Source organism: Medicago truncatula, chromosome 4 (assembly GCF_003473485.1).
Source record: "Medicago truncatula cultivar Jemalong A17 chromosome 4, MtrunA17r5.0-ANR, whole genome shotgun sequence".
Taxonomy (NCBI): domain Eukaryota; kingdom Viridiplantae; phylum Streptophyta; class Magnoliopsida; order Fabales; family Fabaceae; genus Medicago; species Medicago truncatula.
In genome coordinates this window covers 39152132-39272582 of record NC_053045.1, presented here as the reverse complement: position 1 = coordinate 39272582, position 120451 = coordinate 39152132, and the positions used below count along the sequence as shown (strand labels likewise).

Below are 120451 nucleotides of genomic sequence, written 5' to 3'. Positions count from 1 at the left end.
ATCAAGACTTTTTTCAATTTAAAAAAAGTCTTGTGTTATTTAATCAAGATTCTTTGTCATTTAAAAAAAGTCTTGTGGTATTCAAGACTCTTAATCACTTAAAAAAAGTCTAGTGGTATTCAAAATCATTCAAATTTCGAAGGATTGTTTAATAAATCAGATTTTGTGGGATTTTCTAGTGAAATTTTAGCATGAAAAAGTCTTTCATGAAAACATGAGATTTCTTAGGATTGTTTTTTTCTTTTAAGATTTTACTCTCTCTCTAGCTCTCCCGTAAAAAACCTCTCTCCCTCTCTCTGATTCCTTAAAGAGTTTTTATTGAGATTTTGTGAAAGAGAGTGTGTTATCATATTTTTTTCAATTATTTCTTAAAATTCATAAAATCTGTTGAAATTCATAAAATCATTTCAAATCCTTTAAAATCTTATAAATTAAATCCATTGAAATCCTTAATAGTTTTTTAAAATCATCAAAATCTTACAAAGTCTTTTAAAATCCTCAATACTTTTTTAAACAAAAATTGTCCTTTAAAATCTTAATCCAATACACCCCCCTAAGTTTGTTTATTTCATTTTTTAATATCCTTAACCAGTATCTCGAAGACACCGATTAACATTTCCCTTTCTTTTTTACTTTTAACTTCATTGTTTTTATTTTAAAAAATTATATAATTGTCAACTTAAAAAGTTTAACCGTGAACATAGGTAGGGTAGTTGCCTAAAGTTAGTTATATGGTATGGCCTGCCCCGCCCTGCCCTCTATTTCTACCTATATCCTCTGGTGGAAGGTATAATAATCAAGAAATGATGAAATGATTAGGGAGAAATCTCTATCCCCATCACCAAATAATGAAACAAACAAGCTTAGATTTTAGTCAATTGCATATCCCTTTCTTTCTTATCTTCCGCTTCCAGCTCCCCACATTTATTTCACTTAAATAATTAGATATCAGTCTAGCAGATTCTCCTAAATATATACATGTATATTTATCTCAATATCCATATACATAATTATACACCATATATGTTGGTAAAAAATAATAATTATTATGATCACTACATTTGGATCAAACGATTAAACTCTACCGTTTGTGTACAAATAATACTCGATTCACAAAAATAAAAAGACCATAAATTGAAAAGAAAAAAAAAACATTTTAACAATACCGAAAGCACTATTCCTCACTTAATTGAAAAGGTGCAACAACATTCTTATTGGTGGATGAAAGCAGCTAATGCTGTTTTTGTGCTTGGGGCAAATAATCGGATGACTTGCCCTCTAAATTGTTTTGGTATAGGTTAATTTTGCCTCTTGGTTGACCGAACTCTTTTGTAATATTAGTCGTTTTCTTTTAGCACGTCTTGTGCGGAAGAGGTGACTACTTTGTTGTTATATATATATATATATATATATATATATATATATATATATATATATATATATCATTTTTGCATGTTCAGAAAAAAAAACTATAAACCAAGATTGAAGACAAAGTATTAGAAACAATAAATTATTATTATTATTATTATAAGAGTAAAGTGAGCTAAACCCAACCAAATTTTAAACAATAGTGCCTCTAAATTAAAAAAATATATATATATTAAGAGCCTATCAATCAAATAAACAATAATGCCTCTAAAAAAATATTAAGACCCCGTCAATTAAAAGAGGAGGGTTTCTTTTCCGCTCTCTACACTTGCTTCAGATTGTGAAATCTGAAAAGTTTGAAGGTAATTTAATGTGTTTTTACGTTTTTGAATTATATAATCAAAAATTCATAGAACGCACGAAAAATCAATAGTATGAGAAAATAAACCATCATAAAATGAGCTTAGAGTTCGTGTTTAAAAAACAGAAAAGAAAGAAAACAATTAAAAAAATGCTAAAAGCTCTATTTCTAATATTCATTCTTTTAGAGAGTATTTTAGATAATAGAATATATATTAATTAAGTTTTTAGTTCCTATAAAATTTTTCATCAGCATTTTTAGTCCCTATAAATTTTTCCATCAGTACTTTTAGTCCCTGTCAAAAATTTCCATCAACAGTTTTGGTCCCTAAAATGCTTAAGGAAAATGTCACAGGGACTAAAAAGTGTGATTTTATTTTGTAGGGACTAAAAACAAAACTGTGAATATTTATAAGGACTAAAAACTTAATTAACCCTATATTTTTTTAGGGTTAATTAAGTTTTTGGTCCCTATAAATATCTGCAGTTTTGTTTTTAGTCCCTATAAAAATAAATCACACTTTTTAGTCCCTACAAAATTTTCTGTTAGTGTTTTTAGTCCCTGTTAAATTAAAATTTGTTTAATTATGCTTAAACTTCTAAATTTTTGAAAGATTTTTTACATACATGTTCATAACATCATAAAACACTATTTTGTAAAAAAAATTATTTTTTTAACATGTAATGAATTAAATATGAATTTTTCTAAAAGCCAAATTTTCAAGATTATATTAATGAAAATTTGGACCTAATAATAAAATTTTAAGTTACTTTTTTGCGGAGGAACTTTGTATAATATTCTAAGTAAGTATGTGAAAAATATGTTACAAATTTAAAAGTTTAAGCACAATTAAGAAAATTTTAATCTTATAAGGACTAAAAGTATGTGTTGGTCCCTGTTAAATTGAAATTTGTTTAATTATACTTAAACTTTTATATTTTTAAATGATTTTTAACAGACATGCTAAGAACATTATAATAATCTCTTTTATAAAAAATTAGAATTTTTTAACATGTAATGAATTAAATATAATTTTTTTCCAAAAACTCAAGATAAAACTAGCGAAAATTTGAACCTAAAAATAAAATTTTGAGCTAATTTATTGTGGCGGAACCTTTTATAATGTTTTAAACAAGTATGTAAAAAATCATTAAAAAATCTAAAATTTTAAGAATAATTAAACAAATTTTAATTTAACAGGGACTAAAAACACAAACGGAAAATTTTGTAGGGACTAAAAAGTGTGATTTATTTTTATAGGGACTAAAAACAAAATTGCAGATATTTATAGGGACCAAAAACTTAATTAACCCATTTTTTTATAAAAATAAATGATATTCATTCATTAAAATTGATATAGTATATGATACAATGTAAATTCATTAAAAACAAAGATGATGAATATGCGAACAAACTACAACATCCATGTTAATAGCATAAAACGACAAAGTACAAAAGCCTACACACATGACTATATATTCAAGTCTCCGAAATACATATGTCTCCGGATCTGCAACGTGGATGACGACAAAGTCATTAATTTGATCTGTACTGGATCAAAGTTGATAGGACAATCTGAACCGAACAAATAAAAATGAAATAGATGTGGAAATTTTGGTGACAACTCACAAGAAAGAGAAGAGACAATATTATCCTTCTGAATTTGTAAAGATGATATTATCCATATGAGTTTGCAGCAATCAAATATATTTATCCGTTTTTCATTGTTTACAACATAAATAATAAAAGATAAATAAATAATTTTGATTGATTTAAACCGAGATGAATAATTTCTATCCATATTTTATTAGAGGGTAACGCTGTTGTCACCCTTCAAAATATTTAGACCAATAGATTTACCAATGTTTTACGGGTTTGTGAAGTGTCTGGGTCCACTATAATTCAATTCAATCAATTGAAGGAAGTATTTGTTGTTACACATTTCAAGGGGAACAACTTGTATAAGCACATCCTCTACTCTTAACTAACGCATATGGCCACGTTTGTCAATAGGAAACAATCGGTTTAATCATATTCATTTATAGCTTTTGGGTCACCAGGGGACCCTTTAATGCTATAAGAGCATCCACGAGTGATCATCTAAAAAGAGTACTTGGATCCAATATGCACATATCATTCATTTGTATGTTTGTTAATATTAGTATTTACGATAAAAATATAAAATAGTAAATAAGAATAGAGTGAGTATAATAAAAATGAAAAATGGTAGATAATTATGTTTAACTTTCATTTAAAATATCTTTTTAATTTTTCTTACAAAACAATATTTGTATTTTTCATTTAAAATGTTTATATTCATTTTTTTTTACCTTCCAAGTCTAATTAATTTGGTAAAATTACACTCGTCGTTCCTTAACTTTGATTTTAAGTAAAAACTTCATTTTTTTTTATTTATATCTTTTTCACCTCATTTTTTTCTTTTAGTTCGTTAGCATATGAATTTTCAAGTATTAAATCTAAAATTCATATGAAAACATGAGTGAAGGATCATAAACTTAAACACTAAGAGTTCATATGTATATATTTAAATCTTGAAAATACATATGCAAATTGATCAAAAGGGTGAAAATGACGTGAAAAAAGATAAAAGAAGAAATTGTTACATGAAATTAAGTTAAAGACGACAAGATTAATTTTTCCAATTATTGTTCATTTGTAAAGTGTTTTCTCATCTCTAGAAGATATGACAAGTGTTACAATAAAATATAAGATGATAAAATCAACTGATATGTGAGGTGCTAAGGTTTACATACTTTGAACGAAACTTCCTTCTCTCCGAAAAGGGAGAAGGTGGACTTGCAATCATTTTGACGATCAAATAAAAATGTGTCATATATATGCGAGGTCGTTAGGGTAGAAAAGTGTGTATCTGGAAGGAAGCTATGAATTAGCCTTTATAGTAGTGAATTATGGCTTTTAGTCACTTTAACCCTAATTCAGACAGTTGTCCTGACGGACACTTGTGACCATATTATAGAAAGCCAGCCTAGATCCAAAATGAAAGATCCATATTAGCTTATGCGGCCTTGATTAGATTGATTTAGAACAAGTCCATATCATGGTCAGTTTATTTTCTAGTGATTTGAGATGACCCGATCGGTTTAGAAAGTGGGTTTTAGCCCTGTCCAAAACATAACTCTCATTATTTTTCATTTGTATTATTTTTTTATGGCTCTAGAAGATGCCAAGCCTATATAAAAAAAACGAGAAGAAACAACGACAATTCTCACTATAATTGGAAACTACAACAGTTTGGAACGACAAAATTGAACAGTCAAAATGGGAAGAAGAATGAAAAAGAAACAAGAATTGATCAATATGGATAAATAAAGAAGAAGAAATTTGAATGAATGAGATGTTTTTGTTCTCACGTTCGGGGTTTTGGAATGAATATTTTTTTATGAATGTAAGTGATGAATTTAAGGACATCCAGATGAAAGAAATTTGATGTAAAATTTTATTTGTTATAAGTCTTGTAGTGTAAATTAATTAAGATCGAACACCTTAATATAATTTAATAAAAATTAAAAGTATTAAGGGTCTGTTTGATGGTCAGGATAGGGAGACAGGATATGATACATTAAATCTCATGTTTGATGCATCAAAGAGATATCCTGCTTAAACGGACCTTAATCTTCTAAAAATTAAAAGTTATCTAATGATTAAGATCAACTCTTTTATTTTTAGAAAAAATTGACTCATTTATTTGACATTTAATGTTACCTATGTAATTACATTTTGATTGGTTGATATCATGAGAGGGTAATTACCCCCTAAACAAGAGAGGGTAATGTAGATCTCACCGTTTTTTTTAGGAGAGATTCAATTTTATTATTTTTTTTTTAATTTGCGACAAACAAATGACATACTCTTATTTTTAGGATAACAAATGCAATATTTTTAAAAGTCATTGTTTAAAAAAAGATAATATAAAATAAAATAGTATACGAGCGCTCTGAAGCAGCTTATTTTAATATCACTTGTCAAAAAATGTTTGATATGTTAAAATAATGAAAAATACTAACAAGTGTCTTTGGGGCATTGTTTAAACCTTCAAAAGTAGTAATTTTTATTTATAAAACTGTGTTGTTATGACTTTCATATGTATTAGATTTGTATTTCTAAGACAAAAAATTTTATGAGTTCCTTAAACAATACTCTTAAGACACTTGCTAGCAAAACCGTAAATAATATCTCTTTTTACATGAATAAGCATTAGAAAAGCGGACATTCCTAAAAAAGAAAAAAAAAGCAGACGAACATGCACGTTAGTGCAGCCTGAATGGTAGTTGTTGATTTTTTTTTTTACAATAGGTATATTGATAACAATTAATACATTAATATTATGTCAAAAAAACAATTGATACATCAACAATGGATTGAACCAAAACGTAAGGGATTTAGACTTCATAAATATATCCTGAGGGATTCAATTTCTGACTTATGCATATGGAAAAAATCTCATGCATATGAAAAAGATCAAATAGACATGGGAGAAGTCGTCTTGTATATTCCATAGTTTTCTCAAAGAAGATTAATCACCTAAACGGCGGTGGAAACTTGTATCAATATCATACCATGATAATAATAGAGAAATTGGTACAGTTTCTTCAAATAAAAAAAATCAATACACTAGCCACAACTAACACCGCAAGTTGGTAAGATTTATGAGTGTTTGTTTTATAGTTTAAAAAAAATAAATAGATTTAAGTTAGAAAATCTAGAGATTTAAAAAAAAATTGAAGCTATTTTTTTGATGTAAATTGGGTATTCTCCGCACACAACTGAGAGGACTAATCCCTCAAACATTGTGGGACCTAAATAGACGGCAGACTCTTCCTAAGAGTTTTAACGTTATTGCATACCCAATGCTGAACTTAGGATATTAATTAAGTTATAAGAGATCCGTGTCATCTTATTTAAACGCTCTTGTGTAAAAAACTGAAGTTATTTGTGATTGTTAACTACCAAAAAAAAAGTGATTTTTGATTAATTTTTCAGTTGGTAGGAATATCGCATTTTATATGCAGGAGTTAGGGTTCGAACCCCGAACATTCCACTTCACCACAATTAAATTGTATGAGTTCTATGCACCACACTATCTGACCGAAAAAAAAAAAAAAAAAAAAAAAAAAACCCTTTATAAGAAAACAACTATAAAATTACCCCTCCTTTACTTTCTATTGCTATGCTATTAGGTTTGCTTTGTTTTAGCGACTACTTTCGTTTGCTATTTCTTTTTTTGAAGAAAGGGACTGCTTAGGTTCTCTAATCTCGCCGTTTTTCTTGTTATTCACTTCAAGGTAATAGAATTCTCAGTCTAATCTTTAATCGCTCTTTTATATTTGTTTAATAATATTGATTCATATTGTAGGTTTTTTGTGATTACAATTTCAGTTCTGTTAATTTGTATTCGTCGATTTTATATTTTGAGTAATTACAGATTATGTAGTCTGTTTTCTTATAGAAAAAAGATTGATAGACACACAAAAACCTTTGGACGCTTTGAGAGAGAAAAAGATAGATAAAGTAACATGATAGTCATAGATGTGATAAGAATAGAGATAGAGAGGAAAGAAAAGTTGAATGAGTGTATAAAATTTAGGGGTGTTTGAATATAAGAGTAATTTTTATAATATATAATACTTTTTTCCAAATTTGTGCTTTATTTTCTTTTTCTTTTTCAATGGGTAGGTAGGTATGTATAATGCGTTTGGACGTGCAAACGAACTTAGTAAAATAATTGGAATGGTCCACGTCTATTGATTCTTGAGTTTGTACGTCAAATAAGTCTTGCATTAGATAAAAAAATTGGATTTTGAGAATCATATAATATGTGAGACATTTTATATATCTAATGTCTTAAGATTTTGAGTTAACATGCGATATTCAATCAGTTTATATAGTGGCTCTAAGTCTTATTTTTGTAGAAAATTTATTAGTTTTACTATAATTGTCAAATTGTGACATATCATAATATATGCCTTTGTACCCAAGAGCACTTAGATGAGATGGAACGGGTCTCTTCTAGCTTAACCAAGGTCCTGGGTTCGAATCCAGCCTTGGGCATGCAGCAGTGTTAAAACTCTTAGGGAGAGCCTGCCGCCCATTTGGGTCCCACAATGCTCGAGGGATTAGTCTCCGCAGTTGCGCGCGGAGGATACCCGGTTTACACCAAAAAAAAATAATATATGCCTTTGTATCATGTAATGACTTTGGAATTGCAAGTGTTGTCCAATAGCCAAACTTAAAAGAAAGAAAGAAAAAAATGGTTATTGTTAGGCGATACGCTATTAAATATAAAATGTTGTCGGATGCATAATTTGAATGCATCTTAGCACAACATTATTTGAACAAACAACTATTTTCCGTGATTTGTGATTGACAACACCGGCTATTGTTGAACATCTTGTGATATTATGATATAATGTGTCATTTTATCTCATAAGTTTTTGGAGTTTTTTTTTCTTTGTAGTCTTTGTATTTAATTAGCATTGCCTCTTCTGATTATGATGTTTTTGTGTTTCAATGTGAGCAGATGCAGATCTTTGTGAAAACATTGACAGGAAAAACCATCACTCTTGAGGTAGAGAGTTCCGATACAATTGATAATGTCAAGGCCAAGATCCAAGACAAAGAGGGTATCCCTCCTGATCAGCAGAGGCTTATCTTTGCAGGTAAACAGCTCGAGGATGGAAGAATCCTAGCTGATTATAACATCCAGAAGGAATCTACCCTTCATTTGGTGCTTAGATTGAGAGGTGGAATGCAGATATTTGTTAAGACTTTGACTGGAAAGACTATTACTTTGGAGGTTGAGAGTTCAGATACTATTGATAATGTGAAAGCTAAGATTCAAGACAAGGAGGGTATCCCTCCCGATCAACAAAGGCTTATCTTCGCCGGTAAGCAATTGGAAGACGGGCGCACACTTGGCGATTACAACATTCAAAAGGAGTCCACCCTTCATTTGGTGCTTAGATTGAGAGGTGGAATGCAAATATTTGTGAATACTTTGACAGGAAAGACAATAACATTGGATGTAGAGAGTTCAGATACAATAGCTGATGTGAAACTCACTCTCGAGGAGAAAGTAGGTATTCCACTTGACCAAGTGAGGGTTGTGATTGCTGGAAAGCAGCTTAAAGATAGTTATACTCTAGCTCATTATAATATCCAGAAGGAATCTACTCTGCATATGGTTTTGCAGGTTTTTGGCGGTGGTGCCTTCTGATTGCATTAATTTTGAAATTCTGTTATCAATATATAGCTGTTGGATTTAGAGGTTGTTGCTGAGTTTTACATTTGGTATATATGAAATGAAACTTTTCCTAATAGTCTTGCTTCATGTATTAATGCTAGCTAGCTTTAACTCTTACATTTAGTTTAGAAATAGTATACGTTTTTCTTTTTTAACTTGATTTTGTTACATGCTCTATGCAATTGTTAAAATATAGGTTAATATTTTGTTACATGGTCCTTTTGAGAACACTCCTATATAGGTTAATATTTAACAAAGCTTCCTAAAAGACCAACCATATTAGGAGTTAGAATTGGTTTGTAGTGCTGCATTAGAAGTGATCATGCCTCTCTTGTTTATCTCAGGCACACATGAGGTACAAAGTGAGTGCAAAATAGAACGTACATTTCCCAATTTTATGGTAGAAAATCATTGTTGAATTGAAACTGGTTAGGTTTCCATGGCTGTTGAATTGAAATGGACATAAGAATTGGAGTAAATGATTAATAAAGATGTCATAGGTTTAATTCTTCCTACGAAGTCTGACATTAAAAAAATACATTAGGAATTTAGGATATTGACAACAACAAAAACATCTTATTAGGACTTGAAATAGATTTAAGTTATAAACAAATAAATTCCAAAAATTTCTTGGTTATGATTTAACATAAAAATAAAAAAAAACAAAAAAAAAGAGGTCGGTGTATTTTTCTCTTTAGAGCAATATCATCTCTAACTCTTAAAATTTGCCTCACGCTTAGAAAAGTGTAGGTAGGAATAGGTAGGTCTTCATTTCACTAACTTAACAATGAAATTAATAAGAAGACCCAACCCAATAAAGACCAATGGTGACTTTGTAATTTAGTGTTTTTAAAGAATGAAAAAATAATTAAAAAGCGTATCAATGATCAAGCATGTTCAATATTGACTATAGTATAAAAAGAGAACTGACAAAAAATCAGCTTATTATCATATTTAAAATGCAAAAGCGTTTTATTTATTTATTATAGGATTCTATTGAATTTCTGGGATTTTCATTAATCAGCTAAATGATATGGCTGATCATTTGTTTGTTTGATACATGTTTTGAACTGATGAATTTCCACTTTGTGGGTTTAATTGCTCCAGATCCTCCTCAAATATCCATCTGTAACCACAGTTCTTTACCTCAAAATGCAAACCGGGGACTTGCCAAACATCAGCTGCCAATTCAAGACAACTAATATCATAATGCGATGTTGAAGATTTAAAATTTATTCCTTCACCTAAACTATTTGGATCATCATGTGCTACAAATGTTAAGTTCTTGTCACCCGTGCTAGGTGATGGATCCATCCTTATTGAACTACCCACATTTTGTGTATTGCACCACATTGGAATTTGAGTTCTAGGAATAATAATATCAATGAAACACTTTGGGAGATCGGATTTCACATGCACCTGGTACCAGATAAATAATTTGTTATATATTAGTTGAATCACATAAACAGAGATATAGACAAAAGGAAAAAAGAGGGAGGAGGCACCTGCAGGAGTTGTACCATCCAAGAAAAAGCCATTCTATAACAGCATTTTGTGTCAATTAAACTGGGGCAGTCAAAAATATATAATCGCAGAAAAGAACCGGAAACTTCTATTATTGGAAAAGCAGTTATCGATGGGAGTTCTGGTAAATATTACAGTGATCGTTCATCTCCCTCACAGGTAGATGAAAACTACTGGTCTCCATGTGCCATCTCTCGCACATAACACGTATTATGGCATGGGTGACACTAGAACATCCCGTGTATATCAAATCATGCAGGCCAGACCCCTCCACAGGCTCCCAAAACCACCTCAAACCCGCCTCCGGCTTACCAAGCTCTTTCATCTTTTCCCCTGCATTTATACACTTGTAATCCGTCTGATCATGCCACATCTGAAATTGAAATTAATTAAGACATTGTCACTATATTATATAATTAAAACACTAACACTACATTCTTTTAAATAATTAAAACACTTATGCTATATAATATAAAATAATTAAAATACTTACTCTACATAATATTAAAATTAAAACTCTTACGCTACATAATATTATAATTAAAACACTAATGCTACATTCTTTTAAATAATTAAAACATTTACGCTACATAATATAAAATAATTAAAACACTTACGCTACATAATATTATAATTAAAACCCTTTACGTTACATTCTTTTAAATAATTTAAACATTTACGCTACATTATTTTAAATAATTATAACATTTACGCTACATTATTTTAAATAATCACTTAAAGAATTTTAAATAATTTAAACACTTACATTATGATGGTTCACCCAAAGAGGGTTCGCCACGTGCCTCGCATAGTCGGTCAACAGTGACGTGGTATACGGTCCTCCAGGATAGGGAGGTTCTCTAACAGGATATGGCGGTATCGGTGGAACACGACGTCGTCGTCGCTGAGGCCGAGGCTCAGGTTCACCCTCAGGAATAACATTCTCTGCCTCCATATAATCTGCCACAACATCCTCTGGCACCTCCTCATCACCTGCCACCTCCTCATCCTCCGCCTTGTCCTGCGGCTGATAAAACATTATATCATCCTCCATCCGATCTTATCCCTGAAATCCCTTCGCATACTCATACGTCTGTGTCGGATCAACCACCTGGGAGGAGTAATCCATATGTGGTTGTGAGCTCTCTACACCTGGCATCGCATCCCTCCGCTTCCAAGTTTTCGGGACATACGGGTTTTGGTCCACCTTTTCCTTTCGAGCGCTAGCGGTACTCGCCGCTTTGCCTTTGCGCATCCTATCCTCTCTAATAACCTGTTGCCGATCATCCTCGTCCCTAGCCATACCTGTTCAAAACAAATTTAAAAAAACACAAATAAGTGGACAATGTATTTAAGAATACAATGTATTTCAACATTTTCTTAAAAACTATATACTTTTAAGGCATTTAACATAGCATAAAAATCCAACCAAATAACATGTAACATATCAAAAATGAAACTTAGGCATTCATACAAATCCACAGTTAGAATCATTCAACAACTTAGGCATTTATATAACATACCACATTATGTCATTCTTCAAACTTGCCAAAAATTTTTAAAAATCCAAGCTTATAATAATTATAACATATATACATTATAAGATTTAACATATTTGGAAAAAAAAATCACAAAAAAAGCAAGGTCATTTCACTTAGGAATTTCATCAAACACCTTAAGTGCATTTCAAAATACTAGCACAATTAGTGTTAATTCAATATCAAATTCAACTGCATTGTACTTAAACCTACTCTAAACAACAATGCCAGCAAAAAACAAACATTATAACATCAAATTCTAACATAATTTGCAATTTTTAAACCTAACCTAAACACTAACATTTTGCTAAAATTATGAAAATAACACCCTAAACAAACTACATTGCATGTAAATAGAAATAAAATAACTTACTTGTTAATTACTTGAAGAAATTTGGCTCAAATCCGTGCAATTGAAGGTGGGGTGAAGTTGGGTTGAAGTTTGGTTTGTGTTGTTTTGAACTTGTAACTTACTTGTGTTGTTAACTGCCGCTGGGTCCAGCGGCAGTTAACTACCGACGGTTTTTCCAACGGTAGTTAACTATCGCTGGAGGCTTTTTGATAAATTACTTGTGTCAACAAGAAGTATTCCATATCAAAAAAGCAATTTTCATCGATACCCACCATCCAATAGAGTAGTCTAAATGACTAATGATGTGGAATTTGTTTTATTTTTCATAAAACAAATCAAAATCAAAATCATTGGCATTTTTTTATTTTTGTTATTTATTTTACTAATCAAAATAAAAATCTTAAACTAACAATTGAGACCTTTTATAAATAAATAGTTTACTTCAAGAATTCTCACCTCTAAAGGTGTCCATATCACTTAGAAAGGAAAATTCAATGAAGGAGAAAGGAGTAATTGCTTGCATTCTCCACTTCAATGTGCTCAGTAGGGGTGTTCAAAACCGAACCAACCCAATAGAAAAACCGCAAACCAAACCAATCCAGACCGAAACTGCAAAAAACCGCACTTGGTTCGGATGAATTCAGATGACTTTTCACTGAACCACATGGTTCAGTTCGGTTTGCGGTTTGCATCTCAGCAACCGAACCAAACCGCAAGAATAATCAATATTACTTAAACTTGTATTAGCCCAATTACATAACTCAAGAATAATTTTTTTTTTATTCGACTTTTTCATTGTTGCACCATCAGTTTCGATTCTAATTCATTTCCATCTCCTTCAATTCATTTCCAGTGATGAATTTGTTTCCTTTTCTTTCCAATAATTTGTTTCATGCTTATGTTTCTTCTTAATTTTACCTATTTTGATATAAGTTTTGTTTGATTTTAATCTGGTTAGTTATAATTTGCATGTAACTTTATGTATTGTCTATATATGTTGTGATGAGTTTAGGATCTATGCAATTATATTAAGGAAGAACGTTATATTGTTGGTATTGAAAATAAAAGTTTAGGATTTATGCAATTCAGGTATAGTCATATTTTATCATGTAAATTTAACAACAAAATAAAACGTCCTATGTTTATTTTGTAACAAGTTGGCAATATTAGAGTTAATGGAATTTTTTTTTTTATCTCGCGATAAACCGCACTAATCGAACCAAACCAAACCGCATGTTTTTTTATCTCGCGGTTTGGATGACTTTTATGCTCAAAACTAAACCAAACTGCACCGCAAACACCCCTAATGCTCAGTACTAGAAGCTCCATTTTCTGAATGGTTTTACCTTCAAACACAAACTTGGATTCACTAATCTGCAAATCAAAATTCGGAGGAACATTAGTTTCCTGGCAAAGTTATCAACTTGGTTTTCTCTTCCATTAGGGTCGAGATATAATGATTTTAAAGATGAGTTTTTATCGATTATACCATTTAGAATGTGGAGATGATTTTGAGAGGGAATGGAAATTGATGGTTGAACAGTTTTGTCTTAGCATGGATAACCATATTGACTTGCTTTATTCGCTTCGTCAATTTTGGGCACTAGCTTATTTGAAGGACTTCTTTTTTGCTGAAATGACTACAACTGGACGTTCAGAATCTATAAATTCATATTATGTAAAAAGATTCTTGGGAGCCAAAACAAGTCTTACTGATTTCATAAATCAAGTAAGAAATTAATTGAGTTAAATTAATTTTTCTCTAGTAAGATACTTGGATATATTAGTTTTAATTTACTTATAATTAATATTGTTATGAATTCGTTGAGAAAACCACACCAATAAAAACTTGATGCGTGAAGCAAATCAAGCGGGTAGCAAATAATCCAAACAAAAGTAAACAGCAAGAGATAAAAGGAAGAAAGAGAACACAATAATTTGTTTACCCAGTTCGGTCTAATGATGACCTAGTCTGGGGAGAGAGCAGCCCTCCGTTCCACTATAATGATATGAGTTTCTTTACAAAGAGATATTGAGTTACAAGAATCAGTCTTCAAACCTAATTCTACCCAAGTCCCAGCCTCTTCCCGTGACCAAGAGACTCAATCCTAATAGTGCTTTGTTCAAGGTGAATCAAAACAATCCCAACCCTAGTGTTGTTGCAAAGAGAAATTCTCTATAAACCCTAGTTTGAATGTTGGTTTCTAAACCCTGTTTTTCTACACACTTTATCATATGATACAAGGCTTATATTTATAGTGGAAAGTAACCCCTTAAAAAACTGAAACAAATCTTCACTGAAAATACGTTTTATTTTTATCTTCAGCGATGCCATCGTGCCACGTTACGGATTCATCGTGGCACAAAATTTCCAGTAGCTTCCTCGTAATCTTGCTTCAAAAATCGTGGCGCGATGCTTCTCCATCGTGGCACGATACTCCAGATTTCTGATTTCAAGTTAACTCTTGACTAATCCCCATTTCTCCAATCATACCTTTCAACCATATGGCTTCCTTGACCCCTTCAACAAGGGCTATGTACTCTGCTTGAGTTGTTGAAAGAGCTACAACTGATTGTTGATTTGCCTTCCAAGTTACTGCTGTACCGAACAATGTAAACACAAAACTTGACAGAGATTTTCTAAGTAAACAACAAGAGATAAAAGGAAGAAAGAGAACACAAGAATTTGTTTACCCAGTTTGGTCTAATGATGACCTAGTCTGGGGGAGAGAGCAACTCTCCGTTCTGCTATAATGATATGAGTTTCTTTACAAAGAGATATTGAGTTACAAGAATCAGTCTTCAAACCTAATTCTACCCAAGTCCCAGCCTCTTCCCGTGACCAAGAGACTCAATCCTAATAGTCTTTTGTTCAAGGTGAATCAAAACAATCTCAACCCTAGTGTTGTTGCAAAGAGAAATTCTCTATAAACCCTAGTTTGAATGTTGGTTTCTAAACCCTGTTTTTCTACGCACTTTATCATATGATACAAAGCTTATATTTATAGTGGAAAGTAACCCCTTAAAAAACTGAAACAAATCTTCACTGAAAATACGTTTTATTTTTATCTTCAGCAATGCCATCGTGCCACGTTACGGATTCATCGTGGCACGAAATTTCCAGTAGCTTCCTCAGAATCTTGCTTCAACAATCGTGGCGTGATGCTTCTCCATCGTGGCACGATTCTCCAGATTTCTGATTTTAAGTTAACTCTCACAAATATATTGTTGTGTAGGTTGGGGTTGCTGTTAACATTAGAAATCAAGCTGGAGAAGAAGCAAGAATGCGCCAAAAGTACCACAATCCTCGTATTAGAACATGTTTTCCTACTGAGGAACATGCCGCATCTATTCTTACACCTTATGCCTTTAAGTTGATTCAACATGAGATTGAGTTGTCTACAAAATATGCGGCAACTGAAACTAATAATAGTGTATATATTGTGCGACATCATACCAAAATTGACGGAGGACGCTTTGTAAGTTGGATACAAGAAAATGAATCAATCCATTGTTCTTGCAAGGAATTTGAATTTTCTGGGATATTATATAGACATGCTTTTCGAGTGCTTGTGATGAAAAATTATTTTACCCCCCCTTCCAAGTATCTTCCTCTTAGTTGGAAAGTTCATTGATTCCAAAATCTAGTCATATGATTAACTACAATGGTGGCTCCCTTGTTAAGTTTAGGTCCTTAATTCAATGTCTAGAAAAATCCTCGAAGACAAGAGATCGAGAACAAGCTGCAACTAGAGAGTTAGAGAAAGCCATTCAAGTGATTAAATCCATGCCTGAAATCCAAGAAAAGTTGGTGGGTGTTGATTCTATGGTTCCAGATAATGATGAATTGAATGCTGGAAATCCTTTACCTTCAAAAACAAAAGGTCGGTCAAAAGGATCAAGGCTAAAAGGAGGAGTTGAAATTGCATAGAAGCCTCGGCATTGTCATGTTCCAAATTGTGGTGGAACTGATCATGACTCGAGGAATTGTCCAAATAAAAAGAAAAATATTGAAGCATTACCTTCTCAATCTCCCAATAAGTAAGTTTTTTTTATTTTTTTTTTAATTTTTATATTTGAGGTATTTATTTTGTTAATGCACAAGCTTATTTAATGTTTATACTGACAAATTTTGGTTGCTTTTTTCTTCCTGTTATTTTTTAGGATGTTGAAGGGTTGGAGAAAATCATCTTAGTAACGATGTTTTGCAGCAGCTTGTGTTTTCTGGTTTTGGTGTCAGCTTATATGTTTTGCAGCAGCTTTTGTTCTCTGGTTTTGGTTTCAGCTTGCCGAGAAGGTTCACTTGTAGCAGCAACTTATGTTTTGAGCAGCAACTTGTTCTTGTTTACGTGTTTGGTTTCAGCTTGCCGAGAAGGCTCTCTTGTAGTCGCGGTTTCTAGCAGCAGAATGTCGTAGCTTATATTTTGCAGCCGCAGTTTGTAGCAGCGGAATGTTGTTGCTTATATTTTGTAACCGCAGTTTTGATCAACAAAATGTTTTTGCTTATATTTTGTAGCTGCAGTTTGTAGCAATATAATGTTGAACCCTTTTTTTTCATGTGTATGCTTAAACAATATTGCAGTAATGATGCAAATGTTGAATCTTTTTGCTTATATTTTGTGCATTGCCTAAATGAAAATTTCCTTCAATTCAAGCCACATCAGTTATAATGTATCATTGGCAAAAACAAACTCCAAAATTGAGGGGAGGTGATGTTGTAATTCGGGGTCAGAAACGTACTTTTTAATAAAATCGAAATCATCATTGAAGGTATTACCATGTTGAGTCTTCTTGAAGTACCAGGTTGAGTCACGGCCAGGTCGCAGGTCGCTTTCTTTAAGACGTTTCATGACACTACTCGAGTTTGTGCAAGGTAGACTAACAACTGTGCGCCTCCAGGATAAAACAGTCCAATTCACTTCGATTAAGTATCGCACCGTAAATAATCGTTCGAGAAATAACACCATCAAATATGGTACTATAACCACTCTTTAATATTGAAACCAATATGGTATTGTGACCACTCTACTATGGTGTTGAGACCACTCAAATATGGTTTTACCACCATTCTAATTTTTAACTTCTCCAAATATCAATATGGTACTTCAACCACTCAAATATGGTGCTACGACCATTCTAACATCTAACTTCTCCATGAATAGATGAAGAATATATATGTTTAAGATCATTCTTATTTTCGAAAGGACAATAAATCGATAGGGACTATACATTCTTAATTCCGAAGGGACAGAAAGAGTAGAAAAAGGAGAAGGACTTGTCAACACAAGTCTAAGGAGGAAGAAGAGAAGAAAAACAAGCATCAATTGTGAATTTCGGTGTATGGAATGCACTGTGTGAGCTCTCTATTTATAGAGAGAGTTCACAACTAATAAGTGAGAAACTTTGGGAGCAAAGTAATTCTCATATTAGATCTAGTACAAAAATATCTCAAATTGAGTCTCAAAATATATCACATTGAGTACAAAAATATATTATTCAGTACATAAATATATTATTGAGTATCAAAATATATTAATCATGTACTAAAATATATTAGATTGCTTACCCAAATATTTTAGATTGTGTTCCAAAATATTTTAGCAAAACTTGGGGGCTAAGAAAACACTTTCTAATGATTAAATTAACTATTTAATTTATCATTTCCAAATAATAAATATATCTAAATATAATTTTTCTTATGCTTACTTCGTTCACTTAAGAATGTACCCCCATTAAAGGTACACCCCCACTATATAAACATTACAAATGTGTGTGTTCCATCCGATGTAGAACTTCCACTTTTTCAATTCACACAACACTAGTTCTACCCAACATGAGAATTTGTGTTTAGCCTTTTTTACTCAATTTCCACGCATGTTCCAACGGGAGAAAATTGTAAAAAAGAAACTAATATAGCAATTTGCAATATTGAATCATGTACAAAAGAAACTGATACCACAATTTGCAGACATCAATAGGATTCTCAACTGTATGCGTAGTTAACTCACTGATTTTTCCTTCAAAAAGAAAACTCACTGTTTTTATTAATAAAAATTAGGTTAAATTGCACTTTTGGTTCTCGTATTTAAACCAACTCACGAAATTGGTCATGCCTTTTTTAAATCGAACAAAGTTGCCCCTATGCTATCTTGTTTTTTGCAATTTTCATCATAACCTCCATTTTACCCTCCAAAAACGCTGAGATGGCAAATGAACACCTATGTGGCATTGCCAACTTGGAATATAACACTAACATGTCATTAAAACATCAATTTTTAATTTAAAAAAACAATTTAAACATTTCATAAATTAAAACAAAAGCAATTTGAAAGAAAAATGGAAATTAAATTGAAAGAAATATATATAAGGCAAATTCTATGGTACACTAAAAAATTTGAGTGTACCGGTACACTAAATCATCAAATTCATATTGAAACGAGTTGTTTTTTCGAAGAAAAAGAATTGTTTTCTATCATTAACAATTACAATAATTAGATCTTAGTTGCCGAAATAAAATTTTACATTTTTTGAATTTTTGTTACATATAACAAAGAATATTTATTATTTTTTATGAGAAAATGTTAAAAATTTAATATGATTCTTATAAACAATGAAATGATGTTTATTCTAATAAAATGATGTCTTATAAAATATAAATATTGATAAATAACTATTTATTTCATAAAATAATCATTAAATTGTAAATATGTGAAGCATGAGTACCGGTACACCTCAATTTGTGAGGTGTCCCGTAAAAGTTCCCAATATATAAACCCTAATTCTCAAATTTGTTTCCAATCCATTCAGAATTCAATCCTAAATCTGTTATTCCTCCATTTCCGATATTGTATCCTATTGTATGCTATAGTGGAGTGTTATTCCTCCATTTCCGCTCAACACCAAAAGAAATATACAAAAGTTATCACAAAATTGAAGGGATGGAAATCAGTATGATGATGAGGGATTCGTTGAACAATGTTAACACCAAGATACATCTCAAGATGTCAATTTCCTTTGCCTCCATAGTGATTGGTGATTTCGATGCGACAATCGATGATTACATCAATCTCTTTTTGCAATATGACATGCATTCTTGTAAGTACCTCTATGATTTAACAGTATGAGAAAAAATGAATTTATGGATGAAATAAAGTTCGAAAATGAAATAGAGTTCCAAAATGAAATGGTGTTCGAAGATAAAAGCACAATTGATAAGATTTGATAAATAACAGTAATAATTATTCCAATTCAAAAAGGAATGCCTCTCCTAAGAATAATAGAGAAAGACGAGAATTTCATTTCTCAATTATTTCTTCCTTTTCCTTTTATTTACATGTACAATGCTAATAATTAAAAGAAAAAGTAGTTTCTAAACCACCATTTTCTAACTCCATAAAACTACGAACTACATTTAAAATTAATAATTAACAACATACTACCGACTACGTTCGAACACAATGATAATATATCTTTACATAATTAATAATCTACGTTATATATAAGTATCAATAACCTTATGGAATATGGTAAAATTCCCATGCAACATGACTACAGAAGCTCTAATCCACATCTTTTGTTTAGCTTCCTTCTCTTAGCATCAACACCAGCATTGTTGTCATCACATTTGTAGCGGAAGCGCAATGTATCAAACATACCCATTGGGCTTTGAAGCACACTAGAGACAGAAGAGGCATTTGAATCCTTGGCAGTGAAAATACACATCTCTTGCACCTTTTCAACACACTTCAATAATCTCTCCTTTTCTATGTATTGAATCAGAGTAGAAATTGATTTGCTACTATCAATTGCTTGAAATTCTTCTACAACATATGTTGCCACTGCTGCTGCAATCTCTGATGGTTTGAATTCCAAGAAGTCAGGACTTTTAATGGTGCTTGATATAAGTTGAGTACATTGCAAAATTATAGAATTATTCAATGAACTCTTATCATCATTAATCTTAGAAAGGAAATATTCAATGAAGGAGAAAGGAGTAATTGCTTGCATTCTCCACTTCAATGTGGTTAGTACCAGAAGCTCTATTTTCTGAATGGTTTTTGCTTCAAACACAAACTTGGATTCACCAATCTGCAATTCAAGAATCCGAGGAACATCGGTTTCGTCTACTTTGGCTGCCAAAGATAAGCAAGCAACAGCCAACAATTGCATTGACCAATCTCTTCTCTCTGGGAATTGATATGCAGAGAGGAAACGATCCATGTAATTAATGGATAGATAAACACAAAGCGGACCAAAACCGAAATGTGATTGAACCTTTTGAATCCAATCAATGGCTTCATTTCTTGCACCAAAATCCAAATCTCCAAACTTTAACCTATTCAAGTAATCAGCACCATGCCATTGTTGACATTCTTTTTCCAACATCAGAACCAAACACTCTTCACTCTGCAATGGCAAGTGCAACTCATTAGGGACACCACCAGAGCGTTGTTCGTTCCTAGGATGCCACAAATCTTCGTAATCCTCCATCGAACCACCATATTCAACATCATCGAAAACACTGCTATCTTCTTCGGTGCAAAGAAGGCTTGCAACACAATCAAAACTTGGTTCCATTTCAAAATAACACAACCCAACAACCCTTTTACGTCAATGAAAGGAAACTTGGGTCTGTGTTAAAATAAGAACAAAAAGAAGTTTCAATGAATAGACAGTGCAACGAGAGAGTGGCTTGCTTATAAAGGAACCGAACAATGCCTCTTTTTAGAGAGACGGGTCTGTTCTGTACAATGTGGAACGTTGCCTCTGTTAAATACTGATCAAACAAATTTGGAGAGTAATCACTATTAATGACATCTTTTCCTCACTCATACCCCGATACAGAGGAATCAAAGTTAAACACTTCTTATTCTTAATTAATGGGGCTAATATGTTACACCTTTCCTAATTATAAACCCCTTTGAAGAAAATTTTTATCCTTGAATATGAACCTCTATATAAATTATTAGATGCATTTATTATATTTTTCTTAAGCATGCTTCTAATTAATACTATTAATATGTCTTACAATATGAAAAGTCAAATCAAATTCACATACAAACAAATAACAATGTAGTAAAATTTACACACAAACTAGACACATGAACAACACTATCAACTTTTCTTAATAAGTGTGAATTTAGTCAAAAGCCTCAAAAGGGTTATAAAGTTATAATAAGGGATAGAGGGAATACCAATGACTACTCCTCAATTCATAAATGAAGTACACAATTTTAATTATTAATTTATTTAATTATCTATAATAAAAAAGTTATAAAATTTTGATATTTTAAAAATATTTATTGGAACAGATCAAACAATATCTTATATTATGCGTTGGAGAATAGGTTTAGTGGGTGGAGAAGTAGATTTGCGAGCCTTGGACGGGTGGTGCTTATCAATTTGGTGTTGACTTCAATGCCAAATTTCTTTCTCTCTTATTTTAAGATGTCATATAAGGTGTGGTAGAAAATTGTGAAAATTCAAAATTATTCCAAATAAAAAAGGTTCATTGGGTGAAGTTGGAAATATTTGTAAGTCTAAGGAGGAGGGGTTTTGGGGATAAAGGATTTGAAAATTTTCAATTTAGTTCTCCTTGCTAAGTGGAAGTGATGATTGTTGAATGAAGAAAAGGTGGTGTAGCAAGAGGTGTTGTGGTCAAAAAATGTAGGTAGTGTCACCTATACTTCAAATCTTTTTTCTAGAGATAAATATAAAAAAAAAATAAAAAATATTCCCTTTGGTGGAAGGATTAATGAAATTTGGGTAAGGAAGGGTCGTAAGAAAATGATTGGTTTATGGAGTTTGTTCTCGACGACGTGAGGAATATGTTCTCGATGATAAATCAACTATACTTAGTGTAAGTTTGTAAGTATCTTTAAAAACTCAAAAAATGTTTAGAGAACACATTTTGTATTTTACTAAATCAACTATACATATTCTCACATCGAATTCCTTCGTATAAGATGAGTGTGACAAACAAAATGCATTTCTAAGATGTAGTTTTGAGTTTGATCATATTGATCTCTCAATTGAAACTGGTTATTTGGCAGGACATTAGAATTAAGTTCAAAAGAATATATTAGAATGCATATGTGTTCGTCACTATTCATCTTATATGAAAAAATTTACCCTTCATTTAGTGCTTAGATTGAGACGTGGAATGCAAATTTGTTTAATAAGCAACACTTCATTTATTGTCCGATTTAAATGAAGATGAAATTAAAATTAAATAAATTTGTTGTATTTTATTATTTTGAAATTGATTTTGCTTACTTATGTATTTTTAGTCAGGTTTTATTTTAGAAATGAATGAATTGATATTTATAAGACATGCTTACCATTTAACAAATAAATGTTTTTTTTTTTTTAAATGAACATAAGATATTGAGAATGAATAAATGTGGTAAATGAATATAACGATAGCCAATGATAGATATTAAAAAAAAATGCATGTTTAGAGGTGAGACCTACGTTACCCTCTCTTGTTTAGAGGGTAATTACCCTCTCATGATATCAACCAATCAAAATGTAATATACATAGGTAACATTAAATGTCAAATAAATAAGTAAATTTTTTCTAAAAATAAAATAGTTAATCTTAATTTTTTTTTAAGGAGAGTTAATCTTAATCATAAGATAACTTTTAATACTTTTAATTTTTATTTCATTTCTTTTTTTTAAACAACAAATGATTTTTTTTTAATATTAAGGTGTTCAATCCTAATTAATTTACACTACAAGACTTATAACAAATAAATTTTTACATCAAATTTCTTTCATCTGGATGTCCTTAAATTCATCATTTACATTCATTAAATTTCTTTCATTCCAAAACCCCGAACGTGAGAAAAAAAATCTCCTTCATTCAAATTTCTTCTTTTTTATTCTTCCATAAAATTTGTCGTTGTTTCTAGAACCGAGTCAGGTATCGTGACTTTTTTTTTTTTATTTAAACAGCCAACCTAATAAAATATGCTAACACGCATAGACCTGCCTCACTATCAACAAAAGCCTTTAAATCCAAACAAAAGAACAAAAGCCTCATCACATAACCATTTCAGTAGTAACCAAAAAAATTCCAGCAAACTCCCACAACATCACAACGGCAACACCTACTAGCAACCCTCAAAGTACAACGGATGACTTACTCAATTGTTATAATTAACTACCTCACAACCAAGAAAAATGAAATCAAAAGAAAAATCAAGTCACCATACTTGACGTGGTACTGGAAATAACGACAATTCTTACGATATTTGGAATCAAACGAACGACGACGATTCTCATGAAAATTGAAAAATGCAGCAGTTGGGAACGACAAAATTGAACAATCAAAATAGGAAGAAGAAATTTTATGAATATAACTGATAGATTTAAGGACATTCAGATGAAAGAAATTTGATGTGAAATTTTAATTGTTCTAAGTCAGTCCTTTAGTGTAAATTAATTAAGATTGAACACCTAAATATAATTAAGGCAATGATACATTAAGGATCCTTTATCTTTTTTATTTGTAACACTTCGGTCCTTTATCTTTATTTTTTCCCGTTTAGGTCATTTATCTCTCTTAAAAGCACATATACATCTATTTTCTCATTTTTTATTAAAAAATACATAATTTTATTTTTAAAAATATACTTTTATTAAAAATGAAAAAAAAAATCCAAAAATATGATGATGTTGTTCATTATCTTCATCTTCTTCCTTTGAATCTTCATCATCTTCTTTAAATAAATAAAAATTCTACTAAGTATATCTCCAAATATCGTGAATTAATGTTATATTCACCTCAAATATTCTTTTAAACACAAAAATCAAAACCTTAATTTCACAAATGTTACAAGGCGGATGGTGGAGGCCTAGTCACTGACGGTAGAGCTGTCAAAACGGACTAACCGGCCCGTGACGAACCCGCCCATGACGGGCTCAGACTTTTGCGTGCCGGGCCAAAAACGTCCGGAAGATAAACGAGCTCAAAAATATTTGACTAAGTCCGACCCTTTGCGGGCTATGGGCTTTCGGGCCAGTCCGGTTACCTAAAGCTTTTAATTTAAAAATAAAATATTACACTAAAAATTACCTACCGGCGGATGCTTAAGATTAAAAATTGCAGTGGCATCCATTAAGTTTGTTCTTAAATTGTAATGGCATCCATGTTGCTCGGTGGCCATTTGTGGAGAAGTTGGCTCAGGAAAATCAACACTATTAACAACAATTCTTGGAGAAGTTTATAAAACTAAGGTAACTGTAAGTTTCTAATGTCATATCATATAATTCAACTTAATGTAGTGAATTATCCCTTTTTTAATATTAGTTTTGTTATAGATCACTTTCTTATTACCTATTTTGAATTATAGATTGATGTTCATGGGAAGTTTGGATATGTTTCTCAAACAGCATGGATACAAACAGGTACGATACGTGAAAATATTTTTTTTGGATCCGAATTGGATGATGGCAAAAGACCTTGAGTTGTTTTCCTATGGAGACCTCAGAGTAATAGGCGAGAGAGGGGTTAATTTAAACGAAGGATCCAAGTGGAAAGCAATTAATTCAGGAAGAAGAAAGAGAGATAGGAGATACATGATCGAAGCCTTACTTACAATATCTGAATTGGACGATTAAGTGACAGTTATAAATTAAACGGGCTACCCGCGGCCCGGTCGGGCTAGCCCGCGACGGGCTCTGGCTAAAAAGGTCCGATTTTAAACGGGCCTAAATTTTAGTGTCCAAGTCATACATTTTTTCGGGTTTTTGCGGGCTGGCCCGACCCGTTTTGACAGCTATAACTGACGGAAGGGTTAGGCTTTACGAAAGTGAAAATTGTTCTGGAAACAACAAAATTGATGTGCAAATCTGCTCTCAATTTTAGGGTTATTTTTACGCCGGGTTTGAATATTGAGTTAGAAAATAATAATATACGGCGTGACAATTTATATAACTAATTTTTTTTTTTTGATGAAACTAAATCTCTTTTTTTTTTGTTACAATGGTGAACAAAGTAGAAAAAATACAAGATAAAACAGAAGGGAAAAAACATAAGTATCTAGGCTAACGCCTTAAGAAAAGCGTTCCTACTGCATCCTCCAGCAGCAGAGGGAGGAGGCCCTCCAGAGGGGAAGAGTGAATCTCCAATTTTTCATTTTTTGAGGCTTCAATCTTTGCTAAGAAAATCTGCACACTTGTTACCTTCTCTGAGAGAATGTTGCAGAGTGAAACTTCTTGAGCTGAGAATATCTTTGATGTTCTGAATAAGCATAGCATAGACATGGTAATGATTTAAATCTTCCTTAATGAGATTAACTGTGAGAAGGGAATCCGAGTAGCAGGCCAATTCATCATAGTTTCGGTTGACTGCTAAATCTCTTTCTTTACAGGGTTTTGATTTTTGTGTTCAAAAGAAGATTTGAGGTGAATATAACATTAATTCATGATATTTGGAGATATATTTGTGTATATTTTTTTTTATTCAATGAAGATGATGAAGATTCAAAGGAAGAAGATGAAGATGATGAACATCTTCATCATATTTCTTGATTTTTTTCATTTTTAATAAAAATATATTTAAAAAAAAATTATGTATTTTTTTAATAAAAAAATGAGAAATATGTGTTTTATAAAGGACCAAAGTGTAACAAATAAATAAGATAAATGACCTCTAATGTAATCATGTCTATAATATTAAAAAATTATGATTATAATTATTATTTTTTAATGAAAAATTAACTCATTTATGACATTTAATGTAGCCAATGTATATTACATTTTAATTGGTTGATATCATGAGAGGATAAATACCTTCTAAATAAGATAGAGTAATCTAAAAAAACCATGTTTAGAGACTTAAAAAACAACGTCTCTCTCCGAAATTGTTGATTTATTAACTTACTTAAAATCAACGCAAGATAATTCACGTTGGAGTCAAATCGTGAGTTAATTTGAGGAGTTTTAAAAAGTTTGAGGTGAGAATGAGAAAAAACAAAACAATTTTCAAAAAGTTGTGTAGAATCTCCTAGAGCCTTACAGAAACGTAATCGCATACGTAGTACCAAAATTGTCGTAGTTGATCAACTTGATTTTACACGTGGCTTAAAATTACCGGTAGATAGGAGGCTATTTTCGTAATTGAGTCGACACAACCTTCATATAAATACAGCAACCTTCATCCATTGTTTTCATCCTTACCTATTTGCTTGCAAAGCAAAATTTCCAAACGCTCTTTTCTTTCTTCTTCGACAATTCTACGATTCATTCAAGGTATCTATCTATCTCTTCCTCATCCATTCACAATATTTTTTCGGTTTTATTAGTATTCGGGTTTCAATTTGTGTGGTTTTGATTCATAGATCAATTCGATTCTATTATTACATGAGGGTTTCATTATTGTGAATTTTTGAATAATTTTCACTGTGCTAGATCGATTAAATTTTCACTGATTCGTGATTTGTTATAGAAGATAGAAAGCTGTTCCCCAATAAATTGTAAATTTTTCTATGTTCTGTGTACACGCGGGTTTCATTATTGTGAATTTTTGAACAATTTTCAATGTGGTTTTGATTTATGGATCAATTCAATTTTCTCTGATTCGTGATTTGCTATAGATAGGAAGCTTTTCCCCAATAAATTGTTAAATTTTCTATATTCTGTGTACCAATTTGCCCCTATTTCAATCAATTAGGGTTTGCGTTTCGGATTTGTGGCCTGCCATAGGTTTTGTGATGTTTTTCGTCAAATTAGTTGCTTAGTTTCATATTTTCTATTGTATCGATTTGTCCCTATTTTAGTTGAGTAGGGTTTGAAATATGATTTATTGCGTACTGTTTATGATATGATTGATTTGAACAGATGCAAATCTTTGTGAAAACATTGACTGGCAAAACTATCACCCTCGAGGTGGAGAGTTCTGATACCATAGACAACGTTAAAGCTAAGATTCAAGACAAGGAAGGTATTCCTCCCGATCAGCAAAGGCTTATATTTGCTGGTAAACAATTGGAAGATGGCCGCACCCTTGCGGATTACAACATCCAAAAGGAATCCACCCTTCACCTTGTGCTGCGATTGAGAGGTGGCATGCAGATATTTGTGAAGACATTGACCGGAAAAACAATCACCCTTGAGGTTGAATCATCTGATACAATTGATAATGTCAAGGCCAAGATCCAAGACAAAGAGGGTATCCCTCCTGATCAGCAGAGGCTTATCTTTGCAGGGAAACAGCTCGAGGATGGAAGAACCCTAGCTGATTATAACATCCAGAAGGAATCTACCCTTCATCTGGTGCTTAGATTAAGAGGTGGAATGCAGATTTTTGTAAAGACTTTGACTGGAAAGACTATTACTTTGGAGGTGGAGAGTTCAGATACTATTGATAATGTGAAAGCTAAGATTCAAGATAAGGAGGGTATCCCTCCAGATCAGCAGAGGCTTATCTTCGCCGGTAAGCAATTGGAAGACGGGCGCACGCTCGCTGATTACAACATTCAAAAGGAGTCCACCCTTCATTTGGTTTTGCGGCTTCGTGGTGGTATGCAAATTTTTGTAAAGACCCTTACCGGAAAAACTATTACTTTGGAGGTTGAGAGTTCAGATACTATTGATAATGTGAAAGCTAAGATTCAGGATAAGGAAGGCATCCCTCCTGATCAGCAGAGACTTATCTTTGCAGGGAAACAACTTGAAGATGGAAGGACCCTTGCTGATTATAATATCCAAAAGGAATCCACTCTGCATTTGGTTTTGCGGCTTCGTGGTGGTATGCAAATTTTTGTAAAGACCCTTACCGGAAAAACTATTACTTTGGAGGTTGAGAGTTCAGATACTATTGATAATGTGAAAGCTAAGATTCAAGATAAGGAGGGTATCCCTCCCGATCAGCAGAGGCTTATCTTTGCTGGTAAGCAGCTTGAAGATGGAAGGACCCTTGCTGATTATAACATTCAAAAGGAATCGACCCTCCATTTGGTTTTGAGGCTTCGTGGTGGTATGCAGATTTTTGTGAAGACTCTTACCGGAAAGACAATAACTTTGGAGGTTGAAAGTTCTGATACAATTGACAACGTGAAAGCAAAGATTCAGGACAAAGAGGGCATTCCTCCAGACCAGCAGAGGCTAATTTTCGCGGGCAAGCAGTTGGAAGATGGCCGTACTCTGGCTGATTATAATATCCAGAAAGAATCTACTCTGCATTTGGTTTTGAGGCTTCGAGGTGGGATGCAAATATTTGTGAAGACTCTTACCGGGAAGACTATTACCTTGGAGGTGGAAAGCTCTGATACGATTGATAACGTGAAAGCGAAGATACAGGATAAGGAGGGTATTCCACCAGACCAGCAAAGGCTTATTTTTGCTGGCAAGCAGTTGGAGGATGGTCGTACTTTGGCAGATTACAATATTCAGAAAGAATCTACCCTGCATCTTGTTCTTCGCCTCCGTGGTGGCTACTAAGTGTGTCCCTTTAGTATGTATGTTGTCTGTGTTACTGTGGTTGTCTAATAAATGATGTTTAGGTTGCTGTCCAGTCCCTTCAGTATGTGTTAAGAAATATTGAAATTTCATGGCTTTTCTTTTCTGGTTTATTTTGACTTCCTCCTGTGTGATTTTGCTTTTTTGTTTTTTAAAATTTGCTATTTGCCCAAGTTATCTATTTTGCAGTATTAAATCGTGTATGATTTGATTTGTGAATGTGCTTTTAGGGGATGAAACACTTATAAATGGTATATAGAATCAGACTTTGAAGTGTTTGGATTTGGATGAATAGTTAGTTTTATTTTCATCAAAAACTTGAGCATTTTTTGTTGTTATCATCCTATCATCATAATCTAAGTATACCATCCAAAGAAATTGCGTCACCAAGCAAATATTTTGATGATGCAAGAGAAGTGATTAAATATTTTTGTCTTAGTATGTCAGATTTTTTAAGGTTGTTTTGGAACGACTTAAAATAACATGTTATAACTTATAAATTGGTTGAGATAAATAATCAACTCAATCAACATAATCGACATGAGCTTATGTCCAATCTTCTAGCGCAGCAAATCAATGCTTGTCACACAAGCAATAGAAATCAGAAATAGTTTTTCAATTCTAGGGTTTTGGTGAATTAGAGAGAAGAGAAGATTATAGAATTGAAGAATGTAATTGTATTATTGAATTACTGATGAATATACAAGATAATGGTCTTATATACAAGTCTAGTATAAGTTGCTTGAAATACAAGCAAATAACAAACCCTAACAACCTTAAGTTACTTTTAAGGAGACTTGTAGCTAACCAAGTAACAAACTAAAAGTAAAAGTAAATGTGATTAACCAACTAACGTGATTAAATCACTTACAAACTTGAATTAAAAACAAACTAACACTATCAACATCCTTTTAAATATTTTAATATCGTCGTTCCATATAATGTTCTGAATTTTGTTCACGAAAAATATGTTATGTGATATCAGAATAAAAATTGCAATATTAATAAGAATCAAGCAATTAAATGGAGTATTGCTTGTCCACTGATTTCATTCAATTCACTTAACAGAAAAATACTGTAAATGGCTAACAAGCCAGTACAATGAATAGAAAGATAAGGTAGAGTAGAGAAAATAAGGCAAGAGAGAGAAAGTGATATCACACAAAAATGCACACCACATTCATTCTACTACCACTACTTAATATCCCTTCATTTACTAACAAACTGGGACCACATTGGATGATTCCCTTTGATCCTGTAGCTACGTCTCAATCCTTTCTTATTTGCCATGTCATCATTTGCACCACTTTTATCAATTGGGCATTCCACACTCATAACATTACCCTCCCCTTCAAGAACAATCTTGTCCTCAAGATTGAGATTGGGGTAGCTATCCAACATCTCTTGCTTGTCTTCCCAAGTAGCTTCACTGTTCTGCATATCCTTCCATTTCAATATCACTTCCGGCTGTATGACAGGACCTTCTTCCATTGTGGTAAGTGGTAAAGGAAAATATGGCTCAGCAGTGAGACCCTTGAAGATCTTCAATTGGGACACATGGAAGACCGGATGAATACGAGCTGTCTCAGGCAATTGTAACTTATAAGCTACTACTCCTACTTTGGCTATCACAGTAAATGGACCAAAGTACCTCATGCCTAGTTTGTTGTTCTTTCTCAATGCTACAGAAGACTGCCTGTATGGTTGTAATTTCACTAACACTTGATCCCCTACTTCAAAAGACGCATCTTTTCTCTTTTTGTCAGCATTGCTCTTCATAACCTGTTGTGCTCTCAGTAAATTTTCTTTTAACTCAACCAGTAGCTTGTCTCTGTCCATTAACTGTTGTTGTACCTCTGTGGGATCAGAATTATTAACACTATAACGTGTTAACATAGGGGGTTCCCTGCCATATAGTGCCTTAAATGGAAACATACCTAAACTAGTATGTAAGGAAGTGTTATACCATAGTTCTGCCCAAGTAAGTGCCTTAAACCATGTCTTAGGATTCTTGAATGTGAAGCATCTCAGGTACATTTCGAGACATTTATTAACAGCTTCTGATTGTCCATCCGTTTGAGGATGATAAGCTGTGCTCATGGACAATGTTGTGCCTTGCATTTGAAACAAATGCTGCCAGAATTTGCTGGTAAATACCTTGTCTCTATCAGAGATAATTGACTTAGGCATTCCGTGTAATTTTACTACATTATTCATAAATGCCTCAGCAACAGTCCTACTTGAATAATCGGCTTTCAAGGGCATGAAATGAGCATATTTACTCAGCCTATCTACGACGACCATAATAACAGTAAAACCAAAAGATAGTGGCAATCCAGTAATAAAATCCATAGTTACATCATCACATACCTGCTCCGGAATAGGCAATGGTTGAAGTAGCCCTGCATAAGTTGTATTAACAGATTTAGCCTGCTGACAAGTGACACATGCTTCAATAAACTTCTGTATATGCTGCCTCATATTTGGCCAATAAAATTGGGCAGTAACTCTTGCTAAGGTTCTAGTCACCCCTGCATGCCCTCCGATTGGTGTATCATGGTATTCCTTGAGAATCTGATGAATCAAATTACTCTCCATAGGAATTACCAACCTATGCTTCCAGTACAATAACCCTTCTTTCACCATATAATTTATGTCATCCATAGTATTGTCTAAGCACTGTTGTACTATTGTTTGCAAGTGGGAGTCATTGACAATTTCTTTCTTCAATTGCTCTAAAAAATCATGTTCAGGTGCAGACCATGAAAGAGACATTACTCTTGACAGAGCATCGGCTGCTTGATTGTCCTTACCTGGTTTATATTCGATTTGGAAATCAAATCCAATGAATTTGTGAAGCCAAGCTTGTTGTTCAGGGGTTTGGAGAGATTGATCCAACAAGCTTTTCAAACTTTTTTGATCAGTTCTCAGTATGAATTTATGTCCAAGGAGATAGTGTCTGAACTTGGCTAAGGCAGTGGTGATAGCATAGAATTCTCTGGTGTAAGCTGACTGAAGTTGCATCCTAGGTGCCATTTTTTTGGAGAAATAAGCTATGGGATGACCTCCCTGACTTAGTACAGCTCCTACCCCTGTACCAGAGGCATCTGTTTCCAACACAAAGGGTTGAGAGAAATCAGGCAACACAAGCACCGGTGCTGTAGTAATAGCTTGCTTTAATGTGTCAAAAGCTTTGGCAGTATTTTCATCCCACTTAAATGCATCTTTTTTTAACAAATTTGTTAAGGGACCAGCTATAGTAGCGTAAGATCTGATAAATCTTCTATAGTAGCCAGTGAGTCCCAAGAATCCCCTCAATTGTTTCAAATTCGTTGGAGTAGGCCATTCCAACACAGCTATCACTTTAGTCTTGTCCATTGCCACACCAGAACCAGACACTACATGGCCCAAATATTCAACTTCGGTTATCCCAAATGAGCATTTAGATAGCTTTGCATACAACACATTTTGGCTTAATATCTGAAATACAATTTCCACATGTTTCAAGTGAGAATATCAAGATGGACTGTAAACCAAAATGTCATCGAAAAAAACCAGAACACATTTTCTCAACAGTGGTTGAAACAATTGATTCATGAGTCTTTGAAATGTAGCAGGGGCACTTGTGAGCCCAAATGGCATCACCAGCCACTCATAGTGACCTTGATGAGTTCTGAATGCTGTTTTCTGTCTATCTTCAGGCTTGAGGAGAATTTGATGGTATCCCGAACGCAAATCAAGCTTTGTAAAGTATTGTGCACCATGTAATTCATCAAGTAGTTCATCCACAGTGGGCATAGGAAAACTGTCCTTGATTGTTATGGCGTTCAAAGCTCTATAATCTGTGCAACATCTCCATGTCCCATCCTTCTTCTTTACTAGAATGATTGGTGAAGAAAAAGGACTCAAACTAGGTTGAATAATTCCTTCCTCTAACATATCCTGCACCATTTTTTCGATTTGTTCCTTTTGACTATGCGGATATCTATAAGGCTTCACCTTCACTGGTTGTGCTCCTTCTTTCAACAAAATCTCATGGCTCAACTCTCTGTTAGGAGGCAATCCTTTGGGTATTTGAAATATCTCTCTATAAGTATGCAACAAGGTGGCCATTTCTGGTTCAATATTCACTGGCATGCCTTCCCAATTATCTTCTATAACAGCAGGATCAATTTTTTGTATGGTGAATAACTCAGAAATTGCGTTCATATGTTGTAGCCTTCTAAAATGATTCAATTGGGACACTGCAGGTTTGTTGTCACTTTCCCCTTGCAACGTCACAAACTTGCCATCCATATAAAACTTCAATTTGGATATAGAATAATCAGCTACATGAGGCCCTAAAGAAGCCAACCAAGGAGCTCCTAGGATCACATCAGATCCTGCTACAGGTAGCAAATAAGCAGGGACTGTGATGTCTATGTCCTGCACTTTTAATGACAGCTTTCTAACCACACCTTCTGCTTTCATGTGTTGACCATTACCAACCAGGACATTACATTTGTCAGTATGTTCAATAGGTAAATTGAGACAATGAACAATTCTAGGTTGAATGAAACTCTCTGAACTACCTCCATCAAGTAAAATAGATACACTAATAGGACCAATGTATCCCTTGAATCGAATTACTCCCATCCCTGTTGCTCCCTTTAAAGCATTAAGGGATAAATGGTGCTCTGCTACTTCTTGTATTTCTGTGTCACTGGTCACTGCTGTTTGGCTAGGTGTATTAGGAGGATCAGGGTCATCATCTAATTCAAGTAGCATCAATTGTTTGTTAGGACACTTGTGAGAAAATGAAAACTTATCATCGCAAAAATAGCATAGGCCCTTCTCTCTTCTCAATTGCATCTCTGCAGGTGAAATTCTCTTAATTGCAGGGTTCTTTTGAAGGTGGCTCATAGGTCTCGTTGGTGGTGTAGGGAGTAAGGGTAGGTTGGGGGCTTTTTCAATAGTTTGATTTTGATCGTTTCTGGTTGGATTGAAGGGGGCTCGATGTTGGTGAGGTTGGGCTGGTGTATATGGTTTTAGTGGTTGTTTTGGATTGGAGTTAGCAGCAATTTTCTCCTCAAACAGTTTTGCTAATGACACAGCCTTAACAATAGAAATAGGAGTGTGAAGCATGACATCTCTGCGTAATTCATCTTTTAGTCCACTAACAAAACAATCAATTAAAGCATCATTGCTGAGACCATAAACACGGTTAGAGAGAGCTGTAAATTCCATATAATACTCGTTAACAGATTTGTTTTGTTGCAATTTGAACAAAGATGCTCTAGGACAATCATATATAGAAGGACCGAAATCAAGTTCAAGAGCCCTAGTGAAATCATTCCAAGACTGAAATGGACGAGATCTATTCACCATTTGAAACCAAGGAACTACTTCTTGTTCTAAATGAACTGAAGCAATAATTAATCTCTCTGCATCTGGAGTATTATAGTAACCAAAAAATTGCTCAGCTTTAAAAATCCAATCTAAGACATGCTTACCATTGAATCTTGGAAACTCCAGCTTAATATGACGCACCTGAAACGGTTGAGAGCTCATACTTGACGTCGATTGCTTTCCCACCACTGTTGATTGAGTATGACCCACAAATGTTGATTGTGAACTTACGACTGTTGCAGAAATCGCACTAGAGCTTGAGCCTGAGTTCGTGTTTCCATGGGAGACGTTGTGTTGTGGTGCTTGCTGCATAAACCTCTCAAGTGTTGCAGATAGTTGGTTGAATCTCAGATCTGAAGCTGTCTGCATCGCCTCCAATCGATCGAATCTCGCTTTGTTTTCGACGTTGGATTTCTCTTGCGCTTCCGCTTGACGACGTAACTCGGTGGTCAATTCCTTCAATCTTGTGTTGTCGGCCATGGAAGAATGAAAGCACCAATGTTATGTGATATCAGAACAAAAATTGCAATATTAATAAGAATCAAGCAATTAAATGGAGTATTGCTTGTCCACTGATTTCATTCAATTCACTTAACAGAAAAATACTGTAAATGGCTAACAAGCCAGTACAATGAACAGAAAGATAAGGTAGAGTAGAGAAAATAAGGCAAGAGAGAGAAAGTGATATCACACAAAAATGCACACCACATTCATTCTACTACCACTACTTAATATCCCTTCATTTACTAACAAACTGGGACCACATTGGATGATTCCCTTTGATCCTGTAGCTACGTCTCAATCCTTTCTTATTTGCCATCATTTTCACCACTTTTATCAATTGGGCATTCCACACTCATAACAAAATACCATGAACAAAAGTTAACACAATCTTTTTTAGTAACTTTACATGTAGTTTCTTTGAAAAAAATAATATCAAATCAAAGAAAACTAAAACATACACCCTGATCATTATTATAAACAAAAATTTATTTTTTAGGTTCATTTAATAAATGATGAATGTAGTCTATTATGTAGGCCACATGTACCATTTATTGAATGAATCTAAAAAATGGTGTTTTGCTTATAATAGTGACCGGAGAGTTTAAGAATTTAGAGTATAGTTTTTTGTGTTTTCTTTGGAATAAGTTTTATATGTAAAAATAATTTTCATTGGCTATTGTTATGGAGAAATGGAAGAGAGAAAATTGAATGCAGTTTGTATTTAATTTCATTAGAATAAACAAAAGTTTTTCTTTAAAAAAAAAATAAATAAGATAAAGTTTGTCCTTTTTGCTTACATTTTTGCGACAAAGTGAATTTTTTTACTTACATTTTATGACGGTGGAAGAAGTATATGGTTCAAAAGAAAAAAATTTACATGTACATATATCATAGGAAAACAATAAGAAAATACTACATATAAATGTCATGTAAGCTTGACTAACTTATAAAATCATATATAAATGTTTTTTTTTCTCTATAAATATATTAACTTTTTTGTTTAGTCTACATAAATTTTCACCTGACCGTTAATCTTTCAATAAATTTAATCGTCACTTTTGGTCTATATTTTTAAGTCAACTTATATGTAGTCTTCGTATTTTTGAATGTAAATTTTGAAGAATGTTTAGAATATTATAATAATCTCTTTTGAAAAAATAGTCTAATTATTTTAATCTTGAATTATTTTAAACTTGACACATATTTATTGTCGATGTGTTGGATTATTTTATTTTTATACTAGCAGAGTCAGTTCATATTTTCAATTTTGTCTAATATCCAGGTTAATTAGATGTTAGTAAAATATTAAAATATATTGTTATTTAAATAAAACAAAGACCATTGACCAAATATGTGGAAAAAAAAAGAGAGGCATTTTTTCATTTTCCCTCTTCTTCAGTTCAGTTGAGTAACGTTGCCAAAAAGACAAAGAAAGAAATAAACCGTTTTCTTTCCCTCTTTGAAGATTCACCTCAATTCACAGCTTCAGCTTCAATTCTTTGCTTCACATTTGCGGCGGCGGTGGCTTCATCACAAGGACGAACAAGCAGGTTTGATGCATTTAATAAACTCGCATTTATTAATTAGAATAATGAGTTGTGTGTTACATTTGGTTAATTTGTTATGATGCATATCGTTTAAATTCTTTGTTGTTGATCACAATTGATCTTTATCACAAGAACGAACAAGTAGAATAATGAATCATGCATTGATGAAACAATATCTTATTTTTGGTGATTAAAAATCATATTTTTATCTTGGTTTTGCTTTCTGAAACTTGTCATGGTTTATTTGAAAAGACAGCAATTCTGGTGATTTCATTTTATTTTGACAGGAAGAATGTTTTCTTGATGTTCATAATGTTCTTGATGCATGGCTTTGCTTTGTTTGCTTTTTATTTTGTTTCTCTTATATTCTGTTTTGATTTTACATTCTTTCGACCAAGTAGTTTTTGGCATTGTCTATTTCGTCAAATTTGATGTATTTTCAATCACTACTTTTTGTGGGTATTAGTAAATCTTTGCGGGCAAGAAGCTTGGAGAAGGAAACGTAAGAAGTATAGTTCGCATGTTATCTGGTGAAATAGTTATTAACAGTAATGTGTAACTGATGGATATTTCAGATTGTTGACAATTGATACTTCGCAATCCTTATATTGTTTTTGTTATTTTTTGGGTAGGCAGCACTGATATGGCTGGTACTGGGACAATAAAAATATACAATGTAGGCGACGGAAAAGATTTCATCAGCAATTTACCTGATGAAATTCTTCATCACATTCTTTCGTTACTCCCTGCCAAAGATGCCGTAGGAACTTCCATATTAGCAAGAAGGTGGAAGTCTTTGTGGATCGACTTATCTGCATTTAATTTTGACAGGCCAACCAATCAACTCTTTCATCTAGTTCACAGACTACTTAAGAGGTCTAGTAGGACTGCAATTAGGCTCCGTATTGCAATGGATGGTAGTGGAGTTACTGTTGATCGAGCCAAATTTCAATGTTTTCTATATGCTGCAGAGCTGGACAAAGTTCAAGAGCTCAATATTTCCCTGGATTTAAAGTCTAATCCATTTATATTACCAATTACTTTCTCAAGTGCGTCACTGAATAGTCTATGTTTAGAACTTAAATGTGTTCTATATATTCCCTCTTGGGGTTTTTCTGGCTTGAAGACATTAATGATTTCATTAGTTACCTTTGCAAATGACAACTCACTTCGACGGCCTCTCTCTGAGTGCATTTTCCTCCGAAAGTTAGTCTTGCATGGTTGTGATTGGAAGAACATAGAAGAGATCAGCGTTGTAATGCCCACCTTAAGGGAATTGAGCATAACCTTTTCCCGTTTTCATGCACATTATTTGGTCAATTCGAAAGTCAAGATTGATGCGGAGAATCTTTTATCTTTCAGTTGCAGAGGCTGTTTAACATTTGAATTTGTTCTTGTTAACCTCACCTCCATAGTTAATGCATATATTGATTTCAAGAGTGGTTTTCCATCAAACTATCTATATACGGCTGCTCATGAAATAAAACTATTGAGTGGACTTCATAGGGTAGAGTCTCTCAGCCTAACAATTGATACTCTTGAGGTATGTATCATATATCATCTTTTGTTGCCTTTAATTTTGTGTTCTTTAGTATTCAAACTACATTTTTCCTCGGCATCACAAGAATGAATCGTCTTTTTTTTCCTTTAATAGTGTCTTTCATACACAAAAGATACTCTACATCTCCTTCCTTGCTTCTGCAATTTGACGCTGCTCAATGTGAATTTGTCAACTCCCTATTTTGGTGAAGAAATAGCTAAAATCGAGTTGCTGAAGATTTTGTTAGAAAAGGCCTCAGTTTTAGAAAAGATCGAAATATTCTGTTCAGAAAGTTTATTGGCTGATTTGGAGATGCAGAAATATATCAGGAACCAATTGGAAGCTGTAGGTCTGAAAAATTGTGTCATTACATTTAGATAATGGGATTCACTTCAATTCATACACAGATATGTATCCATCTTTACTTTTTATGTCCTTTTGATTTTTGTGAATTGGGATTCGGTTTATGTACTGATACTCATCTAACTTTATTCAACTAAAAGTGACATGGTATACTTGAGTTTCTTTTTTTTGGAGTATTTTCATTTTTGTATGTTTGTATACTTGAGTTTCTATATGCATCAGTGAATTGGCTAACTATGATTAACTTGAACTATCTTGTGAATGGTACAAATAGTTGATATTATCCATATTTATACCCTTTGTATACAGGGTTTTTTGTGCAGATTTTTATTTTCTTTTATGAAGTACTGACACTGTGTCGTACATCGGATACAATACAATAGTGACATTGATAGGTCATCACCGATAATAATTTGAGAAAATGAACTAATTGAATGTAATCACATATTTTGGTGTCATGTGAGTTTCAAACACTGGGGAATAGTTGCCTTCGATAAAAAATGACTGCGCTAAAAAGATATTCTTTTGGCACCTTGGACTGTCTGGTGGGGAAACTGGTTGTCTGCCTGAATTTTGCAACTCTTCCCACACCTTTACAGCCTTTCATGGAGCATTCCTAGTTTTTTAGAATTAATAGATTATTTTAGTCATGCTAGTAGCACTCAGAGGTTGAATTTCGCAATGAATAAACATAAAATATTCAAAACAGACAAACAGAATACCATCCTTGGTGTGTTTGCATGTGTTGAAAGCTTGGTTGTTCTGAGCTGGAAGCCGAGTCCGTTGGCAAGTGTTTGGTAGCTTTCGGATGGGTAGTGGTGACGGTAGCTTGTAGTTTTGTGCTAGAGTTGGTCCCCTTAGTATCTTATCAGCTTTGGTGTTTTAGTGGCTGCTGTACTGTGATTTTTCATGCAAGTTCAGGTACAACCTTATGCAATTGTGTCTAGTAGATGGACATTTCTAGTGGTGTGACCTTAAAGTTAGAATTTACTCATCCGAGCCTTGTTTTTGTGGATGGTCAACTTATCAAGTGGTGTTCGCTTAGACTTGCTAAGATGCTCGTTTTATTTTTAGCCGTGGTGATGCAGTGAAGTGTGTAGATTTGAGGAGCTGGTATTGTGTTTTCTGACATTTTGGTGTAATTTTAATGGTTTTTTTGGTATAGTGGCTGCTGTCATTTATCAGTGCTGTTGGTGAGTTAATTGGTGTGATTCCTTCTTATATGGTTGCGACTTTTGGGATTTGGATTTGTATCTGAGAGTTTGTGTTTTTCTTTTTTTTTGGTGTGCCATTTCGCTATTCAGATTATCTAGTCTGCATGTTTATCACAAAATTTCGAGAAGCTGGCAGATATAAAGAACCAATTGCAAGATTTAGACATGAGAAAATGTGCTATTAAGTTTCAGTAATTCTTCTCACTGTTCTTTTGTTTTCTTTCTCCTTTTACTATAGGATGCATTCAACTTATGATTTGATATACAAATGCTAATTTAACTTGGTTCAAAAGTTCAAATTGTGGTTGAATGATATAGCTTTACCATGAAAGAGCTTAGTGAAATTGATCTTAACTCTCTGAAGAAATTATAAAAATAGCTTATAATACATTGTTAAGTCATGTTTAGCTTATTTTATAAAGATTTTCAAGACACTTTAAAGAGCTGTACTATGCATATCAATCAATCAATATATACAAAAAATTACATATAAATGGAAGACACCGAAAGGCCAGTTTACCAAAATGTCTTTTACATCAATACATTCTATTGGACTGATCAGCATAAAAAAATGACATGACTTCGTTTACAACGACAATTGATCATTACAAAAATAATTTATTCGCCTTGAGACCATAGTTGTGTCAAATCCTCATTATCCTTGATATATTTTATGACAGAGCGAGTTTCATGCTAGCCTTGTTTTGCGGTAGTAAATAAACTCTCGTACTAGTAATCAGTATGGCAGACAACAGGAAATGTTGAAAAAGTATTTTAGGAAACAAAGTACCAGTATTCTCAAGATATTAAAATCAAACACATACATAAGCTCTACGTGTTCTCAACCCCAACGACATTTGCACCATTATTTCTAATCACTAAATTTGCTCAATAGACCTAAGATCTTGACCTAAATTTGTTCAATGTCAATTTCTGATAGAGTAGTGATATTTGAACAACCATTTGATACAACTTTTGTGACAATTTCTTTTTTCTCTCTTTTCATTGGTCAAAAACAATGGAGAGAGGAAAAGAAAGAAAGAGAATAAGATAATAATGTGAGTATGAGAGAGAAAGTTGTCAAAAAGTTGTCACTGTACAAATATCATTTCTCTTTCTGATATTATAATAACATGATAATTATTATTTTTCAATATCAATATTTTTTCTCACATTACATTTGAGGCATGTTATTATATATACTACTCTGTGTTTGATTATCAGATATATATGAAACTAAAAGCTTGCCTACTAAATTTCAAATCACCACTATATATTTTTATTGTTAATAATTTTTTATATTGGGCAGGCAGACGTAGATCATAGCTGGTACAATGTCATCAACAGATGTGCATAAGATCCAACGTCGAATTTTGGGCGACATGAACGATATAATTAGTGATTTACCTGAGGGTGTTCTTCTTCATATTCTTTCTTTACTACCTATCGAAGATGTTGTAAGAACTTCCGTGTTAGCAAAGAAGTGGAGGTATTTGTGGACCTACTTATCTGTCTTTGATTTTCAAATTCCCTATCCCCGATATGACTCAAACCACAAAATTCGGAAGAACGTGCCAAATTGCCCTCTTAGATCTAGTTGGAAGACTACTGAACTGTTGGAACATTGATGTGATGTTGGATGAAAAATTGAAAGATTAAACACCAAGTAATTATACTTTGATCTAATGTTGTGTGAATTGAAAAAATAGAGTGTGGGGGTCCCGCATAAAATAGAACACACACATTAGTAGTGTTTAAATTGTGGTATTTAATTTTAAATACTTGACAGTGATAAAAATAATAGTAATTATTATTTTATTCGAGAATATCACTTTCCATAAATTTAGCTTATGGTGGTTGTGATAAGAATAATAATTTAATTATTATTATATTTCCTTCATTCAAATCCAATAGTTTGGTTCCTCCATTTTTGTGGATTTGTTTCTTTTGATCCTATCCACAAGTGTTGTTGAACTGATTAATGGATAAACTCCATTTTAATCTTATCCACTAGAGTAACTGTTGTCGCAATTTTTGCTAAAACAGTTACAGAATCTCTATATAAATAGAGGACTCCACTCAGTTCAAAAAACACACCAAAGAGTTTCATTGAGTTGTCGGAAACTCTTTCTCTCTTCTCCCTTTCTTGACTTGTGTTGACGAGTCTTTCTTCTCTTCATCTCCTTTTTCTGTCCCTTCGGATTTAAGAGTGTTCTTAAGACCATAGTCGCTTTTCGGTTTAATGTCCCTTCGGAATTAAGAATGGTCTTAAAACATAGTCCCTTCGATAAATGTCCCTTCAGAATAAAGAGTACTTTTAAGATCATAGTCCCTATTTGGAAGAACAATGTCCCGTCGGAATTAAGAATGATCTTAACGATATATATAAAAAGTATTTCAATATTTTTTATTTGAGGAGAAATGGTGGTATCACCATATTTGAGTGGTCGTAGTACCATATTGATAGTTTGGAGAACTTAAAGTTAGAATCACCATATTTGAGTGGTCTCAGCACCATAACAGAGTGGTTACAATACCATATTAAAGTGGTTTCAGTATTAAAGAGTGGTCTTAGTACCATATTTGAGGGTGTAATTCTCGAACGGTTTTCTACAGTGCAGTAGTTAACCACACAGTTGTAGCTGGGCTTGTTTTATCCTGGAGGCGGCGTGGTTGATAGTCTGTCTTGCACAATTTTGGGCAGTGCCACGAAACGTCTTAAAGAGAGCGACCTGGTCGTGACTCAACCTAGTAACAACTTCGGTAGATAATAGAATTTGGAAATCCAAATACAACAGTTTGGAAATTCAAAAACAACAATTTTAAGACGTTTCAATCTGCTACGTCTACCGAAGAAGTTACTTGTTGAGCTTCAATTGTCCCTACATACATGAAGGATAAATCAAGTCATAGAATTACATCCTTCAACTTAAACAACGAAGTGCTTGTTTTAAACAACAACAGTATGAAATTCACATATCCCTTTTATTTGTAAAGTGTGGAGTTAATTGTGGATAGAAAATTGTCCCTCGACAGATCCGTATAGTTTGGTGTATTTTGCATAACATAATGCTAGTTAATCCTTTTTACTTGATAGAAGGATTAATTGTTCCTCTGCTTGTTATTTATGCAATCAACACCATGAAACTAGTAACCACTTTGGTTGTGGAATATAAATCGGTTTGCTTCATGGAGTAGCTACAGAATGGTATAATGATAATCAAAAGTTAATTTATTGGATATATGGAATGTATCGAGGAACATGAGGAAACTTTTACCATCCAGATGGTAATTTCTATTTGTATGAGAATATTGAAAAATGAAGGAATGGACCAAATTAAAAAGATTTTTTGATGAATAGAAATTGCATGAGAAATTTGTTCCAAAAGTTTCATACAAAGATACGAAAGAATCTGAATTTCAGATTTCTACTGAATAAGACTGAGTTGACTCAGACTTAAAGAAAGACTTGTGTATCATGCATGTATGTGGGAGAAGGTTGCACCTTTAATGGTAGGTTCAAAATTAAAATTCTCTTTCTATTTTATTAGTTTTGTGATTTTAATATTTCACATGTGAACAAACGTTTAATTTTAAACTCGAGTAACTTGGACTTAGTTCCAACGTTATATGATTAGACAATTTTATTTATTGCAGTCAAGATATATGAACCAAAAGTTCATATAAATCAGAATTTAGAGAATATGAATCTCTAAATATAATAGATTATGATATGTGTGAACTTGATGGCACATAAACTAGAAATGATAAAATGATATTTTATCATATTTATTTATGACTGTGAATTTTGGAAAATAAAATTGATATGCTTGATATGTTCAATTTTTATAATGAAAATTGAAATTTATAGAGTACCCAAGTCTAAGAACAAAAATTCTAATTAAGAAATTTTTGAAGAAAAGACAACCCAACTTGTCTTATTTTTTGAACTTGGGATTGTCTGACATAGGTTCGGACTTCGAACCCAAGAGAGTTAAACTCACTAGTAGAGCCTATGAATGTATATTCATTGGGTATGCTATAAATAGCGAAACATATAGGTTTTATGACCTAAATGTTAAAGTGATCATAGAATTATAAAAGACGCTGATTTCTATGTAAATATTTACCCCTTTAAACTAAAGAATAGTGGGGGCACTAGTGGGAGCAAAATAAATTTCCTTCTAAAAATCAAGAACTAGTGGGGGCACTATATCTGATCATATTCATGTAATCAAAAATAGTTATGAAAACATCGTACTAGATGTTATAGAACCTTGATGAGGTAGGAAAGCTAGAATAGCTAAAGAGTATGAACTCAGTTTATACATTGGAAGAATATCCATTAAGCCTTAAAGAAGTTATATCCTTATTGGATGCTGAATTATGGCAAAAAGCAATAAACGATGAAATGGATTTTCTAGAGTCTAACAAAATAAGACACTTGGTTGACTTGTCTCATAGTTGCAAACTAATCGGTTGTATTTGGATTTTAGGAAAAAGAACTAAAACCTGAGGGTACGGTTGATGAATACAAGGCTCTCCTTGTAGTCAAAGGTTTTAGATAGAGAAAAATATAGTCTTCTTCGACACTTATTCACCAGTCACTAGAATCATATTCATAAGAGTACTAGTCCCTTTAGCCGCCGTTCATAACTCGATAGTACTCCAAATGGATGTGAAAGTTGCCTTCTTTATGGTGAACTAGAAGAAGAAGTCTATATTAAACAACTGGAAGGTTTTGTGATTCATGGACTAGAAAACAAGTTCCGTAAGTTAGATAATTCTTTGTGAGGTCAAAAATAAACTCTTAAGGAATGACATGAAAAATTTGACATTCTAATGCTATCGAATGAGTATAAAGTGAATGAAAGTGACAAATAATATTTGCACGATCATATGTCTCTATGAAGACGACTTGCTCATATTTGGTTTAAAGATTCATGTTATGAATTATATGAAATCATTGTTTATCAACAACATTGATAAGAAAGACCTAGACAAAGTTGAAGTAATTCTTGGTTTCAAGATTACTAGATCAGAAAAGAGAACTTTTCTGATGAATCTCACAAAGTTGAGAATATCTTAAGAAAATGTAATTCTTTGACTGTAAACTTGCAAGTGTAAAACTTTTCAAGAACACTTGAGTGTGAGCATCATTGGCAGTCTTTAGACATGTCATTGAATGTATTAGATTCGACGTTGGCCACGTCGTGAGACTTTTGTTCAAGTTTACTAGTAGACAGATGAGAAGCATTGTCATGCTACTTAAAGAGTCATGAGGTGCCTTAAGAAGATTATGACTCTACGATTACATTATGAGAAGTATCTTATTGTACTTGAATGGTACAAGATACAAATGAGAAGTATCATATTGTACATGAGTGGTACAAGATAAAAAATTGAACATCCTTCAGATGAGTTTCAAAGCGACCAGTGACTGCCCATTGAGCATCACTGGAGGAGTTATTTGTTGAAACAAATAATATTATGGAATGAATCTGAGATGAGAACACTAGACAAAACTAGTGAAGAAGCAAGTTGATAAGATGCTTGCTAGCTAAGAACCCTCAGTGGGTGAAACCGTTGTCTGAAGTGTTAATTTATTGTGATAGTCTGCAGCTATTACAAAAATTGAGAATCGTTACCATAATGGTGAGAGACGATAATTAAGGCACGAACACATAATGATTAGAGAGCTCTAAAAGGAACGGTTAAAGTATATCGTGCACGTACTAATAAAGAATTAGTCAATCCTTTGACGAAAGGAATTACTAGAAAGAAAGTCCTAAACACATCCAATAGGATGGGACTAATGCCCAAAGGTCACAAGTGATGGTAACCCGACGTAAATGATTGGAGATCCCAATAAATAGGTTCAATGGGTAATAACAAGTCATGAGTGATAGAACATGCTATGAGAAAAGTAAGAAAGCATGATTCCTCCAGTGACAGAAGGATGAGATAATAGAAACTCTTAATGAGATCTATACTCTATGTGGAGTGGAGTACCTAGCTACAGGAGTACTCTTGATAGACTCACCTATGCGAATGTGGAACTTAGGCCGATTCCTATGGTATTTGGGGCAGAATACCTAGAACGTTCGTTAAAACCGGGATAGACGTGCAGGGCCATAAAACGCACGAGCTTTTAGAATACACCTTAGGAAAAGGTTTGTGTGTGGGTTCTATGTCTGAGATAGAGTTCAATGCTGTAAGCAACTCTTGTTAAATTGGAATATTATCCGCTATGCAAAGGTTCAAGTTGTAGGCGACACCTTTGTTTATTAGCAACCTTATAGAAACGTTTTGACGTTATTATTGAAACCATTTTTTAAATTCAAGTGGGGGATTGTTGGAACATTGATGTGATGTTGGATGAAAAATTGAAAGATTAAACACCAAGTAATTATACTTTGATCTAATGTTGTGTGAATTGAAAAAATAGAGTGTGGGGGTCCCGCATAAAATAGAACACACACATTAGTAGTGTTTAAATTGTGGTATTTAATTTTAAATACTTGATAGTGATAAAAATAATAGTAATTATTATTTTATTCGAGAATATCACTTTCCATAAATTTAGCTTATGGTGGTTGTGATAAGAATAATAATTTAATTATTATTATATTTCCTTCATTCAAATCCAATAGTTTGGTTCCTCCACTTTTGTGGATTTGTTTCTTTTGATCCTATCCACAAGTGTTGTTGAACTGATTAATGGATAAACTCCATTTTAATCTTATCCACTAGAGTAACTGTTGTCGCAATTTTTGCTAAAACAGTTACAGAATCTCTATATAAATAGAGGACTCCACTCAGTTCAAAAAACACACCAAAGAGTTTCATTGAGTTGTCGGGAACTCTTTCTCTCTTCTCCCTTTCTTGACTTGTGTTGACGAGTCTTTCTTCTCTTCATCTCCTTTTTCTGTCCCTTCGGATTTAAGAGTGTTCTTAAGACCATAGTCGCTTTTCGGTTTAATGTCCCTTCGGAATTAAGAATGGTCTTAAAACATAGTCCCTTCGATAAATGTCCCTTCAGAATAAAGAGTACTTTTAAGATCATAGTCCCTATTTGGAAGAACAATGTCCCGTCGGAATTAAGAATGATCTTAACGATATATATAAAAAGTATTTCAATATTTTTTATTTGAGGAGAAATGGTGGTATCACCATATTTGAGTGGTCGTAGTATCATATTGATAGTTTGGAGAACTTAAAGTTAGAATCACCATATTTGAGTGGTCTCAGCACCATAACAGAGTGGTAACAATACCATATTAAAGTGGTTTCAGTATTAAAGAGTGGTCTTAGTACCATATTTGAGGGTGTAATTCTCGAACGGTTTTCTACAGTGCAGTAGTTAACCACACGGTTGTAGCTGGACTTGTTTTATCCTGGAGGCGGCGTGGTTGATAGTCTGCCTTGCACAATTTTAGGCAGTGCCACGAAACGTCTTAAAGAGAGCGACCTGGTCGTGACTCAACCTAGTAACAACTTCGGTAGATAATAGAATTTGGAAATCCAAATACAACAGTTTGGAAATTCAAAAACAATATGAACAAATCTAATTGCATAGAAAGGCTCACTGTTCAAATATATAGAGCTACTGTTGATACTGACAGAGTTAGTTCTAGAATAGCTTCTGCTGTGAAGCACAAAGTACAAAATCTTAACCTTACACTAGGTCATGAAAATAATAAGTTTATGTTACCACACAGTTTCTCAGCTTTTGAATCATTGAATGAACTTTGCTTAGGACTTATGTTTACTCTACATATTCCTAGTGGTATCTGTTTCCCTAGCCTGAAGAAATTAGTAGTTTCAGATGTTATGTTTGCTAATGAGAAGTCAGTTCAATGACTTTTCTCTGGGTGCTCTGTCTTACAAGAGTTGGAATGGTACAATTGTTATTGGGAGAACATAAAGCAGATCAGTGTTGCAATTTCCACATTACGGAAGTTGAGAATCAAATTTGAGCATTTTAGTGTTCGTTATGATCATGATATGAAACTGCAGATTGATGCTGTTAATCTTTTATCGTTAAGTTGCAGATGCAATCCAACAATAGAATTTATCCCTGTTAACCTTACCTCCGTAGTTGATGCATCTATTGATCTTGGGGGTCTCTTTCCACCTTATGATCTTTATGCTGCTCAATGTGTAGTTGAGCTACTGAGTGGACTTAGTAATGTCAAGTCTCTCAAACTATCTGCTGCTACTCTTCAGGTATGTTTGCTCATCATCTTCATGTTCTTTTTTGAAATTGTATATGATAATACCTAATCGGAGTGTTACCTTTAGTTACGTGTTTGTTATAATCATTGCATATTTTATCTATATCACAGTACTGAACGTAGTTTTATTATCATTACTAGTGTTTTTACCCTAGAAAGGATACTCTTAATCTCCTTTCAACATTTTACAATTTGACACATCTTGGTGTGTTTTCTTCGCATCCCGAGAACACTAGTGAAGTACTAATGGACATTCTCCGAAAGACTCCTAAACTGGAAGTTCTTGAGATTCCTGGGGTGGTATGTTTAATATTCAGCACTTGTGGTTATATTTGCCAATTTCAAGGCTTTAATAATATTATTTCTGTCAAATGACTTTAGTGGTTCTTAAATAGGTACATAACTACTTGGGTGGTGAAGATTTGATGTTGAATTCAGTGCCTTGCTGTTTCAAATCTTCTCTCAATCGACTATGCATTTTCAATTTTTATGGAGATGAATATGAAATCAAGTTCCTTACGTTTATGCTAAAAAATTGCCAGTATTTAGGGGACATCAAGATACACAGTTCGAGACATTTAACAGCTGATGCAGAAAAGTTGGATGATGTCCGGAACCAATTGGAAGATTTAGGCCCAGAAAGTTGTGTCATCTGAAGGTGAGAAAAACACAAGAAGGGGGGTTGAATTGTGTTTTCTTTTTCTCTAAAAATTCTTCTTCTGATAACACTTCAGAAGCAGGTTAGGAATGCTTCTGATGTGATGTTCAGAATCAGATATGCAGCGGAATAAAACAGAGCAGAGAAAAGAAAGAGAGACACAAGCAATTATCCTGGTTCCTTCCACAAACCGGAAGTAGTCCAGTCCCCTTGCACTTCCAAGGAGATTTCCACTAATAATCTCAAAGATTACAAATGCTCAATATTCTCTAAGTATGAGACTTCTCAAAATGCTCAAGCACGCAGGCGAGAGACTTCCAATGCTCAAGCACTAAAGCAAGAGTCTTCTAATGCTCAAGCACGCAGGCGAGAGGCTTCTATTCAAACAAAAATACAGAGAAAATGTTTGACTTTGAACACTTGATATACAATCAGTGGTGTTCACAATACAATGCAATAAAGACTCTAGACTTGAGAATTTCTAAGATGTATCAAATCAGTCCAGAAATTCAAAGTGCTTTGTAGAATCAAATTTGGCAGAGTTTTGGCGCTTTTAACTTGTGTTGATGTCTCTTGCCAATCTTCAAGTCTTCACTATAGAGGTGTGAAAGAGACGTTGAGATTTTTTAGCACGTCTAAAGAGTCGTTGAGTTTCTTTGATCATCCACCAGTAATCTTTTGCCTGATTTGGGTGTAGTCCTTTGAAAAATCAACTTCAAATTCATTCCCATCTTGAAGGAACATTTCTGCAGGCAGAGCTGTTGTCTTGTCTTGTAGCGTAGACAAGAACAGAGTAGTGGAGGTAGTGGTTGTACACTTGTACTTTGTCAACTCTGATAACGAAGGACAAGTACCCAGTGCTCTTCAAATGACCGTTGATACCTCCTTTACAATTCTTCGTTCTTTTAGACGAGGTTGAAACGAAAAACAGCTTCTTTGAATATTCAGTTTAAATTTACTGATCACTTGTAACTTTTGGTGATGATATAGCTTCTGATGAAATCTTGCTTCTGATGGTCTTCTACTTCTGATGATGTCATTACTTCAGAGACACTTGTTACTTTAGAAGCACTTCTTAGCTTCAGACGCAGTTTTATTCAGATGCTTTGGATTCCTTTGCTCTCCATTGTTCTTCCAAAACCTATTGAAATTGATTGACTTTGCCTATGGTCTTGTACACTTGAACAAGTATTAGCAATAACCAATTGACAATTTTTAATACCTTGTTATCATCAAAATTCATTAAGGTTTATTGTGAAACACATTTTATTCCAACATCATCAAGTTATGGTAAATCTTTCTTTCTTAAATTCTTTCATTCATTTTTTTTTAAAGGGGTTTTCAATTTACTAATTTAACTTCATTCCATAATATTAAAGTATGGTTGATGAAATAAATTGCTCCACTAATAAGACTACTATGACTAGTCGGAATCAATTTGTTTTATTGGACAAACTCTGTTGGCTTGGAAATGGAACTGTTAATTGTTTAGAGTGGTTTTTCTTACTTTTAACACCTGACATACCAAAGCATGACCTGCTTTTTTTAACCCCAAAAGGAATCTAGAACTTATCTTTCAAACTTCAGCTAGGTGGTTTCATCTTAATCTTAGTTTAGGAAAACTTGTTCATTATTCCCCCACCCTGCGTTCACATTAAATTATTTATCGAATGCTTAATGGAGAGGAAACTTTTGGGCAGTATGCTTAAGCATGGCTCAGGCTAGTGCTTAGATGTTGGAACACTTAATCGACATAGAGACAGACACTTAGACGTGGGTTTCGGTTCCTTTGTGGAAAGTGAGAGGTTTGATTGAAATAATTAATAAATTCACGAAAACATAATGCGAGTTGAGTTTGAGAATATTGGATTAGTTGTTATAGCTCTTCGAGTTCAAAAACTAGTATTTGGTTAGTATTTAAAAATGATTTATTCTTCAAAATGTACTAAGTCTATGTTGGGCCAGTTTCTTCAGATCATAAGCAAAAGTTTAATGTTGACTTGATTGACATGAAAGCTATTCAAAATTCCTTAATCTATGTTTTATATCAACGTAGTTTCTTAAAACTCCTTTTCAGTAACATCTATGCTTTTTTATTTCTTAAAACTATGGACTTTTTTATTTCTTAATATGCGAAGTAGGTTTTTTATATTATGTTCTTTTCATATATGAGCCTAATTTAGTTCTTTTGATTTGATCTGGGAATAATTCGTGTGGGGACATATTGGGGAATTCAGAAGATGCGTGTGATTATAGACGGGTTTAAGATTTTTATTCTGCAATTATGTTAAGCTGCTCATTGTTATTTGTTTTCACTGTTTTTGTTACAGCCACCATGAACCCTCTGATGATGAAGATGAAGTGAGTAAAACACTTACCCTTTTCATTAGCTATTAGTGGAACTCATTGAATGCATTGATCTAACTTTCGACATTGTTTTCAGAGTCAAAAATCTGGGGTACTTCCTGCTTCGGATAAGAATGGCTGCAAAATTCAAATCTCAAAGACACTTTGGAAAAACCTGACGCGTCAAGGATGAAGATCCCCTAAACGACAAGTTGTGAAAAGCCAGAAGTTGTTTTCTGTTTCAGTGGTGCAGAGTGTAGACTTTATTCTTCTGATTCCTCATTTGTTTTGCATTATAGTGGGTTGAAAAATGTTTATTTCTTCTTTAACAACAACTAGCATATCTTTATTTCCGTTAAGTTAATTATAAAGAGATAGAATGATCAATTGTGAAAGAGATAGAAAGACAAAGTCAACAAAGTCATCTTTTTTAAAATTCAAAGTCACCCGGATCCAACCCAAAATGGAGAGAGGGAGAGAGAGAGTAATTTTAGTGAGAAGATTCGGTCTAATGGTAGAAAAAAATGGTCCAAGTTAGACCAATCTTTTCAGGAATGAGATTTCCTTTGAGCCATTCAATCTAAACCGGTGGTCTAGATTGTTTTATGGTGTAAAATTGAGTTAAGATCCTCTCCATTTACTTAAAACAAATGGATAATGTCATTTGATGAGAGATAGACACAAAAAAAAGTAAAGAGTGGGTCCCACCACTGTTAATTATTTATATATTTTTTCAAATTCCATTGTATCTTTATCCACATGGAACCTTGCAGTTACAAAATAAGAAAAATTTAGGTTTGACGTCGGTGACCAACTCTGCACTATCCTCACTCACTCCATTGCTACTAAGGTAATCAATTCATTCATCTCATTTTACGCATTTGAATCTTTTAATGAAATTGAAATTCATGATGCTTATAAGGGAATCCCTATTGCGATAAATTTGCTGTGAATTGAAGTTAATTACTATTATAATTGAAATTCATAGTAGTACTTTGTTAACTTTTTTCACTAAGGAAGAATTTATTAATTATTATATGAATTGTATAACGAAGGGATTGCATGATATTAGTGGTATTGAATTGGTAGCTGTAGTTGAGCAGCCTCTTGGTTTGCATTTGGAGGTCAAAAATTGTGGTTATCATTGGATATTTAAGGAGGATCTGGAACATTTAAACGCGCAAATGATGCACAGTAGAAGTGGAAATTCATCAGTTCAAATCAAGTATGTAACAAATGCTTAGCCATATTATTGAGCTGATAAATGAAAAACCTATAAACTCCATTGAATCATTGGTAAATTAATGATTTTGTACAATAATGTATCTGTTGCATGTTTTATACTTTTGTCCCTTAGAGCATAATACATTAGCAAAGGATACATGATACTTTTATTATACGAATGTAAAACTGCATTGCAATAGTAATCTTTTAGGAGGATGTCTAATCCTAAATGACTTTTTGTAACATCAGGACAATCTTCTGCAGAATTTCAACACAGTGAGCATCATCAGAATCATTGTAATTAGAAGAATCAATTTTATTAAGAGAATGCGTATGTTAATAAGTGGATTGTATTATGAAACTGTCATAAAACCGTAAATTGTCAACATTATATTATCATCATGTATAGAAATATCACTATGATCCAGAAGTCCTAGCTCAACTGGCAAAATGTCGAAATTATTAGACCGGATGCCATGACCGGGGTTCGAACCCCGGTACCTCCACTTATGTGTGTGAGTTTATAATGGCTTTGCCATTTCGTCTATCTACCAAAAAAAAAAAGAAATATCACTATGTACATGTTATTATTATAACTAAAAACATGTTCATAAAAAGCCACATTTATAGAGACAAAAACAGGATGGTAATTGATATTCACTATGTACTAAGTCGTTTTGACCATTTGACACGTATTAAAAAGGAAAATTAATTTTGTATGTGAAAAAGATATTATGAGTTGTTTTATTCTTAATAAATAGTTTAGGAAAGATAAATTAAATGATTGAAAGAAGATAAAATAATAAAAAGTTAAGACTGTAATAGAAAAAATAATTAATGTTTCATTGATATTATAAAACAACTTATAATTTAAGATAAATTTTTCGCAACTTATAATTTAGAACGGAGGGAGTGTCAAATAAAGAAGGTTTCTCTGGCTCAAGTTTAAAACCCTTGAAAAAATGATTTTTTTTTATATTAAAAAAAAGTCAAAAATGTATTATAAAATAAAGAGAAATGTTAACTAGTGCCCAGACCTTAAATGACAACTTTTTATAAAAGTTTGTGTAGTCAGTACATTCAAAATCGAAAACTTTGACATTTTTAAAAATAATTACTTAATTTAGAATGCTTAAAGAGTGCAGGAGGCACTCGTTAACAAGACTCTAAAGTAAATGAAGCAATGATCCAAGCACAAAGAGGGGTGCAATCATTGTTAAGACCATCTCCACTCGGAGGATCTTCAACATTTAAGATCCAGGACCTGTTAGGTATCCCATTGCGGAGAAATTTTTTCGAGGTCTTATAAGACGTACACTCTTTGGTCACTATTATAAGCAAAATTTGACATTTTAGATTCATTCGATAAATGATATATGTAGTCTTTAATATAGATCACATACATCATTTATTAAATTAATATAAAATATTAAATTTTGCTTATATTAGTTATCGGAGGGTGTAGAGTCTCACTTAAGACCTTCAATCTTAAATGGAACTCATACTCTTTTAATATTAAAAAATTGAAATGTAATGGTATAAAGTTATTGTTGATAGTTGATTAGTGGGTCCCATTAAAGAAATTTTTGTGAAAAGGTTGGTTTGGAGGGATTGAGCATTTATTAGATACTAATGTTCAAAAATTATAAATTAATCATCTACACGTGAGACTCATTTAAATATCTAAAAATAGGTGTCTCTATTATGAATGCTCTAACTACCGCAAAAAAGCACCAAAACAACATTGACACAAAACCAATAAAAAAAAAAGGCTTAAATGCTCTTTTGGTCCCTTAATTATTTAATTGGTACCGCTTTGGTCCCTTAACTAAAAAAAAGATTGTTTGAGGATTTTAAGTTTTTTTTTAGTCTCGTTTTGGTCCCTTCGGTTAGGTTTCCGTTAGTTTTAATAAAAAAATGTTAAGTGTGGACACGTGTCACCTTGTCATTGGCTCTGAGATTTTATTTTTTTTACAAAAAAAAATATATTTAAAAAAAAAAAAAAAAAATTTGTATAAAAAAAAAACTCATAACCAATGACAAGGTGACACGTGTCCATGAGTTAACTTTTTTTTAAAACCCTAACAGAAACGAGGGACCAAAAGAACATTTAAGCCTAAAAAAAAATCCTAAAAATAAAGTTGCAATTAAAATCTCTCATAAACATAGGAGTGGTTGAGCGTTCCAATAATATAAGTCATTCATGACCATACCAACAATTATATCATATTAAAAATGACCATGTTGTTCCCATGAGCTTAATTCATTTGATAAGGGATAATGCACAATGTGTGAAGGGGTGGGTTGGGGTTCGAACCCCGAACACCCACTTATTCATCTTGTGAATTTCTCCAGCCACTAGACTACTTGACAACAAAAAATGAACATACTAACAATCTTATAATTATTTTTTTTCAAAAAAAAAAAAACAATCTTATAATTATTTCTAAAAAAAAAATCTTATAATCAAACACCACATAATTGCGATGTTTTTATATTAACCATTCGCATGAAATATTCTTTCAATTTTTTTTCAGAATTTCTTAAACAATATTTTTAGACACGTAAAATTTTAGCTTTTTTTTTTTTTTTTTTGAGAGAAATTTTTCAGATATGCTTGTTGACCAAACTTATGGTATTTAGCCAGCTAAACAATATACGTGTTACATACCTGTCGGTAGATAGACCGGAGGCTATTTTAGTCATTAACTCGGTACATCCAACAGATAAATACGACTTCCTCTCGTAACCATCTTTCACCAATTGATCAGATCCTAATCCGATATTCGAAAAACCTAAACTCTCTCTTTTCTTCTTCTTTCTATCTACGATTCAAGGTATGTCTCCGTTTTCTATCTCTTCCATTTCATGATATGAGTAGGGTTTCGATTCTATTCAATACCTCCGAAATTGTTAAATATTGTTTGTTTTTTTAACAGTTTCTCCTGTGCTGGATGATTTTGAATTTAGGTCAATTCAATTTTTCAATTGATTATTGTTTCTAATCTACGATCTGTTATAGATGTGAAGCTTTTTCCCCAAATTTGTTGTTAGTTTTGTTGTTATTTAGATGAATTAGGGTTTCCGATTTGATTTTTGGTGTTCTGTTTCAATTTCGTTGAAAAAGTTGGTTTTGATATATAAGATCCAATTCAATTTATCACTTGATCGTGTTTTTGATTTCTTACCTGCCATAGATTATTTGAAGTTTTTTCGCCAAATTAGTTGTTTAATTTTCTATTTATGGTGTACCTTATTATCCTAATTCCGATCAATTAGGGTTTTCATAATCATTTGTTATTTCTATTTCTGCTTCTGATGTTTTGTTCTGTTGATTTAAACAGATGCAAATCTTCGTGAAAACATTGACTGGTAAAACCATCACCCTTGAGGTGGAATCATCAGATACAATTGATAATGTCAAGGCCAAGATTCAAGACAAAGAGGGAATCCCTCCTGATCAGCAGAGGCTTATCTTTGCTGGGAAACAACTCGAGGATGGAAGAACCCTAGCTGATTATAACATCCAGAAGGAATCTACCCTTCATTTGGTGCTTAGATTGAGAGGTGGAATGCAGATATTCGTAAAGACTTTGACTGGAAAAACCATCACCTTAGAGGTTGAATCCTCGGATACCATTGATAATGTCAAGGCCAAGATACAGGACAAAGAGGGTATCCCTCCTGATCAGCAGAGGCTTATCTTTGCAGGGAAACAACTAGAAGATGGAAGGACCCTAGCTGATTATAACATCCAGAAGGAATCTACCCTTCATTTGGTGCTTAGATTGAGAGGTGGAATGCAGATATTCGTAAAGACTTTGACCGGAAAAACCATCACCTTAGAGGTTGAATCCTCGGATACCATTGATAATGTCAAGGCCAAGATACAGGACAAAGAGGGTATCCCTCCTGATCAGCAGAGGCTTATCTTTGCAGGGAAACAACTAGAAGATGGAAGGACCCTAGCTGATTATAACATCCAGAAGGAATCTACCCTTCATTTGGTGCTTAGATTGAGAGGCGGAATGCAAATTTTTGTTAAGACTTTAACTGGAAAAACTATTACTTTGGAGGTTGAGAGTTCAGATACTATTGATAATGTGAAAGCTAAGATTCAAGATAAGGAGGGTATCCCTCCTGATCAACAGAGGCTTATCTTTGCTGGTAAGCAGCTTGAAGATGGAAGGACACTTGCCGATTATAACATCCAGAAGGAGTCCACTCTCCATTTGGTTTTGAGGCTTCGTGGGGGTATGCAGATTTTTGTTAAGACCCTTACTGGAAAGACCATAACTTTGGAGGTTGAGAGTTCTGATACAATTGATAATGTGAAGGCAAAAATTCAGGATAAAGAGGGCATTCCTCCTGACCAGCAGAGACTAATTTTTGCTGGAAAGCAGTTGGAGGATGGTCGTACTTTGGCCGATTATAATATCCAGAAGGAATCTACTTTGCATTTGGTTTTGAGGCTTCGTGGTGGCATGCAAATATTTGTGAAGACACTTACTGGGAAGACTATTACCTTGGAGGTGGAAAGCTCTGATACTATTGATAATGTGAAAGCAAAGATACAAGATAAGGAGGGTATTCCCCCAGATCAGCAGAGGCTTATTTTTGCTGGCAAGCAGTTGGAGGATGGTCGTACTCTGGCAGATTACAATATTCAGAAAGAATCTACCCTGCATCTTGTTCTTCGTCTCCGTGGTGGCTTCTAAGTGTGTTCCAGTATGTTTGGTCTGTGCGTCACTTGCACTCTTTGTCTAATAAATGGTGTGTTGGTCGTTGTTTTTAGTCCTTTTAGTTGATATTGTTATGTTTGGTGTGTCATGTATGATGCTATTCAAAACAGTTCTGAAATATTATGTTTTATTTTCTGGTTAGTTTGATCGCTACTTATATGAATGTGCTTTGCTATTTGTTTTAAAAATTCGTTATTATGCAGAAGTAATATATTTTGCCCTATTAAATTGTGTATGATCTGAGGATGTGATTTTAGTGACGGATTCTGGATTAAGTTTTGATTTCGTGACTTTGCAATTGCTATCTGTCCTGCAGTATTAACAACTTCATTATTAGTAGTGTGTCAACAGACGAGAGTTGATTTTAGGAGGATAAATTTTTATGTAAAAGGTTCTTAAGATAGATTCTAAATTTCCTTCTCGTTTATCTTCTTTGCGTTGTTGTATCAAGTAACTTAAGAATGTTACTTTGTTTGGACTTTTGGAAAATGTCATTCCAATGTCTCGTTTAAATGAGAAATGAGAGGATCAGTTCATGAGATTTGCAGAGAATTAATAGAATAGCTTAGTCACAATGTCAGTGAGACCTGGCACCTATTGTGCTAAACCTTGGAGAAAAAATGAAGTTGCTGTCACTTGTCTGGGTGTGATTGAATAGGAATCTGTCTATTGGTGGGGGGTAGTCTTATCAAAGTTGGTTTTGTTAAGCTCTCAATTTGTTACCTTCCATTTTGAAGGAAAAGAAATACTCCATCATGTATTATTTAAGGGAGTGAGGATGAAGAGTTTAATTGAGTCAAGTAGGATAAGTTATAGAGAATAGGATTAATTGAGTCAAGAATTTTCAATTTAGCTTAGGGAGATGACTAAATGACTTTGGAGAATCAGAACCGAGAAATAAAGTTTATGGTATGAGACACTTAAAAACAAGGATGGTGTCTAAAATGAGTTAAGTAAGGTTCAAATATTTGTTTCTTATCTGACATCCTTAAAATCACAAGTTATCTATATCCCTGCTGTTCGTTTCTGTTAGTTTATTGCTGACCTTCAAAGACCTTCATTTTTGCTTTGCCTTTTCAAGGCCAGCTGCATTTTGGTACTGAGAGTCTAACAAACAGTTACACTAAAGTAAAAAGGATTTCTATATATGATGGCAGTGTTTATCATTTCAACCAGTTTGTATCATAAATTGCACCAGATGTTTGACGAAATAGGTGGAGTGATGAAGTCGGAAGGTGGCCTAAACCCAACTCCTTAAGATACTATCAATTGATTTTGAAGAGTTTGTTTGCAATATTTGTTACATTTTTCTTCTCCTGGTCATGAGTGCCCTTCGTTACATTTTTCTTTTTCTTGGCCTTACTGAGATCATTGAAAGGTTTGGGGTTAATTATCGCTAAGATCTCTTGAGGGAATTCATTTTGGATATGTGATGATGGGTTGTAGCGACCAATTGCTATACCACCGAATTGAAAGAGGAGGAGGAGGCATGATCAGCGTTAAGATAGATGGCTGTTGAGGCTTGTGATGCACATAAGATTTCAATGCCTTTAATGTTATACCAAATAAACTACACTGATGGCTGTTGAGGCTTGTGATGAACATAAGATTTCAATGCCTTTAATGTTATACCAAATAAACTACACTTATTGTGAAATGGAGGGAGTATTATTTATCACTAATAAAACCAATTTTTTAGCTTATAAAAGCTTCTTGATTTAAATATATTTATGATTCTTCACTTATAAACTTACATATGATTATGGAGAAGATATTTTAGGGGGAATTTCTGCCACCGATCTCAATCCTATACAACTAGTAGATATTAATTTCAGTATCTCACAAACAAAGATACGGGAATGGTCAAACCCCAAATATAAATTACAGTTTTTTTAGAGGAAATAAAAAATAGTTGGACACATAAAAAAATTACACATTATTTAATTATTTAAAAAATATATTGTGCATGATTTTTAATAAAGAAATGATTAATTTTATTGATTTTAATTGTAAAATTAGTAAGTATAATTTACTAAAAACCATTAGTAATCGTAGTCATTGGAGTAATTTAATTAATTTGAATAAATTTACTCCCTCCATTTCACAATACTAATCAAATAAATTTTGTTATCCTTAAATATTTAACATATTTTTCTATTTATAAGAAAAAAAGTATTCAATAGAAATATTATAATAATATTGATAATTTTCATTTATTATCCTTAAACATTTGAAAATATTAACAAAGTAATTATTTTTTATATGATTATCGCAATGTTATGCGATCCGTGCAAAAACACAGGTTTATTACTTGTTAGTATATTAAATTATTAATATTAATATAATAATATTAACGGAAATTATTTTAAAATTTCGATAAAAGGACTATTACTCTCCTATATTATTTAAACTTTTTTCTTTATCTTTTTTCCTTTTCTATGACCTTTTCTCTCACCAGGTTGATAGACTCAACTTTGTCATTTTGGTTTACACTAGTGAGGCTAATCCATCAAAATCAGGTTTGAGGTTAACCACTGCACGCAGTATGCTCTTTAGCTTGTTGCTTCACTCTCTTCATTGCTACTAAGTTAATCTCTTCCTTTTCTTCTATTCTATTTATTAACTAGCTTAATCGTCTTTCTTTCATTTTGTTTTTATAATTATAACTCCACGGATTCGAATCTCAACCTCAAATTTATTAAATCAATGGATTTTTTCAGATTACAATTTACTGCTTTGCCGTTGATTAATTTTTTAATCATTCATAATAAGGGAATCCTTATTTCCTATAACACAACACAAGTATTTCAAATTCAAATCCCTATTTCCCTTTCATTTGTTTTTTCTGCTTTGATTTACACCTAGCTAGCAGTTTGGTTGAAGTTCATGTATTATTATACAATAGAGTACATGTTGTATTAAGCTAAAAGCTTGCCTCCTAAATTGCATGCCACTCATACTTTAAAATGTTGGCTCAACTTATTGCTTTATTATTTCGTGCTGGCAGGTTTAGACCATGGCTTGTACAATCTCAACTGATGCGTATAAGATCCAAAAACATAATGTGGATGATATCATTAGCAACTTACCCGAGGGCGTTCTTCTTCATATTCTTTCATTGCTCCCTACGAAAGATGCTGTAAGAACTTCCATATTGGCTAAGAAGTGGAAACAATTGTGGACCTACTTATCTGCATTTGATTTTAATTTTCGTCATCCTCGATATGACTTAGACCCCCGAAACCAGAACAACACGGAAAATAGCCTCTTGGATCAGAAAAACAAGGAAAATAGCCTCTTAGATCTAGTTGGAAGATTACTGCAAAAATCTAACCGCGTAGAAAGGCTTTGTGTTCAAATATTTAGAAGTGTTATTGATGCAGACAAAGTTAGTTCCTTAATATCTTCTGTTGCAAAGCACAAAATGCAATATCTTAAACTTTCACTAGGTCATCCAAATGATAAGTTTGTGTTACCACATAGTTTCCCAGCTTTCGAGTCATTGAATGAACTGCATTTAAACCTCAAATTCACTCTGCATATTCCTAATGGTATTCATTTCCCTAAGCTAAAGAACTTAGTAGTTTCAGATGTTACCTTTGCAAATGAGAAGTCAGTTCAACGTCTTTTTTCTGGGTGTCCAGTCTTACAAGAGTTGTCTTTGTATGATTGGTCTTGGGAGAACATAATGCAGATTAGCGTTGCAATTTCCACATTAAGGAAGTTGACCGTCCATTTTGACTTTGATTGTGTAGATTATGATCATGGTTGTACATTCAAGATTGATGCTGCGAATCTTATATCCTTAATATGTTCATGTGATCCAACAATAGAATGTATCCCTGTTAACCTTACCTCCATAGTTGATGCAGATATTAATTTGTTTCCACCTGATGAAGTATTTGCTTCTCAGTGTGCAATTGAGCTACTGAGTGGACTTAGCAATGTCAAGTCTCTCAAACTAGCTAATGATACTCTTGAGGTATGTTACACTATTTGCCTATCATCTTCATTTCTTTTTTTTTTTAAGTATTGCATACGATACTGCCTATGAGAATGTTGTTTTTAGTTATGTGTTTCTTATAACCATTGCATATTTTCTTTCTCTCAATACTGAACATAGTTTTGTTTCCATTACTAGTGTCTTTACCATACAAAGGATACTCTCCATCTCCTTCCTTCATTTGACAATTTGACACATCTTAATGTGTATTCTTGGAGTCCCGAGAACACTAATGAAGTACTGATGCACATCCTTCGAAAGACTCCTAAATTGGAAGTTCTTGAGATTCCTAGGGTGGTACGTTTTATTCTCTGCGTCGGTGTTTGTATTTGCCATGTTCAAGACTAACAATAATATTATTTTTGTCAATTGACTTGTTGAATGGTTCTTATTTAGGTACTTAACTACTTGGATAGCGAAGATTTGATATTGAACTCAGTTCCTTGCTGTTTCAAATCTTCTCTCAGTCGATTATCCTTTTTAAATTTTTATGGAAATGAATATGAAATCCAATTCGTTACGTTTATCTTAAAAAATGCCCCATATTTAGAGGAGATCAATATACACTGTTCGAGACGTTTATCAGCTGATATGGAGAAGCTGGATGATGCCCGCAACCAATTGGAAGATGTATGCCTGGAAAGTTGTGCCATCAAGTTTTGGTAAATTTTCTTTCTTTGTTTGTTTTTCTTTGAATGGGTTCAATTTACTAATTCAACTTCATTGCGTAGTATAAAAGGGTGGTTGATGAAATAAATAGCTTCACTAGTTAGACAGACTACTATGATTATTTTATGGAGTATGCCATTTGTGAACTAAAGCATGACATATTTTTTACCCCAAAAAGAATCTTGAACTTGTCTTTCAAACTTCAGTAGGTGGTTTCGTCCTACTTTGAATTTTGTAAAACTGGTTCATCCTTCCCCCACCCTACGCTCACATGCTATAACATCCCAACATTTTTAGGTTCAGCTGTATGCTTAAGCATGGCTCCGGCCAAATGCTTCGATGTGTTAAGAGTCCCACATCGGATAGGTGATGGCCTGACAATGTGTTTATAAGTGGGGGCAATCCTCACCTTACAAACCGGTTTTGTGAGGATGAGTTAGGCCCCAATTTCAACACAATGTTGCACTTAATTGGCAGAGAGATAGACACTTAAACGTGGGTCCCAGTTCCTGTACGGAAAGTGAAAGTTTTGATTGAAATAGCTAATAACTTGATGTGAAGGTAGTGCAAGTTGAATTAGAGGAATTGTATTATTTGTTTTATGTGTTTGAGTTAAAATATTGGTTAGTACTTAAAAGTTATATACTCTTTTAAATGCACTAAGTCTATATTGGGCTGCGTTTTTGTGATCATAAGCAAAACTTTAATGTTGACTTGATTGACATGAAAGCTAATTCAAAATTCTTCATTGTATTTTCTATATCAACATAATTTCGTAAAGCTCTTTTTCAGTAATATCTTCAATTTTTTATTTCTTGAAACTATAGACTTTTGCATTATTTTCTGTGTTTCCGTCATATTAATAGGATTTGGCTGATGTTCTTTATAATATTTTTAGTATGTAAAGTGAGTTTTTTACTATGATCTTTTCATGATATGGGCCTAATTAGTTCCTTCAGATCTGGTTGTTGGGTTAATCTACAGCCTACAGGGTGTTTGGAACAAGTTTCTCATGAATAAGAACATGTTAAATTTAAACTTTTCTTTTGATTTTACTTGGGAATGTTTCGTTTTGCCTTAACTTTCTTTTCCTTGGCTTTTTGTTATTGGGGACGTATTGTGGCATTTGGAAGATGTGTTTGTTATTATAGAGTGGGGTCTGGGATCTTGACCCTGAAATTATGCTGAGCTGCTCATTCATATATAATTGTTTTCATTGTTTCAGTTCCAGCTACTATGATGATGAATCCTCTGATGATGAATTTGGTGAAGATGAAGTGAGTAAAACCTCCTAGTTATTAGTGGCTGTTTCATTGTTAGGTGGAACACCTGGAATGCCTTTGTCTAATTTTCGTCGTTGTTTTCAGGCTGCAAATTCTGAGGTGCTCCCTGCTGCAGGTAAGAATGAACATGCTTTGACTGATTATTATTTTCACACTGTCTTCATCCTTTCCTTATTGCTTATTCTTTTTATGAAGTACTTGAGTTATAGTGAACCTATTGTGCTATTTTCCTTTCTTAATCTATATGAGATGAGACTTGTGGATTCTAAAATTTGAGAAATTGAATTTTCGAATCTCAGATACACTTTGAAAAACTTCATGCATCAAGGATGAAGACCCCCCAAAGGACAAGTTGTGCTATCTGTCTCAGTGGCGTACAATGTAGATTTTTGTCTTCTGTGATTCTCTGCTACTTATTTAATCTTCGGATTCCTCATTTGTTTTGCATTATAGTGGGTTGAAAAAGGTTTATTTGTTCTTTAAGCACATCTGTCATATCTTTATTTCTGTTGTTATAGTACCAAATCGGTAGATGTACAGTATCTTTTTGTAGCAGTTGGAACTAATGAGCTATCACCAATGTTAAATTGCTTCTGAATTTTATAGGAAATCAAAACCAGAACAAGTTTTTTCCTTAAGTAACTTTAAGAATCAGTTTTAGGTTATGGTAGAACTCGTTTAAATTCCATTTAAAGCGTTGAATTTCCGGGTTTCACCAGACCTCACAATGAATTTTTCTATAATGAATTTTTATTTAATCTTCGGATGCCTCACAATGAATTTTTCACACTGAAGTGTTTCCATCTTTATTCCTCTTCCCTTTCCTATGGTTATAAATATTGGCAGGAGAAACTGCTTCAGTTTAAACGTTATTTCAATAGATAAGCCAGTATAGCAGTAGAAAATGATTTAGTCAATTTATCATATGGTAAAAAGGACTTCTATATATGATGGCAGTGTTTATCATTTCAACCAGTTTTTATCATAAATTGCACCATATGAATGGTTGATTTTATCTAAATGCAAGACTTGAGCCTTTTCTTTTGTTATCATCATCAATCTTAGTTAAACCCAAAACAAGGTCATTGTCTAAATTCACCATCCGAAGAATTTATGTCACCAAGCAAATATCTTAACGACTTAGGTGGAGTGATGAAGTCAGAAGGTGACCTAAACCCAACTCCTTAAGATACTATCAATTGGTTTTGAAGAGTTTGTTTGCACTATTTGTTACATTTTTCTTCTTTTTCTTGGCTTTTTTGAAACCAAGGAGAAGTTTGGGGTTAATTTGGTGAGTGGGAAGTGAGATCTCTTGAGGGAGTTCTTTTTGGATCTGTGATGATGGGTTGTGGCAATCAATGGCTCTACCACATATTATATTACTAATAAGTATGTTCTCAAACTTCTCAAACTGCATATATAGAAAAGTAAATCCATCTCTCCTGCATCACAAATTAATGTTGGCCCTGATAATTCTCATCACAAATTCCTTTTGATTCTATGATTTATTAACATCTAATTGATTCTTATCTCATTTCATTACCATGTATAAAATCACTCCATTAGATGATAAAGTTAGGTGAAATCATATCAAACAAGCTCAGAAGTTTTATGCAGTTTTGGAATGCTACCCCTAATAAATCACCACTTTTGTGTATGAATGACATCTAGAATTCCAAACAGAAACAATGACGAGAAAAGAAACACATCATTTGATTGTTTTTTTCCTTTTTATGACTTAGTATGTAAAATAACAGGTTTAATGTTATTTTTTTGAGGGAAGAGTCGGTTTAATATTTTTTTTTTTATTATTTAATATGAAATCTCCCGTTTCTTTTTCTGGAGTCAAACCTAATACGCATGGGAAGTAGCATTTGTAAATTTTCGTAGGCGAGAGATCCGTACTATATAGCATCACTCATATCCCAAATCTGCCATCTCTAAGACCAAGATTGCATTCACTTTTATCTTACAAAAGCTTCTCAATTTAAATTTATGATTTTTCACTTACTAAAAAATTATAAACCAAGAGAAATGGACAAAATTGATAAATATAAATAACATACGATTTTACAAGGTCTAATTTGATTTTGAGGCTATGAATAGGCGGAGTTGGTTGAAATATGAAAATATAGTGGTTAAGTCGTGGGAGTGGCTAGAAGGGGAAGGAAGTGTGTACTCGATATAGATATAGAAGACATTAGTGTAGAACATGATTTTAACTGGTATTTTAGATCTTTTAAGTTGATTATATATATATAACTGGTTTAAGATCTCTTGTTTTAACATGTGAAATTTTTTATAACATTTTTCTAAATTCTGTTTAGATAAATAATCGACTCAACATATGTATTATCAACGTATTATTGCATAAATTAAGTGTTACTGTGTCAAATTTTAAGATAGTTGCATACACAAGAATTGAAATAGGCCAAATCGACAAAGACCATATCCGACCCTCAATCAAAGTTTTATAGTAAATATTTTATCATTGTCACTCCATATGGTAATTGATGAGAAATGCTAGCAGCACTCTCTCTACCATTTACTCATTTATTGAATTACTTATTTATTGGATGAAATCAATGTATGTCCCACCATTTTATGGACGTTCAATTTTCAAAATGTAGACCCACAATGATTTAAATCAATAAAAGAGTAAATATTTAGAGAGAGTATTTAAAATAGAGTGTTGCTAGCATTACTCGATAATTGATTTTTGTCCCCTAAAATATCACGAACAAAAGTTAACACAATTTTTTTAATGTGATTGTGCAGTCCACGTAACACCACCAGATTTAGGCTTAATTGCACTTTTGGACCCCTATCTTTTCAAAAGTTGCGGTTATGGACCCCTAACTAATTTAAATACAAAACAGCCCCCTATGTTTTGATTCTTTGGCAGTTTTGGACCCCCAAGGCAAAAAAAATTGACATGTGGCACCTCACTTAGGGTGCCACGTCAGCGTTGACCGAGTCAACAATGGACTAGGGGTCCAAAACTGTCAAAGAATCAAAACATAGAGGTCTGTTTTGTATTTAAATTAGTTAGGAATCCATAACCGCAACTTTTGGAAAGATAGGGGTCCAAAAATGCAATTAAACCCCAAATTTACAATATGATATTAACCTTCTTTGCTTCACATTATTATGTGATATAGTCATTAAACTTGAAAGCCACCACGTTTTCTGACAATAAGCTTTATTTATGTTGCCTCAAATTTTACAGCCTCAAATTTTCATTTTTACGGTTGCTTTATTTATGTAACATAGAATGAATGAAATTGAAAGAACAGAATAAGAATTAAGAAGTTAGAGAGAGAAGAGTTTGTTGTATTATGTTTTTCATTTATTAATGAAAGATGGGATTTACAACTTTTATTTATACACACATGACTTGTAGGTCAAGTTATTAGAACTAACTAACTAAAGTCTAACTAACTCATAACCAAAACTGAAAACAGATTTGTGACTAATCACTAAGTGTAATTATGGATTAACTATCTAATAGAACATATGTACCCATAAAAGAACGGAGGAACTCATACTTGAGATAGAGATTGTTGGTATATCAAATGTAAGTAATATATCTTATATGGATAGAAAGGTGAATGTTGAACACTTTATAAGTTAGAGGACCCATAAACCTAATGACGTCAAGTTTTGGGTTAAAGTGTGGTCTCTCTCTGTAGCTTGTATGATTGTTAAAACACCCGATGTGATGATCCCTCGGAATCCCTCGTGACCCAACAACTATCGTGGAATATCTTCTAATATAAACTGTGAACTGATCAATTTAATCTCGAGTATTTCTTTGGTCCCAACTTGTTCTGAATTCGATGGATTATCATTCATGATTTATTTAGTGTTGTCTTGATGTGTGTGACCTGTTTCTAACGTTTTGGTGTTTCAATTTGAGCAGATGAAGATCTTTGTGAAAATATTGATAGGAAGGCAATTGGAGGATGGTCGCACGCTTGTGGATTACAACATTCAAACAGAATCCGCACTTCATTTGGTGCTTCGATTGATAGGTGGAATGCAAATTTTTGTCAAAACATTGACAGGAAAGGATCATAACATTGGATGTAGAGAGTTAAGATACAATAGGTAATGTGAAAGCAGCTTCAAGATATACTCTCATTACAATATCCACTGGATTTTGCAGGTTCGTGGTGGTGGTATATATGAAAATATATGTGAAGAATCTTACCGGGAGAACTATTACATTAAAGGTGGAAAGTAATGATTCACTTGATAATTAAATAATGTATATAAATTATGAACATGTTCCTATTAGTACTTACTGCATATGGAAGGCTAGTTTTGACACTTACTTTAGAAATGGCATTCAATTTGATTTTGTTACTTGTTCTGTGCTATTGTTAAAATATTCTATTAGTTATTGTTGAACTTCTGCTGAATTGTGAGGTGTCGCAAGCAGGTGTAAGTTCAGTACAGATTAGCAAGCTTATCTTCAATAGATCATTAGTATTCATGTTTGACGATTCTGTAACACACACTCGTCTTTTATTGAATGCAACGACTATTTTGGGAATAGATTTCACATAAACTGGTGTGACTTGCATGAAACGCATGAGAAACGGAATGAGTGAAAATACAATATACATTTCCCATTTTCATGGTAGAAGCCACTTTTGAATTGAAACTGGTTAGGATTGTGTGGCTGTTTTGGCACTTCCTTGATAAGTTTGGTTGTTTGAGGGGAAGGACATAACTGATAAGTGTTGGAGTAACAAAAATGTCATAGGTTAAATTCTTCCGACGTACAAGATTACAACCAACATTTGTCATTCAAAAAATATACATTAGGATATTGACATTTCTCTTGGTTTGTTGGTGGGATGAGTACTATTTTTTATTTTGTGAATTTAGTACCTCTTGTACTTCTTTCCACCTTTATAAATAAATGTTAATTGCTGTTAAAAAAATCATATTAGGACCTGAAATAGACTTAAGTTAAATAAATTCCAAATATTTCTTGGTTATGATTTAAGAAAGAAAAAAAACTCCAAAACAAAATAGAGGTCAGTGTATTTTTCTCTTTAGAACAGCAAGATCTCAACTCTTAAATTTTGCCACACGCTTACAAAAAGTGTAGGCAGGACTTTTTATTTTATTTTATGAAAGTGTATATAGGATATTATTTCACTAAAATTAGTTAATAAGCAAAGTAATACACAGACCCAATGAACAACAGAGCAATGTCACTGGGAGCGATAGTGAAGCCAGCAACATGAGTGTGACAAGGGATTTTAGAGGCATAATGCCAAGAAAAAATGTGCATAAGACTTTCTTTCATGTTCATACCTATGTTTTAAAACTAATGAACAAGTTAACCATTAACCAATGAAAAGAGAGAGACACCCAATAACTTCGACTTAACATTAAGATAAATAAATCCAAGACTCAGTCATTTAGCAATAGATCTTCAGAGACAGTCAATCACTAAGCATGTTCATTATCATTGTAACAATGTACATTAATATTGACACGCATAAAAAGAGAACTGTCAAAAAAATCAGCTTAATATCATCTATAAAATAGAAACACTTATGGCTGAACTGAGGAATTTCCACTGTACATCATTTGTGGGTTTAAATGTTCCAGATCCTCCTTAAATATCCAATGATAACCACAATTTTTTACCTCCAAATGCAAACCAAGGGGCTGCTCAACTACAGCTGTCAATTCAATACCACTAATATCATGCAATCCCTTTGTTATATAATTCATATAATAATTAATAAATTCTTCCCTAGTGAAAAGAATTAGCAACAAGTGATCTAAATCAACTGTGACCAGATCTTTTCCAAGATGTATGGGAATAATGGGAAAGCGTCCACAATGTTTACTTTTAAAACCAAATCCAATATAAGGTGACCATCCTGCACCTAAATTAGTCGGATTATCCTGATATTGACCTGTCTCACTTAAATTAGTTGGACCATCACGTGCTACAAAAGTTAAGCAGCAAGCAACGCCTATCAAATTGTCATGCATAACAGGTGATGGGTCAATGCTTATTGAACTACCTACATTTTGTTTGTTGAACCACGTTGGAATTTGAGTTTTGGGAATAACAAAATTTATCTGACCCATTGGGAGGTAGGATTGCATGTGCACCTGGTACCAGATAAATTAGTTATGTTTTAGTTCAATCACATACAAATAAATATAGACAAGAAAAAGGATGGAGTAGGCACCTTCAGGAGTTGTATCATCCAAGAAAAAGCCATTCTATAACAGCATTCCATCTCAATTAAACCGGGGCAGTCAAAAATATATAATCCAGCTACATATCTACCAAAAAATGTTTTTCCTACTGGCAAGACAGTATTTGATGAGAGCTCAGGCAAATATTTCAGCTGTTTACAATGCTCCAAGTTCAACTGTCTAAGTTTGGAAAGTTCCTTGATGCTAGAAGGTAGAGTAACAAAATTGTTTCCTCCCACATTTAGAATTTCTAAGCAATGTAGCCTTCCAATTGCATTAGGGATTTGAAAAAGATTGCAGAAACTTAGGTCAAGATATTGCAGACATGACAGACAAGACAACGAAGGCAACAATAAACCAACCGAATCTTCGCGTTTTCGAAAAAAAGAAAATGGAAAGTGCGGCTTTAGAACTTTGTAGATGAAGGATGTTGGTTGGTATTGAGTAGTACATTCTTTAATATCAAGCATCTCCAAATGTTCATTTTGCCTTTGTCTCTCTAACATCTTATTATTAAGTAAATTTGGACAGCCTGAGAGATTTAGATGTTTGAGAGAACTCAGACCAAAAATATTGCTAGGAATACTTACCAGATTTCTACAATTTTTCAAATTTAATTTGGAAAGCCTTCTTAAGATACCAATGGATGGATCGATCTGCTGGAGTTTTATACATCCTTCAAGATCTAGCAACTCAAGATTTGGAATCTCCAAGAAATCGGGCATCATGATAAGATTTTCCGAGTGAGAGAGATCAATATGTGTCAAATTATGTAAACACTGCAGACAATGATAAATGGAAAGAGAAAAATTAATAATCATATTTAAACTTTAATTCATTTATTTAACTAACTGTAGTGAAAGAAGGAATATTAAGAGATAAACACTTCTTATGTGTTCATCAGAAAAAGATAAACAAAGGCTCATAACCATGTTTATATTACCTTTGTGCCCTCCCATAGTTGCCTGATGTTGCTACGAGGTAGGACCAGTTCAACAAGTTTATCCGGCTGGAAACTTGATGGCAAACAAGTGAAAGGATATTTATCCCAACAGAGATACCCCAAATGACTAGAAAGAAAATTGAGACTTCCTGAGAAATTCAAATTCCACAGCATGAGCAATTTAAGGCGACTCATTTGTGCTAAAGCTTCAGTTCTCAATGTTGTCATCCCCTGTATTTCTTCAATATTTTCTGGATAACGCCTCAGAACTATGGCTTCAAGGTTTGATGTTGCCTACAGTATTGCAAATGACATTAAAAACGATAGATACTTTGAGGTTATTAATCGATATAGAAAAATGGTAAGCAATAATCTTATTTTAATAACTATTTTACCATGTTTTCTGATATAACATTGTGGACATCCTTGTAGTCCCACATCCTGTTCCACTTTCTTGGTTCTTTGGGTGATTTTTCCCTAACGATACTCTTGCCTAGTTCTTTGAACAAATCATGCATAAAAATTCTCCCGTTCTCACAGGTTATGAATGACTTATCAACAAGAACTCTTAAACCAATTTCAGGATGAAATCCACGAAAATCTAAAACTTTATTCACGTATGTCTCCGATTTTTTATAAAAGAAACAAGCAATATCTAAAAATATATCCTTTTCTGTATCCTCTAGTCCATCAAAACTAATTCGAAGTACATCCATAATATCTGTCCTTGGGTTTTCTCTTAACCTTGCCAATGCACTTCTCCATTCAGAGACATCTCGGCCATACAAAAATGAGCCCAAAACTTTAATTGCTAATGGAAGGCCATTGGCATATGTTAGTGCATCATCTGTCAAGTATATGTAACCGCTCATGATATCATCACTCTTGAAAGCCTTCCTACAAAACAATTGAAGGGCATTATTATGATCCAAGAGTCGAACTTTGTACACTTCATCTACTCCATGCTCTCTCAAGATATGAACATCTCTAGAAATTATGATGATTCTACTCCCTGTGCCTAGCCATTCTCGTGTCATAGCCAATTTATCCAGTTGTTCAACTTGATCAACATTATCAAGAACTATAAGGGATTTTATTTGACATAGCCTAGTGCGTATCAGATTAGATGCCATGAAAAGATTGCATATCTGAAGATTTTCTTCATTTAGAGTTTGACAAAGAAGTTGCTTTTGCACTCCAATCGGGCCATGGTCTCCGTAAATTTTACTTACATCCTCAATAAAGCAGCAAGCATCAAATTGATTAGAGATTCTATCATACAAAGCAGTAGCAAGAGTAGTCTTCCCTATTCCACCCATTCCACAAATCCCTACCACTCGAACATCATCATCTGAGTCCATAATCAAAAGCTTTTCTAATTCTTCGACTCGTGAGTGCATCCCAACTATATCGTTAGGTAAAGTTGAAGATTTGTGACTCAATAAGCATGTTACCTCTTTAATAATTTTTCCAATCTCTGCATATTGTGGCCTAAAAGACCAGAGGATAGAAATACCAAATCATCACACAACAACCCCAAACAAAAATTAATTGATAAAACAATTCAAGAACCAAAAATTATGTGCTTTTGTTTTAGACTAAGTGGTTATCAATAAAATTTTGCTGTTTCAAAAAAAAAATCAATGGAAGAGTTTAAGTTTTACTTATAAACTTAAAAAGTTATGATCGACTTGTTGCAAACATAGAAAAGACTACTTACTGATCCCTTACATCCCAACCAGAGAGTTCGGCTACTTGTGCTAGGGCTCCTCTCCATCTTTGCACTTTCTCTAAATTTCCTTTGAATCTTTCTTCATGATCCCTAAAGGCTTTTTCATAATCTCCGCTTTGCTTTCGCACCTCAGATGGATCCACATCATAGAAAATAGGTAGAACAATTTGTCCTGTTACTTCAATGCATTCAGCAATCTTTACTAGTTCCTTCAAGCACCACGTTGAAGAAGCATAGTTCCTTGAAAAGATAACAATCAAAATACGGGATCCTTCAATAGCTTGTAGAAGCTCAGATGATATATTTTCCCCTTTCTTGAGCTTTGTATCATCCCTGAAGGTAACAATGCCTTTTTTATGGAGAGTGCCAAAAAGGTGATCAGTGAAATTGTTGCGTGTGTCGCCACCTCTAAAGCTCACAAACACATCATATTTCCATTTCATCTTAGGTGAAGAGATACTTCGGATGCTATTACAAGCCATTGTCATTGCAATTGTAAAAGCCAAAACTAACTTGCTGAGGATGATGTATTTTGCACCGTTGCTGTGAAGCTGAAAGTCTGCTATGCAAGGAAAATTAGATAATTATAAAATGTTGAGATTTAAGAGGAAAGAACAGATGTTAAAAACTAATTTATTTTAAAAAAAATAAAAATAAAAAATATCCAAAAATGCACATGTTAATTAACATCAACATATGCCAGAATCTCCCCAACAGAGAAAGGGTTGAATTTTATTTGGTGTTAATCCAAAACATGTGCTCAGTTATTATCAACCACTGATTCTGGAATTTATTATCACAAGATGGCGCCTATTTGACTCGGTCAAAGCTGAAAAATGAAAGTTGTAATCCACGCACGGCACATATACGACATGGACACCGACACATCGACATCCCAATCATAATCTGAGAAAATGACATAATTCACATGTGTCGGTGTTGTGTCAGTAGCAGACCAGGAGTCGGTTTCAAACTTTGTAATCTTCAAACCATCATTTGGTTGAACAAAAGAAATGGAATTTATGAAGAACATACACGGACACAAGACACGACACAGGCACATCGACACTTATAATAATTTGAGAAAATGACATAATTCAGTGTAATCATAGGTGTCATGTCGGTGTTGGTGTCGGACACCGATGCGTGTTCGACACCAGGACACACCTAATATGAGGAGTGTTTGTGGTTCATAGTTCTAGTTCAAACCTGGAATAGGGAGAGAAAAAAAAAACTAATCTAAAAACCAATTACTAACATTTTACATTCAAGATATAATTAATGACAAAGAAACACTAGAAGAAGCGATAGTATGAGCTGAAAAAAGAAACATGATGAAGTGATACAGTGGCCAGAAATTGAAAAGAAATATAGCATGAACTTGAATGGTTAAACAAGATTTGAAGTATCAGATCCAAATTCCACAAAACGAAATGAAGATCCACGGTGTTGATGGAAACAACAGCAAAATACTTATGGAAGGTAATTAAAGACGTTACGGAAGAAAATGTTGGTCAAATTAGAGAGCCTAATCATAAATAAAATGGGAAAAACTTAGGTGGTTAGAAGTCCAAACCTCATCAGCAGCATCAACAGTGCAATGGCAGTAGCTAGATGAGTAACTCATTTTGGCTTCGTCAACGAAGAGAGAGAGTGGAAGAACTTGTTTTGTCTTCTTCCAATACAAAAAAAAATATTATGTTAAAAACGGAGGGAGTATTTTTTTTTGGAGTTCCTACGTGTTCTTAACCACAAGTTACTAAGATTTTCTAAAAATAGAATGAGAATTGCTGTTTACACATGTGAGAAGGCTGAGAAACACATGTAAAAGACGAAAATACCCTTCGGTAGTTACTACCGAGGAAAACCTCGGTAGTTAACTGCCGAAGAGTGCTGAATCAATCCCACTCCCACTTAACCTTGCTCCATTTTACCCAAATCTCAGACCTACAGTTTCTTGAATTTTCCAAACTTCATGCGACAACATCAATTCTTTTGATATTTATATTTGATTCAAATGAATCAAAGATTTGGGTCTTGTGTTATGAGTAATCCAACGAAAAGCCATGGCATGAATTAAAGTATTGGTTGATTTTTGTTATCTTTCAGATTTAAATGTTTCCTGCTTGGGTTTAACATCCTTCTCATTCTTTGATTCAATTCATCGCATGGACCAGACCAAACCTAAACTAACATATTTCTTTCTATCATCTTTTTTTTATCTAATTTAATTAAATTTGTGTGCAATTGATGAAGTAAAGCCCACAAAATCATTTAATCTTGACTCTCTTCTACATGTGAATGAAACAATATTCTTCGTATAAAAGGAACAAACAGCTTCTGTCGAACAACATGAGTCCAGGAATTTCGGCACTTAAGTGCCAATGGATTATACTGAATTTATTTCCTCGGCAGTTAACTGCCGCCGGTTTACTAAAAACTTCGGCAGTTAACTGCCGAAGGGCATTTGAGTAATTTACTCGTGTGGCACAGTCAAATCAAATGTGGGCACAGCAATTCTCAAATAGAATAGTAAATGCACATGAAAATTTATAAAAGAGGAATGTTATTTTTCTTTTTTTTTAGAAAATGTTAACCGTGTCCCGCATATTGGTTAAGCAATGAGGTAAATTTTTATTAAAAAGTAATGTAATTATTATTTAATAAAAAGTGACCGTTTATATTTTCAAGACAGAAAATTCTATTTATAGATTCCTTAACCAGTATCTCGGGGCATCGGTTAACAAGATCATTCTTTTTTTTTTTGAATTTGAACCCGACCCCTGCATATAATAATGCATCCCTGCCAACTAACTATGTTTACAGGATATGAAAGAGTGATATTAACTTATGTTTTTACGGCTCATGTTAAGGATTTCAAAAATGGTAAGAATTATTTATTACAAAACATTAATTTTTAATACTTTTTTTGTCGAAAGAGGTGAGATTCCATTAATAAGATGGTATAACCATTAATTATTTGTGGTTATACCATCTTATAACCAATAATTTGTGGTTAAATTATTTATTACACGTTAAATTATTTTTAATAAATTTAATTAGAGGTTTTGAATTCGAATTTAATTTTAAAATCTACCAATATTAAATCTTTTTAGGAAGGGATTTTCCCTCGATCACAGTCCTATACAACTCGAAAGATCAATCTAGATATTAATTTAAGTATCTCACAATGAAAAATACTTGGATAGTCAACCCAGTAATAAATTAGTTTTTTTTAGAGGATATAAAAATTAGTTGGAGACTCAAAAAAATTACGCATTATTTAGTTATTTTAAAAATATAAATTAGAGTAAATAGTCATTTTGATCTTAAACGTGTAACGAGTAGCTACAATAGTCCCAAATGCATTGAAATTTTGAAATAGTCTTTAATTATACACTTTCTTAGTCAAAATAATCACATATATTAAAGTAAACCTTCCATGTTGACATTAACTATTGTTATAGGCCTTGTTAAAAAAAAAAAAAAATTGTTAAATACGTATTGATATGACAATAAATTAATATATTGAAGGAATAATGCGATAATATTAACAAAATATTTTAATGTAAGAGATCATTTTGACTAATATAATACACAATCATAAACTATTTCAAAATTTCGATACATTAAAAGGATTATTGTGCACATTCATTGCAAGGATCAAACACAACTATTACCTTTATACTCTGTTCTTTTTACAAGAAACAATTAACTTTTTAAATACATTGAATAAATTATGTATTTAGTTTAGATTTTAAACCAGATACATAAATTATTCAAAATATCTAAAAAAATCAATTGTTTTTTTTAATAGATCGGAGGGAGTATATTATTTAAGAGTAGTGATATTTGAACAACCATTTCATACAACTTTTGGTGACAACTTCTTTTTTCTCTCTTTTCATTGGTTAAAAACAATGAAGAGAGAAAAAGAAAGAGAGATAATAAGATAATAATGTGAGTTTGAGAGAGAAAGTTGTAAAAAAGTTATCACAAAGTGGTTGTACAAATATCATTTCTCATTATTTAAACTTTTCCCTTTTCTTTTTCTATGTCGAATAGCACTTGAGTGACATTGTGGTTGGTAACATTATTGACCAATCATAATGTCACAAGTGTAAAAAAAAAAACACAAAAAAAAACTGTGAAAGATAGAGAAGGAAGCAACTGTGACATTTTGGTCGGCCAGGCCAATGTGCTACTCCTTTTTCTCTCACCAGGTTGACAAACACAACTTTGTCATTTTGGTTTACACTAGTGAGGCTAATCCATCAAAATCGGGTTTCAGGTTAACCACTGCTCGCAGTATGCTCTTCATCTTGTTGCTTCACTCTCTTCATTGCTACTAAAGTAATTTATTAAATCAATGGATTTTTTTTTTTCCTTCAGATTATTGCTTAATTTATTTAATCATTCATAAGGGATTCCCTATTTTCTACATCACAACACAAGTATTTCAGATTCAAATCCCAATTTCCCTTTTTTTTTGCTTTGATTCACACCTAGCTAGTAGTTTGGCTGAAGTACATGAGAGTAGATGTTATATTAAGCTAAAAGCTTGCCTCCTAAATTGCATGCCACTCATACTTTAAAATGTTGGCTCAACTTATTGCTTTATTATTTCGTGCTGGCAGGTTTAGACCATGGCTTGTACAATCTCAACCGATGCGTATAAGATCCAAAAACATAATGTGGATGATATCATTAGCAACTTACCCGAGGGCGTTCTTCTTCATATTCTTTCATTGCTCCCTACGAAAGATGCTGTAAGAACTTCCATATTGGCTAAGAAGTGGAAACAATTGTGGACCTACTTATCTGCATTTGATTTTAATTTTCGTCATCCTCGATATGACTTAGACCCCCGAAACCAGAACAACACGGAAAATAGCCTCTTGGATCAGAAAAACAAGGAAAATAGCCTCTTAGATCTAGTTGGAAGATTGCTACACGAATCTTATCGCGTAGAAAGGCTTTGTGTTCAAATATTTAAAAGTGTTATTGATGCAGACAAAGTTAATTCCTTAATATATTTTGCTGCGAAGCACAAAATGCAATATCTTAAACTTTCATTGGGTCATCCAGATGATAAGTTTGTGTTACCCCATAGTTTCTCAACTTTTGAATCATTGAATGAACTATGGTTAGGACTCCATTTCACTCTTCATATTCCTAGCGGTATTCATTTCCCTAAGCTAAAGACATTAGTAGTTTCAGATGTTACCTTTGCAAATGAGAAGTCATTTCAACGACTTTTTTCTGGATGCTCTGTCTTACAAGAGTTGACTTTGCATGATTGGTCTTGGGAGAACATAATGCACATTAACATTGCAATTTCCACACTAAGGGAGTTGACCATCCGTTTTAATATGCTTTCTGAAGACATTCATGATGATATGACAGTCATGATTGATACTCCGAACCTTTTGTATCTAAGATGCAGATGTGATCCAACAATACAATTTATCCCTGTTAACCTGACCTCCATAGTTGATGCCGATATTGATCTTGGGTTTCTCTATCCACCTAATGAACTATATACTGCTAAGTGTGCAATTGAGCTACTAAGTGGACTTAGCAATGTCAAGTCTCTCAAACTAGCAAATGATACTCTCGAGGTATGTTTGATGATTTGCTCACCGTCTTCATTTTTTTTTTCTTTCTGTGTGAAGTATTTCATCAGATAATGCCTAATGAAAATGTTGTTTTTAGTTATGTGTTTCTTTTAATCGTTGCATATTTTCTTTCTCACAATATTGAACATAGTTTGTTTCCATTACTAGTCTCTTCACCATACAAAGGATACTCTCCATCTTCTTCCTTTGTTTGACAATTTGACACATCTTGATGTGTATTCTGTGATATCTGCAAAGACTAATGAAGTACTAATGAACATTCTTCAAAAGACTCCTAAATTGGAAGTTCTTGAGATTCCTGCGGCGGTACGCTTTATTTTCCTCATCAGTGCTTGTTTTTGCCGTCTTTCATGGCTAACCATAATATTATTTCTGTCAGTTGACTTGTTTAGTGGTTCTTGTTTAGGTACTTAACTACTTGGATGGTGAAGATTTGATACTGAACTCAGTGCCTTGTTGCTTCAATTCTTCTCTCAATCGATTATGCTTTTCAAATTTTTATGGAAATGAATATGAAATCCAATTTGTTACGTTTATCTTAAAAAATGCCCCATATTTAAGGAAGATCGATATACACTGTTCGAGACGTTTAATAGCTGATATAGAAAAGCTGGATGATGTCTGCAACCAATTCGAAGATGTATGCCTGGAAAGTTGTGTCGTCATGTTTCAGTAAATCTTCTTTCTTTCTTTGTTTTTCTTTGAATGGATTCAATTTACTAATTAACTTCATTGCATAATATAAACGTGTGGTTGATGAAATAAGTAGCTTCACTAGTAAGACTACTATGACTAGTTTATGGAGTATGCCATTTGTGAACTGAATCCATTTATTTTATTGGACAAACTCAGTTTGCTGGGAAATGAAATTGTCTAAGTGTTTAGTGTGGTTGTTCTTACTTTTTATAATTGCCAAACCAAAGCATGAAATGATTTTTACCCCAAAAAGAATCTTGAACTTGTCTTTCAAACTTCAGTAGGTGGTTTCGTCTTACTTTGAATTTTGTGAAACTGGTTCAATCTTCCCCCTCCCTGCTCTCGCACACTATAACATCCCAACATTTTTAGACCATGTTAGGTATGTTTGAATGCTCAATGAATCCTAAATATATTTGATTGAATGAATTATAGAATGTTAGGTTAGGTCTTTAGGTTAGTGTGATGTACCGACATAATGGAGATGAAACTTTTAGGGTTCAGCAGTATGCTTAAACATGGCTCCGGCCAATGCTTAGATGTTGGAACACTTAATCGCAGAGAGATAGACAATTAAACGCGGGTCCCAGTTCCTGTGTGTAAAGTGAATGTTTTGATTGAAATAACTAATAACATGATGCGAAGGTAATGCAAGTTGAACTAGAGGAATTGTATTATTTGTTTTATCTATTTGAGTTAAAATATATGGCTAGTACTTAAAAGTTAATATTCTTTTAAATGCACCAAGTCTATATTGGGCTGCATTTTTGTGATCAAAAGCAAAACTTTAATGTTGACTTAATTGACATGAAAGCTAATTCAAAATTCTTTATTGTATCTATTTTCTATACCAACGTAATTTCTTAAAGCTCTTTTTCAGTAATATCTTTAATTTTGTATTTCTTGAAACTATAGACTTCTGCATTATTTTATTTGTATTTCCTTTATATTAATAGGATTTGGCTGATGTTCTTTATAATATATTTAGTATATAAAGTGGTTTTTTTACTGAGATCGTTTCATGATGTGAGCCTAATTTAATTCCTTCGGATTTGGTTGTTAGGTTAATGTACAGCCTACAAGATGTTCTGAACAATTTTCTCATGAATATGAACATGTTAAATTTAAACTTTTCTTTTGATTTTACTTTGGAATGATTCGATTTGCCTTAACTTTCTTTTCCTTTGCCTTTCGTTCTTGGGGACATATTTGAGTATTTGGAAGATGTGTATGTTATTATAGATAGGGGTTGGGATTTTGACCTGAAATTATGCTGAGGTACTCATTCGTATATATTTGTTTTCATTGTTTCAGTCCCAGCTACTATGATGATGAATCCTCTGATGATGAATCTGATGAGGATGAAGTGAGTAAAAATACTTTTCATTATAGGGCAAAAATAGTTAACACCAAGTTATTAGTGGCTGTTTCATTGTTAGGTGGAACCTAAGATGCCTTTGTCTAATTTTCGTCGTTGTTTTCAGGCTGCGAATTCTGAGGTGCTCCCTGCTGCAGGTAAGAATGGACATGCTCTGAGTGATAAATTGTTTTCTCGATGATTACATCCTCTCCTTATTGTTAGTTCTTTAAATTAAGGACTCAGGCTATAGTGAATCTATTATGCTATTTCCCTTTCTTAATCGATATGGAATGTTGTGGATTCTAAAACATGTGATAAATTCAATTTTCTAATCTCAGAGTCACTTTGAAAAACTTGAAGCATCAAGGATGAAGATCTCGTTGGAGGACAAGTTGTGAAAGGACAGAAGTTGTGCTATCTGTCTCAGTGGTGTAGAGTGTAAATTTGTCTTCAATTATTTTCTGCTACTTCGGTATGTATTATAGCAGATTGAAAAATGTTTGTTAGTTCTAAGAACATGTGTCATATCTTTATTTCCGTTCTTACATTGCTTTTGATAAACTCAATTGTTCAGAAGCACCAAATCAATATATGTGTAGTATCTTTTTGTAGTAGTTGGAGCAAATGAACTATCTTCAATGTTTCATTGCTTCTGTAGGAAATCAAAACCAGAGCAAGTTTTCGTAAGTACTTTCTAGAATCAATTTATGGTTATGGTAGATCATGTTTTATCTCCTTTTACACTGAATTTTTCTCTCTTCTTTTTCCAATTTATATGGTAAAAAATCAAAACCAGGACATGTAATGATGTCATGCAGTAAAAGCATGTGGTATTTTTGTGAATTGTCATCTCCCATGCTTATGGGTTATAAAGTTACTTTTGAAAGCTGTCTATGATGCATAGGCAAATTTCAACCGGTTGATATGGTGCAGTGGCCATATATCGTCACTTTTAGTATCCTCATAATTTGAGAAGTTTTTCGTTCACTTGGCTCTGTAGTACTTCTTCAAGGAGTGAGATGATTTGTTATTTGATGGAGAAGAGAATGCAAAGTACTGTGGGTGCATGGAGAAGTATGAGGGAAAGAAAGAAGGGATATATCTCAGTAAATGATTTTAATTGAGTTTTTTTGGTTGTTTTACTGAAAACTTTTGTTATTAGGTTGAAGATTCTATACCTCAGCAATTTTTAAACTCAAATGACTTGTGTGGAAAACAAAAAACTTAGATGATTTATTTGGTACAACCATGTGGCTTAAAGAATGCTTGATACAATTTTGCCATAGTATTTTATCATTAAAATTAATATATAACATGTTAAGGGTATGTTTGGCAAGCCTTATGTTTAAGGTTATAGCTTATGTCTTACAAGCTCATTTGACCAAAAAATGTTTTTGGTAACCGTCACTTTCTCACGAGCTTATAGATTATCTTTATTAGCTTATATCATTTTTTTTTATAAGCTAATTTAAATAGCTTTTAGCTTAAAGCTCATCATTTTTTAATCTTAATTGTACCCTTGTAGCCTTAATTGAAAAAAGTTATGTCATTTCATACTTATAAGTCTACCGCTAATTTTACCAAACACTACAAATTTATTGCGTTAGCATATAAGCTATTAGCGATAAGCTAGCTTCTCAACAATTGACATTTTTGCCACGTGACTTAGAATCAAATCAAATTAATTCAAAACTAGATCTTAGTCACTCTCTCCTCCCTCTTTGCTGCAATTAACTTATCTGATTTCATGGTCATTAAATCCCATTCCTTCGAAAATTCATTGCAAAGGACCTTATGGAACATGTTTGGTAAGCTAAACCGATTTACTCCTAGATAGTACTCAACTCCTTGTCAGCCTGCTTCAATTCTTCATCAAGCTTGCCTAGTTGTTAGTATCAGAGCAAGACACTGAAGAGATAAAGTTGCAAGCACATGATAAGGATAACATGGAAGTTACTTGATACGCAAGTTAGGTTTTGACATTGTAATTTCACTTTCATTTACTTTACATTTGCATTTCATGTAGTTTGTTAGAAGTAGATTGTGATGAGGTGTCACTCTAAGCTTCTATATAAGCTACTCTTGTAACCGTTTTCTGTTAATGAATCATTTCACTCCGTTTCTTCATTCTCTACTTTTCAAGCTTCTTCCATGGCGTTTTCCATGGCGCTTTTGTTCTTAGATGGTATCAGAGCAAGTTCATCTTGCTCTGCTTCCGCACAATGAAGATTGAACGTTTGTTCAGTTCATCTTCTTCGTTTGTTCTTCTTCTTTCTTTACATCAATTCGCTTCAATTTGCGTTTTTCATTTCTTTGTTCTTACTTGAACAGTTTTCTCTGTGTTCTTGATTTTTTCGTTCGTTTTTGATCAAATCTTTGTCACACTATGGTGCGAAACAACAATCAGAATCAGGATCAAAGTCTTGATCCCTACTATGTTCATTCTTCAGATAATTCTTCAACTGTTACGGTTACGCCACAATTAACTGGTGAAAATCATCATCTGTGGTCCATGAAGATGCGAAGAGCCCTTGATATGAAGAACAAATTCAAGTTCGTAGATGGATCCATACCAATACCTGAAGAAGATCATCTGAATTACGCAGCTTGGGAAAGGTGCAATAATCTTGTTCATACTTGGATAATCAATTCTATTTCACCTTCAATTGCGCAAAGTGTAGTGTTTATAGAAAATGCTATTGATATGTGGAATGACCTAAAAGATAGATTCGTGAGAGGAGATAGAATTAGAGTAGCTCAATTGCAGGAAGAAATTGCAAATTTGAAGCAAGGTAGCAAGAAAGTTACTGAGTTTTTCACAGAATTGAGAGGTTTATGGGAGGAATTGGATCAATATAGGCGTATGCCTCAATGTACTTGTCCAATTGCCTGTACATGTTTAGCTATGAGGAATAACAAAGCTTTTAGAGCAGAAGATATAATCATCAAGTTTCTGATGGGATTGAATGAAGATTATCAAGGAGTAACATCACAAGTTTTGTTGATGGATCCTTTACCTTAGATAAATAGGGTTTTCTCTATGGTTATGCAGCAAGAAAGAAAGATGCAGTATAATGTAGTATCATCACCAACTATCTCTTTGGGTGATACAACTTCTGGCTTAGTTAATGCCATGGATGGTCAGAGGCAATTTGGAAGAGGTAGAAGAAATTCATTTCAAGGAAGAGGAGGAGGAAATCCCATAGTGTGTAGTTTCTGTAATAGAACTAATCACACAGTTGAAACATGTTACAAGAAACATGGTTAGCTTCCTAATTGGGGCAGAGGAGGTGGAAATTCTTTTGCAAATGCTAACTTTGTGGATTGTGAAGATGTTGAATCTAAAGGAAGCACTTCTGCTGGGAAAAATGATGAAGGTGGAATGATGCTAACTAAGGATCAGTATCAAAATTTGATTGCATTATTGGAAAGAAGCAATGTTGAAGCTAAAGGTTCAGCAAACATGATGAAGACCAAGAGCTCAAGTGTTAACATTGGAGGTAAACTCTTTATCAATAATGCTATTTGCAAAATTGATGATAGTAGTTGGATTGTTGATACTGGTGCAACACACCATACATGTCATGATTTAAGTTGGTTCACTAGTTATAGTGAAATTAAACCAATTAGTGTTGCTTTACCCAACAAGAATATTGTGGAAGCTTGTCACAGAGGAAATGTGAAGTTGTATGATTCTTTACATATTCAAGATGTGCTATATTTACCAGATTTTGCTGTCAATCTCATATCTGTCTCAAAATTGTGCAAAGAACAAAACTGCATTTTGAATTTTGAGGCATCAGTGTATTATACAGGAAAAGAAGTATACGAGGAAGATTGGTTTGGCTGAAGAGATAGATGGACTTTATTACTTGAAGGCTGAGAAGAAAACCATGAAACAGCCAAAATTTCAAGTATTTCTGTTGCTAATAATGAATCTAGTAGTTTAGTGCCTTATGGAATTTTATGGCATCTTAGACTTGGGCACCTATCTCATGATAGAATGCAATATATGAATAAGATGTATAGTTACATTTCTGTCAGTGGTCATGTTGCTTGTGATGTATGTCAAATGGCAAGATAAAGAAAATTGCCCTTTTGTGTCACTAAGAATAATGCACATGCTATGTTTGATCTTGTGCATGTTGATATTTGGGGCCCCTTTTCTACTGAATCTATTCATGGTTTCAGATATTTTTTGACCATTTTGGATGATTATAGTAGACATGTTTGGGTTGTTATGATGAAAAACAAATCAGAAGCTTCAGAAAAGATCAAAAGTTTTGTTTATATGGTGGAAAACCAGTTTGAAAAGAAAGTGAAATCCATCAGAAGTGATAATGGACCAGAAATTTTCATGAAAGAATTTTATGCTAAGAAAGGTATCATACATAAAAGAAGTTGTGTGTATACACCACAACAAAATGGAAGGGTAGAAAGAATATACCAACGCATATTGAACATTAGTAGAGCCTTACTGTTTCAGTCAAAATTACCTAAGAAATTATGGTCTTATGCTGTGTTACATGCAGTTTTTCTTTTAAATAGAATACCTACTAAACTTCTACAAAATAGGTCATCTCATGAAGTTTTATATAATCAAACACCAGATTTGAGTCAACTTAAGGTGTTTGGTTGCTTCAATTATGCTTTCACTTTACCTATTAACAGACATAAGTTTGATCCCAGAGCAAAGAAGTGTGTTTTTCTAGGTTACAAATCAGGAATGAAGGGCTATATTTTGTTTGATGTTCAAAATTCTGAAGTGTTTGTATCCAAAAATGTGAAGTTCTTTGATTTGGAATTCCCATTTCATTCCTTACCTTTGAATCATGTTCCAAATACTCACATTTATATAGATAGCAGACACGACTTGTCTGCCAAGTTACCTGATGATACAGAAGTTTGTATGCAAGATACTACTTTTGAGGATGTTCCTGAAGATGATATTGTCACTGATGATGTTGAACAACTTCATAAAGCTGATGAAAATGTTGAGCCTATATCTCTTAGAAAATCACAAAGAGTTAGCAAAACCCCTTCACACTTGCAAGATTATGTTTTTCATTCTTCTGCTTATCCTATGACAAATTATGTGTCTTACTCCCAACTTGCTCCACAACATCAAGCATATGCTCTCTCTATTTCCCATGATATAGAACCCTCTAGTTTTCATCATGCCAATCAAGACTCCAGCTGGATAACTGCTATGCAAACTGAACTTGAAGCACTTAATGCTAACAACACTTGGGAGTTTGTAGATTTACCATCAGATGTTGTTGCTATTGGTAATAAATGGGTTTACAAGATTAAGAGACATGCTGATGGTAGTGTTGAAAGATTCAAGGCAAGACTTGTGGCACAAGGATACACTCAAACAGAAGGTTTAGATTACTTTGAAACCTTTTCTCCTGTTGCAAAAATGTCTACTATCAGAGTACTCTTGGCTCTTGCATCCATACATGGCTGACATCTTCTCCAATTGGATGTTAATAACGCTTTCATTCATGGTGAATTGCATGAAACTGTGTATATGAAGGTACCTCAAGGAGTATCTTCTCCCAAACCTGGACAGGTTTGTAAACTGCTTAAATCTTTATACGGGCTTAAGCAGACCAGTAGACAGTGGTTTGAGAAACTCACCACATTTCTGTATGCCCAGGGTTTTGTTCAAGCAACCTCTGATCACACTTTATTCATCAAATCCACTGCAACTTCCTTTACTGCACTTCTTGTGTATGTAGATGATATCATACTTGCTTGTACATCTCTCTCTGAATTTGATGAATTAAAATTTGCTTTAGATCAAACCTTTAGAATCAAGAATCTTGGCCAATTGAAATTCTTCCTTGGCATTGAAGTGGCACGTTCTTCTAAAGGTATTTCACTATGTCAGATAAAATACTACTTGGAACTTCTAGCAGATGCTAAGCTACCAGTTGCAAACTTGCCAGTACACCTCTTGATCCTTCTTCACGTTTACACTTAGATGGAGGTTCAGCTTATCATGATGTTGCTGCCTATAGGAGATTGGTTGGTAGGTTATTATACCTCACAACTACTAAACCAGACATTGCCTATGCTACACAACAACTTAGTCAATTTATGGCTTCTCCCACAGTTACTCATCATTATTCTGCATTAAGAGTACTCAGATATCTTAAGAGATCACCTGGTCGTGGCTTATTTTTCCCCCAATCATCAGATTTACAACTATTTGGGTTCAGTGATCCTGATCGGGAAGGGTGCATAGACACTAGAAAATCCATTTATGGGTACTGCTTCTTCATTGGGAAATCTCTAGTGTCCTGGAAATCAAAGAAACAAAACACCATCTCTTGCTCCTCTGCAGAAGCTGAATATAGAGCTCTAGCTTCAGCAACTCGTGAATTACAATGATGTGTTTTCTTCTTCATGATTTGCAGAAATCACCTTCAAGATTACCAGTGCTTTACTGTGATAATCAGAGTGCTTTGCATATTTCGGCCAATCCTGTGTTTCATGAACGCACAAAGCACCTTGACATTGACTGTCACTTGGTTCGTGAAAAATTACAAGCTGGAGTTATGAGATTATTGTCTATTTCTTCACATAATCAAACTGCTGATGTCTTTACCAAAGTTTCAAACCCACGCCAATTTTATGAGTGTGTTAACAAGCTAGGGTTGATTGATATATACCAACCTCTAGCTTGTGGGGGAGTATTAGAGCAAAACATTGAAGAGATAAAGTTGCAGGCACATGATAAGGATAACATGGAAGTTACTTGATACGCAAGTTAGGTTTTGACATTGTAATTTCACTTTCATTTACTTTACATTTGCATTTCATGTAGTTTGTTAGAAGTAGATTGTGATGAGGTGTCACTCTAAGCTTCTATATAAGCTACTCTTGTAACCGTTTTCTGTCAACGAATCATTTCACTCTGTTTCTTCATTCTCTACTTTTCAAGCTTCATCCATGGCGCTTTTGTTCTTAGAGTTAGCTCCCATATTCTGTAAAATTTCAAACCCTAATTCCATAATCCATGAGGTAGACTTGTTTCACTCTACTTTTCCTTTCTTCGATATCAACTTCTCGTTGCTGCACAAACTGCACCAAAACTTCATTGTTGTTACCCTGCTGCCAGTCTCTGTTTAACTAATGTTGATGTAGTCGTTAAGTTGTTGACTTGAATCAAAATGCTTCCTTTCAAAAGCTCGAGGGTGTCAAAACGCTATGTTTAATGGTCACAAATGATCATTTATAGTGCTAGAAAGACAACTATTTACAACAATAAATGCATTTCTAGCATTATTAAACGACATTTATAGTGCTAGAATGATCATTTGTGACGATTAAACGTAACGTTTTGCCACCCTGAGTTTTAAAAGTTAGCATTTTGGTCCAAAACAAGTTAACGACTACATCAGCATCAATTAATTATTAACTGACAGCAGAGGTAACGGTGAAATAGTTTATCAACTAAAAGAACCTATTTGAAACTTTTGAAACTTAAATGACTAACTTGAGAATTCTATCAAACTAAAAAGACCTAAGTGAAACTTTCGAAACTTAAAAGGACTAATTTGAAAATTCTGTCAAATTAAAAAGACCAAATGTGACCCAATATATTCTATTTCTTCTGTTTACTCCTTCATTTCTTCGAAACCCTCTCATCCCTTCGGTTCAAACTCGCAAACAAAATCTTTTAGGCTCTGTTTAGATAACTTAAAACTAATGGAGCAGAGCGGAATAAATATTTCATTCCACTGTTTGGATATTTTATGAGAGAATGAAACAAATTTCACAATCCATTGTTTGGAAAGTTGACGGAACGGAATGAGTTATAACATTTTTATTCCAATTTTACCTTTTATTTAAAAAGACATTAATAAATGAAATTCTCAACTCAATTCAATCAATGTGGTTATTTTGGCGTGTTCATCAGCAGCACCTGTATAAATGGTTCTTTGAAACGAGTACCTTCGTTCATGAGTACTCAATGCCAACACATGTTCATAGCAACCATAAAAAATAAAAAATAAAAAATAAATAAAAAACATTACAGTATGTGGAAAGGAAATATGGTGGGGAGCATTCATTAATATAAGTCAAATATCAAAAAACATCTTTTTTGTTACGATAAGAAAAAAATATATGGTGTGGAGTATTCATTAGTATTAATAACCAATTTAGTGACTGATTACTTCATTTATAGAGATGACCATCATCTTTGTCCTTGAGAGCTTAACTTAGTTGGTATGGACAATATATAAAATATAAGTCCGGTGTTCAAACCTCGGCAAAAAAAATATAAAAATGACCATCTTCCTAGCTATTAAGCATAGTTTATTTAGTTTTTTTTTTTTTTTTTTTTTGAAAGATTATAGTTTATTTAGTTGCAGAACAGTACTTGAAGAAGATGAGGAGAACGGTGAACGAGTAAGAAATGATAGAGAGAAAGAAAAAATGGTTAAATATGTTTTTGATCCCTACATTTTACGCGATTTTGAGAATAGTTCCTACATTTCAATAAATGTTTTTAAAATCCCTACATTTTTCCTCCGTTAGCGTAAATAGTCCCTGTTGTCAAATTTCTAACGTGATGTCAATGTTGGTGGTTCAATCTCGCCGGAAAACGGCGGGGAACTTCACCACGGTCTTTCTCCGCAACGTCGTAGATGCGGATCGCCGGTGTTCGTGACATTTCCAGTGAAATATGTTGGTTTAGATGGAAAGATTTGGAGGCCGAAAGCGATGATGTTATCGTTGAAAGTGTTTGCTGTTGCGGGTGTGGAAGGTGTTGTGGTGGAGATTTGGTGGGGTGGGTTTGAACTTGTTATGATGGCTTGTGTTTCATCAATATGACACCGAAGGCAGAGACCAATTGCACCAACGAAAGAAAAATGTAGGGATTTTAAAAACATTTATTGAAATGTAGGGATTATTCTCAAAATCGCGTAAAATGTAGGGACCAAAAACATATTTAACCCAAGAAAAAAAAAGGTTAAAATTGTAAATATGCTGTTAATGTATTCCATTCCATTGGATACACTCCAATTTGGGGGAATGAAAAATTGGTTAAATGAGTGGTATTGGATGGAATGATTTCCATCACACTTCATTCCATTCCATTCATTTTTTACAAAACCAAACATTGAAATATGACTCTATCCCCCTCCATTCCACCGCTCTTTACCAATCCAAACATAGCATGAGTTAAAAGAGCCAACAACTGTGGAGCCCGGATACGAGATACGATACATATACGATACTGCACCGATACTCCGATACGAAAAATTTCAAAAATTAAGATACGATACGACTGTGATACGTTAATAAAAAAAATTATATAATTAAATGTACAATATAATTATAACCATTTTTTTAATATTCAAGTATATTAACAAACACAAGAAATCAGGCTCGTAGCACATTAATATAAATATATACTCCCTTCGGTCCTATTTACAAGAGAAAGTTGACTTTTTAGATACATTAAATAATGTATGTATCTAGTCAAGAACCTAAACCAAATACATAAATTATTTAATGTATCTAAAAAGTAAATTGTTTCTTGTAAATAGGACCGGATGGAGTATAATATTGACGATTAAGAGAGTGGTCATTAGTCAATTACATGCGCAATACATACCAAAAAGAGCATCATGAGTGCTATACATCAATGCTACACTATATCCAAAAGGAACTTGTTAGTGCTATACTATATCGATCCAAAAAAGAATTACTATATAAAAAAAAAAAGAACACATCAGTACAAAGAGTTAACACTAACAAGTAACTAACATTTACATCTCCTCTCCTCCATTCCCATCATCAAGATACAAATCAACTTCCAAATCTGGTTCATCCAAAGACAACTCTGCTAACTCAATTCCAACACCATCAAGCGGTTCATGCGCATCTCCACTAATGTCCCACATTCTTGATTGTCCTTTCTTATATCCATCTTCTTTCCTTGACAATAGTCGAAGATTAATATGCACATAAACCAAATCTTCTACCCTTTTTGGATCCATTTTGTTTCTTTTCAAAGAATTGATAAAAGAGAAAGTACTCAAATTTCTCTCACAACAGGAGGAAGAACAAGGTTGCACAAGAAGCTTTAAAGCAAGCTTTTGGATAGTTCGACGGTGCCCAAAGTGGACGGCGACCACTTTGAAAGAAAAAGTTGAAAACCTAATTTCTCAGAAAGGGAAAGATGCAATTGGTTGTGTGGTGTGATGTGGGCCGTACTGGCACCAAAGAAAGATAAATGAAATGTATATATATTATAGTAACATAATGTTTTTAGGGTTAATAGTGTTTTACCCCCTGTAATATAGGTCATTTCCGGTTTTACCCCCTGTAAAATATTTTTTTTGGATTTCGTCCCTGTAATTTGAAGATTTTTGGTTTTGGACCTTCATGAATTTTGGTCGTACAAAATCAAAGATATGACATGGGGTAAACCGAAATTTGCTCAAATTAACAAGGGGTAAATCGAAATTTGCTCAAATTACAAGGGGGTAAACCTATATTTGCTCAAATTACAGGGGGTGAAATTTTTCATGAAAGTCCAAAACCAAAAAATCTTCAAATTTCAAGGATGAAATTAAAAAAAAAATATTTTACTAGGGGGAAAATCAAGAATGACTTATATTACAAGGGAGTAAAACACTATTAACCCATGTTTTTATTCTTATTTTTTACAAAAAAAAAAAAAACAGAAATCAAAATAATATAAAAAACACAAGTATCCATGCGTATCGGAAAATAGCGGATAATTATTTTTTGAAAAAATAAAATTTAATATTTGGATACTCTTCGAATGCATGTCGGAAATATCGGACAGGTATCGGTATACGCGAAGGATTCGGTACGTCATCCATCTTGAAGCCACCAATAAATCGACAACAAAGTAGAAATGGGATAGGACAAAATCACAAAACCAAGTGTTTCTCTCTCACAACTTGATATCACTCTGACTGACCCTGTTGCGTGCAGCATCCTCGCTTGTTCAGTCGCTCACATTATTGCTCAGGTAATCGCTTCCTTTTGTACGGAAATTGAAATCAATGAAACTTTCTTCAGATTATTGTTTTACGATGTATATTTATTTTTAATTGAATTGAAGTTAAGTTTCTACCATTGTTACACTAATTTCCTACCACACAACACAACAAAACACGCATTCGAATCTTGTTAGGTTTTAGATCAACGAGTCTCCGAACACACACGTAACTAGTTGTGTTGGTTTATACTTGCTTGTGGTTTCTTTGGAGGTTCGACCCCACCATAATAATGCTAAGTCCATTGGTAATGACTTTTAAATCGTAACCATCTATCTATTACAGGAAGATTTCATTTAGCCTTCAGTGACAATGGCTAGATGGGATGCAATCTTGTCTCTTCCGGTGCAGAATCCCACCTTGGAAATTTCTTCTGATAACTTAGTTTGGTCGAAAGTGGAAGGTTGGCATGATAAATTAGATAGAGTTGCTTTAATCCCATTTGCTAGAGTTAATGATTTTGTCAAGGGTGAATCTAATAATAAAGAATGTCCTACAAGATTTCACGTCGAAGCAAGGCGTCGACGATCTCCATCAACGACTTCCAAGAAAAAGGTTGATGGCATACTAGAGTATATTTTGTATTGGTGTTCCTTTGGTCCAGATGATCATCGAAAAGGTGGAGTTGTTCGACCAAGTCGAACTTCATATGCTCCAAAGAAGAAAAATGCTGGTCGCCCAAATACCAAGCGAGGTTGCACCTGTCACTTCATTGTCAAACGTCTCATAGCTGAACCTTCGGTTGCCTTGATCATATATAACGATGACAAGCATGTGGATAAAAAGGGTTTACCATGCCATGGCCCACAGGATAAAAAGGCTGCTGGAACACCTGCTGAGTTTGCCCCATATATTTCAGAAGATCTCCGACTTCGGGTTTTATCCCTTCTATATGTTGGAGTGTCGGTGGAGACCATTATGCAGAGGCACAATGAATCAGTTGAGAAACAAGGGGGTCCATGTAACCGCGACGACCTTTTGACTCACCGTTATGTTCGACGACAAGAGAGGGAAATCCGTCGTTCTACATATGAGCTAGATGCTGATGATTCTGTTAGTATCAGCATGTGGGTTGAAAGCCGCCAGAGTAATGTTTTCTTCTACCAAGATTTCTCTGATTCTGATCCATTCATTTTGGGCATTCAAACTGAGTGGCAATTGCAACAAATGATTAAGTTTGGGAACCGTGGTCTGCTTGCATCTGATTCACGATTTGGTACAAATACATTAAAGGTTTGTTTTTGACTTTCTCACTTGATTTTGAGTAAGCAGACATATATTACTTTCATTGAGTTTCAAAGAAACTAACATCAACCACATTGGTAATTTCGTGTAGTACCCGGTTCATAGTCTTCTAGTGTTCAACTCAGACAAGAAGGCCATTCCTGTGGCTTGGATAATAACACCAAAGTTTTCATGTTTGGATGCCCATCGATGGATGAGGGCTCTGCATAATAGAGTACACAACAAAGATCCTACTTGGAAATTAGCTGGCTTCATAGTAGATGATCCACAGTATGATGTCCCAGCAATCAGGTATCTTCAATATATCATTAAGCTGGATAATCTCATTAATAATTGGTGTCTCTTTATGTAATTTGAATCCTTTGCATATAATTTTGTGCTAAGTAGTTGGTTGAAAACTTGAAAAGGAATGTATGTAGTATTTTAAATATAGACTCTTCTTTGTTCAGATTATCTACTGACTTGCTTTGCTCTGCTTTTTTCTCATACCAAAAATCAACCATTTCATTTTAATTTTTCCCCTTGAGGCTAATTATTAAAAAGTTGAACCTGAGTTTTGGATAAAAAATATATTTTTGTCCTTGATCTGTTCATATGACAATGCTGATGACTGGTTCAAATTTTATTCTTAACAACTATCTGGCATTCTGAACTGAAACCTTGTGTTTTTCTATATCACTTAAATTAATTTAACTTGTCTCGATTTATTGATTGACAAGTATTTATATTCCATATATTTCTCAGGGACGTGTTTCAGTGCTCAGTATTAATAAGTTTCTGGCGGGTTCGACATTTATGGCATAAAAACATAATGAAGTGTTTGGAAACGGATATGCAAATAAAGATATCCCAACGGCTTGGTTGGATAATGGATAGTATTTGCCGCCGTCAGGGAACCATGTCACTCTTTGAAGATTTTGTGGAGGACTTCATTGATGAATTCAATTTTATGGACTATTTCAAGGCAACTTGGTATCCTCGAATGGGTTAGTAATATATTTCTATATACAGGAAGTGATTTGTTGCCCATTTTCCTGTAAAATTGAGAAATAATAGTATGTCCAGAACCCGTTATTGTTGTGTTCGTTTTTATTGCTCTTTATGCCTTAAGAAAGGAAGAAAATATGAGCTTTCACATCAAAACTGGTCTATACCGCAGAAAGTGTGGGGATTTGATTTCAATTTTTTTGATCCATTGATGATAATTATATTTCAATTTTAAATAAAAATTTGGTATTGTTTTTCAATCATCGATTAAATTGATATGGTCATCTCTAAATTTCTATAAATATTATATTTAGGTGTTAGTCTTATTGGATGGTAAAAATCTCTTAATAGTTGTACTTGTTAACCATTTGTGCGACTTTTGCCTCTACTTTGCACAACTTGTATAATAATATTTTCCAGATATTTCCCGAGGCTTTGTCTGTTCATTCCATATCATGAAGCTGTTGTTGGAATTTATGTACATTAGACTTATTTTATCCCTTTGGTGCAGGAGCATGGGCTGATGCACTTAAAACTTTTCCGCTTGCTAGCCAGGAATCTTGGGCAGCAATCGAGCTTTACCACAACCAACTGAAGATCAGGCTGTTGAATGAGAAAGACGTCGACGCTTATCAGCGTGCTGACTGGTTGGTTGACAAGCTAGGCACAAAAGTCCATTCTTATTTTTGGCTTGATGAATGCTCAGATAAAGACGGTTTTGCACGATATTGGAAAAACGAATGGACGAGTGGTTTGGCATCATGGCGCAAAGCATTGAAGATTCCAGATACCAATGTCTTAATGGAAGATGGGCGTGCTAAGGTGAAAGACGAAGATGACCAAGATAAGACTTATATTGTATCGAACCCTGGTTCAATGTTGAGCATCTGTGATTGTTGTTGGGCAAAAGATGGCAACCTTTGTGAGCATATCTTGAAAGTTCTTAGTGTCTTCCGAAGTAGAGGATCAGTTCTACCATCTATCAGCTTATTGCAGTATCACCAGGCGTTAAAAAGCATGCTGCATTGCCCACCTTTTGATTCTTTAATTCGTGATCATGCTGTGTCTTTGGCAGTTTCAGTTCAGAGGCAGTTAAATACGCTGCTCGATAAAGAAAGTGTCAACACTGCTGTGGAGCCTAATGAGAAACGGATCTTTATTGATATCCATCAGGAGAGCTCCAGGGTAGTTTCAGCTGCCCAAAATCAAGCCTTAGTTTGTAAGATGCATGCTGTTAATGATCTTTTATCTTGGGACAGCGGTACTAGATATGGAAAACCATCTGAGATTGCTGGAGAGAACAGTTTACATGCTGACATGGATGTTGACCAATCATCAATTTTTGTTCCTTCTTCTGGATTGTATTCTGTTGATGAGACTGTTTCAAGTAATAATGCAGTCCTGGAGGCATCTAAAGTAAATTCTGCTTCGTAAAATGGTGTTGCTTTGGATGAGATTAATGAAGATATTTGTAAGGGTAATAATTCTATGGATGTGGATCCCCTAACCTTAGACATCCCCTCATAAATGGAGGCATCTAAAGCTTCAGAATGGTGCTAATGTCTTGAATGAAGGATGCTGATAGCCACTTGAGCTCCTCTTAAACATCCATGGTGCCAATTCCATGAATGTGATTTCTCTATGCACTGGTTCACTAATGATTCATTTCAAAAGTATTCCCATATTTGTCTAAATTTTTGTTCAATTTATTATAAATTGAGAAATAATTTTCTAATATTTTCTCACAATTTTTTTTATGGAAAAAAATAAAAGAAAATTCCTCACAAAATATTTTGATTCACCCTTCTAAATTATAGGTAAATAAGAAAGAATCAAAGTGATCTAACTGTCCCGCCAACTAGGAGTATTTTTAGATGTGACTTTTTCGATGGTTTATGGTCTTTGATGACTAATTGGTTAGGTGTTGCAACAGCAGGAAACGACAATATTTATGAACATATTTTGCATTTGAGCAATGATATTTGTACATCAATTCCATGACAATTTTAGTGACAATCTTGTTTTTCTCTCTTCTTATTGGTCAAAAACAATGGAGAGAGAAAAAGGAAGAGAGAGGATAAGACCATAATGTAAGTATGAGAGAGAAAGTTGTATAAAAGTTGTCACAAATTGATTGTACAAATATCATTTCTCTTTGCATTTGACTGCGATGTGATTTTTCGATAATGGAGTAATTGTTTTTGAAAATGGTTTGGTAAAGTAAGTTTTGGACTATTTGGAATGGTAAAGATTTTTAACTTTTTAGTCTAAAAAAAAAAAAAAAAAGATAAAGGTTATCTTTTCATTTTAGTCTATATAATTTTTTTACTTCCGCAAATATTTTAACTTTTCATTTTGGTTTCTATAATTTTTTTTCAACTTTTAGTACCGCAAAAGTTTTGAGTTGACACTTTCGATACTTGTGTTTTTAAGTCAGGTCATATGTACCATTCAAATCTTTAAATTAGATTTTACGAAAAATGTTTAGAATATTATAAGAATATCTGTGAAAAAATTAGAATATTTGAATAAAATATAAAATTTTAAGAGCAAAAACATAAAATATACATATTTAATTCATCCATTTTTTTTAACAAAAATGTTCAATTCATCTCTTGTTAACAAAATTAAATATTTTCAAGAGAGAATTTTATAATATACTATTCACGAATACAATAAAATTCTAATTTTCAAATGATATAAATGAGCTTACTTACAAACAAAAGGCACAAATAATGATAAAAAAAAACTTTTAGGCTTTGTTTGATAAAAATAAAACTATAAGTTAGCTGAAAGCTGAAAAACTAGCTTATATCTGATGACTCATAATTGATAACTTATAGTTGAAAAACTCGCTTATTAAAAATAATATGTTTGGTAAAATTAGTTGTTGAAGTGACTCATAAATATAAAATGACATGTTTTTTTTAATACTTGTTTTATAAGTTATTTATTTAATTTTAAATATTTGAATTAATTTTAAATTACTTTCATCTCCAAAATGATAAATGCTTTTTATGAACTAAATTAATATTTTTTATTTCACTAAAATGGTTGTACTATTTGTTACAGATTTTATTTAAAACTATATATTATATTAAATGAATTAAAAGCAAGTTAAAAAAAAGAAAAAAGAATAAAGAACAAAGAAATATATAGATATAATAACATGCAAATGGCTAGTGGGTAGTTTTTTTTTAAATGTAAAAAGTGGGTAGTTACATATGAATATGGGTAGTTTTTTCTTATTAAAAAATAATAAAATAAAATTAATAATGTTAAAATTTGAAGAGAATTTAAAAAGCTATAAACACGTCATGTTTTAATCCAACAAGATTACAAGCTAATTCAAGAAGTTATAAATTAGCTTTTTACTGTTACCAAACAAAACTTTAGAAACTTAAAGTCCAATTTTTTTAGAAGAGTTAAAACAAAATGTTAAAATATTTATAAGAATAAAAATATATTTAACCCTAAAATAACCTCAAATGAGATAGTGAATATAAAAGAAGAAGAAGAAAGAAAGGCACAACATATAAAACGCAGGTTTCTGGCTCTGTGTTGGAAGAATAACCGTAACGAACGAATGAGAGTCTCGCTCCTCGCCTCACCGGAACGAACACTCCCAGGCGCTCTTGTCGTCACCGTTTTCTTCAGTTGAGTTATCACAAATTTCTCATTTTTTTATGTCTTCTATTCAATATCAGTTAGTAACCGTTCAAATCATTCCGTTGCATTCAAATCATTCCGTTACATTCAAATCAGTTGCAATTTCTCAATCGTTTGTTTGGGTTTGTACGTTGTGTCTATTTTCTTTGCTAATCGCATCGATGTTGTTTTTATTTATTTATTCAAATGTGAAATTCATGACTGCATATCAACTGTTTGTGAAAATGCCTAAGACTATTTGTTGTTTAATTAACAACATTTAGTGGCTTATCATTAGCAATTCGTTCGCTATTCTCATACGAATCAATGCTTTGCACATCGTTTAACAATTTTTGTGAAATTGCCCGTCTGTTAGTCAAGTTCATGAGTGAGTGCATATCAACTGTTTTTGAAAATGCCTAACAATTTTTTGTTTAATTAACAACATTCAGTGCCTTATCATTTGCAATTACTTCCCTATTCTCATATGAATCAATGATTTTTACCATTCATGGGGGTGGTTTTCTACTTGTATATTATTTCATTATTTTTTGTTTTATATTTTTAGCAGGCATAGCTCATGGCTTCTACAATCTCATCATCAAATTCACATAAGCTCCAAAGATATCATATGGTCGATATGAAAGATATGATTAGCGATTTACCTGAGGGAATTCTTTATTATATTCTTTCTCGCCTCTCTACGGAAGAGGCTGTAAGAACTTCTATATTAGCAACAAAGTGGAGATACTTGTGGACCCAATTACCCGTCTTTGATTTTCGAGATTCATCTCCAAAGCGAAATTCTAAGTCACCAGATTGCCTCGTAGATCTAGTGGACCAACTACTTCACAAATCCAACCGTATAAAAAAGCTCTTCATTGAATTACCAGTAACTATTGTTGATGCAGGGAAAGTTAGTTCTATGTTATCTTCTGCATTGATGCATGATGTCCATGATCTTACACTTAACCTAGAATCTGAAAATAGTAGGTTTGTGTTACCCAATAGTTTCTCGGCATCCCGGTCATTGACTAAGTTGGATATAGTATTTGGCTTCCTTGATTCTGTACCTGATGGTATCTGTTTCCCTAGCTTAAAGATATTATCTTTTGCACATGTTACCTTCACAAATGAGAAGTCGGCTCAAAGACTTTTTTCTGGGTGCCCTGTCTTACAAGATTTGTCCTTTGAAAAATGTTACTGGGTGAACATAAACATTAGTGTTGCAATTCCAACATTGAAGAAGTTGGACATCTTTTTCAGATCTTCTTCTCTAGATCGTAACAGTTGTATGTTTAAAATTGATGCTGTGAATCTTTTATCTTTAAGTTACAAAAGTAACCCAACTATAAATTGTTTCCTTGTTAACTCTACCTCCATAGTTGATGCAAATATTGATCTTGGGTTTTTCTGTGTCCAAAATAACGAACTGCATGTTGCTGTATTTGCAATTGAGCTGTTCAGTCGTCTTGGTAGTGTAGAGTCTCTCAGGCTATCAGATCAAACTATTCAGGTATGTTTGAATGTTTACTTATTGTTTCATTAATATAATATAGGGTAAATACCTCTTTTCGTCCCTGTAATATTAGCGAATTCCGGTTTTAGTCCCTGTAAATAAAAAGATTATAGGGACGAAAAGAGGTATTTACCCTATAATATAAATATTGTACTCCTTTGTAATGAAATATAAGCAAATCTTAACCACTTCGATCTTATTTAACAATAGTATCTCTATATTACCCCTCATTTAATTTAACTTTTTATATTTTCAATGACCCAATTTATTAATCATGGAGGGTAGTTTAGACAACAGACTTGATTTTTTTTATTTATTGGATTGCATCAATTAAATTTGATCAATTACATTTCTCAATAGGCTTAATAACATTTTGACCCCTTAAGTATTACGAAGTGTGATCAATTTATGTTTATAATTTATAGATAATGTCTATTGTAAATTTTGATTGGTCATGTCCTTGTATTATTTGCATATTCTTTCAATATCACAACGATCTTGACTTGTTTTTGTTTCCCTTGCTAGTGTCTTAACTATGCAAAATCTGCTCTTCATCTTTTACCTTCGTTCAAGAATTTGACGCGTCTTGAAGTGCATTTCGATGATCCTAGTTGTGAAGTATTAGCAGACATTCTCCGAAAGAGTCCTAAACTAGAATTTCTTCACATTTATGGGGTACATCTTGTATCTTGCTCCAGATTTTCTTCTGCCACCTTTAACGGCTAACAATAATTTTATCTCAGTCTATTGACTTGTGTATTGATTCGTTTAGGGATCTTACTTATCCTTGGATAGTGAAGACTGGACATCAGATTCACTGCCTTGCTGTTTCAAATCTTCTCTCAAATCATGTGATATTTCAGATTTTCGTGGAGATGAAGCCGAAATCAGATTGGTGAAGTTTTTGTTAGAAAATGTCACGTTATTAAGGGAGATGAACATTTACTGTACTGGATATCTATCAAAAAAATCGAAGAAGCTGGCTGATGTGAGGAACCAATTGCAAGCTTTAGGCATGGGAAGTTGTGTCATTAACTTGCATCACTCGTGGTTTTGATGTTTTGGCGGGTGTTGAGTAAAGATTCATCTATACCTCAGATATTGATTGTAGTTTCATCGGATGACTGTGCCTGTTTGATTTAGTGTGGGGCATTTTCAATGGATTTTACATGTAGCAAAAATTCTGTTTTCACATAGATTACCTTGTGGAATCGTTATTTTCCCATGCATTTGTAAGAATCTAAAGTATCTAGACTATGTTTTATTTGATTGATAACTGGTTAAGTGTTGCTGGAAATAGAACCATTTGTGTCAAGAATAGATTTATATCATGGGAAATGCTAACTTGTGCCCTTAAGACACAAGTTAATAAATCAAATATAGAAATGGTTTATTGGAAGGTGTGTATTACATTTAATCTTTAACTTTTTAATGAATTGAATGCACACATAATTTTTCTTTTGGGTTTCTTAACATGTGCCCGTTAACACTACACTTATATTATTTGCATACCACATAATATTGGATAGCATTGTGTAGAGTTAAAATCTTCAGAATGATTTACGAAGTTGTAAGAATTATCAAGTAGATTTGTTCACTAGTTAAGCATCATTGTAATCAATCCAGAAATGGTATTCCCAAGTTAAGCATCATCTATAGGACTTAGGATTCATCCTTAGCAGTAAAACTATCGAGATAAACCATACCAAGTTTTCTTTCTTTCTTCTATACATCACATTACTTTGGTAAATATTTTCCCCATATCTTCCGAAGAATCTATAACTTACATACTATGCTCTATTTGATTGAAAAGTGGTTAATTATTGCTGGAAATGGAACCATTTGTGTCAAGAAGGGTTGTTCTTGCATCTTGAGGGTAACATGTTTGACAAAAATATTTCAGAACATGTTTTTCAAAAGGTTTCACCTGCTTCTTTCCAAAGGCTAATGAATTAGATTGCTGGAAATGGAACCATTTGTGTCAAGAAGGGTTGTTCTTGCATCTTGAGGATAACATGTTTGACAAAAATATTTCAGAACATGTTTTTCAAAAGGTTTCACCTGCTTCTTTCCAAAGGCTAATGAATTAGATTGCTGGAAATGGAACCATTTGTGTCAAGAAGGGTTGTTCTTGCATCTTGAGGATAACATGTTTGACAAAAATATTTCAGAACATGTTTTTCAAAAGGTTTCACCTGCTTCTTTCCAAAGGCTAATGAATTAGATTGCTGGAAATGGAACCATTTGTGTCAAGAAGGGTTGTTCTTGCATCTTGAGGATAACATGTTTGACAAAAATATTTCAGAACATGTTTTTCAAAAGGTTTCACCTGCTTCTTTCCAAAGGCTAATGAATTAGATTGATCAGTTTTGTGTGTATATTTTTTTTTGAAAGAAATCAGTTTTGTGTATTGTTTCCAGCTAAAATAAAGGGGATATAGCTTATCATTAAAATTAGGGTCACACTGACAAGTTAATGAAACTAAAAATAGTAATTTTGCTTTGGAAACAGTATTTGAACACTATTGAATCCATCACTTTTCACTTAAATCCAACACGATATTTCTATTTTTTTCCCTTAACCATCACCCTAAGACATTCTTTAACATTTCCCTTAAAATATTAACACACAATCATAACCTTTTTCAAATTTACTGACTGCCTAGCTAGTTCTGTATGAGAATCATGTCTAGCTGTTTAACCATCCATTTTTCTTCACACAATGAAAAGCTTTTCGTGGCAAGGCACAAACTGAAAATAAATAAAATATTTTGCGTATGTTCTTATATAATATATATATTTTTTTTTGTGCAGATGTGGCTTACTTGAAGCAATAAATAAAGCATCCATTCACACTTGAAGAAAGAACATGATTCTTTCTTGATTTCTTTTGTTTCAACATGCAGTAAACATCAGGCTTTGAATCAGAATAGAAAACACAAGAGCTTCAAAAGTAAGAGTTGATAGAAGTGATAAGTGACAACTCAAATGAACAGAGCCATTTATTCCTTAAGTCCACAAGTGAAGCAATATTCACACCCTCTAAATAAGAAAAGAATATATGCATGCATGATCAATTGAGGAGGAAGCTGAAACGATGAGCCGAAACATGAACAATTTTACGCCTTTGCCGCGGCTCCGGAGAACAGATTCTAGAGCCTATGATGCTCCTCCTCACACTTCCAATAATCCTCATGAATTCAATGAAGTTCCTGTGTTTTTCAGATCTATCACTCTTCTAGAGCCAATGTAAGTCTATCACATTCTTGATTTAATAACAATTTTTTTTAGGATACGGCAGGGGAATATACAAAAGAAAAATTGAATTTATGTCTATAAAAGAATAGAGTGGCAATTGAAATAACCATTGTTTGATGATAACAACTTGTTAGTATTTAATTTTGGTTTATATTAGCAGGATGAGAGGAAGATCCACTCCACTTGTGGGAAGTCAGAAGAACTCCTACAGAACATCACAGGATACCATAGTAAGGTTAAATTTAAAGTTTTCTTATGTGTTTAGTTATGTAGCACTGACACTTTAAATTATAAGTGTGTCTGGTGTTCTATATGTGACTGATACATGTGGTTACATTCAATAACTTCTATTTTGTTAACTTATTACCGGTGTTTATGTGTCTGTGTCTGTATCAATTTTTTGTATCTGTTTAGACTACCTATTAATTACATACATAGAACATAATATTCAGGAAACCAGTTTTTTTTATTGAAAAAGGAACACACCATGAGATCTTGATTTGTCTGTCCTACCATGAACTAACGAATGCAATGTAAGATAAACCAAAATAATAAATAGTTGATTAAGGAGGAGAAAAAGATGAAGTAGAATAATAATAATGCAATAGTGAAGAAAAAGGTGTTTGTATGATTTGTGATTAATGAGAGAGAAACTACGAAGAAAATCTCCAATTACTTCCATCGAGTTGTTGTTGTTTTTTTGGAAAAAGAAATTGTTATGTAATATGTGAAGTGAAGAAAAGGGAATATAATAAATTGTGATGTAGGTGTGGCTTTTGTTGAAATGAAATGAAATGTGCAACAAGTTTAGTTAGGGGGTTGATTTGTGAATGTGTGTGATATTTGATTTGATTTGGTTTCAATGCGTATATTAAACTTTTTTCAATTCAATTGGTATGGTTTGGAGAATTGCATTTTTGATGATATCATGATTCGATCTTACATTGCATTCGTTAGTTCATGGTAGGACAGACAATGCCGACACGGACATGTGGTAGGACAGATGATATTAGTGTGAGAAGATATTTCATTGTATGTAAACTACTGAGATGATTATATATAGATGTTTGTTTCAATTGATTTAAATTTTAGAGAATTTCAGGATTTCATAACAGACTTAATTACCTTTTTGATTCTCTAACTATTTAATTGATATCGGACTTTGAGGACCGAAATAAATTAATTTTTAGTTAGAGGACCAATCTGATACCAATTAAATAGTTAGATGATCAAAAATGTAATTTAGCCTTTCATAACATGTTTTCAGCTGGTAAATAAATAAACAATGAAACTGGTATTCTCAACTCTCAAGAGGATGAAAAAGGAACACACCATGATAATGAGATCTTGATTTTTTGTAGTACTAATATATTTCTTCCAAATATTGTTTTTCAGCAAATTAAAGGAGTGTTCTATTTAGTTACATAAATTATTATAATTTTTAACAATTTGCAGTTTTCCAGTACAACCCCACAAACTTATAATCACAATGAGGATATGAGAAGAAGGGGTTTCAACCCCACAAGACAGAGAGAGGACCGTTCCTCAGACATCAACTCCTTTCTAGGACCGTTCCAAAGTGTCTGGGAAGGTAGAGTCATTCTAATTGTGAGGAGGGAGAGAACCGTGAAATTGACACGGTCTCATCCCTTACTCCAATGGGATTCACACTATGGGAGTTCCTTTTACTTGACCAACTTATTTGGATTTCCATTACCATCCCCCTATTGATTGGCATTGTCTTCCAATTAGTGGGTTGATGCAGCACTGAAAGCGAGAAGTAGGCATAACTGAAATATGTTTATACTAAGGACGGAGGGAGTACTTGTTTTGAACCGAGGAATTTCCACCGTACATCATTTGTGGGTTTAATTGCTCCAAATCCTCCTTAAATATCCATCGATAACCTCAATTTTTGACCTCTAAATGCAATCTGGGGGGATGCACAGCATAACCTTCCAATTTAATAATTCTCTGGGGAAAGCACCCACGTTGTCCACTTGTGATATACTCCATAAATGATTCCCTAGGGAGAAAAATTAGCAACATGTGTTCTAAGTCAACAGTGACCAGATCGTTTTCAAGATGCATGGGAGTATTTGTACGTAGAGCGACAATGTTGTTTACTTTGGAAAACCAACCCAATATGAGGTGACCTTTGTTCACCTAAATTAGTTGGATCATCATGTGCTACAAAAGTTAAGTAGCAAGCAACGCCTATACAATTGGTGTCATCAATAATGGGTAATGTATTCATGCTTATTGAACTACCCACATTTTGTTTGTTGAACCACATTGGATTTTGTGTTATGGGAATAACAATATCATCAGTCCGACCCCTTAGGGGATTGGATTTCATGCGCACCTGATACCAGATAAATAAATTAGTTATGTATTTTTTTAACTTATAATTAATGTATGTATTTGTTAGTTTAATCACATAAAAATAAATATAGACAAGAGGAAAAGGATGGTGTAGGCACCTTAAGGAGTTGTATCATCCAAGAAAAAGCCATTTTATAACAGCATTCCATGTCAATTAAACTGGGGCAGTCAAAAATATATAATCCATAATGAACAGAAAGTGTTTGTCTTAATGGCCAAACAAATTTTGATGGGAGTTCAGCTGCTTACAGTGCTCCAAGTTCAATTCTCTAAGTTTGGAAAGTTATTTCATGCTAGAAGGTAGTGTCACAAAATTGTTCCCCCCTAACTTTAGCATTTCTAAGCAATGCAACAACCCAATTGCATTAGGGACTTGAAGAAGATTGCAGAAACTTAGGTCAAGAGTTTGCAAGCATGACATACTAGATAATGAATAAAACAATAAATTATGAATATTATATTCAACTATTTATTAAATATAGGCTTCTGAGATAATATTAAATATGATGACCAACTCGTTTATATACCTTAATTGAGACTTTTCACATCGGCGATGAAAGTAAGCTTTGATCTTACAGTGATTCACATGTAAGCATCCATTCCACAGCAATTGAAACAGAAAGGAAAGACGAGACACAGTCCTCTTGAATTGCAATGATTATTTCCCAAGCAACTCTATCAGAGGGATGAAGTCCAGAATTTTTTCTTTTCTTGTAAACATCTCTGGGAACCTATTCGAGCCTCTTTCTGCAAGTTACTTAGACTGCTCACCTGATCTTACCTTCGGGTTTGGTATAGATTCTGAGACAGAATGTGATGTTTCATAGGAGGCGAGCTCATACATACAACAATAGCCTTGGTTGCATATTTATGACTAAAATCACCTTATTATGACTAATTGTCGGGTGAAGACAGAGAGATATAGTTACAGATATAGAATCCAAAGAGAGATCAACATTTCTAAAGCATATATCATAAAAGTTATAAGGATAAACTATTGTACACAAAGTCTCAAAATTATTAGAGTTATTACAATGTTGGTGAAAAGCTTAAAAGTTGTTGTAATTGCATGCACACATGCAATATCAATTATCATTCAAATTAATAAATAAAAGTTGACATTTGCGGGCTGGGCACAAAGAAGATAGTTCATTGAACATTTGGTGCTTTGAAGCGGTCTCTGCAGATTTGGCAAACTGAATCTTCATAGTTGTCAATACTCCTGAGTTCTGCATGATATATTTTGCAAACTGAAGCTCACAGTTTATGCTTCTTATGCTTCTAAGTGAGCATGTTGTAAGATGATATAAAAGACAATCTGGTACAATTTGTTTTTCTCGGTCCTCCCATTCTCCAGCAACATCATTGTTGTAAGTATCAACCTATACAGAATTGAACTTATTTTTTTTGAAATGTGGTACCGAAAATAAATAAATAAATAAACAGGACAAAAATTTAAAATGAAAGACCTCATCAATGATAAGAGTTTGAAGCTTGGGAAACTTATAAAGCAGGTTTAACAGCCAGATCCACTTGGCCTTCCTGGTCTCCCGCAGTAGAGGAGGGAGGTCAAATGTAAGGTCGAGGTAGGTTAAATTGTGAAAGATGGCAGATATATTATATCGCCAAGTCTGCATGAGTTAGAAATAAGATAGAAATCATTTGAATAAATAAATATTTTAGTTTAGTCTTTGATATGAATATGATACATAACATACCATATGTAGGCGCAGATGCTCCACATTATGAAGCTGATCAAAATAAATATGCAAACCAGAAATGTTAGCTCTAACCAATTTGGATAAGCTTGTATCGATAGGTCTACTACCCGACAGAGTACGAATAAGTCTCGTTAGTGCTAAATCCTTTGTTACCAAATCGTGTATAATGGGACAGGCAAGTAGAATTTTGCTGAGGTAAACAGGACGTCCGAAAGTAACAGATTCCAAGTGAAGGACTTTGAGTAACGGGAGATCAACATCTGGATCTCGTAAGATTGTTACGCTCTTCAATTTGAGGAATGTCAAGGTTTTGGTATTTAGAACCAAAGAAGGGAAATTTGAAGTCCTCTATTAAGTGCAGCAGAAACGAATTTGGTGGTGACGTTTGAGGTTGAATGAGACAATGGGATTCTTATCGGCGGGTGATAATTATCACGAGCGGCTATCATGGATTCGAAGAATTTGCGAACGGTGGAAGGATCTCGAAAGTGGCTGTCATCCAAATTGAGGATGGGTTGTGAGAGGAAAACTGAATACCACCTCTTTGAGAGCATGGTTATGATGGCGACGTCTTTTATCGAGACAAATGAGAGAATCTGATGAAGATATGTGTCTGGTAGATCATTGATCGGTGTGTAATCATCATCCATACGCAGCCGCTGTGACATTGCGGTTAGAAGAAAGAAAGGATCACAATGTGGAATGGAATGGAATTGGAGTGAAGAAACTATATTTATTGGGTTTGGAATTCTTATTCTATACTTACATGAGAAGCCCAAGCCCGAGCCCAATTTGCTTTTTACACTTCAAAGTTTGTTTTTTTTTTTTTTATTACATTAGGATTTATAATCATGATTTTCGATTTTCCAAAGTTATTTTAGAAAACATTAATGTCCGGATCCAAAATGTTTGATTCTTTTGGATCTCATGAGATGATTTTGAGTAAAAGTTGGGTATTGATTGTGATTTGTCGTGTGTTTCTATTTGTTGGTCATATTCTGAGATTTTTTTACATTCTCAAAGAAAAACGTTACTCTGAAATTATATCAATGTATTGTATGATTGATGGGAAAGTCAAGTTAAAGAATGATGGAATAATTAATTTGTATGTTCTTGCTAAACGCGTTGCTTGTGTTAATGTTCATGGTGAAAGTATGAATGTTGTTGTTAAAGATTGCGAGTCTTTAAATAGTGATGCTCATATTGATGATTTTTCAGCATAAGAAAATCTTTAAAACATGATTGAGAAACTTGAAAAACATCCTTTTTGGCAACAAAGTCTTTCTACTGGTTAATACATACTAAATTAAAGGGTCGGTCAATACATGGAGGGGGTGATAAAATATTTTGGGACTTGATGTGAATACAGCTGCTCTAGCCAGGTGGTGAGCAAGATTCACCTGCTAATGCAGTAGAAACCAACCGAAGGGTATTCTGTATTCGATAGTATTAGAAAATGTTGCATCGATGTTGCATAAAATGCGGACATCATATACGAGTATGATACAAAGTTGTTATCCATGCATATACGAATGTAGATACCCTACGAATAATAATTTTTTGAACTACAGAATGAGGAAGAGTATTATAATACATTATCACGATCTTACCCCCATTTACTAAACATAAGGATTTTTTTTTTTCTACTTTTAGAAGCTTTTTTTTACACAATATTAAAAACGTCATTCATTAAGTTTATATTCCACAGGCTTTGGGTGTAGGCTGCTCATGAAATTTGAAAAGATAGAAATGATATTGTCTTCTTTAATAAATGTTTAATTGCATTTTTGGACCCCTATCTTTCCAAAAGTTGCGGTTATGGACCCCTAACTAATTTAAATACAAAACAGCCCCCTATGTTTTGATTCTTTGGCAGTTTTGGACCCCTAGTCCATTGTTGACTCGGTCAGCTCTGACGTGGCACCCTAAGTGGGTGCCAGGTCAAATTTTTTTTTTGTTGCTTTGGGGGTCCAAAACTGCCAAAGAATCAAAACATAGGGGGCTGTTTTGTATTTAAATTAGTTAGGGGTCCATAACCGCAACTTTTGGAAAGATATGGGTCCAAAAGTCCAATTAAGCATTTAATAAACACTCGTCTTCCGAGGAGTTTTTATTCAAAAATCAGTTATTTCCATGTCTCGCTTGAAGAAATAATTTTTCAAAGCAAAATTCAGAAGGCGCTTCATTTAATCGATGCTGATTGAACTCCTCGAAATGGTTCAATGAATGTAAATTTAGATGTTCTTTCATCGCAAGCTCGGGAAATGTACATCATGTGGAGGAATTATCAGAGACTGTCTCACGGTTACTTGGTGCATAGTTTTTAGGTCAAATGCATCTAAGGTCCTTTAAGTTTTTCATTTTTCCTAAATTCGTCATTTAAGTTTCAAAAGTCCAAAACAACTCCTTTTAGTTTTTGAATCGTTTCAAACAAGTCCTATTGTAGATAGCATAGTTGGTAATTGCTTCCTTGAACTCATCTTTGGTATCAAATCTGGCTCCCAACACCCACTTAAAATTAGTCATCTAAACATGATAAATGGTGGATAATGCTCTTTGTTGCTAACATCTAAATCATCACCATCATCCTCTAAAAGGACTTGTTTGAAACGATTCAAAAACTAAAAGGACTTGTTTGATACTTTTGAAACTTAAAGGACTTGTTTGGGACTTTTGAAACTTAAAGGACGACTTTGGGAAAAACGAAAAACTTAAAGGACCTTTAGATGCATTTGACCAATAAACTATCAAGGCTTAATTACTCTTTTGGTCCCTTAACTTATTTTTTGGTTTCGTTTTGGTCCCTTAACTATTAAAAGTTTCGTTTTGGTCCCTTAACTTACTTTTTGGTTTCGTTTTGGTTCCTTAACTATTAAAAGTTTCGTTTTGGTCCTTTAACTTACTTTTGGTTTCGTTTTGGTCCCTTAACTCTTCCTCCGTCAACCACTTTGGTCCTTTTTGTTAGCATGAATGTATTAGAGTTAAGGGACCAAAATGAAACTAAAAAATAAGTTAAGGGACCAAAACGAAACCAAAAAGTAAGTTAAGGGACCAAAACGAAACTTTTAATAGTTAAGGGACCAAAAGAAAACCCAAAAATAAGCTATGGGACCGAAACGAAACTTTTAATAGTTAAGGAAGCAAAACGAGACCAAAAAATAAGTTAAGGGACCAAAAGAATATTTAAGCCAAAACATAGTCTATCTAAAAATAAAAATTAACTATTAAACATGAAGAATTTTATTATTTTTTAAATTAAAAAACCAATTTTTTTGTTTCGAAAATTGATTTTCTGTAATTAAAATAAAAACTTAATTTTAATTAAACAAAAAATACATAAAAATAGAAAAGGGGGAAAATTGAACAAGCCTTCTTCAACCAAACCAATAAGTATTGCAGGCATCCTTCCTCAAGCAAGATCCAACCTTTTGAATCAACTCTATGTTATAAAATTTCATGATTGAGATTTAAAAGCAAAAGGTGGAAAAATTCACAATTTTATCTTGAAAAAACACTAACTGAAGCAAGATCTTGAAGAAGATGATTAAGCATGGATTAAAAGCTTTGAAACTAGACTATAACATTTTTCCTCTCCCGTAATAGATATGTGGTAAAGCTTCCAACTCAATTCAGAGAAGCACCGGACCAATCACCCTACTCAAAAGCACTTCTTCTCATAAGCACTTCTTCAACTAATAACTACACCATTTCTCATCATCAAACCACCAATACATCTCATTACAAACAAACACAATTGCAATCGAAATTCCAATTTACACAAAGGGGAAAGTGAAAAAGAAAACAAAAGCCTATGATTCGTTGCTTCCTCCTTTTACAACAATCGCCTCATCCTCTTGCAACCGCCGCTCCGTCGCCCTCTTCTTTATTGTACCAAAAATTCAGATCTATGTGTTGTTGCGCACAGGCAGGAACTTGTTAAAGTTCGGTGACAAGAACGAATTTATGATATTGTGTTGATAAAATTTATGGTTGATAAAGAGAAGTGGCTTAAAAAAAATATATAGTGGAGACATTTATGTCATTTCAGGATTTCCAAGGCTTTCCGTTCAAAACAGAGGGGAAACATTTTGCATGTGGGACCCAGCAGAAAGTTTCTTTCCTTGCTTGTATTTGACCAAACCAAACGATGGAAGCACAAAAATCAAGAATCTTTCCTTGCTGCAAGCTTTCCATCCTTGAACAATCAGCAGTTTCAAACACACCCTTAGGCATGGGAAGTTGTGTCATTAACTTGTGTCCCTCGTGGTTTTGATGTTTTGGCAGGTTTGTTGAGTAAAGATTAGAGTTCTGAAAAATTGAAGAAAAGTGATGATGAATTACTCACCAGGTTAAAGGGTGAAGGGGACGATTTTTGTAGATGGTCCAACAGCGCTCAAGACATATGTAGAGATGATTCAACGAGATAACAACGAATTTACATTCCAATTGATGAAACATATTGGGGACAACAAGACGAGTCTTAAAATGGTCTCATTTTCTCCTTTTGTAAGTTGATGGTGGTTCGAGAAAGAATTCAAGGCAATGAAAGTCTTCTCGGCTCGTACACTATTTCTCTATGAAGAATAATTGCAACCTTTAGGCATGGGAAGTTGTGTCATTAACTTGTGTCATGAAAATCTTTAGAATGATTTAGGAAGCTGCTAGCTAATCATTACATAATCAACTCCAGAAATTTGTATTCCCAAATAAGCACCATTATTGGGAATTGTTCTAAAAGGAAAATGATAAAGTGCACGACACCAGCTGTCGTGCAAATTGCACGAATTCATTTCCACTCTATTTTGATCACCCATTCTCTCTCTCTCTCTCTCTCTCTCTCTCTCTCTCTCTCTCTCTCTCTCTCTCTTCTCTTGTGTGCCACCCACCACCCATCTTGCTTCCTCTATTATGGTTTTCCTATGATTCTGTTCCACTTATGACATTCACCGATTTCGCTAGTTTTTTACTCCTTGTGACCAGTGGTTGATATGCTAATAGATAGAGATGGTAGTGGTAGAGAACCATGTGAGAAATGCAGAGATGTTTGTGGTGAGAGAGAGAGTGAGAACTGGTAAAACGATGACGGCGAGAGGCAACGACGGAGACGATGACCATAACAAGAGGAAACAACGAAGACGGCAACGACGGCGATGAGAGGCAACATAACAACATCGGCGATGAAATACAACAATGACAAAGAGTTGTTTAGATTGTGGTGGCGGCATAAACCAATCCATAATACTCGGTGGGAGGTTTTAATTCTTCCTTTTGAAGAAGCACAGGGATTCCAATATTGAAGAGTTGCACTACAATCCATATTTGAGGCTTCCGTGTATTATGAATTTAAAGAAAACATAAGAAATAAGAAAGGCAGAACGGAAGATATACGTGAGTCATTTTAAAAAGCTGAGTCGTGAAATAGTCGTGCATCATGGCTCTCGTGCCATATAGCACAACTCGTTCTAAAAATATAGGCTTAATTAATTATTTGGTCCCTTAACTTAATTCTTTTTTTCGAATTGGTCCCCTAACTATTAAACGTTTCAAAATGGTCCTTTATCTTTGTTTTAATTATTAATTTGGTCATATTTTATTAATTTTAAACTCCTTAAAAAGAAGACATTTGGATAAAGGAGATCCATCAGATCTAACGGTGTATCACCAACACATAATTTATACTGCTTTCTTCCTCTTCTTCCTCATTTTCATCTTCCTCATGTAACCATCATCAACATTCATGAATCAGAAACCTAGAAAAATCATGAATCAAACCCAGCAACTAACAAACACAAAAAATCAAACCCAATTGTTTCTCCTCTTTCAGATGTCAAAAAATCAACAATAGCCTTTTTACCCCTCTTTCATCAACACTAGAAGAACCCCAACAAAATTCAAAACTAAGGAATAAAGGAAGTACCAAAGGTGGTATCTCAGCTTTCATGAGCATCCAACATGAATGACACCACTACTACCATTGTTGACAACACATAGAAGAGAGAAGAAGGGGGAACCCATGAACATTGAATTGGAGAAGAAACCCACAAGTGAAATCAGTATCAATTCAAGAAGCACCTTCAAATTGCTAGATAATACATACATGGCATGTAACAATCCTTGAGTTTTTAGAAAATAAGGGTACGGTTTCTAAGTTGAAAAATTCATGAGTCTATTATTTTGTATGATTGCTAATAGAAACTACAATAATGTACGATTTTCAAATAAAATTATACATAGATTGCCCTTTCAAATAAAATTATACATAGGTTGTCCTTTTTTTTTATCAACATTGAAGTTTTTCAGCAAATAAAATGCTGCCTTGTAACAGTAATGAGATTATAAGAAAAAATACAAAAAATGACAACCATGTGAGCTTTGCTTAATCAACCTGAAAGAGGGGAAACAATTGAGTTTGATTTTTTGTGTTTGTTAGTTGCTAGGTTTGATTCATGATTTTTCAGGATTTTTGGTTCATGAATGATGATGATGGTTATATGAAGAAGATGAAGATGAAGATGAAGAAGAAGAAGAAGAAGAAGAAGAGGAAGAGGAATATAAATTATGTGTTGGTGATACACTGTTAGATCTGATGGACATCCTTTATCCAACGGTCTTCTTTTTAAGGAGTTTAAAATTAATAAAATAGGACCAAATTGATGATTAAAATAAAGATAAATGACCATTTTGAAACGTTTAATAGTTAGGGGACCAATTCGAAAAAAAGAGACTTATGGATGATGCTTAACTTGGGAATACGATTTCTGGAAATGGAACCATTGTTGCTGGAAATGGAACCATTTGTGTCAAGAATAGATTTATATCTTGAGAAATGCTAACTTGTGCCCTTCGCCCTTAAGGAGGGCACAAGTTAATAAATCAAATATAGAAATGGTTTATTGGAAGGTGTGTATTACATTTAATCTTTAACTTTTTAATAAATTGAATGCACACAATTTAAAAGAATATTATTTCTTTTGGGTTTCTTAACATGTGCCCTTGTTAACAATACCCTTATATTATTTGCATACACATAATATTGGATAACATTGCGTATAGTTAAAATCTTCAGAATGATTTACGAAGTTGTAAGAATTATCAACTAGATTAATTGTTCACTGGTTAAGCATCATTGTAACGAACTCCAGAAATCGTATTCCCAAGTTAAGCATCATCCATAGGACTTAGGATTCATTTTTAGCGGTAAAACTATCAAGATAAACCATACCAAGTTTCTTTCTTTCTTCTATACATCACATTTTAAATATAGTTAGTTACCTTGGTAATTGTTATTTCCCCATGTCCTCCTAAGAATCTATAACTTACATACTACGCTTTACGCCTTATTTGATTGAAAAGTGGTTAATTATTGCTGGAAATGGAACCATTTGTATTAAGAAGGGTTTGTTCTTGCATCTTGATGGTAACATGTTTGACAAAAATATTTTAGAACATGTCTTTCAAATGGTTTCAACTGCTTCTTTCCAAAGGCTAATGAAGACGAAGTAGAACATGTTTTGTGTATTGTTCGCGGCTAAAATAAAGGGGATATAGCTTATCATTAAAATTAGGATCGTACTAACATGTGTCTTAAAAATACTTGTTAATGAAACTAAAAATAATAATTTTGCATTGGAAACAATATTATTTAAACTTCTGAATCCATCACCTTTCTCTTAATTCCAACACAATATTTTTGTTTTTGCTTCCCTAACCATCATCCTAAAGCACTCTTTAGCATTTTCCTTAAAATATTAACACACAATCATAACCTTTTTCAAAATTTTCTGACTGCCCAGCTAGTTCTTTATGAGAAATGTCTAGCTGTTTAACCATCCATTTTTTGTCAGAAAATATTTGGGTGCTTTTGAGATTTGGTGACTTTGGCGATTTTACTGTATTTTAGATGAAAGAGAGTGATAAATGATCAATTAAAATAAATTATTTCGATGAAAAAAAATTATTCATTATGAGAGAGAGAGAGGCATCAAAGTCACACAATGAAAAGCTTATCGTGGCAAGAAACCAACTGAAAATAATCAAAATATTTTGCGTATGTTCTTATAATTTTTTTTTTTTGCAGATGTGGCTTACTTGGAATTGAAGAAGCACTAAAAAGCAGTATTTTTAGAAAAGAACTAAATTTATGAAGATCTAACTATTTAGAATGTTTTCAAAATTGAAGATTTAATTATTATTTTTTTTGTCGAAAGAACAAAAAAATGTGTGTTTAGATGAATTTTTTAAGTTTGTGAAAAAAATGTGAAAACTGTTTTTTAAATTTTATGTTTGTTTTTTTTAATAAAAAGTGTTATTATTATAGAAGATACAATTTTCTTTTTTAAAAAGCAAAAATAGCTAGTCCCAAATAAATAAATAAATTTCCTCAAAATAAAAAAAACAGACAAATAATTTTTATCTAAATTTAGTATTTGAATCCTCTTTATTTTACTTTTTAGTAGTTTTTTTCTCTCTCAATTTTCGAGTCCCAACAATTGAAAATATCATTCATTTTTTCTTTATAATTTTAATTCTCATTTTTTGTCTCATGTTTGATAGTTGAGCCTCCACCTGAAGAAAAATATTGAGAGGATTTTAAATGGAGATAAGTCATATAAAGATCATACCATAATTTTAATTTTATATTAGACTCTATCGTTTTCTTGTTTTCATGATATCTTATACAAATTCCGAACTAGTGAATAGTGATGCAATTTTTTACTTACCCTCAATACTTATAAAATAACATTCAATAAATAAAGCTTCCATTCACACTTGAAGAACATGATTCTTTCTTGATTTATTTTGTTTCAACATGGAGTAAGCATCAGGCTTTGAATCAGAATAGAAGACACAAGAGCTTCAAAAGTAATAGTTGATAGAAGTGACAACATTACATTATTAAGCATATATTCTAATCTGACAACTAAAATGAACAGAGCCATTTATTCCTTATTTACACCCTCTAAATAAGAAAAGAATATATGCATGCATGAACAATTGAGGAGGAAGGTGAAACGATGAGCCGAAACATGAACAATTTTACGCCTTTGCCAGGGCTTCGGAGAACAGATTCTAGAGCCTATGGTGCTCCTCATCACACTTCCAATAATCCTCATGAATTCAATGAAGTACCTGTGTTTTACAGATCTCATCATTCTTCTAGGGCCAATGTAAGTCTATCACATTCTTGATTTAATAACAACATTTTTAGGATATGGCAGGGAATATACAAAAGAAAAATTTAATTTAATTTTGGTTCATGTTAACAGGATGAGAGGAGTTCAGGTGCTCAAGATCCTCTCCAATTGTGGGAAATCAGAAGAACTCCTGCAGAACATCACAGGATACCATAGTAAGGCCAAATTTCAAGTTTGCTTATGTGTGTAGCTATGTAGCACCAACACTTTAAATTACAAGCGTGACACATGTGGTTACATTCAACAACTTCTATTTTGTTGACTTATTACCGGTGTTTATGTGTCTGTGTTTGTATCAATTTTTCATATCTGTTTAGACTTCCTATAATTACATACATAGAACATAATATTCAAGAAACCAGTTTTTTTTTTTTTTTTATTGAAAAAAATATACAGTTCTTGATAATATTAGTGTGAGAAGATATTTTCATTGTATGATAAACTACTGAGATGATTATATATAGATGTTTGTTTCAATTGCTTTAAATTTTTGAGAATTTAAAAGTATTTGATTGATGCAAACATTAAACAATGAAACTGGTATTCTCAAGGATGAAAAAGGAACACACCATGATAATGAGATCTTGGTTTTTTTGTAGTAATATAGTTCTTCCAAATATTGTTTTTCAGCAAAGGAGTGTTCTATTTAGTTACATGAACTTATTATAATTTTTGAACAATTTGCAGTTTTCCATTACAACCACATAGAAGACAACAAACTTATAATCACAATGAGGACATGAGAAGAAGGGGCTACAACCCCACAAGAATCAGAGAGATTTTCCAGCATTCACCTTCAAGGTCAACATCAACACAGCAAACAAACACTCGAGTTCCACAATCGGTAGAAAATTCCAAATCGACTTTATTAAGCAAGTTAAGGAAAGTAGTGTACGACCCTACACCAAAGCGTTTAGCTAGAAAAGTGAGCTTATATTATAGAGGCAATGCTGCAAATGATTTGAAAGAGAGTGTTAAAGAAAAGACGGAAGATGGTATGAGATGTGCTATTTGCTTGGAGGATTTTGAGGCCAAAGAAGAGGTGATGCTTACTCCATGCAACCACATGTTTCATGAGGATTGTATAGTAACTTGGTTAACAAGTAAAGGTCAGTGTCCGGTTTGTAGGTTTGTGATTTTTGAAGGAGCAAAGGAAAAAACATCTCCCTTTAACAGGAATGACATTACCAATTTGGAACCCGATGGCGTGATCTCTGCAGAGCTTTTGTCAGTTTTGAGGGCCATGGAAGAAGCTTTTCATTTAGAGAGTGTGAATTACTGACAGTTTTTTAAAATCGAACTTGACATCAAACCGGGGAGAATTTGGATTATGGTTCAACTATCTTGAACTGTTCGAACTGAGACGAAACTGCGATCAAACCCCCAAAGTAACTGAACCGTATTAAAGATTTGGTGTAAGGCTCAATCGGTTGAATTGTCCGATTCAGTTGTTATTTCTCAATAGTGTAGTATAGTACTTGATCCTTATAATGAATGAATGACATAGAAGTATACATTAGTTAAATATTAATTTTATAAAACTGTTTGTTGATTTCTGAATGCTATCTTATTGACTAGTAAGTATGCATGATACAGGGTGAAAAATCCAAAATCATGTACATTTTCTTCAAAAATGCGATTTTATGGAAACACAATTTCTGGAGTGTGACTGCAGGTTCATGCTCAAGCTCCTTTTTTATGCTTGTGTTTGGTTCAGAGCACAACCTTAAATTTAGAGCTCTCTTACTCTAATTTCTAGAAGCTACAAAATGTAGCCTGTGCCATGTGGTCCATCATAATCGAGATAAATAAAGATTTAGTTTATTATATGCACCGAAAATGTAATATTTTTTTTTTGTTTAAACACGCGTACAATCAAATCACTTTATAGTGCCGTTTTTATAGGATGGAGTTGCTAGTTGTACTCCATGCTTGATTAAGCTTCAGTCTTTTCTTATAGTTGTATTTCGACCATTTTGTTATCCATAAAAGAAAGTTAAACTCAAAAGTTTCATTTCTCTCATCATAATGGAATCATTTTCATTTCTCTCATCATCTTTGTTTTACTTCTATTCAAATCAAAATTTGAACTCAATTTTTTTAATTTCTCTCATCATCATCTTTGTTTACTTACTTCTGTTCATTCAAGTCAAAATTTTCATTTTTAGCACATGAACTAGAGTTTAATCTTTAACCATTTTTTTTCTTCGATGAACTTGTTTGATCTTTAATGATGGAATAATTTATGCTCCATTCGTCCCACCAAAATTATCATAGTTGTTCATTTCACAAAAACTGAGAATTTATAAATGAAGGAAAAATAATATCAAGCTAACCTCATCAACTATCGATTCTCATTATCATAAATACAAAGTTGAAAAAACTAACTTTTGAATGAAGCATATAATATTAACTATAGAGTATAGTTGGAATAAATTAATTAATTTTAAAATAAAAAATTGTAAATGACAACTTTTTGAGACAATTTTTTTAACAAATTTGACAATTATTATTTGTTATATATAAATTTATTAGGCAAGTTGGGTTCCTTTAACTTGTTAGGTTAGTGAAAGCTTCAAACCTCATATAATTATAATCATATAACTTATATTGATTTATAATTATAATTTTTAATATTTTGTTTTAGGAAAATGTTATTTTATGCGAATTGTTTTTATCTCACCCAACTTATTTCATATGATATATACCAAAAGTGTAAAAAAATAATATTATAAACCCACAATTTTATGAATTTTAAAATATGACAATAGGGCGTGCGAGAAAGTTAAAGGATATAATTTTACAAAGATATTTGATTTACAGTTAGAATGTGCCATATTTAATAACACGTTATGTAGATAATTATCGGATGTTCATTTAAAAAAAATATATTTTGTATATCCGGTAAAAAATTCCATTTGTACATCTGATAGATAAACACCAGATGTTGTACAAAAAAAAAAAAAAAAGATAAACACCAGATGTTCATTTTAAAAATTCCATTTTGTACATCCGGTAGATAACTACCGGATGTTCATTTTAAAAATTTCATTTTTAGATTGGTGGTTTAGTTAGGTAATCAAAGTGAAATGATGGAGGAAATGAGCTGGTGGAGCTACGCGAGCAGATGAGAGAGAAAGTTTGAATGATGCATGTTTGTTATCTAACACAAAAGGTTAATGGACAATAATCCAGTAGTTATCTACCAGAGGTAGAAAATGAACATTTGGTGTTTATCTTTTTTTTTTTGGTACAACATTTGGTGTTTATCTATTGGATGTACAAATGGAATTTTTTACCGGATGTACAAAATAATTTTTTTAAAATGAACATCCGATAGTTATCTACATAATGTGTTATTAAGAGCAATTTCGTAATTTTAGGGGCCTAAAGAAATATGAGGGGGCCTAAAAAGAAATCTTCATAAGCCATTGGGCTTAATACTAGCTAACAAAAAAACACAAAAATGATTATATAAATAGCTTAACGTTGTCGTTTTGACGGTCATCACTTGAAGGCAAAAGCTTCAGATTTTAGGGTAGGGGTTTATTCATTCCATTCATCTCTGCCGCCGCAACACATCAATGGCTTCCGACAAGAAACTGGCGAACCCAATGAGGGATATGAAGGTTCAGAAGCTCGTCCTCAACATCTCCGTCGGTGAGAGTGGAGATCGTCTCACCAGAGCTGCCAAGGTTTTCACCCCCTCTTCTCACTGGATCTGGGTTTTTAATTTTTTTTTTTCAATTTAAAGATTTCATTTTTATGTATTTTTTGTGTTGTAGGTGCTGGAACAACTTAGTGGTCAAACCCCAGTGTTCTCCAAAGGTTAGTTATGTAGAAATTTATTACCGAGTTCTTATGCAATGCTGGTAATGAGTGTGGATTTTAGCGATCTGAAATTGTAATGTGTTTCAGACAAAAAAATTAACTTGGGTTTCGTATGGAATCTAATTTAGGGTTAATAATGGGATTTTCAATTGCGTTATGTTTTAGTCTTTAAATAACAATGTGAAAGCTTTATAATAGGGTAGTTATGGTAGTTTGATTTTGTAGTTATTGGTAATGATGAAAGGTTTGAACTTGTGACTAAAATTGTGTTATGGTTGTTATGGGTTTCGGAATAGGATTAATGTAAGCATTCAAATATCAAATCCATACATGTAAGAAAAGAAAAGAAATGTTTAAGGTCTTTGACTCATTGATGTACTTGAACATTGTGGCTTACTTTTGCTCAATTAAACCTAGTTTCCATGCTAAAAAGCAGGACTCTATCTAATGTACTTTATGCCATAAAAATGTACTTTATATTATTAATTAATTCTTATAAACTGGCTATTATATTGGATAAATGTGGTTGTCTCATTTTTTTCTCCTTTGAATTTTGACAGCGAGGTACACTGTGCGATCCTTTGGAATCAGAAGAAACGAGAAGATTGCATGCTATGTTACTGTCAGAGGCGACAAGGCAATGCAGCTTTTGGAAAGTGGTTTAAAGGTGAAGGAGTATGAACTGTTGAGGAGGAACTTCAGTGATACTGGGTGCTTTGGATTTGGTATTCAGGAGCATATTGATTTGGGAATCAAGTAAGCTTAAGAACAACTCTTGGATTTCATGCTATTTCTATTACTTTTCTCAGAGATTAACATTTTAGGCAGGAAAGTTTATGATATGACATAGGTTGTGGTACAGATTATGCATGTTCCAAATAAGTTGAAAATATTTGTGTTTCATTTTTATTATTCCTTGCTTTGTTGGTGCATATAATAAAGTTTGCTCTATATGGTATTGAGGAACAAGGACTTTTGCAGGCTAGGTTGATTTGTGTGATTTAGTTTTTTTATGAAGTAAAGTCCAATTATCTGTTTTTGCAATCTGGCTTACTGTCCTTGAAATGACATTGCCATGCCTTTCTTTTTTGGATTCATTTTCCTGTATTTATGTTATCTGGCTTTTGGTTCATTCTCCTCATAAATGTTTGATTGCATGGTTAAGATTTAAAACTATTGAAACATTATTGGTCCCTAACGCTTGACAATCTGCTTCAGGTATGACCCTTCTACTGGTATTTATGGAATGGATTTCTTTGTGGTTCTGGAACGCCCTGGCTATCGTGTGGGTCGTCGCCGTAGATGCAAGGCCCGTGTTGGAATTCAACACCGTGTCACCAAGGATGACGCCATGAAGTGGTTCCAGGTGAAATATGAGGGAGTGATCCTTAACAAATCTCAGGCAATTGTTTAGTTAAACTGAGTTCTTTTAGAAGTATGTTACTGTTTTTGGCAACTATAGTTTGGTCTCTCTTGGACAATGTCTTAATTATCAGACAGATTTTGGATCACTGTTCTTATGATTTTGTTATGTTTTTATGATGAAGCACATGGATTACCTACAGCTGTGTTAAATACTCCTATGCTAAATTAAAACAAGGCAATAATTTGCGTTATACTTTTGGCTCGAAATGAAAAATGAGAACGACGTGGAGAATATTTTACTGTTGAGGTTCCCTGATAAACAAAACGAAACAGGCCCTCTCATCAATTAACAACCCGTTTCTAACTAACTGAATCATGGCCGTTGGAGTTAATCTTATCTATATCCATCCAGCATAGGCTGGGGCTCAGGGCATTGGTATTAAGTATTAACAGTACCTGTTTTAGCTACTACAACTATGTTTCTCTGAAAAATTTTCTATACTGTTACAGTCGTTGAATTTTATTTTTTTAATGGCAACATGTGTGAAAAAACACCTCGATATAAACTTTGGCCGTGTAGTGGTTGTAGGAAAACAGGAGTTTTAATACCAGTGTACTACAATGGTGCGCTTTCAACCCAATATAAGTGATGTTATTGGTTTAATCAATTGTATAGTTATATTGAGAAATGCTATTTCTACCGAGAATTTGTATTCGATGTTGGTAACCTTGATTTAAGGATCATAATGTTGAAAAATTGCTTTACTCCCTTCGACTTTTTATTTTGGGTTAGCCATAATTTTAATTGAGAAAACAAACTTCTGCACTTCAAATTTTTCTGTAAAATTGAAAAAATTTATGAACTAATTTGTCTTTAAAATTTAAGTTGTCTCTAACAAAATTATCATAGCCATAGGCGAACTTGCTATGATGAAGTTAACTGAGACTAGTTTGAATGAGACTAAACAATTTTAGGGACGAGTTTGTCAAATTGCGAAAATTGGAGGATATTTTGACTGATAGTTAAA

At 33.3% G+C, this 120451-nt stretch overlaps 16 protein-coding genes and 2 pseudogenes across 22 annotated transcripts; 12 read left to right on the top strand and 6 right to left on the bottom strand.

The window, feature by feature from the left end:
- Positions 1–6937: 6937 nt before the first annotated feature.
- On the top strand, positions 6938–8999 carry LOC11443904 (polyubiquitin). The gene is made up of 2 exons (XM_003607611.4): positions 6938–7053; positions 8289–8999. Exon 2 carries the CDS (start codon positions 8289–8291, stop codon positions 8982–8984), a length of 696 nt encoding a protein of 231 aa, XP_003607659.2. The 5' UTR covers positions 6938–7053; the 3' UTR covers positions 8985–8999.
- Positions 9000–10014: 1015 nt separating this feature from the next.
- Positions 10015–10851, bottom strand: LOC11443373 (uncharacterized). The gene is made up of 2 exons (XM_024782494.2): positions 10517–10851; positions 10015–10430 (listed from the first exon to the last, which is right to left on the bottom strand). Exons 1-2 carry the CDS (start codon positions 10547–10549, stop codon positions 10053–10055), a joined length of 411 nt encoding a protein of 136 aa, XP_024638262.1. The 5' UTR covers positions 10550–10851; the 3' UTR covers positions 10015–10052.
- Positions 10852–19973: 9122 nt separating this feature from the next.
- LOC11446144 (cyclin-D4-2) lies at positions 19974–21002 on the bottom strand. The gene has a single exon (XM_003607617.1). The coding sequence runs from the start codon at positions 21000–21002 to the stop codon at positions 19974–19976; it is 1029 nt and encodes a 342-aa protein (XP_003607665.1).
- A 5535-nt stretch (positions 21003–26537) lies between these two features.
- On the top strand, positions 26538–29095 carry LOC11446146 (polyubiquitin-like; annotated as a pseudogene). The gene is made up of 2 exons (XR_003011543.2): positions 26538–26684; positions 27273–29095. The product of XR_003011543.2 is annotated as a polyubiquitin-like (transcript).
- Positions 29096–30233: 1138 nt separating this feature from the next.
- LOC112421302 (uncharacterized) lies at positions 30234–34791 on the bottom strand. The gene has a single exon (XM_024782495.2). It carries the CDS (start codon positions 34758–34760, stop codon positions 32409–32411), a length of 2352 nt encoding a protein of 783 aa, XP_024638263.2. The 5' UTR covers positions 34761–34791; the 3' UTR covers positions 30234–32408.
- Positions 34792–36684: 1893 nt separating this feature from the next.
- LOC11446147 (F-box/LRR-repeat protein At3g26922) lies at positions 36685–38283 on the top strand. The gene is made up of 2 exons (XM_003607624.3): positions 36685–37874; positions 37986–38283. Exons 1-2 carry the CDS (start codon positions 36975–36977, stop codon positions 38250–38252), a joined length of 1167 nt encoding a protein of 388 aa, XP_003607672.1. The 5' UTR covers positions 36685–36974; the 3' UTR covers positions 38253–38283.
- An 8722-nt stretch (positions 38284–47005) lies between these two features.
- LOC25492933 (putative F-box protein At1g58310) lies at positions 47006–48341 on the top strand. Its single transcript, XM_024780673.1, has 4 exons — positions 47006–47237; positions 47340–47677; positions 47827–47985; positions 48081–48341. Exons 1-4 carry the CDS (start codon positions 47006–47008, stop codon positions 48339–48341), a joined length of 990 nt encoding a protein of 329 aa, XP_024636441.1.
- Positions 48342–54588: 6247 nt separating this feature from the next.
- Positions 54589–56843, top strand: LOC25492931 (polyubiquitin). The gene is made up of 2 exons (XM_013601260.3): positions 54589–54750; positions 55258–56843. Exon 2 carries the CDS (start codon positions 55258–55260, stop codon positions 56629–56631), a length of 1374 nt encoding a protein of 457 aa, XP_013456714.2. The 5' UTR covers positions 54589–54750; the 3' UTR covers positions 56632–56843.
- A 437-nt stretch (positions 56844–57280) lies between these two features.
- LOC112420891 (uncharacterized) lies at positions 57281–59613 on the bottom strand (annotated as a pseudogene).
- On the top strand, positions 59071–63252 carry LOC25492930 (F-box/FBD/LRR-repeat protein At5g53840). Of its 2 annotated transcripts, none has more exons than XM_013601259.3 (7): positions 59071–59242; positions 59663–60637; positions 60797–60955; positions 61055–61320; positions 62553–62604; positions 62695–62725; positions 62910–63252. In XM_013601259.3, the coding sequence occupies exons 2-7, from the start codon at positions 59672–59674 to the stop codon at positions 62918–62920; spliced, it is 1485 nt and encodes a 494-aa protein (XP_013456713.1). In that variant the 5' UTR covers positions 59071–59242; positions 59663–59671; the 3' UTR covers positions 62921–63252. The 2 variants fall into 2 exon arrangements, with proteins under 2 accessions (XP_013456713.1, XP_024638259.1); XM_024782491.2 differs by having other exon boundaries at positions 59079–59174.
- A 4766-nt stretch (positions 63253–68018) lies between these two features.
- Positions 68019–73241, bottom strand: LOC25492928 (disease resistance protein RUN1). 2 transcript variants are annotated; one of them, XM_024782239.2, is made up of 6 exons: positions 73099–73241; positions 71511–72081; positions 70186–71281; positions 69791–70084; positions 68838–69626; positions 68019–68757 (listed from the first exon to the last, which is right to left on the bottom strand). In XM_024782239.2, the coding sequence occupies exons 2-6, from the start codon at positions 72008–72010 to the stop codon at positions 68185–68187; spliced, it is 3252 nt and encodes a 1083-aa protein (XP_024638007.1). In that variant the 5' UTR covers positions 72011–72081; positions 73099–73241; the 3' UTR covers positions 68019–68184. The 2 variants fall into 2 exon arrangements, with proteins under 2 accessions (XP_024638007.1, XP_039689921.1); XM_039833987.1 differs by lacking the exon at positions 73099–73241 and having other exon boundaries at positions 71522–71656.
- Positions 73242–75684: 2443 nt separating this feature from the next.
- Positions 75685–79960, top strand: LOC25492927 (F-box/LRR-repeat protein At4g14103). 3 transcript variants are annotated; one of them, XM_024782866.2, is made up of 7 exons: positions 75685–75813; positions 76160–77143; positions 77309–77467; positions 77568–77833; positions 79172–79223; positions 79342–79372; positions 79556–79960. In XM_024782866.2, the coding sequence occupies exons 2-7, from the start codon at positions 76169–76171 to the stop codon at positions 79564–79566; spliced, it is 1494 nt and encodes a 497-aa protein (XP_024638634.1). In that variant the 5' UTR covers positions 75685–75813; positions 76160–76168; the 3' UTR covers positions 79567–79960. The 3 variants fall into 3 exon arrangements, with proteins under 3 accessions (XP_024638634.1, XP_013456708.1, XP_024638633.1); XM_013601254.3 differs by having other exon boundaries at positions 75688–75830; XM_024782865.2 differs by having other exon boundaries at positions 75704–75875.
- Positions 79961–90086: 10126 nt separating this feature from the next.
- LOC11445672 (uncharacterized) lies at positions 90087–94238 on the top strand. Its single transcript, XM_003607590.4, has 5 exons — positions 90087–90243; positions 90557–91504; positions 91608–91807; positions 92261–92502; positions 93015–94238. Exons 2-5 carry the CDS (start codon positions 90584–90586, stop codon positions 93935–93937), a joined length of 2286 nt encoding a protein of 761 aa, XP_003607638.2. The 5' UTR covers positions 90087–90243; positions 90557–90583; the 3' UTR covers positions 93938–94238.
- A 1763-nt stretch (positions 94239–96001) lies between these two features.
- On the top strand, positions 96002–99001 carry LOC11445915 (F-box protein At4g22280). 2 transcript variants are annotated; one of them, XM_003607591.4, is made up of 4 exons: positions 96002–96159; positions 96723–97667; positions 98196–98345; positions 98443–99001. In XM_003607591.4, exons 2-4 carry the CDS (start codon positions 96732–96734, stop codon positions 98725–98727), a joined length of 1371 nt encoding a protein of 456 aa, XP_003607639.2. In that variant the 5' UTR covers positions 96002–96159; positions 96723–96731; the 3' UTR covers positions 98728–99001. The 2 variants fall into 2 exon arrangements, with proteins under 2 accessions (XP_003607639.2, XP_024638534.1); XM_024782766.2 differs by having other exon boundaries at positions 96003–96159; positions 96720–97667.
- A 1510-nt stretch (positions 99002–100511) lies between these two features.
- On the top strand, positions 100512–103413 carry LOC11446278 (uncharacterized). Its single transcript, XM_024781578.2, has 3 exons — positions 100512–100918; positions 101088–101157; positions 102383–103413. Exons 1-3 carry the CDS (start codon positions 100767–100769, stop codon positions 102656–102658), a joined length of 498 nt encoding a protein of 165 aa, XP_024637346.1. The 5' UTR covers positions 100512–100766; the 3' UTR covers positions 102659–103413.
- Positions 103414–104282: 869 nt separating this feature from the next.
- Positions 104283–105701, bottom strand: LOC11443901 (putative F-box/FBD/LRR-repeat protein At4g13965). The gene is made up of 4 exons (XM_024780672.1): positions 105504–105701; positions 105031–105381; positions 104782–104943; positions 104283–104694 (listed from the first exon to the last, which is right to left on the bottom strand). The coding sequence occupies exons 1-4, from the start codon at positions 105699–105701 to the stop codon at positions 104398–104400; spliced, it is 1008 nt and encodes a 335-aa protein (XP_024636440.1). The 3' UTR covers positions 104283–104397.
- An 8278-nt stretch (positions 105702–113979) lies between these two features.
- On the top strand, positions 113980–115787 carry LOC11444628 (probable E3 ubiquitin-protein ligase ZFP1). The gene is made up of 3 exons (XM_003607601.4): positions 113980–114200; positions 114300–114382; positions 114915–115787. The coding sequence occupies exons 1-3, from the start codon at positions 114048–114050 to the stop codon at positions 115507–115509; spliced, it is 831 nt and encodes a 276-aa protein (XP_003607649.1). The 5' UTR covers positions 113980–114047; the 3' UTR covers positions 115510–115787.
- Positions 115788–117715: 1928 nt separating this feature from the next.
- Positions 117716–119633, top strand: LOC11445039 (60S ribosomal protein L11). Its single transcript, XM_003607600.4, has 4 exons — positions 117716–117922; positions 118013–118055; positions 118619–118814; positions 119277–119633. The coding sequence occupies exons 1-4, from the start codon at positions 117812–117814 to the stop codon at positions 119470–119472; spliced, it is 546 nt and encodes a 181-aa protein (XP_003607648.1). The 5' UTR covers positions 117716–117811; the 3' UTR covers positions 119473–119633.
- Positions 119634–120451: the final 818 nt, after the last annotated feature.

Coding starts and splice junctions, on each gene's coding strand:
- LOC11443904 (XM_003607611.4), top strand. CDS start 8,289: ATGCAGATCTTTGTGAAAACATTGACAGGAAAAACCATCACTCTTGAG.
- LOC11443373 (XM_024782494.2), bottom strand. CDS start 10,549: ATGGCTTTTTCTTGGATGGTACAACTCCTGCAG. Junction 10,431..10,516: donor GGATGGTACAACTCCTGCAG/GTGCCTCCTCCC, acceptor ATCTGGTACCAG/GTGCATGTGAAATCCGATCT.
- LOC11446144 (XM_003607617.1), bottom strand. CDS start 21,002: ATGGAACCAAGTTTTGATTGTGTTGCAAGCCTTCTTTGCACCGAAGAA.
- LOC112421302 (XM_024782495.2), bottom strand. CDS start 34,760: ATGGCCGACAACACAAGATTGAAGGAATTGACCACCGAGTTACGTCGT.
- LOC11446147 (XM_003607624.3), top strand. CDS start 36,975: ATGGCTGGTACTGGGACAATAAAAATATACAATGTAGGCGACGGAAAA. Junction 37,875..37,985: donor TAACAATTGATACTCTTGAG/GTATGTATCATA, acceptor TTCCTTTAATAG/TGTCTTTCATACACAAAAGA.
- LOC25492933 (XM_024780673.1), top strand. CDS start 47,006: ATGAACAAATCTAATTGCATAGAAAGGCTCACTGTTCAAATATATAGA. Junction 47,238..47,339: donor TACTCTACATATTCCTAGTG/GTATCTGTTTCC, acceptor CTGTCTTACAAG/AGTTGGAATGGTACAATTGT. Junction 47,678..47,826: donor TATCTGCTGCTACTCTTCAG/GTATGTTTGCTC, acceptor TATCATTACTAG/TGTTTTTACCCTAGAAAGGA.
- LOC25492931 (XM_013601260.3), top strand. CDS start 55,258: ATGCAAATCTTCGTGAAAACATTGACTGGTAAAACCATCACCCTTGAG.
- LOC25492930 (XM_013601259.3), top strand. CDS start 59,672: ATGGCTTGTACAATCTCAACTGATGCGTATAAGATCCAAAAACATAAT. Junction 60,956..61,054: donor TTCTTGAGATTCCTAGGGTG/GTACGTTTTATT, acceptor GTTCTTATTTAG/GTACTTAACTACTTGGATAG. Junction 62,605..62,694: donor ATGAATTTGGTGAAGATGAA/GTGAGTAAAACC, acceptor CGTTGTTTTCAG/GCTGCAAATTCTGAGGTGCT.
- LOC25492928 (XM_024782239.2), bottom strand. CDS start 72,010: ATGACAATGGCTTGTAATAGCATCCGAAGTATCTCTTCACCTAAGATG. Junction 71,282..71,510: donor GGTTGGGATGTAAGGGATCA/GTAAGTAGTCTT, acceptor CTGGTCTTTTAG/GCCACAATATGCAGAGATTG. Junction 69,627..69,790: donor AACTATGGGAGGGCACAAAG/GTAATATAAACA, acceptor CATTGTCTGCAG/TGTTTACATAATTTGACACA.
- LOC25492927 (XM_024782866.2), top strand. CDS start 76,169: ATGGCTTGTACAATCTCAACCGATGCGTATAAGATCCAAAAACATAAT. Junction 77,468..77,567: donor TTCTTGAGATTCCTGCGGCG/GTACGCTTTATT, acceptor GTTCTTGTTTAG/GTACTTAACTACTTGGATGG. Junction 79,224..79,341: donor ATGAATCTGATGAGGATGAA/GTGAGTAAAAAT, acceptor CGTTGTTTTCAG/GCTGCGAATTCTGAGGTGCT.
- LOC11445672 (XM_003607590.4), top strand. CDS start 90,584: ATGGCTAGATGGGATGCAATCTTGTCTCTTCCGGTGCAGAATCCCACC. Junction 91,808..92,260: donor TATGATGTCCCAGCAATCAG/GTATCTTCAATA, acceptor TATATTTCTCAG/GGACGTGTTTCAGTGCTCAG. Junction 92,503..93,014: donor AACTTGGTATCCTCGAATGG/GTTAGTAATATA, acceptor CCTTTGGTGCAG/GAGCATGGGCTGATGCACTT.
- LOC11445915 (XM_003607591.4), top strand. CDS start 96,732: ATGGCTTCTACAATCTCATCATCAAATTCACATAAGCTCCAAAGATAT. Junction 97,668..98,195: donor TATCAGATCAAACTATTCAG/GTATGTTTGAAT, acceptor TTCCCTTGCTAG/TGTCTTAACTATGCAAAATC. Junction 98,346..98,442: donor AATTTCTTCACATTTATGGG/GTACATCTTGTA, acceptor TGATTCGTTTAG/GGATCTTACTTATCCTTGGA.
- LOC11446278 (XM_024781578.2), top strand. CDS start 100,767: ATGAGCCGAAACATGAACAATTTTACGCCTTTGCCGCGGCTCCGGAGA. Junction 100,919..101,087: donor ATCACTCTTCTAGAGCCAAT/GTAAGTCTATCA, acceptor TTATATTAGCAG/GATGAGAGGAAGATCCACTC. Junction 101,158..102,382: donor GAACATCACAGGATACCATA/GTAAGGTTAAAT, acceptor AACAATTTGCAG/TTTTCCAGTACAACCCCACA.
- LOC11443901 (XM_024780672.1), bottom strand. CDS start 105,701: ATGTCACAGCGGCTGCGTATGGATGATGATTACACACCGATCAATGAT. Junction 105,382..105,503: donor ACTTTCGAGATCCTTCCACC/GTTCGCAAATTC, acceptor TGCACTTAATAG/AGGACTTCAAATTTCCCTTC. Junction 104,695..104,781: donor AAACTCTTATCATTGATGAG/GTCTTTCATTTT, acceptor AATTCTGTATAG/GTTGATACTTACAACAATGA.
- LOC11444628 (XM_003607601.4), top strand. CDS start 114,048: ATGAGCCGAAACATGAACAATTTTACGCCTTTGCCAGGGCTTCGGAGA. Junction 114,201..114,299: donor ATCATTCTTCTAGGGCCAAT/GTAAGTCTATCA, acceptor TCATGTTAACAG/GATGAGAGGAGTTCAGGTGC. Junction 114,383..114,914: donor GAACATCACAGGATACCATA/GTAAGGCCAAAT, acceptor AACAATTTGCAG/TTTTCCATTACAACCACATA.
- LOC11445039 (XM_003607600.4), top strand. CDS start 117,812: ATGGCTTCCGACAAGAAACTGGCGAACCCAATGAGGGATATGAAGGTT. Junction 118,056..118,618: donor AACCCCAGTGTTCTCCAAAG/GTTAGTTATGTA, acceptor GAATTTTGACAG/CGAGGTACACTGTGCGATCC. Junction 118,815..119,276: donor CATATTGATTTGGGAATCAA/GTAAGCTTAAGA, acceptor AATCTGCTTCAG/GTATGACCCTTCTACTGGTA.